This window comes from Anopheles moucheti, chromosome 3 (genome assembly GCF_943734755.1).
Source record: "Anopheles moucheti chromosome 3, idAnoMoucSN_F20_07, whole genome shotgun sequence".
NCBI classification, from domain to species: domain Eukaryota; kingdom Metazoa; phylum Arthropoda; class Insecta; order Diptera; family Culicidae; genus Anopheles; species Anopheles moucheti.
The window spans coordinates 3,648,995-3,793,173 of NC_069141.1; the positions used below are offsets into that span (position 1 = coordinate 3,648,995).

Here is a 144,179-nt window from a genome sequence, read left to right on the forward strand (position 1 = left end):
AAATTTACAAAAACCACGTATCTCCGAATCGGTGTATTTCTGGTACTACCTGTATAACAAAATCATGAAAGCTTAATTAAAATGTAGCAACCACATGAACAGCCTGACACCAAGAATTTCCTGGTAATTTTCTTGTACATTCTTGCTATTAATGAACAATGTTATCAATATTTACACTGACTTAATCGTTTACGGTTAAACTCGGTTAAGCATTTCTTCTAAGAAATCTTTCAACAACGGAACCGTCTCTGTCCATGGTTGAAAACATCCACCAACTTATCCCAACCTTTTACTTCTGGCTGGTGTGTTCTTTAACTAATCCCATTCCTCTACTTCATGGCTGGTGCAGAGAGCGAGAGCTTTAGGCATAAATTAATTTGTCTCACTGGCTCATAAGATGCTTACCTTCGCTCGTATGAAACACTGTGCACTGTGTCCCCTGGACGGCTTTGGCAAAGCGTCGGAATGCTCAAACAGTTCATCAACATCGAAGCTTCCCCGTCCCACCGGAGGATAATCTTCCCAGCCAGCTTCAAATCACCTGTCTGCTTGCGTGAGCAAACTTTTCCTTCCAAGCCGACGGTAAGGATCCACGGTCACGGTTTGGCGGAGCCTTACAGCAAGTACAATCACGTACACACGCGTAAGCACCTATCTATCGCACAACCCACCTACACACACTCACTGGGCACAGTCACCCCTCGCATGCGATGCGCTGTGGCCGGAGCACCTTTGAAATAGGGAAAGCGAATCTTCTAGGAGTAATCGAAATAGACATATACGTTTATATTACACAACGCCATACGTGCCCCGGGAAGCAAACTTCTGCGGAACTGCTTCACTTGGCCTTGGCCAACGGTTCCCAACGCCTGCTTCGGACGCAACAGACAGACACTATCGTAACCACATGCACTATCACTTAACTGAGCCGAAATGGGTGCAAAATTGATGATGCAGCACGGAAATTTTAAAGCAACTTTTCCTTCACTTGGCGGAAAACTTTGTGCGTTTATTGGAATGGAAGCAATTGAGGGTAGGAAAGGTGGGAAAGGGAGGTACATACACACCAGAACGGAAGCACACACTATATCACGAGGTCAGCAGAAGCTTTAGGCTGGTAAGAATAGAGATTCTCCTAAAAAAATAGGACGCCCCCACACGTTTCTTCTTGCGAGCGAAATCTGGGTGTGGGTCATCGGGCAAGCTGATGAAGCAGCCAACATCGACTGAATAGAAAAATAAATAAATGTGAAAACTCACTAGAAACACCACACTGACACACGCTGGGTGGTGTGCTGTGCGAGCAACGACGGATGTTGCCGGAACGATGCAGACGAGCACCGGAGGTCCGCCTTTCCGACGCCCGGAACGACCAAAACTCGACTGAAGCGAAGGCCAACTGGTTGGTTGTCGTGCACCGAAGAAGCGTTTTCCTATCAGCAGGACGACGCGTAGGAGATAACGTGCGAGAGCAATTTACGCAATCGAGCGAGTGAGAGCCCGAGAGCGCCCATCACCACACAAGGACATCCGGTTTCGGGATGAAGCTTTCGGCGAGACAGAAATCGTAACACTTTGCCCCGGCAAAACATGTTGCAACTCCCGGCGTGCACGCAGGAGAGTGTAGCACCTCGAAGCGTACGTAAAGTTTCCCGAGGCGCAATTCCCCAAACATGCGGCTTTGGAAGGATACGCAACCATCCCTACCAGTGTTCCCATGGGAGAGAAAGAGGACACCAGAATGCGTGGGCTTTGCCACCGACCCGACCCTATGGCTCGTTGTGTGTGTGTGGGTGTGTGCTTTCTAGAACACGAGAGACACGTGAGAGTTCCGTTGGTTCGGGTCGGAACAATGAACGAACTGCTCCGAAGACTGTCCCCCATCCCACCGCACACATGGGAGATCTGTCCAGCGCTTTTGATGAGTCTCAACTCAACTCGATCAACAAGTTAATAACCTGATGCTAGGGAACGCGTGTGTGTTGGATCCTGCGCACGGCATACCATCTCCTGTGCGATGAAGCACGATGTTGAAAACTTTCGTTGCGTTTCCCGGTACAGTTTGCTTCCCATCAGATGACGCTAGTGTGCACATGCGGTATGAGGCGTTTTGTAAAAGGATTCAAACACCGCAAAACTATCATGTTTTTAAGAATGACGACTTTTAATTAAAAAAAAAACGGGAAAGAAAACTTTCGGATATGAGGTCCATTATTACTATCCACTTTGTGCGCCATCTTCAGAAAAATAGTACACTTTATTATAAGCCATTTCTGCTAGATAATGGTTGCTTGCTTACAATCGCAATCGCATGGTTCAATCGTTTTGTGTTTGTGTTATTGTGTGCGTATGATAGTATAATTTTGTATGTTTAAACAAGATAGATTCATCTGCGAGGCAGAATTGTAAACAACTTTGAACCAGTCAATGAGCTTATAGCAAGGACAAAATTATAATTAAAAGGAAGGTGTTTCCTTGCCTGCTTTCTAAACGATTTGGAAAACAATTTTAAACACACACACGCACAAATATACACAACACCGACATCGAATCATTTTGGATGGGGAAGGGAGGGAGGGAGGGGAGAGTGGAGGCCACACATTGATGACACATTGAAGAAATGTTATACGATCAACATCACGTTTAGGGACGATTCACACATGTTTCCCATGTTACTTACTACTACTATCGGGATTGTAAAGGGGCATCGGTATTGTTAACAATAAATTACTACCATTGCTACGAAACAGTTGGTTGATTGGTTGTGCATCTTGAAATGTTAAAAAAAACACCCCGCACGTTGTCCTCACGTCATTACTATGAAGGATTCTGCCGTACAGTCATACAGAGACACTAAACTTACATCCAATCGTCATCACGCTTTCAAAACGACACAGTTGTGAGATGGGAGCAAAGAAAGAAAGTGAACGTTACGCAGGTTGACTCGAATACGCAGAACAACTACAACACGTGTTTGTTCTCATACAAGTACATAATTATAATGGTCCATAGAACAAGTAATACTCCTTCCGGATTGTTTCCTTACTAATATTAGAACATCGGTGCACAATGGTTTCTTGCTTGTTGCCTTTTTGTTTCAAGATCATTGACTTTCGGTTTTTGGCTTTCTCTTTCATTACGTGCCGTAGGCTGTGTTGTGTGCCGTTCAAACACGTACACACAGCGATTCTTGTTTGTTAAGGGAGTACACCTTCTATACACCGAGCTCTCCAAATGTTAACATTAAATAATTATTCTGCTGACTAGTGCTGAAGTTATGGTTTCTCGCTTATTTTTTGTTTCGTTCCCGTCTAAATGTACGGTTTAAAAATAGAACTCTACTGTAAGAAATTGGTTGTTGGCTGGCTGTAATCGTAACAATTAATCTGAATATTACAAGTAGTTGTGCATTAGCATCACCCAGAGGGTCGGGAAACTAGTTATCAGGGGATTGGGTGCCGGTTTTGCTAGTCCTGATCGTACAAGTGTAACAATTAACAAACAATTACCTAGAATATTTACACTCAACATACCTTTACGAATAGTACAATATAATGTGTGCGTACGATTTTAAATCAAAGCTTCACGCGTGTTACACATTCGCAAACGTATGCTTGAAATGGTTATACAAATAGAATTCGTTTGCAGATTAGCTTTCCCATTGGTTGAGACATTGCGGTCGGGTATAGAATAAAAACAAAACAAAACATACCACTAACATACAATTGCAGAGGTCATAGAGTGGGAAACGATCTAAAATTAATGAGAAAACAAGGCTACCTGGGATATGCTGGACAGGATTAGGCTAATTTACAGAGTTTTGTTTTTCTCGCGGTCCAAGAGGAATAACCAAAAGGACGAATCACATTTATCAATCGTTTTGGTCTTAGTGGAGCAGGGTTAGGACATTAGACAGTCACGGAGGGCGTTTTTCCACCCATCTAGTCCAGCAGAGTGTCCACCTCGTCCACCATTGGATGCCGTTGAAGCTGTTCGTCCAGCAGTAGTTCACTCGTTTTGCCATCGGATGATGACAGACGTATGAGTCGCACCTTGTCACCGTTCACCCATCCGTTGCCCTTCTGACCGACCACCAGAAACGATGTCGGTTTGTCTGCGTACGGTGGCGATGAGGCGAGATCAACCCCTAACCGGCCGACGATCTTCTCCTTTATGTTACAACTATTAGTGGTGGACTCTTGGCTACCTATACTGTGGTGGTGACCACTATCAGTACAATCAGGTTCAAGGGAAAGCTTACGCGTGGTTCCATTACTTGCTGGTGATCCGGGCGGGCTGCGAGCGCTTTCGCTCTCGCTGTGGTCCTCTGTGTGGTCCGCACAACGGCTCTTATTGTTGTTATTGTTTTCGCTCGTATTGTTATTGTTTGCGTACGCATCCTTTGCACTTTGAGCCGCCTCGATCCAGTGCTTCTTGTTCTCCAGTACACCGTCGATCAATGGGGTCAGTTTGTCGGATAAAGTTGCAAAAGCCTGCAGTGAAAGGGTAAAGATAAGCTTGAATTAGTGCGCTAAAATTTTGCGTAAATATCGCTGACCATACCTCGTATATAGGTATACAGATGGAGTCTATAAAGCCAACTTGCATCATTGGCAATTGATCTTCCTTCTCTCGATTCATTATATCCTGCGAAATGGAGTTATAAAACAACGTCACAATAATAAAATGCCATCGTCTACATGTCATCGCTGGCCAATGCTTACAATAGGTGTGATGTTTAACTCTTGTCGCTCCATATCGCCCTGCTCGAAGAACTCCGAGCTGACCAGATCGGCGACACGCTTCTCTATCTCCCACGGTTTCGTGATGGCGGACAGATCGCAAACGGTCATGCTCATCGCGCGCAGCAATGATCGTGGTTCTTCCGCTTGCCAGGAACTCATTTCAATGGTCGGTTCGACTAAATTCAAAAATGCTCCACGTTTCCTGTTGGATCGATAAAAATGGTCATGAGGGGTTGTGGTTTTTCTGACATTTCCAGACGTTTCCAGCAGAGCTCAATAATTACCTGAAATAAACTGCTAGATCAGTGGAGAGGATGGCATCTTCCAGTACGCGTATCACACGACTGTAGTCTTCCGATGACATATTGGACAGTATTTGGTTGCCGGGACTGTTAATGATCATCAGACACTGGTCGAAGTGGTGGTGTTCCATCGTGGACGTCGAGTAGAGCTGAGCCAGCGGTGACGAGGCTCTATCGGTAAGCAATGGAGAACGATCCATTTAACTTGTGCGGCCCTTCTCACCCTAAACCTACACCGCGTAAGCATACGTACTTGATCTGGAACGAATTGTTGGTCCCACGGTGATCCAGATCGTGGCACAGGCAGGCTATGATCAGCGCAAGGCACTCAATCTCGCCAAAGATCTTCCACCATTGCGTCGACGTGAGGATTGCAAACATCATCTGCGTCACGTTAAATGCGTGCCGCCAGTTGTGGTACGTCACATTACGGTAGTTCTTCTTTACGCTCAGCAACCATCGACACAGCACCTCGTACTCGATGTGAAACCGCTCGACCAGATCCAGGTCCAGGAACATTCGGATGCACGCCTTGAGCGTGTGGTCGTCGTCCAGTGTCAGATCGTCGAATTTGAAGTCGTGCAGCTTAAAGAACGCCGACGATGGCACTTTCAGTTGCTGGGGAGAGGGATATGCGTTACTATGCGAACCCTGCCAGGAAGATGATTGTAGCTTACCCGTAACCGGTACGCGTCATCGATGGTAGCTGAGGCATGGTAGCTCAACACTTCCAGTGTGACGCTCTGCTTCGCCATTGCAATGATTGCCTTCTCGTACATGTGCGTATTGTGAATGCCCATACCGCAGAAGATGGCAAACGCCTCGACAAAGTTCTCATCATTTTTGGTAAAAGTCTGCAAGGAGTGCTGATCGTTAGACTAGTCGCTCTGAAAGATCTTACCGCACTACAAACTTACAAGATCATCGAACTTGTTGATCAACTGTATTACACCTATAATTTGACTTAATGAATTCTTGATCGCCATGCAGAGAATTGTTTTGTGGCGGAAGTTGAGCCCTTCGTCGACACTTGGATCGAACCTGTCGTTTTCGTACGCATTGCAGATATTTACAGTCTGGCGGAGGAAAAAAACCCGGATATTTTGGAATTAGATTACTCGTTAGATTACATGGTCGAATCCATGAGCAAACGGAAGAATTACCTCGCCAGTTGTTGCCACATAGCCAGTAATTCCGACGTTGATCGGAAAGCGGGACTCGAACGGGCTCGTGCGAGCATCACCGTCATCTCCGCTGAGATCGTTGGCTTCGAAGTCGAACACTCGCGAAAAGCTACCCTTTGACGCTTCGTGCACCAGCAGGATCTGGAAGGGATTTCAAGCGTTGCCGTATTACTGCAATGTGTCACCGTCACCCGGGATGCTACTCACCTGCACTCTTTGGCATTGTATTAAGCTCTGCATGTGGGTCAGAATGCGAAAGACCATATGCTCGATGGTGCTTTGCTCCTCGAAGATCATTCTGGCGAGATCGAGCAGCACCTGGTTGCGCTTCACCTCGAGCTGTGACTTTTCGTACAGTTGCGCATTCCGAAGCCCGATACCACAGAACTGCAGGTAGGACGAGAATATCTGGAAACATAATGCAGCAGTAAATCCATAAATGGATCACAAAAATGGCCCAAAAACTTGGAATTAAAATGACACCCGTTGCGGCCGGTTATAAAAGCCGATGAAAGGATAATAAAGTGAACGTTGCCCGCGTCGTTGCGCCCGGGGAAAAACATGATTTTAACACCCAATTCAAACAATTTGCACATGATATTCGCTTTGAGTGCAGTGAAGTATTCGGTAAAAGGGGTTTGCCGCTTACCATGAAGCAGCAGCAGGGGGGGAACACACAAACACGACAAATAAATTGCACTCACCACGTGACCAAATTGTACTTCACCCAACCTTTACTTCTCAGTACCGAACGGATGGGAGCATCCTTCGGAAAGCTCTTTGCTGAACCCATCATTAATCTCATCTCGGTTTCGGTTCGCATACCGTTCCGCTCGAATGCCGTACCGTGGTGAAAATTTCTGCCAATTCATGTCCTTTTATATTTGTTGTTCCTCGCCCGTCGTCGTGCTGAGGACGGTGTCACCCCATCCACAACATTTGTGCGTCCCCTCAAAGGGACATTCGGTGACAACAGTGAGCACATGTCCGAAACGCGCGTGAAATGCCACTTCGTTTCGCGTGGATATGATTTTAATATTTCATGATTTTTCACACGCCCTACTGGTACGGCGTCAAACAGTGGTGCAGTGGTGGTGGTGCGCTTTTCAATTTTTGCACACAGAAATCATGAACCCGTAATGTATCCCCAACGCCGGCAACGGGTCCACCCTTGGGAGAAATCATAATCGAATTGCACACATTTGAACATGGTATGAGGTTTTTTTTGTATTCATAGTTGTTTTGCGAGATTGAGGAACGACAGCGGGTACAAAACAAGTAAAATGCGGAACCATTTTCTTCACAGCGTAAAATGTGATGCTCCCGTTCGATGCATTTGCCGGTTGCGTTTAACCGGCAAGGGTATCGTAAAATTATTTATATCCCAATATTCGATCCAATGTCGCGTGGATCTATTTTTTCGTTTTTGTAAACCTTTTTCTCGCTTGCAAATTGTAAATCGTAAAGTTTACGGTAATATCGCCCTGTTTCGCTGTACTACCTCAACGGATGGGTTCTGAAGGGGTCTTTAGGTTGTCCGAATGGTAATATCGACCGGATCTTTGGTGAAGGCAAATTTTATTGGCCACGCTGGACAACAATATACGCGTCCGCGACAAAGTATGGACTATGAAAATGAAATCGGTATTGATTATTATCAAGATAATGTGAGTAAGTTGAGTTAACTCATGTGTTACCCATGTATGAATTGACTAAGGATTTAAATCAGGAGTTGAAGGTCGTCGTAAGGAGTTAAATTCTGAGTTAACTCACACATGGATTAAAGCATTAAGTTTCTCATTCGAAAAAACATAGAATTCCCACGTGCCAAAAGAGGAAAACCTAGAGTTAACCTTTTTGCGCTGATCCCTCCGAAAGAACAACAACAGATCGAAAGCCAACACCAATACCGGTTTGAAAGTTAGCATGTGTAGTTATAACTGACAACAACATCAGAACAGAAAATAAACGTGGCACAAACGTAATGATGCATACTTGGCGCTGCAAAGTTGTATTCGAACCTATTGATCACGGAGTATTTCATACCGAAACAATAATGAAAAGCACGTTTGCTATGCACTCATGCACTCTCAAGCGCAATGCACTTCTGCGGTTCTGCTTCATTTCATTATTTGGCACATATACTCGTTATTTAATTTTAATTGATTATCAAAGTTCAGGCACGTCACCGTGCGGTTCGATCGTTGGATGGATAGCGCACATAATTAAAAGCTTCCGAAAGGAATTTTTGGAAATCCCGACCCACTGCACTGGGTACCGGATTCCAAAGACCGTCCCACTATTAATCAACTACGTTGTGGATGTGACCGCGGGAACGAGGACGCTACTGTGCGGGGCCCTTCACCTAATGCTTACCTTCTCATCGGCGGTGCTAAAGCACTGATCACCCTGTTTGTTTATCACTTGCGCGACTCCAACCACGTCTCCGGACGCATCCTTGATTGGCATGCAGAGTAGCGCCTTTGTACGGTAGCCAGTTTGTACATCGATTTCCCGGTTGAAACGTTCATCCTACAAAAAAAAAACGGCAGAGAGACAGCGTGAAAATGGTGAGTCAATAGCAATGAATGATGGATGCTGGCCGAGTGGTGTCCGTAGGTATTTGAAACAACTTTCTCGTTAATTTTGACAACAAGTGAGCGCGTGGAGGACGATAGAGAGGAAATAGAGCTGCTGGTAATGGTAATGGGAAACATATGGTATGGGCAATAAATAAGACAAACATGTACCGGGTAAACAGGTGAGTGGATATGGAAGGGACACGGAATCATTGATAACATGGTGGAAGAATTGTGTTCTAAAAATAGTTTTTAAATAGACCTAGTATGTGTGCCTAATGTGTATGAACTGCTGCCGGGTGGTGTATTTCCGTAAACTTCATCGCACATAATGATCATCATCATTCGCAAGCATAAACGAAATTTTAGAGGGAATTGGGTAGACAAATCTGATATATTAGTTAAACAGTACCAAAGAAAATATAAATTTTAACTTACATAACAATTCGTTGGAAAAATAAAACAACCATAATAACGCAATGTCCAAAATTCTGATTAAAATTATCTACCGTTTGCATTATAAATGGAAATTCGAATAAAAGATTATATTTCATTTCGGCTGAAATTTCCCCAATCACACCAGATGCATTAATTTGCATATTTATTCTGACCGATGCCGCGAAAAATAAAGCGAAAAATATCTATCCACCAACACTGCAAAATCCTTGTGGCGGTTCATGTGAATGTGTTAGTTTAGATGGAAATATTCCACCATGAAACACTTTCATTCTGCAGCGTAACAGTTGCATTAACAATTGGAAGGAAAACAGGTGCCCCATTTACGATTCCACGCAAATACACAAATGCGCAAATAAAATTAAACCCCGGAACCAGATATTTGCATACCATTATGGGTTCTAGTTCGGGTCACCTTACCAGCTTAAATTAACATAAACACACAAACGGGAACATAATACCATTCAACAAGCACCTGAGTATCGCTAATAAATGATTAATTACATCAAAAGTGATGAATTTAACGAAACGAAACACCACTCGGATGGTATTACATTGTGCGTTTCGCTTTGTGCCGCAAATGAACCGGGGTTTTCAATAAAATATGCATCCAGTTCGGCGCACTGCAAGTGGCTCGTTACCGGGTTCTGCTATCTTTGTGCGGCCCGTAGACAGCAGCAGACGGTAGACGGTTGCAGCAAGAAGCACCTTGACTTTAAGCAGAGAGCTTCATGGATTATGTGGAAGTGGAGATTACAAAACTGAACAACCGATGGTAAAGTACGAACGTGCACCATTAGCTTGAGCATTCCGGGGATTTTTTTCCGAAGGTATGAGCAGGATGAAGCGTTCACGGGTACGAAACCGACTAATGGGAAAGTTGTCTGGTTTGCAACAGCGCTTCGGTGTTAGTACGCTCCCCCACAAGGAGACGAATGTAGGTTAGCGAAAAGTTTACTTATAGAGATTAAGTTGTAATAAAATTAAAAGCACTATTACGCCGAATATTAATAAAAAGGTAGCGTTATTGTACTACTAACTTCGAGACTTTTTGTACTACGAAATGGTTTACAGCAGGGTTGAGTGGTTTTGTGCGGTAGCGAATAAGCTAAGCAATTGTTTTTATATGGTTGAAGTTTCATTATCACTCTTGGTCGACCTACACCCGCACTCACACACACGCACACCAAAGCCCCTCCACAACACTCTATTACTCTATGGATGTGTGTAGCAGAAGATAAAGGGCTCAATGGCAGGGTTTGTATTTATTTGAATTCCAACCATGAATCATGGCCGCACAACGGAAAAGGTTGAAGTAAACACAGACTTTTGATGCTTTATTTGTTTGTTTTTTGACCCTTTGGGAAGGGGGCTTGCTGCTGTGCAGATGCTGTGTTTAAACTAGTGCCTTCTAGTAAGGAAGTTATGGGCCCATATATAACCGAGCGGGAAACGAATCATCCAGACGCCTAGCGGCCAGCATTGTCGGGGTTCGGTCGATGTTGTGGGTATTTGGGTTCCGGATGCAATGTTTCGGTAGAATTGTCACACACTCTAACCCGGTGTGTCCCAATACCCAATACCATGCTGCGAACGTGATGATATCGATTTTCCAACGCACTGTCCACAGGTCCGTTGTACGACATCACCTGTGGTGTGGTCGTGTGGCCATTCCCCAGCAAACGGCACGGTAGGTAATGCAACCCTGATAAGGTTGGGGTAATGGGAACCGAACAGCAATTCCCACCAATTACTGTGGAACATACGCGCTGGTGGTAATTGTGACCACCACCATCACAAAACATGGGCGGCAATGGTGTCAGACCGCTGGGGTATCTTTGTTTGCCGACTGATAAGATAAGCACTAGTCGCCCTTTTCTGTTCACGACGGTCTCGTTGGGACTGTGACACCATTTGCGCTTCAGTTCAGTCACAGAAAACTAGCAAGTTGCTGTCAAATTGCAAACGATCACTAGAAGTACAAGTTCTGAGGGCGTTTAAACATCGGAGCAAGACTATTTCGTGCGGGGAAGGTCACCGGTGCAAATCGGATTGTTACAAACGCTTTGCGTTTACTGCTTGGAGACAAAACAGTTTGCACCCAACTGCCATCCAACATGGCGTCGGAACGATACGAGCTTAATATGAATATGAAGTGTGTCAAGTACATGATCTTCGTCATCAGCATTACGTTTGCGGTGAGTAGACTACGATTGCATGACTTTAAACACCATCGGTATTAATCATCTGACCGGATGTGAGAGGATTTCTGTCCTTTTAACACATTGGGAGGATGCACGCACTGGAGGTATCGTTATCTTTGCGACATTATCCGGGTGTTTTCGTGCAGGGGTGGAAAAAAAGATGTGACGCAGATGAGATGAGTCAGGAACACTTGCCGTCGTGTTAATGTGACAGTCAACTAAAGCTTTACTTTTCCTCCAACACAGGTAGTGGCCGCAATGCTCCTGTCGCTGGCGGTGGCCATCGGCAATCTGTTTGATGATTTCCAGAACTTTATCGATTCACACTTCTTCGTACCACCGAATCTGCTCATTGCCATCGGTGTCATCCTGCTGGTGATTGCAGTGTTTGGGTGTGTCGGTGCACTCAAGGAAAGCACAGCCATGATCAACATTGTATGTAGAGTGGACGCTCTTCTGGTTAGGTTAGCAAAACTAAACTCGTTCTTCTTCCGCTGCAGTACGGTGTGTTGCTGTTGAGCGTGTTTGTCCTACAGCTGGCAGCAGCCATTACGGCGTTTGTAATGCGCGGTCAGGTGGAGATGATGGTGCGCCAAAAGATTTTCGACTCGATGGCCGATTACAAGCAGCAGGAAGGTTACCGCAATCCGATCGATATGCTGCAGAACACGGTAAGACTCGCCACTTTTCGGCAACACCATAAGAGCACACTGTTTATTGCTATTGCATTTTCCGAAACAGCTCGAATGTTGCGGTGTTGATGGATATACTGATTGGGCCCAGTTCTTGCCGTCGGATGGTATCGTGATGGAGTACCCGGAAACTTGCTGTGCGGCCCCACCGATCGATGGGGAATGCATCCCGCGCGACTACGGTTGCTACTCGCGCCTTTCCTGGTTGATCTCGCAGGGATCGGTGTTGATCGCGACCGGTACGATTGCCGTCGCGTTCGTACAGGTATTGGGAGCGGTCTGTGCGTTCATGCTTGCCAGTGCAATTCGTCGTGCGAAAACGCTGCGTGCTACGCGCCGTTGGCATCTGCAGCAGAGCCTTGGCATCATGACTAAGACAATTGAACCGCAGTACACGGGAATGGAGAAATCGGAGGCTAACGTTGATCCGGACAAGTATCTTCCAACTAGCTCGAGCGTCATCTAAGTCGAGTTGATTAACAACGTGGTTGATGCCAACCGTGTCATTGCTTTACAGGAGTGTATCTTCTAGTTTTGTCGCTAAACTGTACGCAAGCATGTAATATTTTTGTGTTGAATAAATGTGATGATAAGAGTGAATGCATGTTTAATTGTGTATTGTACATTCAAAACACTATTATGGATGGTTTTGGTTTAAGCTTCACATCAAATTAATAGTTTAAAGATTCCGTTTAAAGACTTACGAAACTTCATAGACATGCAAGTATTCTGTCAGTTACACGACATATCAAACTATTTATTAACGAAAGAATCACGAAAGTCGTCGCGTGAAGTTGACACATTCGTTACTTCAAAAGCTGTCAAGAACATGCAGAAATGGTTAACAACCCAAACTTGAACTTATGCCATATTCATCAGCAATTAACTTCTCGTATATCCGGTACTAATTAGACTTGTAAAAAAACGTAAATCACAAACTGATTCTGGTCCCTGGTTTCATTGTCATACAGCACAGTACAATAAACACATAAATCTTTCATCACGTGCAACACTACACACAATCCGAAACGAAAGCCTTGGTAAATGTTGGATTTTGTTCGTGACGCTTGTACTTGTTCTGCATCATTCGGTAGAATGGTGGTTTCTATTCGGGAAGATGAATTCTTATTCAGTTTAGCGGCGCTAATAAATATTCCATGCCCGTGTAACTGTTAACCGCAACCCGATCCCATACCCAGACCATGCGCGGAAAGGTGAATTTGCTTGAACTTGCAAACAAAGACCTTCGCTGCTCAGGGAGCATATAGCATCAACAGGTGGTTCTCGTCAGTTCGGTAGTGGATTGGTTCCGTTGGAACCGAGCGAAACAGACGATGGTTTACAGCCACTAGCCTAGCCTTCCAACCGTACACCCATCAATTATGCAGCAAAGGACATAATAAACAGCGCTGCTAAAACCCTCGGTCTCATCCTAATGGCCATTTCTCGGGGCCACGGTACTCACCTGGTAAGCATCCGGTATATTTACAGGTTCACCACTTTCGGCAACGTGTCCAGCGATGCCCGTACCCCAGGCCACCTTTACCTCGTCCTGCTGCTCCATCTCCTCAAGCGTGCTGTTGGAGCATACATCAAACAGTTTCGATACTAAGCATCTGCAAGAAAATGAAAATAAATCAGCGATGGTTTAACGCGCGGTAGTAGCACCGCCACTAGCAGCAACATCGGAATCGGATTACAGATCACCCTAGCATCACAATCCAAATGGGGCGGGTTTTGTTTGAGCGTACTGCATCGTTGCGCCTTACCTCACTCCCGTCGATTTCAACGTAAATTTCCAAACACGACACACAGACCCGGATTGAGGATTAATAAATTATCGGCGAATCCTATCACCGCCTATTAGCCGCAAACCGGAAATTGAAAGCCGGTGTAGATCCGGTGTCTGGTAAATCGCCCAGTTGCCATGGGGACACAGGTAAGCATCGGAGCTTTTGCATACAGTGCGCAGATTTATTATGCCAACCCAATGAACTTTGCTGGCTTTGGGGGCTTTCGTGGCGTATGCATAAAATATCTCCACACCACGGGTCCGCTTGAGCAGCCGTAATTATGCCCTGAGAGGGGTGGTTGGGAGGATAATTTCAAATTTCGAGCACACCGATGGGACAGCGACAACATTAAATCACTATCTTTCAATCTTCAACCATCTGAGATTCGACCCAAAGCGCACCCCGAATCGTTGCCGCATAACGTCCTCCGTGTCATGCTATCATTGTCTTGTGGTACGGGTACGGTGGCGCGGTTCTGCTTGCCAAATGAAAATTGATTACTTATGCTGCAAACATCACATTAATTATAATGAAACAAAACCAACACAGCACAAAGTCGTCCCAGCGGTTCGGAGTTTTCAGCGCTGTGTCACAGTGCGAAGGACGTAGGTTGCGCTACATGTCACGGTTGTCCTGCGGTACCGTCTATCCCTTGGACGATGCTGTTGCTACCAACAAAAGCACTTAATGGCAAACATACGGCATGCGTTTGAGTAGGAGCGCGGTATGGAAGGGAAAGTAAAAATCCATCACAATATCAAGGACAATGCAGGGTAGCGGGCGCGGATGAAATCGGGACCCACGAAACCAACAGACACAGCCCGTTGTCCTCCGGTCGTATGTGAAACAGTGGCGCCACTGCCATACCGTGGCGGCGGTAATGGGAAAAAATTGTCTTGAATATATTTTCATTAGAGAGCAGTACTTGACGGTTCACGAAAGGTTCATCACATATCTCGTGATGGATTGTTTGTGTGCTTTTGCCGAAGCAAGCTGAAGCCATCGGTTTGGAAGAACACACTCCTACCAACCGTCATGGATAAACGCCTTCCGGCGTGTGTAGGTGAACGTTGCTCCTTCACTTTACATTTCATCATGCAAGCAGCAAGAATGTGTAGCGTGCGCTGACAGGCTATTCTCGGCAGAGCGAACAGTAATGAATTGAATTCCGTTCGAGTGTAGTATAATAAGGAGGAAAACCATCCGTGCACCAGCTGCTCTATCATTGCGATGGCGAAGCGCACACGGTTAGAAATCAAATACAAATTGTCTCAAGTGGTACGCACAGTGTGATGGCGGACATGTTGGCTACGGTTTGCTAGCGGCACCAAAAATATCCTGGGAATATTTTGACATGAATTCCTATCCAAATTAATTTACTGGGGAGGTCATGGAAGCATCTGAAAAATTGCTCTATGCTGTGGTAGATAAAAAGGATTTATTTTTAGGAGAAAGGTTATAAATTCAGTGAACTGATTTTCGAATAAATTGCAATAACATTTCTTACTGACAATTGTTTTCCAAAAATAACAAAATAGTTACGCCAGAAAAAGGACGATTCTTCCGAAATGTCTGTGTTTTTAACAAAGTTTTCGCCAGAATGACAGTTGAAAAATTTTTATGACGTTTGTACATGTTTTCTCCGTGCACGGTTTTACAAAAGTTATTTTATTCCGAGACGGTGTCATGTTCCAAGCCCTTTAATGTTGGTTGTTGTGACTACTCGGTGAAGTTGACACTTGCTCACTAATTAATGCACGAGACACATACCAAGCAAATGAATTTCGTCTCGTTGACATGTGTGATGCTTTCTTTGGATCCAAGCATCCAAGTGTTCACAAAGCTTCTTCGGTGGTTTCACAAAAGGAAGAACAGAAGTACCTGTGTAAATTGATAAGCCAGCATTATGTGCTACGTTTGCTAGGTGTAAGAACTTTCCGGAAAACGTACAACATTTCTCTAATGATGAATCTTTCTCGACAACCGCTTGGAGGGTTTCGCGCCCAGCTTAAGGTAGTAAACAAGTATCTAAAACCGTATACGCTTGACGGTTGCATGATTACAAGTAATGAAACATAATCCAACCGCTAATTGATAAATGCATCGCAGGGTATAAGGCATTGGGAAAAGCTTTTCAACGGGCGAAAATAGAAATACCGGGAACGTACACAGCCGCGTTATTGGATCGCATACTCGTGCCGCTAAACGAGAAAGACACACCACCAACAAGCAATAAGTCAGCCATTCTCGATTGTACACGGGGTTCAACGGCGGAAATAGACGGGATCGAAATGTAACGGATAGACTTTCCAATTTATGCCATCGGCAGAAGTCCTTGTGATCGATCTCGCTGTCAACTAAAATGATACCATCACAAAAACCGAATCAAAAGAACAATTTCTTCGGAAACAGTTTTTTCGTGTGGTTCATGCTTATTTCCAGCGGCAGTTGAGTGTTGTTTTTTTTTTTTTGGTTCGTTCGCTAATGATCCATCCGACCCATCGAATTTCTGCGAATGTTCTACCTTACAGATAATAATACATACTTTTTGGTATTGTCGCCACCGCAGGTGCTCTTGCCCTGCACCAGGAACAGGGAGCCACGATCGGCATTCAGCAGAATTGACACATTTTGCAGGATTTTGTGACAGAGCGAGCGTACGTCGAGATCGTTGCAAATATCCTTCACCTGAAAGGTAAGATAGCGATTAGAAATATGGAATAGCCCATGTACCCACTCGATGCGGGATTAGCTGCTGGAAAAACAACCTACCAGCTCGAATATGAGTTCCCGTTCGTCGAGTTGTTTCAGCTCGTTACGGGATAGCCGAAGTGGTCGGAGATTGGCCCCACAGTACGCGACACCATTCGGACAACACTGGATACTACCGGAAGCGGAGGACTCATTTTGTGGGCTTATGCTCAGGAAGGTTGGCGTACCATCAATGGTGTTTACGATCGGTTTTAGCAGTCCACCCCGTTCAAACTCGTGAGCGGATATTTTCCTACAGCGATAAAGAAACGAAATTGAAAAACTCTGTTATTGAAATGAAAGGATGTATAATAAAATAATCAGATTTCTTCATCATATTTTATGAAGAATAATGGGTAGTAGGTTCCACGAATTTTCAAACATGAATTGGTTTAGTGAAGCCTTCTATGCATGGTATTGTTTCACAAAGCGAACTGCATATAGCGCGTGATTGAATTTGATATCATTTTTACATTTTTATCTCTACTCATATTGTTCAAAGCTGTTTTAAAATAATTGAATAATCTGATCCCGTACATACTAATCAAATTTCTGTCCATTAATAGGTACCTCGCAGGTGGAAATGGTAACTGATACAAAAAATAAATTCGACCATGTATCATTCTTTGTCCTTTCCGTGCTGTACATTAACATCAAAGGTAATGGAGAATTTATTGGTTTTGTTTCGCGCACAGGGATGAACCTATCGATCGTACAATAGCAGAGTAGTGATTTTATTTTGCCCTTTTCCAGAACGTTGTATTCAATTTTTCCAGCTACCATTCGAAATGGGGCATGTTTTTGAACCGGATCCAACTCCACAAAAGGGTTTCGGCTATTTTGAAGCACGAGAGAAATGTGAGCAAGAAAAACCGGTGCTTATCTTTCTCTGTAGGCGTTATTGGTCTGTTGGAACATAGCCAATGTGAAAATTCGAGCCGTAACAGTACAAAAAAGGCCAAAATAGTTCGATTTGTTCTTTGCACATTTCCACAGAACGAGAGCGAGAGGGAGAGCGAAAAAGAATCCACGATTTCAATTAACCTTTATTGAAGGTGAAAGCATCAATTGTGGTCGAATTCTGTTGAAGGTGGCCGGTTCGGTTCGTGGTTTCGTTGGTCGAAATCAAATGTTGCATGTACACGAAATAGCAACGCGGTTGGTGACAACCGGGTTCGGTCATAGGTTGCGCAGGTGGCAAGCCAAACATCATTTCGCTCCTAAGTATGTACGCTTCAACGTTCAGTAACGAGGGTGCAGGAGAATCCGTACACGGCATCGTTAAGCCGGAAATAAAACGATCCATGGTGTAATTGGAGTATTTTCACTCCGGCTTTCATGAGTTGGAGCATTGAACCGTATCGGGTGGGGTGATCAAAAAAAAAAAAAGAAACCTAAACCAACGGCATCCATCGATGGTTTATTATTAGTGAGGCTAGTGCTAGCAAATGATGTATTGACGAGTTTCAATTAATTAGCATCTTTTGGGTCATTACGGTCAACCCTATTAACACGTAAGGCCAACAGGTTGAGTGCAATGAATTTTCCCTCATAATTGGCATCGGAGGTGTTTGTTCCGTACAAAATAAATGTGCTTTTGGCATAACATTTCTAATTAAATGGATGATTTGTGCTAAAATAATTTTTATCATGCGATAACCCAAGTCCTTGCAACATTGCAGGCAGACAATTTTACATTTTCCGCATATAATTTCAGAAAGCATTTAGCATTTTGGTATTTGTACATGAAATATATCAGTTTTCGTCTGGGGATTGGGACCTGGGGGTGTAGCTTCGTTATGTGTCTGAGCATTAATTTTTTCAGACATTCCTGAGCCTTCAAGTCGTGAGAACGTAATATGTTCAACCATAATAAATTCTTTTTTGTGAAGCAGATCCTCAACGAAGTAATGACGAATTTTAGATAACGATGACTACGTTCTACTGCACACAAAGTTTCCGACGGACGGTTCCGTGGTCGATTCCTAGAAGCTGTCTGAATCTACCTAAAGCAAAATGGTACGTATTTGTTAAAAGATCAGCATAATTCGCTTGCTTTTCCAACCATCATTCTCCGTTCTCTCGACGAATTCGCGAGCAAGGTATACCATTTAGTGTCTATTCTTCGGCATCAATGAGCTGTTACACGCAGACCATGCGGTCCCTTTATGGACACACTTGGGTGTACATAACACGCCGGAAGCGACAAGCATGGCGAGTGCTTCGTGCTGTTTTTTTCTTCCCTTCATACTTTCACCATGACGTACGTAGGCTCCCTATCGCGAGGATTGTAACTGATGAATATTCATGGGAACTAGCCGGCTAGGGACCGCGAAGTCGGGACCCGGTTTCATTGCACACCTGCGCCTGCAACTGCCGGTCACCGACAGAGATAGCTGTGTGCGGTTCTATTTGCCGGCCCACAACAGGCAAGGGCGCCTGTACTGAGGTGTCGCGAATGCGAAGGTCAGGGCCAGGGTGCGTAACGAGTTTGATAAACATGCTGCCATGGGTGGCCCTTTGGCAGTAGTGTGGAAGATAACTAATTTGTGGGTCGCGCACGGGAAGGTCATGGAATGTGTATGTGGCTGCATGTGCGTACCTGACGGGTGTTGTCGCGCCAGAACCGCCGCGTGACGAGTTCGGTTGATTGGAGCCATGTGTCGGTGAGTCCACACTGTTGGCCGCCGTGGTCACCGGTGTTGCGTGCGAGACGAGCCATCCGTCCACCATGTTACGGGTCGCCTTGCGAATGAAGTAATCCTGCACGAACTCTGGGTTCTCGTCCAGCCACGACTCCATGCGGGCAAACTCGGCATCATACCCAACAACGGCCCCGCCGGCCTGCTGCGGAGCTCCTTGCGCTCCTGCCGCACCACTGCCCTGCGTCCCCGTCTGTTGCTGCTGATGGTGATGATGATGATGGTGGTGATGGTGATGGTTGGAGGCGCTGTGGGCATGGTGACTACTACTACTGCTGCTGCTATTAGCATGATGGTGACCGTGGTGGAGATTGTGGTGCGGGTGATGATGGTGGAGGTTGCTGTGTGGTGGTAGCTGTAGCGGCAGGGGGACACCAGCACGAGAGCCCAACGTAGCATCGAGCCCCACTGTGCCCCCCTGCTCGGTGGGCATTCTGCTCTGGGGCTCCTCTATGCTGCGCAAGTGCAATCCTGTGGAATGGCGAGAGATAGAGAGAGAGAAAGAAAGAGACAATAAGTAAAAAAAATCATGTAACTAAGCGCAACAACAGTGGACGAATTATTTAACTTGATTAAGCGATTTTCGGGAAGAGCAAACGTAGGATGTATGGGTGGCGCCCTTTTTTTCACAAACACGATAACCGACCGGGCGGCAGCCGGCATTGGATGCGTCCGTTCGAGTGTAATATGTATGATAAATGTGTTTTGTGCGAGCGCTCGACTCGGAACAGTAACGTGTAAGAAATCGCTGTACCTAATAGTGAAATTATCGGATAATATAAAAAACAGATGAAGCCAGATGAAGCAAGGTTTGAAGAAAAATGTTCAAATGTAACGTTTCGTAACATGTCCAATATTCACCGTACAATAACTAATATTTCAATGCCTAAATGATCTCTTAAAGCAACAGGAAAGCTCAGCTCATTTCAACTCAACAATCAAGCAATATTTAAGAAGTGTTTCTGGATTTGTTTATAAATAGTTTTAGTTTTAAAAATAATGCAGTGGAACAAAAAGTAAACGAGAAAGGTAATTGTTTTGCTATCTAAATTATTTAAACGACTTGAATAAAATCATTTGTGCAAAAGTTCCTAACAACGCCATCATCTCAGTTTGCAAGGATAACTGTCTGTCAAACGCAACCAACCTCGAAGATGAGACCTTGGGAAAAGAAGAAATGCCTTATCATCTGAGTCAACAAAGTTTCACCTTTGTTGCCACAGTATGGGAAACGCCGCTGTGAAAAACATGAGTCTTACTCCTTCCCAGAAACTTTATCCCAACTGGAATAACGGAAATGTTTCCAACACAATGTTTTGTTTCATCGGGTTGAACATTTACATACCTACAGCCAAGCATGCGAACCGGTTCGGCAAGCGTACGCATTTGGGAGAACAACGATGGAAATTCATGGTGGGAAAACATTTCGGCAAAGATCAATGGAATGCAAACGTGTGTCTAAAGAAGCATATCCACTTTCAAAGTTCGAGTTCCTGTAGACAGGAGGGTTCGAGGGGAGAGAAAACGGAGGAACAGGAACAGGAAGGGATGGTGGTGTAAGCTCGTTCAGTTCAGGTGGTTTACGAGTAGCCCCTAAACTAAATCGGCAATGTGGGCGAAATCATGTTTTACCACCCACCGACCCACATTACTTGCGATTGCAGCTTGTTTTTGCTAACAACCGTGGCCAAAATGATTGTCGAAGGATCAAATTTAGGATCAACCCTCCCCCGAGATAAAGTATCGTAGCGAACCTGTTTGCCGCATCAATGGAAGTGTTTGTTTCCATTTCTTCTTTCGCTCAAATCGGGATATATGTCCGTATTGGCTTTTTGAACGCGGAAAATTGAACCGGCAAAGCGGAACACTCTGGAGGAATGTAATTTATTATCATTTTCTAAACCAGCCAAGTCATGACTGGTATTATGGTGCGAAGGTTTGCGCTACTTGCATGCCGTTGCATCCGGCCGAAGATGTGTCAGTACCATGACCACGCAAGCGGACGCTTTTTCACGCAGAAGAATTCCACCCCGAACGGCACAAAGTTTTTGTGCGAGGACACCCGGCAACCAGAGCAAGGACGAATGCGGGAAACTTCTCCCGGACGGAAGCGCAAATGGTTCAACCGGAGCAGTAACAAACGGGCTGTAAAGATTAGCGGAAATTACCTTGCTTGTTTCGCTTGTAACGACAACCATTGAAACGACACATGCTAGTGCTCTGGCCCATCAGGGCCCCCTGTTACGTTGCTGGCAGGAAGCTGGTTCCGTTTCCGGCACTATTTTCCAATAAACGCACTCGCTGGACGCCGTGCCCGGTCGATGCCGTTGCCACTGGACCGTACCGGACCGACAACGCCGCCGTCGACGCACGACACGGTGGGGTAAGCGTAGTTTCTTCTGCCCGGCACCGGTCTCGTCCACGCCACCACTGGAACTACTGCTACTTCCGCGCTGTTTGCTAGGAGTGTTCGGGGCGGTGCGGAAGCAGTGGCACTTCATTTTACCCACACATGCGACGCGCGATCATGGAACACGGGACGGGGATGGGAGCACTCAAGATCACCACCTGAATCACCTGGTTTATTTTTTATTTGCACCTTTCCGCTTTAAGTCTTCGTTCTTTTCACACTATTATCCGACCAGATGGGAGATCGAGGGTTAGTTTGTGGCTTTACGACTTTTAGTTAATAGTTATAGGATATTGTCGAGTGTGCGAATGTCCGTAAAGTTGAAGTAAAGAACTCAACAACGTAATAACACTTCTGTAACAACGGAAATAACTATTTGCACTTAGAAATCGTGTTCGAAGGTGTTGACTCTAAATAAACCATAAATTTTGAAAACGCCTAATGGAGCGTTCCAATCCGTTGGATATAAATTAACCTGGCATGTTTTCCGTTCGTGCTTGATAAACGTTATTTCTGATAAAGCGAGAAATAAACATGATTCAATTAAAACATTAAATATCTCTTTGAGTGACTTTTTTTTTACCAACAGCAAGCAAATAATTCCACCCGCTTGCTAAGACTTCCGAGGTCAACATCTTGCTCAGTCATTTCTGGTAATGCACGACCATCGTTCTCCATTTTGCCCGGTAACCCAATCGGGTGAAGGTGAATACGAATACCGTTGACATGCAGTTTTTCACTGTCCGACACGACAGCCAGCACTTTCCGATGCGATGCGAATTGATAGTCCGCCGGCACGCGATGCATTTCCTCCCTTTAATGGAGCTTAATGGAGACGCCTGGTGGCGGACAACAGTACCGATATGGGAAGGTGCAAGTACACGCCGTGCCCTGCCTGTGTTGTTACCAATCGCACCCGGGCTAACCCTTAAAAGTAGTTGTAATTGTCAAACAGCCACAATTCGTTAACAGTCGTAATGGGCAAACAAACTGTCGATTGGGTTCGCGTGATCGGTACTTAAATTTTCCATCTATGGATGGTGGGCCCCCTAAAATTCGATCGAAGACGGATTATGCGCGGCACGGACGGCACGGTGGGTGGGCAAACTGCCAAAGCAAATAGTAGATTGCTTCTCTGAAATGTAAATGGAGGAATATAACGAAAAACGACCCGAACGCCATTAACGCTGATGGGGGCGCCCCAATGACCGGTCCAACCCTCCCGGAACGGCGGGAAGGGGAACCAGTACTGTGTGGACGTATGTATGTATTTTTTACAGCACTCTGCAACTATTGCAATACCGCGATGATCTCGCACTTTGTTTCATTAGTATGCGGTCCGTTTCCGCGAATGAAGACAGGCCCCGCCCGCTTGTCCCTGTTTTGTCTTCGCCCGCAAAACAGGACGAACCCCCTGGAGCGTGGCACTCGATGGTCCGAATGCGAATGATGGCGAATGAGTTTTGAAAGTGAAATTCCACAAAGTGATGTTACGACGGTGGACGCATCGATCCGTCGTGCGGGTGGTCGTACCATGTTGACGCTGCCTGGGCTGTTTCTTGGTTTTTTTTTGTTGCTAGTGTTGCGTTTCTTCGCATCATTTTGTTCTTGCTCTGTGTGTATTACCCGCTAAGCAACGAACCACTGCGTGGATTGGTTTGAAGGAAGAAAAAAAAAAACAAGATGAAGCGAACGGAATATGTAATTCATGGAAAAGCTCGCAGCCAGCAACCGACCACGCATCCGGGGTGAAGCCTTTCGTTTAATCAACGTGGTGATGCGGCAATGCGGGGAATCAATTTCATCCAATAGCATTGATGACACAGCTAAGATCTTCATCTGCTGATGATTAAATTGTTTGAACAGCCCGAGCATTGGTGAAACAGTTCCTGGAATCAAAGAGCTCCTTCGGAACAGTGGTGAACATAGGAATGCGCAAATTATGTTCATATGTGTGATAAATGTACGGCTTAGGCAAAGAAATCAAATCAGAAAATAAGAAGTTAGAGAACTTGATTCTTTCCGTTCTATGCATTACATGGATCAGTGGCATGTGTTTTTCTAGATCCTTCTAGATTTTTGGATGGAAATAAAAAAAAACTAGGGAGAATCTTGCAACTTAAGGAAACAAACACAGAGCGATGATAAACTATTCACGCATGATGTATTAATTTCATATGCAGCTTAAACAATGTCAGATGGGGGAGACTTAATACTTGAGTGATACATAAAATATGTTAAAAATGAAGCGGCTGTCAAAACTATTTATCTGAAATAAAATTTTCATTTTAGGAGCGAAACAGCTAAAAGAGTCTTCGCTGTATTTCAAGGCATTTATTTTTAACAAAGGAATTCGTTATTCATTGAATTTAAAATATCCTTTGGCTCTAGATCTTTTTTCATCCAATATTCCAGATAAAGTACCTATTTGGAAAAAAAATCAAAAATATTTTGAAACCAACGTGAATTATATTCAAATTGTAGTATATCTTCACATAATCCATCAGCTTACGCCTTTCAAGAGGTTTGATGCTTGTCAACGCAATTGACGATAATATGTTGAAGCCTGTCTGCAGAAAGGCACATGACACTATCTGCAAGGGTAGATGACACGGGTTCTTCTTGTGCTATTAAGCAACATTTTATCATGCAAACTCTCTGCCCACGGTCCGTGACCGGCGACGATGATGAATTGGCACATTTCCTTAACCCTATCAAGTGTACGCACGTGCGGACATCGAATAGAAACAAAGGAAGAGTATCCGATATTAATTTGTTTCCCACATAGTGGTATCGTTGCTCCACACACATATATATTTATTGATCCATGCAAGGACACGTGCCCGCTTTTTTGGTGATAAAAGTTTTGCAACAGAAAAAAAAAACACTTTGAAAAGCACATGGCAGCTTGAACTCGTTGTCGACTACCGCAAGAAACCATTGTGCTGTATACTGCAACGAAATGATGTCGCTCACCATGGTGACCGATTGACCACGAAATCATTCGTCACGACCTTCGCTTCGTGGAGTTCGCGCAATGCACAGTGGGACACGTCTTGCTGGAATTGGCGAACCAGCTGGAGTAGAATGGATAACAGATAACCCGTGAACAACGGGCAAGAATTCTATAGCCGTTATGTGAGCAGCATTCAGTGCTGTAGAGAGCAAACGCCAAGGACCACCTAGGCGAACATGGAACAACTTGCGGTTGTGTTTCTGAGCTTCGCTTCTATTATTGGTACAGAAACCAGATGCAGGAATTCAGTGCGAACCATTCCCGTGTTGGGGTGGTATCGTCATCGGAACAAAGCACAATGAAGACGTTCATCTAACCGCGGGTACGGGGATAGAGGCCACGTCAAAAAAAGGCAACAACAACAGCGAACTAAAGTGAGACGATATTTCCATTTTCATGCCCAACCAGGACCAGTGACCTTACGAGCAGAGTGTCGCTTATGATGATGTCCTGTTTTTATACGCCTTTTTGCTGCAGCATCGATACCACATCCGATTGATGAACTTGTTTGTCTGTGTGCTAGTAGCTTTTTCTCGAAACAAATCATATTCAGCGCGTCTCCAAGGAGCGTGCCAACACAAACAAAAACACTCATTTCATCAATCTCGATAACTTTGCAGAAGTTGAACTTAATCGTTGCCACTGGAGATGATGTGCAGCGCAGAGATATATTGGATAATTTTGCAATAAATATCGGTAATCGTGGGCTGTTGGGGCAAGTTACTTTTGGTTACCGTGCTTACTTTTTCGGGAAGTAACTTTGCAGGGTGTAAATCCCACCCCGGCTAAAGTGTGTACAAATAAGAATTTTCTTTTTCTTCTGGGAGGGGTGGTGTGCTCACACATGTTGAAGTGGCTGAAAACATGCATTAGGAAAATTGCTTGTGAACCATAGCTGCTAACAACTTTTGTTTTACTGACGCTCAATAGACGTGAAACACACAATGCTTGAATGGTAACATAAGCTGAATACGTGGAAAGTACAGAAGATGTACCATTACGGAATTTCAGAGTAGGACTTGATGATTGGCGTGTAAAGCTGATGATTATGGCATTAACATTTTTAATTTAGAATTGAAAAAAAAACGTGTTGAGGAAATACTTGCAGGATTTGTATACACGACTTCTCAGTTACAGTCAAAAGTGTAATCATTTTTTGAAGGTGTTGTAAGACCTATTCCTGCGATGATCCGCTCAATGATATAATAATAAAGCTATTAACAGTTGACTTATTACCTTATTTCTAAGAAGAATTTTATATTCATTAGTCTATTTAACTACGAATTCATTCTAGTTCTGCAATGAGTCAAACAATTGAACTGCTACGTAGACATTGCATTAGAGGGAGCTTTACACAACTTCACAAACGATACGTACCAGATACAAAGTGCTTTAACAAAACCGACAGGCAATAACGACTGTAAAGTCATTCTAAAACTGGATCAATTTCAAAAACCAACCCCATGAGCCTTTCCCTTAAAAAGCAACCAAGGAACTGCTCCGGCGTTCCTTGAGTGGATAGGGATTATTTATAACCAACAATAAATCAATCATTCGATCGTGCGCTCCATTGGTCGAACCAGGAAACCGTGGTTCTGTTCCCGCCGGTGTGGCTTTGTGGAAAACGATAGAGTTATCGGCTGAGCGTTTGTTCACTCGGCGAAAGGTGAAGAAATCATCCCTCGCACAAAAAGGGAAAGTAAAACTCGTTCTCCTTAGCGCGGTTGCTCACTAGAGAGCAAGGCGTCGCTTGACAAAGAAAATGTAGCCACACAAACGCATCCACATGGATTCACAAAGGCGATCACTGGCGTTAGGCGACGATGGGAAATTTTGCTCATAAAAGTAGCAGGAGACAAAAGTTAATTTTTCCCACACCGTTCCTTTCCCGAGCGCGGGTGGCACGAGTGTTCTTAGAAACAATTTCTCTCCTCGGAACGTAAGTAGAAAGATGTTTACCTCTCCTTCTTGCGGTGTGTGCATTCGCTGGATAATTAATCTTCAAATGATGATGTCTCCTGCAGTCCAGAGGGAAAGCAGTATCGAAGACAACACGATCTTTGGGCGAAACAGGGATGGGAGTCACGGCCGTTCGTGCCGGGCCGGCCGGTTCCATCAACAAACACATCGTGTGCGGCTGCGGCACTGACAAGACGAGTGATAAATTGTTGTCGAGCAAAAGTTTATCTTCCCGCACCCGTTTTTTTTTTGCTGTTAGGGCGCTGTTGTTCACGAGAACCGGTGCCTGTGTTTTGTGGCTATGCTTTTCTTTGGCTAAATGAGGGAAGAAAATCGTCAATCACAATGACTGACGAACAATCCATTTGTGAACGAGGCTTTTCTTCAAAGTTAAGGCTAAACAGTCAAACAAAAACCATTGCCAACACACGTGGCTGCCAAAGATGGAAGGTTAAACCTACGAAAGACGAAAAGTGTAGAAGATTTCGCGACCTACACTTTGGTATGAGGAGAACACGAAACACAAATAAAACGAGAAACAATAGGAAAAATTTAAGTTTCCATTAGGGAATTGCAACTAATAGAATTGATAGTAAGATGTAAACGTTTCTAGAGCAAAACAATATGGACTTACACAGTAAATATTTTTATAATCTTGTTCCAACTGTAATTATTTCTTAATTACCCTCGAGAATTGTATTGTCTAGATGAGTTCTATGCTTTTTTGTCATTGTAACTTAATATTTTGACTTTTTTATTATTGATTTATTTGCAGTAAGCATTTAAAATTACAGTACTATAACTACAACAAGATTCCACAAAACACATTCAAAATCTCTATTTAAATTTGACTAGACATTATGTTTAATTTGAACAATCTGGTAAAATAAATTCGATAGAAATAAAACGATTCTAGATATAGTCCTTCCATGGAATAAATTGGACTTACGACCAACTGGACAGCTCGGAACGGCATTTTACCCTAGCTTGATTTACAACGAAGACAAATTGAATAACGGCAAAATATGCTTTACTAAACTACATCACGATGAGTATCATCATTCTCATAAACATCATCATCATCATCATCATCATCACCATCATCATGAACAGATACCATCTTCGACAGCGTTGTTATTGTGTAGCATCGGTTTGTTGTCATCATCCCGGTGCTACACTCGGGCAGAGATTTCTGGGAATGCAAGACGTTCATCTTTGTCGGCATCGCGCGACAGTTCGGCAGTGTGGAGAAAGGTTAATTTTCCAGATCTGCTGAACAATCTGCTGAACGCGTGTACTTCACCGAATCATCGCCAATGGTCATTGCAGCAATGCGAGATAGGTGGATGGACACGCTTTAAATGTTACATTTTTCCACCCGTTGAACCGTACTCTCGGTGAGATCTGTTCGTTCTTTGTTCCATTTTTTTGCCAACAAAAAAGGAAAATGAAAATTTGGGAAATTCAATAAAATTCCCGCTTCGGCTGTACGCTGTTCAGGTGATATTTCTGAACACCCCCATCGGGCAGAACAAATTTCCCGAAAGGAAATGCATCCGATTTCGGTTCACAATGAAGCGAATACCCTCCTGGAAGTTGAAGTTATGGCAAACAGTCATTTTGGATGAACTTGAAAACTTTTCCAATTTGAGTGGGGGAAGATTTTACAAATTCCGGAAACTATTTCCAAATGTGCGCACACAGAAGAGGAAAGAACAATAATTGCTGGGATTTTTTATAATGTCTTACAACCCCATTAAATCGATCGACATCAGTATTATTATAAAAAAGAAGGAAATAAATTCTACAATTCTACAGCCGAAAAATACCCGGAAAACGCTGTTAGAATATTTCATCCCTCAAGTAATTGCTATAATCTAAAGGTTGGGAACTTTTCAAAATGTAATATTTAGTCAATTTGTTGTAACTTGTTCATACTCTTTTTAATTTTTTAAGCAACTTAATGAGGACGAAAATTCAAATAATAACGGATCGTATCAATGCGCCATCAGTCGTCACTAAACTGGGCACAACTGATCAGATCACCCCGTCCTTCCATCAACCGACCGAAGTCCCAGAATCATTTGCTTGTTGGAAATCGGTGGTTCACAAGAAAATCCCAACGAAGGAATCCCTAATCAGGATTGAAAAATCGCCGAGACACAACTGTGCGGTACATTGGAGCTTCACTGCACTGGGAGGCAACATGGTACAAGAGTTACATTTTTGTTTCACTTTCCTCCCCTGCTCGATCTTAAGCCACCAAAACGCAGCCTTGGGAATGTCCCATACCGAAGGATGTCATCGTCTTTCGGGTCCATTTTGTCCACGGCATTACCGAGCTTACCGATGGAGACCACTTGAGTAATTGGGACACATTTGTGTGCGACATTTCGGCTAATGTTGCTGAAAAAGTGAGTCACATTTACAACTTTAGGCGCGGGATTAAGGAAACGGCGAACCGAAACGGATCAATCTTGGACAAGGTTGAGGGCGATGATCTCTAAGCGGTCTTTGCAGTGAAAAATGACCAGCGGTGTGGACAGATGGGTAGAAAAGTTTCGGAGAACACAGGGTGTTTTTTTTGTTTGCTGTTTTTGGTAATTTTGTGTGTAGTCACAAATTTTGGTAGAACCCTAAACTAAATATGTCAAAGTTTAACCGCAAGCCCTCAAGCTGTGATGGGTGTACGGTTATGTTGCTGTAATGATTAGTCTTGGGTCTGTTGTTGGACATATCATTAATAAAGGTTTCCGATGGAATGTAATTGAAAATAGGAACATGAACAAGTGCACTAACAAATATGGAAATACTTCCATAACATTACCAAGTAAAATTTAGTAGCAAAAAATTTTACTTAGTAGCAAAACATTTTTTTTATTCGAAAAAAAACGTAAAGGTCTTATTACTAAACTTTATTCGAGTCTTCTGAAATAAAATTCACATGGATGAATCTCGAAGACCTTCTCCGAACAGTACAAAGATACCAAACAAATAAACCTATGTCATAAACATCTCTTTAAGCATTATTTTAAAGATTGAATTTGTTCCTTCATGCTATGCAAAACATCCAAACCTCTCAATAAAGCTTTATCGAAGGATACGCAATTAAAATTAAAGACACTCCTTCAGGCGACCGCACACTGTCAGTTGCATGCAGCGGTAGTACAAGAAACAAATTAATATACCACGCGAAAATAACGCTCGTATCGGTCATAGGTAAAGGCACATACCACGTTCAGCAGTGCAAGCATATAGGGAACACACACAACCACCACACAGCTTCCGCTGGTAGACACCGAACGTTGCAATCGTGTCCATGCGATCGAGGCTCAAGCTTTCCTCCGCTAACCGTCAAGCCACAAACGCGTCGAAAGCTTTTAATTATATCCGCCCTTTAAACTGCGTAAACTTTGTCTATGTGTATGAAACGCATTTCGGGCTAAAAGGGATGCTGCCGACAGCACGGTGCGCCATATTACTATCTTTAGCAGAAAGGGTTATAAAATTGAATTTGGCGACCAAATCGCCGAAGGAAATCACTCTGGGCTTACGGTGTAAATCGAACGATAGTGCTGAAGCTGAAGATGTCTGCTCTTTTGCCCTATTACTCGACGGAAAAGAAAACGGGCTAAATTGGACTAAAATTGGATTTTCATGCAGTGTGAAAAGGTGGGAACAGTATTAAAAATCTACTGTATGCAATCTAATCTATTGGAAAATTCTCGCAAAGGGGTAGACATTGGTGCTAAACGCATTATATGGAAAGCTTTTATATACTACACCCTCCCTTGATACAATTTGTATTTCCCACGATATTGGTGAACTCCTATACAATTCAACGTTAATTTAATTTTACAACGTGTATTAAAGGGAATACAAAAATAATTAAACCAAAAACATATGATAAATAGAACCCTTTCTTTGTTATCTTTTATTAAGTACCGATTAATTCATGGTCAGTTCAAATTAAAAAGATACACAAAACAAGTTTTTTCAAACTATTGATAGGCAATGCAGTAATGGACGAGAACGAAGCAAACATTTTGTCATATTTTCGGTGTACAGTAACATAACGAAATATAGCATCGGATAAAAACGGATCACTTCGAACGTCATACAGGCATAACAAATTGAATATTAAAAAAAAAACACATACACAAAAAAAATACTAAGCCCAGCTTATATTGCATCTTCTGGGTTTCCACTGACGTCGAGGTTGACGTAATGCCATCATACACATCCTGATGCATCGAGCGAGCGGAACGAGAGGTGCACAAAAGGAAAACTATACTATCGCTATTAATCGACCTCGAACGTCGCATCGTAGGCTAAAATTAGAACCAGATATGTCGCGCAAAGTTCGCTCAACTTTCGATCGGACGCGATTCCATTCACGCGTTTTTCAAAGCCATGCTCTTCCTGCTGCCTGCCGTTTAGGGCAGCACATTTGTTTTCGATTTTCCCAGCGTTATACTACTCAGCTCTTCGTAGTTCTGCAATATATTATCTCACCCGCACTGTTAGCTACCGTGCCGAGCGCGTTGGAACCTTCATTGGTGGAGCGGACGTAAACTACCGAAAATTTTGTTTTTAATCGCATTTCCACCGGAAAGGGTGCACTTGGTAGTAAGTTTTTAACGAAACTAATTTAACTCAGTCTTCTATCATGTATGTAGACTAAACTAAGAGCGCAAAAACAAAAACGAAAGCAGCAAACCACTAACTAAATAAATGTCCAAAGCGATCCTTTTTTTCTTAGTGTTGAACTTTTTTGACAGAATAGCAGGACCATGGGAACAGACACCGTTATATGCAGTACAACAATTACTTCCAGAGCTTGCAATAAAAAAACGGATCTACCGCTTGTATCGTAAACTCGTTAAATACACCAACCCGACCCGGTTTCTATTGCCATTCGTACAATCCTTTCGCATCTCCATTTTGCTGACCGTGAACCAGAAGCAGAATAAATAAAACAATAATTTATACCGACACAACGAACGGACGAACCGGTTATGCTGCTGGCGAAGAGTTTTACCGCTTGGTTCAACTCGGTTGCGCACCTGAGAGAAGCCATAATTTAGGCTGACAGACTGTTCCAGGACATCGTGAAGGACATCAACGTTGAGGCAATTAGGCGAGTGCGAGTAAGTTTAACTGATGGTTTCTCAACAGTCCGTTACGATACCATTGCAAAGGCCATCCTACTGCGGTAGACTTAAAGTTGGGCTTTACTTTCCATTCTTCCTTCCGCTTTTTTGCGGTCCGTATGCCCATCATTGGGTTGGCCCATTAGACACCGGGAAGGAGTACCGAGACCTCTTCTGCTCGAGATGATTAAATTAAATGTGACATACAACCGAGAAGATTCCTATTGAGAAGATGTATTTTATGTACTGGGAACCACCATCCACGACGGCCAGTGCAAGAACAACGGACAGGTGGTGGGGTATCGTTTACTTCGGACGGGATTATGATACAAGTGGAAAGCTCTACCACACACCGGAGCGACCAGAAGATTCCAGAAAGTTGTTGCTAATTAAATTTTCTCATACCCGGCGGCTGGTAATTGTTCACATTGTAATTGAATTGCAGCACAAGCTTAAAACTTCTACAATCTTTATTACAAGGACTACAGGACGGATCTCGGTGGGGTTATTATATCGAAAAGTGTCATCTGTCATTTGTAACAATATTTACGTTGCGGATGCGTATTAGGTATTCTTTCGAAGTCTTGAAGTAGATGAACAGTAATTTCTTTGAAATAATTGTGAACTCTCGATGAGGTTCTGAATCGATTCCTTGCAAGTGATGGAATGTCCAAACTCTCTTATCTACCAGTTGCTAAAATTCTTTATCTCAAAAACCGCCAAACACTCAATATCAGCAATTAAAATTTTACCAACATTGATTAAAGCAGATTAGCACAAGAGCCGTTTCATGGGTTTACGTAGGATTTCTTTAAATGTTGTGTAACTCCCCACAGTTTTCACCACCTCGCAACAACGTGCCATTATCGATAATATAGCGCCAACGAATACCCAATGACCACAACACGGAGTACCAATTTTGCGAAAACAAATGGAAAACTTTTGGGCGAAGTCTTACGGTTTAGCCACAACAGTATCCCGAATGGCTACAGGGCTGGGATAAAATGAATCACTCGATAGCCATATCCTGCGTCCGCTGCTTTTCTATTCTAGCTCCAAAACCGCTAATTAATGGTTAATTATTTTTCATCAAACGTATTTCATACCAAACCTAACTAACAAAAAAGTGACTAAAGCCCTTCCAACGTTTCTTCTCGAGCGATTGCGCGATTTTTCGAAAGCGCGCCTGTATACATTATCCCAGTTCGGCTGGACCACGCCAGAAATGGAAGATGGGTGAAGAACAGCATACTTTAAGCTGTGCTACTCAAACTTTGAATACCCTCGTCAAACGGTATTGTTGCGTTGGTCGGTCTGTTGTCGGAACCGATAATTTATCAACGGACGGATCTTATCATTCGACAAAAGACACTCCAAAGCAACCCCCTCCTGTCGAAGGATCGCCGGGAGCTATCTGATAGAAAGCAAAATGGAATTTCACCCTTTTGTCGCACAATATTTCTTCACCTGAGCTGGTATTGGGGCAGCGGAAAATATATGGAAAATGATAAAGTTCACAAACGATTTTTCAAAAATATTGCACCATGTGCTGAATGAATGCATTGTGCATGCTGCTGCTGAGCGAATTCGGCTATGCAGTTTGGTACACGGTGGCGGCCACGAGAAACCCCTCTTTCTCAACCCATTTCCGATGAATCAGCTTCCGGGCCGCTACATACTTCCTGTGCCCCGATAATGCAAACTATCGTTGCCTGCAGGCACACGGCCGATAGGCAGCCAGCCGGTCGTCGAAATTCTGACACACGGAAATAGAATTCATACCACTATCTGGCAGGCTCTCAACAAGCTCTTTGCAAGCCTTTTCCTTAGACCGGATGCCGTCGAAAGAGCACACACACACACAAACATACAGCCAGCAGTGTGGCCGCAGTCAAAAGTGCCAGTGGAACATATTCATGTGCATGTTTCTCTTTCGCTGTCGCAGGTGCCCGAACGTTTCGACGCACGGATGAGACGAAAAAAAGGCAAAATAAAGCAAATTCCATTTGACGGAACACGCCATTCGAATAATGTGTCACCGCGCACGTGTATCCGTTGTCGAAATTTCATCCGAAACAAAGGATCCATTTCCGTGGCAGGATTCCGTGTGAAAGTCAAAGTTAGTTTCAGATCCCCGGATGACATGCCTTATGCATATACGTGTTCGTCCGCTGTGTTGTTTTGAGCTTTTTATACTTTTACGAGAATCATTGTTCAGTTTTGTTAATAAAATTTACATTAGTGAACTGATCCTGGCATGGGAATGTTTAATAAGCGGGTATTTGAACATTTGTTATGCCCATGCAGGAAATTTCAATTTGCTATTACTTATACAGATATTAAACAAAATGATGGATTCAACATTTTTATACAAAAATATTTAAATTATTGTATTAAAAGCTCAAGTATGTTGAAATTAAGACACCTAATTATGTTCAAATTTCGAAAAGGAAAACCAATTACCACACAAGAATCATTCAAACGAAACCGTTTCGCAAAGTTGAAAGAATAAAGCATACCACGGGGAATTGATACCTTTGTGCGTTATTTATGATTAGCTTTTCATCGAGTTTGGAACAAGTTTCTGCTAGGTGTATCCAACCTTTTGGTGAATCAACCGTGTACAATACAATGTACACAAAGTGCCGAGCTTATATTTTACTTTTATGCGTTTGAGTAACCTTTTAGCAGAACGGGTACGAGTATTCAAACCCATGCAGTCAGAAAATCGGTTCGGTTTCAGCTTTCAGCTCATACTGGACAAAAATTCAAATAAAACACCGCAGGGTTTCCAAGCTTGCTTACTGTATTTTGAGCTCATAAAAGAGAAAAAAAAGAACTGCATTCAATAGCGAGAATGAACGGAAGAAAAAAAAACCCGCCCCGAACGGCAACATTGCACGTTCTCGCTGCTGTTTGGCACAGTTTCGGCCACTTTCGGTGTGTGTGCCGTATTTTACTGGACCCTTCCTTGGCAGGAGGAATTTGACGATCTAGACACAGTTATGTGCAACATAACGACGAGCGGAAGGGATACACATCGAATAGGAAGAACAAGAAGCGGATCTGGAAGTAGGAGATAACATCCAGCCAACTGGCTTTACCTAGTTTTCGTGCAAGCGTCCAATTGGTACCGAGCAAACGGACAGCGTCATTCGGTCTCCAAAGTTTGTGGATATCTGAAAGTAAAGATATCGGGGATCAAATGCAAATACCTACAGTGTCGGTTGCACATACACTTATATGACAGATAAGTACACCCAGCTGCTTCACAGAGCACATGGAAATACATTGTTTTATCAGTTGTGTTTTAAAGTACAATTAAACAACAGACCAGCAAAGAAATGATCGACAGATATGTTTTAACACAAACGTACAGTGTGGAAATAATTTATGCGTTTATGAAATGTTTGTGTAGTATTAAAATAGAACTAGAGAATAAAGAATAAATGACAATGGGTGATGTTTGTACTGTTTTAATTCTAGAACATATTCATGCATTCTTTATCTAACATTGATTAAACAGCCAGTCCGTTTGATATTTAGTTGTTAATTTGAATTGTTTTTGAACGAAAAAAAAAAACAAGTATTTAAACTACCCTTAAGAATTAAACACGATTTAAAGTTCTCTTTCTTCACGAAATAAAATCCTAAAACTATAAACCTTGTTCAAAATATGACAAAAAAGGATAAAAAATAGCATACTTTTATCATCAGCGACGAGAGAGAATGTCTGCCAAAAGTTCGAGGATCGAAATGATTCCTGGACCATCGTTTAATTTCTTGGAGGAAAATGATCATCAAATTTACACAATGGGAAGTAGATTAAATCGAGCTTAAACAGAACAAGTCCACGAGCGAGCCAAACTTTGGTACACTGCTGAGAACTTTGTTCACCATGCACACCATGATTGTGTGTGCTTTAGTTCATGGCTAACATAATTTATGACTTGGCAATTGGTATACTGCGACAAAATGGGTAAATATTTTATTAAAACAATTATGAATAATGATTTTAAGCATGGATTAACATTTCCGAGAATAAAAGCTTTCTTTATCTGTCAACAGAATTGCTACAGTGCCTCACACATTTCAACGTCTAGCACATGTGACTAAAGCCAATCGAGTGTTCGAATACACTGATAATGTGTACGCTGTGGTACCTCCGCCCAAGTCTTTGCCATGTTGTCATTCTAATCCCTTTCAAGTAAAGCTGTCGTGTAGCAAAATAGTGCAATTATAAATTCAAAATGATAACTCATCGGAGACCGACAGAGGCAAAGAGGCATACAAAATGACAACAGTACCGATGTTTCAACATACAGCGAGAAGATACCGAACAGAACGAACAACATGTCAATTGATTGCGTACAATATAATCCCCACCCTGTGAGTATATAAGTTGACGCAAGTGAACCAAGACTCATGATCCTGAACGAATCATCGCACCGATACACTCACGCGACCGGCAGCGGCCACGTTGGCGAAAGGGAAGAAAGGAGGCAGGCAAAAACAAACACTAATGGATGCACTGAAGGGTGCATCACCCTAATGAGAGGGTACTAAACGACCACACACACACTCACCCACACCGATGGACGGTTATTCGCACGTGTAAGGTTTTCCTTTATCGGGCAGATTATTTATTGAGTGACAGATTGGTCGGCACATTGGCAGAGGTGTCTTAGACGCAGAACCCAGCAGCAGTCAATTAATGAATGATAGTACAACAAATGCAGCCGAACGTGGCGTCAAAGCCAAGAGCAATTTTAAAACAGAGCAACATATTTCAGTATTGGATCACATCCAGCTTCCTGTTTCGGCCGAACGAATACGATGTCTGATGTCTCGCGTCTCCGGTGAAATGGCGTCCACGGTCACATGGCGCTCGTTCAGCGGAATACTAATCAATATCAACGCTTCCGTTCAACTTCGTGCCCTTTTTGTCGCAGAAGCACATTGCTCGCTCTTTTCCTCGCAAACGGTCTGTCTGTTGACCATCGTCGAGTGGTGTTGCGGTACGCGAGTTTAGTTTAATTAGAGCTTATTTGTTGCGTTCGGTGTTCGTGACCAGCTGGTGCTGTTGCGATACTAACAGAAGGTGTGCAAACAGGCCAATGCCACCATGGTAACGGAACAGCGCTGATGCACCGTGGTGACGACGCTTCAGTATTCCTGTTCTAAAGACTTTCGAGATTGAGCTGCAACGATTCCTGCACAATGGTCGAAGATTGTGGTACTAATCTAACCTTGAACTGAAAGATTATGGTCAAAGTCGTTGTGGAAGACATGAGCAGCTAACTTAAGCAATAGAAAAACGATATTCGTATAGTATGAGAGCCTGACCAATAATAGCCAAATATCTTCTTCTCCTTTAGTGTACTACGGTCTATACTGGATTATAACCTCAAGAGGTCTATATACCTTTATTTTTACTTTGATTTATAAATTTTGAATATGTTGAGATATAATAGGTAACATAATCATATTTTAGACGTAATACAAAGTGCAAAACCCTCTTTAGCATATGATTTTTTTATTATTCCATCAATTTTCTTACCCCTTCTTCTTTGCGTTACAAGTTTCTATCAAAAATTGAACACCAGATGAATAAAAGTGTTGGAGGGCTCTTAAATGCAACAAAAGAATTTCAACAGGAAACCCATGTCTAGCGTGAATTTCGTTGTGTTTATTTTCGTACCAATCATCCCCTATTCTGTGGCAAAATAGGAAAATAAAGTAAAGAAAAAAACGAATATCTCCCACTCGTTCGTTCGCTTTCTTCTCGGCGAAAATGCAACATTTCTGGTAGCGCCAGAGCAAGAGTCGATACTCCCCGGTAAATTAGCTTCCCGCCGTTTATGGGTACGGTACACATGCAACAACATTCACCCCACGCTCATCGTGCCCCCGTGTGAGTCTCGTACATAAAATCGATGATCGCACGTCAGTTGCAACCGGCCGGCAATTTCTCCCGGCATCCCTTTCCGCGCTAAACGATGCGCATCGAAGTCTTCCAACCGAACGTTCTATCGATCATTTTTAACTTTATCGCTCAACTGCAGCGATACCCAGGCTCAATCAACATGGATCGGTTTCTTGCTGAACGATGCGGATGTACGTAAAGGGGGGGGCACTGATACGGCTGTTTTCGAGGGCCAACAGGGGTGCACACCATTTGTTTCACAATTCGGTAAGGCACTCCACTTGAGAGTACTTTGTTAAGCCACACCATTAAGTCAACTCGACAAAACTTCACCGTGAGGAAACTCTAATTGATTCTAGAGCTCGTGCAGCTACCCTGTTGAGAGTAGTCGGTCTATTGATGAGTGCGAAAAAAGAGCTACCAATGCAGGGGTTTCCAACTTGATCGATTAAAAAAAGCAATCGAATACTTCATTTTAATTTGAGCACTTGCCTAACTGTTATACCAACTGATCTTGATAAGATGAAATAGCGATCGTAATGAGGATATTTGCAAGCTCTTGGAAGTAAAGCTTGAAGGTTGCCCGTACTATTTTTGTTTGAATAATGTTTGAACCCCGTTTAATATTTTCATCGCATCGCCAATCGCTGATCAAAAACGGGTTTTTGTTTCATTTATGAGCGCGTTACGGTTGCGAAAGAAACTGTTTCTTTAAGCACCGTGTACAAGAGGAAGTACGATAATAATAGGAATTTAAAATTTCAAACGAATAAAACAAAACGGCACGTCTAGGCGCATCGACACCGCACCGTGTGTGGGTTGCCGTGCACATAAATACAAATAAAGAACGAAAGAGAAAGAGAGAACGAGAAGAAGAAAAAACAATCGCATAAAATTGAGCAAAATTATAAATAAACATCACGGTGCTGCAATAAGACAACAAAGCGAACGGCCGTACGGGAGCACCTCCGGCAGGACATCGGCCACCATCGCTTCAGCCACGTTTGCACCCCCGTCCCACAACGTGCCGTGCGGCGAACAAATTGGAGGATGATGATGTTGATATCGCCGCATATTTCAATACGTAAGACAGCGGACCAAAGCATAAGACACGGCGTTGCCGAGGGCGGACCTGGCGGCACGGTTTGTAACTGGGCGAGCGCGCGGTTGCTTAAGGATGTATCGATGGGCGGCATATGTACACTCCGCGCCAAACCGTGGCTCACCCACAACCACCCAAAAACAGCACCACAAACCAATGCGACACCAACGTGAGCGTGCTGCGATATGCTTTTCGGAAGACGTCAAAAGTAAACAAAACAACAGAGAACGCCGGCTCGGCCAACCCCGGGTGAGACAGTTTGTCCGCCTTTTTCCGTGCGCCTGCACGGATGGGTTTCCTTTCACCGACACCCATTTCCTCACAAAACCCAACCAGAAGTGGCCACTTTGGTGCCTCGCTTTTTTCCGTTTTGTTCAATGTACAACTTAGCTGCGCGTGTATGTATATCTTTCATTTTGGTTTTGTTACTTTCTCTGCTCATTTAAAAACACTCTCGCTCACTTGATGCACTTAAAGTGCATTGCATGACGGAAGGAATTTCCCCCTCTCCCCGCATGGAGGGGGTTTGAAGATACTGCAGCACTTGTATCGCTTTCAGCGCCCCTGCACCAACACATGCACTGCTCGCGCGCTAGCTTACTCACTGGGCCAATCCCGGTACCGCATGCATAACTTAATAAACTATTCATTTTGTGCTGCTTTTCTTCGGCCTTCGCACAAATATTATTTATCACTTTCGCGCAATGCAACGCTGTGGTGCAGCGGGTAGGTTGCATACTATACTATCGACACTTTGAAGCCAAACCGCCACTGTTGTTGGGCAGCTGAAACTCAAACACAATAAACCACAGCAACAACAACATTTGCTCACATTCAAAAAGTCACCGGATGACCGGATGGCAACGCACAAATTCACATGAAATGTGAATCAAAAATAGAACCACACGTTTTATCCATCGGAATTACGAACACGCGAAATGCTATCGCTAAGGGAGCGCACGGTTGCCCGACGAGCTCGTCACGATCCGATGCCACTTTCGCGAATCAGTGTACGTTCGACGCGTCCGGCCGTTCGAACTCGACGCCGTGAGGAATTCTGTCGGAACCTGTCGGAACACCGTGCGCAAGTAGCAGCGATCAACCGTGAGGCCCATAGTGCAACCCTCCGATAGGGGAGCGAGAGATAGAGAGCGAGAAAAGAGAACTCAAGCATCATTCGCCACCCCATTCTGTCCGGTATCCTCCCCTTAATCGTTCACAAACATTGTCCCGAGCACATGCCACTTTTGTCTCTCGTGTTTCATTCGTGTCTGTTTGAATTTTACTCTCGCAGAGCGGAGCAATGGTTCGCTACCGAGAAGTAAACCACATGATGGAGCATTTCAATTCGATCTTGTGCCGAATTACGCGAAAAAAAAGGTTTTACTGTACTAAATATAGTTAACAGCAAATTGCGTACCTTAACAAATTATTGCAATGTGTAAAGGTACAATTTTCTTACAAATTAATAATTGGTTTCTACTGCGATCATTAAGCATTCGAAGCCAAATTTAGAAAGAAATGCAATATTTATATACCAAGCAAATATATTGATTGATTGATAGTATTATTTATCATAAAGTAGTGTAAAAATAACTCATACTACTAACTTCGAAGATCTTTACCCCACTGGCCGTACCAGGCGACTCCATTAACATTTCATACAAGTTTGAGTAGGTTTTACATAAGTCATACTATGCATACTAGGACTGCACGTATTTTGGTTCACTTATGCAGTTATATGTATGTTTCTATCTATGTAACAAGCATTTGATTTGAAAGTTGCAAATAACAATTAAAAAATAATCATAATACGCACCTCCTACTAACATTAATCGGAAAAGTATTTAACATATGTAACTTAACCTATTTCATATAAATAGTGGTGAATAGTGGTTTGAAAAAGTTGTACAATCTTTCACAAACATTTTAGTCGATATTAATACAATTTATGATGATTTAGCACATGACAGTTAAGCAAAACCATAATAATACAGCTTGGTTAATCATAATGCGATGCAGACCGAAAAAGGCGGTTTATTTTCATGCATGTGCAGATTACTCACAGCCACGGCGTTTATTACAGCTATGTACTACTTTCATTGAACTCACCTGTAAATATAAGAAATAGAAGATACAGATTAGAACAATCGTTACAGAATGGTGCATGTTAGTTGAAATAAAGCAATACACGACATTGCCCCCAGTACGTACGGCTGTAGTTCAGTCAACCGAACCCCATCCAGTAAACCCACCGAATCAGCATAAAGTCTAACATAAGGAAGCGACCACCACGCTCAGCGTAACGGTGAAATGAAACCATTCGAGTGTTATGGTTACAAATCTTACACATAAATCGCATACTGCGCATTGCAAACTTATGACGATTTGTGCATTTCTCAGGGACCCCATTGGAAACCGACACCAATGCCAAGGCCCGAAAATGTCTTCAGCCGTAGGTCTGCGTTACAGTTACAGCGGTTTGCTAACATCGTGTGATACGGAAAGCCGCTGAAGTTGCATCATCCAGAAAGCAAAAGGAAAAGGTCAGTTATTGCTTATGCTAGCGACTTTTACTGTACAGTGTCAAACTGGTAATTGCGTATTATTGGTAGAGCTGTAGGGGAGAACCGGAGAACATTTGGTGAGCTCGTTCTTGTATGAACTATTTGAACCACATTTGTATTTCTTACGGGTACTGGCCACGCACATGATATCAAAATATGTAGAATTATATATATTATTTTGATAATATTTATCGCATCTCCTAATGTTCTACCGATCTACGATCCTACGATCTACAGTGTACTATAAAGAGATAATAGTTAATTCTTGATGCAAAACGTTTGATGGAAATTTTATCCAATCTATAACTAACGTAGTGCTCACTCACTCATGTACTTACAATATTATGTATTGTGTTACGTTTAAGTAGAATGCAATTTGTGCAAAGAAACACACTGACACAATTCCACACAACTGACACAAAAACTAATTGCAAATAATGATGCTACGAACATATACAAGTTACCACTATATATCATACATTGTAGATTCAACAGGAGCTCTGATATAAGAATCTTGTTTAAATATTTTCATCTGCTAACTCACCCTGGTAGTTAGCACTTGTTGACTTTACTATTAAAACTAAGTGTGGGGTATATTGCACGCTAAACAACCATCTTATCACTTTCGCGTGGTAATCTTCAGGTAGTTCTTGGAATTTTAAAAAATGTCTAAAGTTTATCAGTAAATAAAGTACTGAATTGCGCATGGCAAGAGCGCTCTGTAGTTTTTCATATATAAGGCGACAATTGAAAGACTGATACTGTAGTACATTTGGATTCGACATACTTTACAGTTCATAATCATCATGAAATCGTTGAAAGTTGTAGTGATTCTAGTGTTGGTAGGAAGTTATGTAAAAGCTGATACATTTTTTGCAAACTCTTTTGATGGTAAGTAAAACGGCCGAATCTTCGCCTATATAAAAGAAATAACTGAAATGTTTCTGTTGTGCCTCCGTGTTAGCGGTAAGAGGATGTAAACAGTTCGAAGATATGGTGGGTTACAATGAATCCCACGCGTACTTCCCAACAGCAGGTCTGCAGAACGTTGGTGTTACAAAAACCTCTCAGTACTTTCGACTGGCGTTCGTTGGCGCAAGCGGTGCTCACACACGGTTTGGTGAATCGTTGTACCCCTACGAGAAGAACGTGGTGGAGATCGGTAAGTTCTGGCTACTTAGATAGGGGAGAAAGGTTTTCATTTGCCAATTCTTCTGCCCAGTGATCGGTGGTTTGGGAAACACGTGGAGCGCCGGAAGAAGCCAGTTTCGTGCGGCATCGAATCAACATAGAAACACTTTGCTCGGCCAAGCACAAACACCAAATATTCTTTCCCGATACCATCCAACCGTAGTGGTGCTAGAAGTGTTCAAAAATGGAATGGTGCAAGTCACCATGGACGGGCAGATGCAACCGTTCCTATCGTTCACCGACAGTAACCAGACACCGGTAAACTATATGACCTTTACCCGTTGGGGTAGTGATGTGATCGCGTTCTACGATTGTCCGCTGCTGGATGTGAACAGATTTTATAAATCGCTTCCCTTGAATCAAACTGTCGTGTAATGATAAACCACTAAAGGCGCATACATCACAGTGAAATAAATCCACGTGTTATGAGCATTAAACAAGTTCTTTCAAGGGGTTTTTTTTACCATACCATTCAATTGATCAATTGATAAACAAATTCTTGACCTTTGGTATAGTGCTCGTCGTCGAAGATTTCAGATGAATGTACTATGGATTAAAATTATCATTCCCTTTCATAATGTATACAATTTCAAACAAAAGTTATTTCGACCGTGTTCTGAAGAAATTCGCCCTAACCGAACTCTAACTACAATTATTTAAAAAGGTGTCAATTAACACTTAATTTTTACTGTTACTTACCGGCTTTTCGTCGCGAACGCCACAAGACGGGCGGTACCGTATCACCCGGGGTGGCCAGTGTGACTATCTTGTCGAAGATTCCTGCGGAAAACAAAAAAGGAAAAGGTGGATTAAAAAACACATCCAAACAGAAGGTGTTAAACTAAGACATAGGGAATAAGAGCATTTGTTTCTCCCCTCCTGGATGTTGAACAAGTGAAGATATTCCTCTTCACGAGATGATTAATAGACGACTAATATGGAATTTACCGTCCACCGCAGTATGATATGTCCAATTGGAAACCAGCAGAATTTGTCACGATGAACGAGCGCATGTAGCGATTCGTCCAGTCATTCATCACTCACGCGTACATGATCGCACTCAGGCGAGCGCAAAACCTGTTCTATACGGGGTGACAATCCGGTGGTTCACATTCCCCACAAGCGTGATTGATCGCGCGAGGCGCCGGACGTCACATTGGAAGTCGATTAATCGCATAGCGCCACCGTCGTAGCTAATTGACAAGTTAGCTATCCTCCGGTTTGCCGTAGAGAGTTCCAGTCCATTTTCTCCTTCAATCGCTTACCGGTTTTCTTTCCCGCGCAAAGATTTCTGCCGCTGTTGTGACAAGAGAGAGACAGAGCCCACACAGATTGAGGGAGGACTTCCCGTGGTGTCACTGGAAATTACTGGTTAGCTTGTCAACAGCCTCATCCACATTTGTGCACGGTGTCACCCATTGTCACCCCATTTACATATGGTAATTTTTTTTATTATTTTTGTCTTGCAATGAAGGTTAGCAAAAATTGCCCCACTGGGATACACAAATGGAAGATATGACGGTTACAGCCAATTCCTACGTCCTATTACAAAGTAAATCAGTATTCAAATTTAGACAGCGACACGATCGAACACGGGATCGTGGCGTGATTGCGGTTGATGTTTAATTGAGCGACGAGTGCACAAATTCTTTTATTTATGAGCTCGAAGTTACGAATATTCACGATTCTTAAGAGGAAAACCTAACATGGGCACTAAATATCAAATGTTATCTACTAAATTCACTTAATAACACTAAAGTGATTTCTTACTTCAACAAAACGTTGTTAAAGTTTTCAATGAATACAAAAGATCTTTACATGATAAAGAAGATCATCAATCGAAACGTGTTTCTAACTAATATCTAACAAATGTAAAACAGAATACACTGCCTGCACGAACTGGCGGAAAACTACTGATCATCGTATGCACCTACCTGGGGAATAAACCGTAGCCTCAAGGGAATTTCTGTTCACAAGAATAGTTGAAACTCAGATATCGCGTTTATCAAACAAAAAAATGTTTACAATTCGTTGAAAAGGAATTGGTTCATTAGTGAAACATTCAAAACCCATGTATCATAGTGATGGCAATGAATAAAAAACAACCATACTCGAAGCCGAAGGTACATTTGTTCTTCAGAAAGACATAATCAAGGAATGAAACTGAATCAAGTAGGTCAAGGGATGGCATCCACAGTTAGGGAACAGCTAAGCACCTTTTCGAAGGCGCACGCTTTCGCCGATCGAATTGAGCGCTATCGGCAATGCCGTTTCCATTGTTCAACAACGACCTTCAACATTTTTATGATCGATTTCTGCAAGCCTTTGGCGAATTATTGATAATGCTATTAAAAAGTCAAAATGACATTTTACGTCGTGTTCTACATGTTTCACAATAGTGATTTTGTCTACCTAAGGTACCTATATCAAGAGACAGACATTAGCAACTCGTGCTCTGATGAACCTTCTAAAATTGTATTATACCCCTTTTATAGACTAGTCTTAAAATAGTATTATTTATTGCTTTGGTTATAAATCTATACATGTTTTCCTTCATTCAAGCATTGTTTCGCCGAACACGTCTGATCAGGTGATGAAATATCGGATCCAAGAAGATGATGGAATTTTATTCAACAATCCACCAGTTATACAACTCACTCTTTGGCAACATAGTATAAACATAATAATTCATAACGCGATATGAATATTAAGAGGAACGTTTAACATTGTGAAAGCTTTGCGGATCAAATATGTCAATGGGTTCTATCAATTTTTATGCGTCCGTGATTGTTTCAACCGGTCTGCGAAACGACCCGGGAAATCCCAACCGTTTGGACATGCTATCGGCACGAGCACGGGCTTTTTGGAAAAGGTTTTCGTTAAACGGACTTCGTGACGCTTACCAATTGTGTTGCTTATAAAGAAGTTTTGATTAAGGTTGTTTAATGATATGTGCATAATGTTGACCAGTTGTCATAAATGATTTGAATACGGAAAAGTTTTATAATCAAATGAATTATTGAATCACGACATAATTTTAGGAACCTGTTTATAGCGAAGGACGCAAGGATTAACTCATCAACTTGTTTTATTAAATCTGAAAAATCATCAATAATCAACTGTAAATTTGATATTCATTAACATGTGATTTAAATAATTTATACACTTAGTATTATGATCCCATATCTTTGAGATCTTTAGAATTTTACATACGAGTTCTTAGTCATATTGATGATGACATGTTCCCTCTGTACCCCAATATAGGCTTGAGAGGGACGGAATTTTAAAATAACAAATCTTTTTGTCGGAAAGTGGTAAAATCTATGTGTACATCTTAAAAAAAAAAACTTTCACATGATTATCAACGCCATAGATCACGATCTGACCAATTTTCTTGAGTCTCAATAGCTTAGTTCAGTGTACTGATTTCAGGGGTAAAACAGGAATTTCAGGGGGTTTTCAAGGATAAAACATATGATTTATACGTTTCTGTTTGTACTGTTCGACCGGCGTACAATGAGAACCCGGTACCCGGCACCCGGTGGTCCGGTAGTGTGTTTGGTAGCGGCGCCGGTTCCGCACAACAGGATCCGTACAAAATCCCATCCGAACTGTCCTTCGTAGCAAGGATTCATCGTCTAAAAGGTCGCTACGTAATAACTAAATAAACGTAACACGTATAAATACGAAATATGTATTCAGTTTGCAAGAGACCCTAATAAGCTTCAACACCAAATTGCTTCTTATTTTGAATTTTAATATGAGTGATGTCTCTTCACATGAATTGACAAAACTAATGAATAATAGTTACAAAGGATAAAATTAACGAATTAAAATACAAATGCAGTACGAAAACGTCCTTGTGCGACCACCTAAGTCGTTCGGCTTTGGCCGGATGGTGATTGGCAAGCAGGGAGGTCTCGCCACAAACAAAACCCCGACAGTGATCAAGATACGATTTGAAATTCCTTTCATGAACAATGATAATCAACAGTATACCATTCCGATCGTCGATGATCGAATGGCGTTCCTTGGTCGAAATGACGACCGTCCAGCTGAAATCGATGAACTCAGTTCCCGTGCGGAGTGGAATCTTCGCAACGGGAGTTCGAGATACGATCGCACACAGATATGCATGCACGCGTAGCGTTCGCGAATGTTTTGTGTGCCAAAAGAAAATAAAGCAAAACACAACGCTACCACGCAACGGAAAGGCACAATAACCCATCGGGTCCAAACTGATCGGCAATAAAGCGGATCGATTGAAAAGCAGAGTGACCTGAATAACAAAACGGTTCGCGTTAACCGCGACACCCGAAGGCGACAACGGCAATGACGACGAAATGGCTGCAATATAAAACCGATCAGGTTCCAACCGAGTCCAAAGATTCTATTACGATTTGTTTGTTTTTTTTTCATTCCTCCCGCTGGGAACGGTCTCTTTTGGTCAAATTAATGCCAATCGATCGACAGCTTCAAATGCCTTCCCGATGCTATTGCGACTACAAACCTCCGTGATGCCAATACACGATCGAAGAACGCAATTGGTGGTGTGGTTTAATATGTGTGCCCAGATAAAACAATTGATTCTCGCCAATTGGATCGATCGTCTTACTGTGTCTACGCTTAAAACTGAAGCTTTGCAACTTGTACGATCGGAGAAGACTGTAGTTTCGAGTGGAATTATATAACCAACCAAAGCATCGTCTTAGTGCAACGACTGAGATGAAGAAGAAGCATTGCAAAGAAGCTAAAATAAATAATTTAACATTAGAAAACAAGGTACAACAAACGAAACCCACTAACTTACATGTCGGAGGCCGCTGCTGATGTTTTGGTGGAAAAATTAGATAACCGGAAGCCCAAACAGAAACCGATCAACGCAACGTGATGATCACAACAAATAAGTTTAAAAAGATACACAAAATGCACAACGTCACACACACATTCACTTTGCGTTGCTGTTCGTAAGATCGTCACAAATAAAAAAGGGATGAGCTAAGAAAACATAAAACGATACTGTCGTGTGCAAGACTGTCTTGAGAAAGACTGCTTTGCGTTCTTCTTGAGTTGTATTTTCCGATCCTAAAATGACATTTCCACTTTCTTCATTCGGTGCAACATGATGAGAAGGGGAGGAATTTAATCGAACATTTACTATGGCGATCGTTATCTGCCTGATCTTCGACGCACTTCACGGGTAGACGAGTGTCGAATGGAAAGGATTGGTTTATTGCTCTTTTGGTGTAATGGAGATTTCAACATGACACTATTTCCGATCCGGTACCTAGTGGAAATTCTTTTCCTGCACCAAGAAAACACGATCGACACGGTTTATGTACCAGACATGCACGCACGCATCCGTGAACACACTTCTCATACCCTACTTTGCTACGGCAAGAGGGAAATTATTTGTTTATAGTTCGACATCTCACTTGCGAAAGAAATGATCTTCGTTCTACACACGATGTATATTCTTAGCTGATTCCACACATTTCACGCATCACACGCACTCCTTCTTTTGGGTTTTTTTCACGATCGGTGAACCAACAACACAGCCTCTTCCGGACTGTCGATTTTGCCCTGCTGTTGTGCAGTGTTGTGTAAAGTTTATCTTACTGCTGCGATCAACACGAATCAAAACATAATACCACACGCACGCACACACTAGGTACTACACAACTTCAAGAGAACAATTACACACCGCCGACCGTGCGTTGTTCGTGAAGAAAAGATCATCGAATAGCGTGCAAACTGGCAGTGAGCCGCCCCACAAAAGGAAAGGCAAAAACAATATGTACACCAAAATAGTTACCACCACTAGCGCAACCGATCAACAACACGACGGGCACCACAGGCGAACTGTCAAAGTCGATCCAACGCGGCCTGCCGAGAACACGCACACACTGCCAGTGGGCGAGCTGTCAAACAACGATTGTGTTGCCGCTTGTTGTTTTAGTTTTTCGTTCCGCATAGCAATTGGAAGCAGAGTGCAAATAAAAAGTATGAAATAGACAGTGTTTGTTGGTGAATTGTGCATTGTTTGTTAGTGAGTGGTGCGGTGTTTGTTAGTGAGTGGCGCGATGTTTCAGGTAGGTAAGCATTTACCGCGCTGACGGTCAATTTTTGTTCTGGATCGATTAAACAGATAAACGATTCGCGCAAGCGCCACACATTTGCCCCCTTTGCGCCAGGGTTGTCAAACACACGTGCTTCAAGATCAGATTTAAGTATGATCAATTTACAAGCAAAATGGCAAAATAGCAAAGTTGTTGTTGTTGTTGTCAATTATTAGAGAGGTTTTGGACCTTCTGGGTCTCTTTAAAATAGCGTGAAAATGTTCATGTGGCTCTAATTTTGCATACAATAGTGTCATGCACAGTTTGAAGCTATTGACAAACGTTTTGCTCTGTACGTTTACGTTTTTATCATTCTGAAAAGTGACATTCTTATGCCATTACATATAATATTTATGAACTTCTTGTGTTAACTGTTTTAGTTTCTGAAACACTAAATTCACCAAATTCACAACACATTTCACTCTGACGTTCCTGTTTTCAGTGGAACAGCGAAAGCGCACCGCAACGATAAAGCTGTATGGGTATACACGATATACTGCCGGATCTCAACCTGGAGTGGAATATTTCGCGGATTAAAATTTACGGCTCTGCAGCTTCATTTGGATAAACATACACTGCACACTGCATTAATGCTGGAAGCTGGTAAATGTCAGAAATATTCCAACCGCAACCCAAAGCAGCAAGCGATCCCAAACCATCCACAAAGCACATCCGTGATACTACACGCGCAATTGTACACGGTCGACTCACTAGTGCGCCATCATCGTTCGCAAATTAGATACAATTTACACACCGGTGTGTCTATCCCTGCCGCGTCGATTCGCGTTTCGGAAGGGTGCTTATGTCCGCTTATCTACGCCTTTTTCCCGCGGATGGCCACACACACATATACAGCGCATCGTGTATGGTGGAGTGTCTCCAGCATACAGCGCCGGTTCGTGCGCACAGCACGATAAGAAATCGATTTCGATCACAAATGGGTTCCACTTGTCTGCTTTGCGACAAGGCGGTCAGGTTATCGGTTCGATAAGACATGGAAGGTGGAGTACGGAACGTTGTGTGTCGTCCAAATTCGCATGCGCAGCTTCGGATTTTCATTAACGCTTTTCTGTCCGTCGGATAGTTTTGGACGGAACCAAAACAGTGCTACAAATATTGGGTAATGATAAGGTCATCAGATGATAAGTGACTTCTTTTACTAGACCTTTGGTAGTCTAGATCTTGAAGTTGTTCAAACGCCTCAAGACGTCCAAAACTTAACCGTTTCCTCAAAGTTAATGAAACTCTAACATGAAATCAATCCCCAACGAAATGCATGTTAGTTTTAGAGCTCCAGAAGCGGTTCCAAACATGCCAAAATGCAGTTATCAATAGTTTTGGTCTTTCAAACTATCGAATGAGCTTCACTCTTGGTGGCGAAGTGGCTTCAATTGGAAGAGTAGATTGTATGAGTAGTGATTTGACAAGCTGATTAGCGTTCACCCTGATAAAAGGCCAATAATATTATCAACCACATTAAAAACAATGATTATTGGTTATGTAACGTATTATACTATTGTCTAGTAGTAGATTTGATCGAATGAATGTGTTCATTCAGTAGATACAGAAGTCACCTAGTGAACGGACCTTATCAGACGTTCTATAGGGCATGTAATATCAAAATCTTCTCAAGATCCTATCGGCCAAGTGAACTCATAAAAGTGGTAATGAAAATATACTGGAGTGTTTACATATTGTAAATAGGTATGTTATTTCCCAGTGACTCCCGGTGTATTTTGTTGGTTTTTTACATCATTAAGCTCCTGTTAAGATCATGTAAAACGTATATCATTAACTTCATCATTATCGAATATCATCTACAAAAATTAATAAAACAAATTATTAAATGTTTTTCCAATTTTATACAAAATTCCAAGTTTTTTTTGTACAACTCTGTCCATTTCACTCGAAGCATAACAGTAAGGAACTTTGCGTTCCGCTAGAATCGCAGTTGCGCAATGCAACTGGCGCCTATTTCGCAAGTTTGCATCAAGATGTCACCACCTGTCAGCAGGCCAGAAACGTCGCCAAATGGCAGTGTGCTTTTCGCTATAAAAGCGTCAGCCAACCCGTGACTCCCACGACACGTTGTACCGTGTGTCACGGGTAAGCTTTTGTGAAACTTTTTTCCTTATTCCGGCCGGGTTACACTAAATTGTACGGTTTTTCAAATATCCTTCACTGAAGACGAAAGAAGCGGACATTAAAGTGTCGCTAGTGGAAGGATTTGTTCATCCGTTCACAACACTCCTACGAATGGGGCTCACGGAATATCGGGAAATGGAAAACAGGCAAAGGCGAAGGCAAAACTAAAAGCAATTAAAAGGACATTAGGAAAGATTGCTAGCCGACAGGATGGTGCAGGAAATGAAATGAACCGATACTGTCGCCTTTCAGCCGTCCTTGGTATTAAAGGGCGAACGTTTTTTTTTTAATTTTGTCCGCGAATTGTGGGTGAGTGGGTGAACGTTTGGCCCGTGTCGCTACAGGTGTAAAGGCCGGAATGTGCATGGTGAGTGACAGAATGTGGGTTATATTGGTACAGTTCGGAGAAAAAAGAATCGTAACCGTTCCGGGTTTCATCTACGGAAGTTCCTTTCGTTCCTGTTGCTTTTGTGTGCCGGCATTATTATAAAACGGTTGGGGCGAGGGTTGCAAGTCGTTCCATTTCGATTGTGGCTTGTGACAAATCCCTGTATGCATGCAAATGCAGTACCAACCACGATCTTTTCCACGAATGTCCTGCTGAAAAGGGATTGGAATCAAACGTTGTTGCGAGCAGCATGCACTTTGTTTAATAACGTCTGCAAGTGCTTTTATAATCAAGAGACTCGAACCTCCTGCTTTGCGCTGTTTCTTGTGCTCGATCACATTCATTTGAATACTGATAGCATGCACCGTGTAACATTCTTGCAGTAGAAATTGCATAGATACGTTGAGGGATTTGGATAAGGTCGCACGTACTGTGCAGGACCAAACGATTACATGTGCTCATCGGTGGGACAACGAGACAGGACGGCGTCGGAGCGTGGTCAGCCGGATGAAGACACAAAAAGTAACACCAAATAGGAACGAGCGACGTGAGTGTCCTGTGGAGGATACCGCTTCCGGTTAGATTACAACCTCTGACTGGACAGAGAGGTTTGGTTTTTTTATTCTCTTTCTTCTAGTATGTGTGTGCTGAATGCTTCCATTAGCTCACACCCTACATCAGGTCTCGGATTGCTCACATTGTACACGGTGGTGAAATTGAAACACGAACCCTAATCCTTGATCCCCGTTGGTCCTAGCATTCGCCGTTTGCTATCTATTTCTTCCTCGTACCAATGCGTTCTACTCTAGCAGATACCGTGTAGAGGAGAGGGCTTCGATTTTAACCGGGCTCAAGGCTGTTGCCATAGTGCACCGGATGCCGGAAAACTTCATTGTTGGTTTGCTCGGAAGGCGCCACTTGCAGTGAATGTGCAGAGTGAGTTTTACGCAAAAATCAAACATGAATAGAAGAAGACATACCGACACAACCGGCGTGCGCCATCATTGTGTGTAAGGTGCAATGAAAGGAGAGCTGTGGTGTGCAGTACTGCATGGTAGGGCTGAAAATAGTTGCCCCTTAGCAGTACAATGGGAAAAGTTGAAATGAGACTTTTCCTCATTGGATTAAGCTCTATGTTTTGCGAAATATTGGGAAAAATATTAACACCCGCTCTGTTGGCCTTGTATTTTCAGCTATAAGTTTAGAAGCGTATACTTATATTGAAAGCTTCATGACTTAAACAATGAAGTTGTGAGGAGCCCTTGTAGTTTAATGTAATTTAAAAAAATCTTCCCTATAAAGTGAAAAATAATGTAAGAAAACTTGGAAGTAAAGTCATTATCGTTTTGGCTATTCATAGGGGTTTCTGTTTTGAGTGAACCTAAGCCCCACAGTACGCAAATCTATTCACTTCAAACGTCCCGGCTAGATAGCATAATGTAGCGAGTTACCAGTTCGTTTAAATTTAAATGCTATTTGAAGCACATCAAATGAAGCAATTTAGATACAGGTACAGGTACAGCTCTTTACACAGATACGCGTCCGCTAACGCCATTCGCGAGATAGTGGTGTGCCTTTGTACCATCTGCATCCACCCACCGACCCATTGGACCCGATATTCAACCTAGCAGTTGAGACACCCTTTTTTCCGATTGATTGCATTGTTGCGTCTGGTCCCGGCGTCCGGTGAGCAAAACCTCAAGGAAGGGAAACATGAGACCATCTAACTGCCAGCCTCGGCGAAGGCAGCCATACAAAGACGAACGCAAATAAAAATAAAAGGTGAACCGTGATAAGAACGAATGACTTTTCATATCATTTGGCAAACCTGACCTCCACCGACCGCACGCATCACCGACGTTAGGTGCGCGCACATTCATGTTTAATTCAGCCGAAGAGTCACACCAAACCGAATCGTCAAGGTTGGACCGGGGTGTGTGTGCCAAGGAAGAGCTTGGCTGGACGTGAGTGGCGTTTAAAAAATGGTTCATTCGACGCCAAACCCTTCTTAAAGCTGCCAAACCCCAGACAATGGCACCCCGGGCACCGACTGGACAATGGGTGTATAGAAAACCGCGTGAAGGTAACACGGTGACGGAACGATGCGGTTAAACGTCTTCAGGAATCGCAGCGTCCATCGCCTCGGATGGACGTGATTTTCATGCTTTTGATTTAAAACTTCACAGTAGGATTAGTGGGTTTTGGTTGGAGGGGCATTTAATGTCTCCAGAAACCTATTGCGGCCGAACTGTGAACACGGCTAGGAAAAATGGAGTGCATGCTAACGGAGGGATTAGCGTGTGTTTTGGTTGTTTGTATAGTGATAGAGTGCACAGTATCGAATTTAGATTCAACTCAATTCAAGGCCATGGCACAAAGACCTTTTGAGTGCCTTTATATCCCTGACGTGTGTGCAATAATACGCAATAGGAATGTATTTGAAGGTGAATATTTTTTACCTTTTCAGCAAAAATTGTTCTCTTCTTATTTGGCGTAACAAACTTTGACGATCTTGACCTACCTTGTGCACCAGCTGACTGATCTGTGGCTTGAATTTCTCATATTGTGAATAAGTATTCCGGCATCGTCTATCCGGCATTTGAACGACTATTACGAGACCTATTACTTTTCTGATCTTCAAGCAGTTTTTTGCTCGTTACGGATCGCCCTAAACGAAGTAAAGGCTCTCCTACGCAGAGATGACGTACAGATAGGAAAGCGAAGTCAAAGGTCACTACCGACAACAACATTGATATTGAAATACGCGCTTGGGTGCTGGCTGTCAACCAGTCTCTCTACAGTTTGAGGAACCTTCTCCACTCAAAACACCTGTTGCGATGTACGAAACTGGAATTTTATAGAACTTTTATAGTTCCAGTACTTACATACGCATTTGCGACTTGGACTATGCTCAAATTGACCGACGATTAGAAAAGCGGATTAGATTCGCCAGGCTCTGGTGGGCTGATCACGTCATGAGAATGACATCGGACGTTCCCGATCTTTAAGTCATTGATCTCGAAATTCTGGTACAAGAGTGATAGCAATACAGCTTTATGATATATAAAATGAAGCCAAACGCTAGTCAGAAGTCACACGGATATCGTATTAGAAAAGAGTAACGAGGCCAACAACAAACTGTAAAGCATTTAAAAGATTGTTGATCCATGAAAGTAGTTAGCTTTATGTTTTTTGAATTCATGACGAAGAAAACGTGTTTGGAGATGTCGGCAAAACTGGAAACGAAGTTATATGTGTACTACAAAACCGTTAAGTTTCATATTTTATGTATATAAAGACATTCATGTCAATCGTTTTAAAGAAAGCTGTCATCCTTTGGACAGGACAGAGGATAGGACAGAGTGTCAAGCTGATCGAAACTGAAGTACGTTGCATTGTTTCGACACTTTCTCAACGTCTTGGAATATCCATCTGTTTAGCAAACTCCAATTATACCCCGTCAGATAAGCACCCTTGCCCCAAGCACCATCAGTGTGTAGACCACTCAATAAATGCATCAAACCTCTTACACACTTTGTTCTGCATAACCACTGCATGTTTATAGACATGACAACGATGTGCGAAAATGCCCGCCATGGCAAAAACAAACATAAATCCCTATTTCGGTTTTTTTTTTCGTTCATCCGCAAACCGACCGACACATCCTTCAGACGCTTGCAGCCATACGCAGGAAGCGAATGGAATTATCCTGCCTTGCGGAGCGCATCGAAGTATCAATCAAACGTCGCCGTGATTGTGTATGCGTAGGTCGTGAAGAAGGATGATGTTGGCCCGGCGGGCTAAAAATAAAGTCCCCACTTTCTCACTCCCACGAGCAAGCTAAGCACATCGTTTGAACGTGAAGAAAAGCCCATAAACTGGTCTGGAAGTGTGTCGGAAGGATTGGCAGCGTCTTTCCGTACGGTCCAGTTTCTTGATCTGGCACAAAAGGATGATGCGACCGTGGTGTCGGTGCTCGTCATCATGGATACTCGCCAAGGACGATGGCCACATCGGTTGACGGCGACATCAAGGAAACGGCCAGGCCAGGGTGGAGGCATTTTCTTTCGTCGCATTGTCGATAGCAATAAGCAATCGTCGTCTAACGGACCGGATCCACCCGGTTCGGTTTCGCAAAGCGAAACGAATGTCAGTCAAGGAAAGAAGTGGATTAATATTGTGCCGCACTGTCGCAGCACACCCCCCGGATGGAGTTAATGAATTTTATGTGCATCATTATTTGCTCGACATTGACCGATTTGATGCGCATGGATTTGGTGTTATGAAAGACTTCCATGGTCACTTCAATTTCATCGAAACGATCGATAACCGTTGATGCCGGGAACTGTTTTTAAATGCCCCTAAAACTCCATCGATGCATGGGTGGGAAACAAAACTGGGGAAAAAGTACCACAGAGCAGACGCAAAAATAAAACCCATAATGATCCACTTTCACTAGGAAACGCAATACTAGATATAGCAATCAACTAATGAGGTGAGTGAATGATGCACGTTTCTATAAATATTGGCTCTAGCCGAAAACCTCTTCCCGGCGCTGAAAAGATCACGCATTCAGCGCGAAGAAATTGGAGAACTTGATGAGCAATGTATGTCCATCGTTATAGCCCCTATTATCTCCGAACCATTAGGGTTTTATTCCTGGCTGAGTGCGGAACACGTTTCGGTTTTGATGTCATCCGCCTTTTCGGGTATTTCGGTTCCATTGTGGTGTGGTTGTTCTCGATTACAACCGCCTGCGAAGCAACCAAATTCAACGAGTAATTGAATCATCTTCAGAGCAACGGTACGATGTAAATATAAACACTGCTCAGCTGTGGGTGCTTTCCGCAATGTGTATCGGAAAATAATTGGTATTGACCTATCATTTCATCAGCAAGCGTAACTGGAGAAACGCGTGAATCTGTACTGTGTACTGCGCGATTTAACTGCTCCAAGCGCTCTGCAGCCAAACGGAAGAAACGAGCGAGTGACGTCAATCCAGCGTCTTCCGTTTACCGCTCTCCGCGTCCGGAAGGAAAACGAAAAACTAGTTCGCGACTATTACGACTCATCAAAAGCGTATCGTTGGCGATGCGCATTTCGTGGCCGCTGAATAAAATGGGAAACTGGACGATTCGACATCGCGCACCAACGGGAAATTGTGCGCGTTGTCAACAAAACGTTGCAATAAAATCTAATGCCATTCCCACTTTTTTGTAGGGCAACATCAATTACTTTCCAGTGAATGGAGCGACATAGAACGGTAAAAGACTCACTCAAAACCGGCCAGTCGGGATAGTTTCGGTAGAATGGAACTCAACGGGAGGAGTATGTTGTTGTTTCGCAACATTATGTCTGCTGCATGGAACAAACGATAAAACACAAAAAGGGACTGACCCGGGCTAAGAGTCGGGAACTCCTCTTGACACGAAACACGAGCATTGCATATGACGATGATGGAATGAGGCACGTGTAAATAAAATGCTTTTTAGTGTTATGTGATCGAAGGAAACAACCAGACAACACGAAGACAAGAATAGTTTTGTTGTTATGAAGATTACTCTCATTGAGCTGAAGTTGCAGCGACTTAAAACAATCGTTTGAACAAGAATCGGAAAGATCAATTAGCACTTGTGCTATCATTGCCTTCGTACATGCGACGCACATCTGGTTGACCGTTGGTGCAGCATGTGTCGTTTTTTAACACTCTGTTCAATTAAATTAATGAAGCGATGTGATGTAGTTGCCACAAACGCACCCATCCCATGCTGGTCGTCCGTCCATGTACAGACGAGGGTGCAGTTGCACAACTGGACAAAGAAGGAAAAATAGAAATGTGACCCGAACCGCAGACGAGCTTCGTGGCTGCGTCAGTAAACAATCATTATTACCTCGCAAATAAATCAATCAACCGCACGAACGCACTCCTCAGCGCGATAAAGGAACCCGTGGACGAGCAGCCGCAGTGAGTGGCCGGTGGTTTTGAACGGATGGAAGATGAGCCCTTCGGTTTAGATTATGCTGTGAAGTCTAGTCCGGAAACTGATGTGACTTGTACGCGTCCTGTAAATAAAAAAAACGCAAAGTGTCAATTGTATTGCAAGTGTTTAATGTATTGAAGTATAGTTTCATGTTACCTATGTTCAAATTGATTTCTTCATGAGCCTCAATAGTTTCGAATTACTTCGCATATACAGTACTAAAGACTACTTCAACCATTGTTTAAAGTTGAAATGCCTCAAAAGGCAAGCTTAAGCAATATTCGATCCTAAACTAGACCATATTACGGGGATCGGTGGTGTATGGACGACGCTACGTTGGTCTTCACACGTCAGGGTCGGTCCCAAATCCCATCCGGACCAATCCCCAGAAAGCAGAACTGATTTACCCAGCTACGGATAAATAAAGTCACTTAGACTTTGATGTAGAAGAAGACTCCATCACTATGGAGTTTCAAAAAGGATTTGATAGAATGTTATATTAAATTTCTTTTCGTTGCATTTGTGAAATTTATACCTTGACGGAATCCTTAACTGATAAGGAATATCTTTTGTGAGGTCCTTTATAAGCAGGAATAATTTAAATGCTTGCCTTATATCCACACACATTGACGATCATTCTAATGCCTAAAGAATCATTTTCATGCATTTTAATACATTTTGCCAGTAGGTATTTATACCAATTTTGAACAGCAAATCATTGAATCGTTTGTAAACCGACAGCGTTAATAATCATAACAATAACAACACGGCCAATGGTGCTTCCAGTTTCTATCATTTGGACTAATGAAGGAGAAGATTAAAAACATGTTGTAGCCAATTTGCATCAAAAGATGCTTAGGTGCTTTTGATCGTTTCGGTACCCATGGGCGTTGCACCTTAGGAAAAGTCTTCTCGGGAGGGCTTCGCTTTGCCGGCTTTTGATGGAAAAAGGTCGCAAAACGTTGGATCAAAGCGTAACCTCACCTAACCTAAACCACGTGGGATAACTTGGAACGAATTCAAAGTTTCTTTATTTAAATTGTGTTTAATGTATGAGGTCTGCCAAATTGAATCGTTTATGGATGTTAAAAGGAAGATGGTGATGTAAAATTTAAATAACCTGATGAATATGATAACTGTTTTTTGTTGTACTGTTAAATAACATTACACCTCATTGTAGCAGATGCTACGCAATAGATCGCATCATCACATTGCCGGGACTATAGCCAATGGGCCGCATTAGAATTCCTCCCCATTCCTGTCTCAATTGACAATTAAAATGTCAGTGTTCCGTCAGAAGCATGTTCATTCGCGCTAATGGAAGCAGTAATTACAGCCGCATCGTGCGAAACGAACAGCAATGTCGAAACGGACCCGTATGTAACGAATCGGGCGCGATTAACTACAGCAAATGAATAGATTTTGTTGTTCATTTTATATGAAATATCAGATGGGGTAATCTTAACACACCGACAGGAACTTTGGATGCAAATGAACAATTGTAAAGCAATCCATTTAGTGGTGGGCAAGCTCAGAACCGGCTAAGAACGAAACTGGCTCGCTGGTACCATTTCCTTTCCTGGCATTTTACGTTGCGGTAAGAAATCGTCATATCGCGAACGGAACAACAGCCTGTGATTGGCACAATTAGCAAGTGTACGCTAAACCTGTCTAATAAAGTTACATAAAGAACGATCCACACTCACAGCCAACAGCTGATGGCGTGGTGGCGTGGCGAGTAGTTGGCGAGGTGTGACCGGTGATGCTGAGCGAAATGGACGGAGACGTTAGGAGCCAGATGGCCTGTATCGGAACAATCGGTCAAAGTCGAACCAAAGTGCCCGAGGGTTCGGTATGGTTAAAGGAAATAGTATGAGTTTGTTTTGTGGTTAACCCACAGTGCGATCGTTATCGTGTACCGTTCCTGGCTTGATGACGCTCTAACTGGTCGATTACCTGGCGGTGATGTAATATTATTTTCGAGTTTTACAATGTCTTTAACACGAACGTACAAACCATTCGGTGTTGTTTGGCCTCAGTGTTAGTAGTTTATTGTGTCTTAAAAAGTAGGACTGAAAGGTCTCCAAACAATATTAAATAAGCAAAGCTAGGTAATGAAAACGTTAGAATAGCTGGATGAGTTGATCAAACGAGCTGTGAGGTCGTGTATTTCTTCTAAATGGTTGTCTAGGCGAATTAAATTGGTTCACCAAATAGGTGTTAAAATAAAGGAATCAGTACAAATTTGATTTTATTAACGAATTTATGCATGTTATATAGATCTTAAATTGACAAGATGATCAGAGTTTAACTCACAAGAAAAAAATAATCTAAGACTTGCAATAGTCGATGACGTACTTTGGTAGAATTTAAAAGTATAATTTTACCACACAAATATTCACAGTTGATCGAAGGTGTTTTACCCAATTACGAGAGAACATGATCACATGTGTCATAACATTAGCAGATTATATTAATCTTCATAAACACAATCTGCCATGGATATTGCCGAGTAAGTCTAATTTATTGTCTCATCATCATCTGCTTGAAGAATTTTGCTCGTTTTGAATTTGATTGCTCATAATCATGCAACGTTCCTTTCACCTGTGCTAGACAAACAGCATAAGGGATGTAAAGATCAAATGCCAGGGGACTTGTTTAAAAACTACAAATATATTTATAATCCGTAATCGGCTTTCGACCCGAACCGCCTGAATTCCTTCGCCAGCATGTGGGCTAGATGTTTCATAAATCTCGCTCTTCCTACCACTACCGCGCGGCTGACCTTTATCACAATCGCGCAGGAAAACTGGAAAGGTAGATGATAAAAGCCGAAAACAGAAGCGATTTGCAAAACGCTGCCAATGCGTGGCCGGCTCCAGCTCCAGGGCGATGTTCACGCGCGCACACCGTTTTACAAGATTTGCATAAAAACACAATAGCATTCATAACCGATCATCGCGCACGGAACAAGAAGACGCCGCATGTGACATACGCGAAGCTGAAGCCCGTGTGTGCCTGTTCCGCCGACTAGCACGTCCTCCTCCTTGCCGTGGTTTGGCGGCGAAAGAACTAATATGCTTAACACCAAAATCCACTCCAATGCCATCGGTGCGGCGTTTCGGCTTGGGAGAGGCCCGCCACGATCACGCCCGTGAGAGTCCTCGACGGTGCGGGCCATATTTATGCCTTCATCCTTGAAACTCGGGCAGCTTGTGGCAAGGATACAGGGATTGGGAAGAGAGCCGGGGCCGGTAGGGGAAAAATAAAAATTGTCTGAAACTTTGAACAATCACCCAAAAATGGACGGCGCACGGACGAAAAACCTGTTTCGTTTGGTACGCCCTGCTCGAAACTGGATTTTTGTGCCCGATGTGCGACTACTTCCAGCGGAGTATCGCCGGCACACAGGAACTGTGTGGCATTTTAGGGCACCAAAGGGGGGCAAGGAACGGCAAGCAGCCGGTTCCCTTTGTGGTGGCGATAAGGGCTTAAATGAGATTAAAGGGAGGTGGGTATGGCGAATGGCGATCACTTCGTAAGGTCATTGCCGTGCTGTTAGGGCCAGCACGGATGGGCAGGTGTTCCGGTTAGACGTATACCATGGCGGAAAGAGAATGTACTGTGCGCGTGTAGTCTAATTTGTGGACCATTTTCAGTGTATATGGACCAGCTCCACGATTCATTACATTGAAGGTCAAGATCTTGCTCTGTTTTTGTGGGATTTTGGGTGAAAGTTGGTCTGGTATCTTTTTTCCCTCCCCCATCCCCAGATAGTTCCAGTGCCATAAACTATTAAACTGTCACGGTACAAACACGGCCTTTTTAACCACCAAAAAACTGCTAAATGGTGTACCGATCATGAGATTTCGGCCGGTGGCGTCGTAGCGCAAGGCTGCACCACGCACTAAATGGCCGCCAAAAGCCATCGAAAAGACTGGCGGCAACCGAAGCGAGGAGCACAAAAAAAACCGAACGGCGGTTTGCATCTCCGACGCAATAGCACTAGCAACAAATGATATCGGCTTATTACACACAGACACGCGCTTTTGGAGCTTCGTTGGATCGCCGAGAAGACATTACAACGCGCTGGTTGTTGAGGTTGTACTTCAGTGACCTGTTTTGGTATGGATGTGTCAAAAATTGCGCAGTACCACGAGAAGTTCGGTTAACCCCGCGTTACGTACCGATTCCGCGTGGATGGATCGGGATTTACATAATCGGGAACCGTTTGGAAGAAACTACTGACCCGTTTCGCTAACGGTGCTGACCTCGAAAGGTTATATTTAGCAACAGACGATTGGGTCCCGGGGGGGTGTGTCTAAGGTGGAGTGGAGAGTTGCGGAGATCATGAGAACGCACACTGCATCTTGAAAATCGGGATAAAGTGGAAACCCTCAGCAACTAAGAGAGACAGAGAGCGAAAGGGAGAGTCCGTGATGTCCGTGAGTTCGTGATGATGTCCGTCAGAGTATAAGCAGAGTCCCCTTGGTTGGTGGTCTACGGCGCGTAGATGGATTAGCTGATTGTATACCGACACAAACGCAGCGGTTTTATCAAAACAATAAATTTAATCACTTATCAATGTCATAAAACAATCTAGATGAAGCATCTGAACATCGGTGTCACTGAGCACTGAAAGCGCAATCAACATCCGCACAGCACATCCAATGTGAAGATCTTTACGGATCCGTCATTTCAATGTGAGTGTACTCCAGTTCAAGATCACCGAACAAAACCTCCAGGTCCGTTTATTTGTCAAGTACCGCAAAATGCATAGCGGCCACCATTTGTTGTTGTTGTGGTGTGTGGCCATTGTGACAACAAATTATTAAGCTTTAACAAATTTGCACTGCCCCACCATCACAATGACGACGGTGACGTGGTGGCGCGAGTGACGCATTGGTAATGCCAGCTGCTACTTGCATTCAAATTGTTACGGTCAACAGGCAGCATCGTGAGGCAAGGGCAATGGGTTTGGGTGCCAAAAAAAAGAAAGACGGAGTACACTAAGTAAAACAACATTTGGCACAACACACTAATGCGAGGTGCGGCATCCTTCCGGACGGTTGCGGTTTCGCTCGAGAGCCCCCAAATTGTGTGTCACGTTCAGCGGTTTTCATACAATGCTTCCATTAATGTACACTCACCTTTCCGGTCTCGGCGAATTGGGCCTTCGATGGCGGTTTGGTTCTACTGCTTCTCACACACTTCTTAATCCGGCACCTTCCGTTGCGCGATTGCAGTGGAAGCGGCAAGTTATCATTTATGGGTGCGCAATAATGGTGGCAACAATCGAGCTTGGAAACGGTAGTGTGGTGCCAACTGAAATCTTTATGTCACACGTGAAAGCACACTGTTAAGCCGATGGTACCGTTGTGCGCTTTCTGCTAGAATTGTTCGTTAGGAGCTAGACATTTGACGGAGAGTTAGGAGTGCGAGTTGTATTTGATAGATTTCGTCAGCTGATGTTGGTTTCTGTATTGGAAAAGTTTACATAGCACCATTCTGCGAATGTTACTGCGCGGAAAGTGTGAAGAAGTCACATCGACCTGATGACGAAGGCGATAATAGCGAAGGGCAACTTCAACCCTGAGTCATAGTTTTCGTGAACGTCGATAATGATTCCGGCAAAGAGAGTGCTGCGATGATTAATGCGGGACAAGATGAAAGACACACCACAGGAACCATGCTGACGTAGCGTCGCTTCTACGATACGAAAGCGCGGCTCTGTGCCGCACCGTTCCTTGGCAACGGAATGTTTCAAACTTTTGTTCAAACATAAACGTTGGCACTGTTTACACTTCGTTCTGCGCTGTACACTTGCTTCGGTAGGACCCGGTGTCCACCAATACCTACGCACCGTACACAACAACGCCTGCTGAGTTAACAACGTTCCTGCGTCTAGAATGCACGCCGTACGGGAATATCGTGAAATAAGCGGTCGGTTGGACACTCTTCCCGACGCCACAAACGCTTGTCGGGGGCTGTCAAAAACGTCGCACCGGGGGTTGGCTTCCGTTTGTGATACTTTGTGCACAGCCTCCGCGTACAGATTTCAATATAGATAAAGGCTTTGTACAGCGCGGCAAATGCCACTGCCACGCACACGATGAACAAAACCGACCCTTAGGGGAACGGTGGTGGACACACTACCGTTTCGCTGTTTCGGACAGGTTGCCCTTCTTTTAGATTTTAATTTCTCTTCAACCTCATCATTCGCTGGTTACGACTGCAGGGAAGGGTTTTTTGTTGTGATTATTTGGAATTGAGATAAAGGAGAGGACAGAGCAAAAGAGAGAAATACACAAGGCAAGACAGACAAAGACAAGGTTGCACGCGCTCTTCCCTTTCCCCTACTAAACCCAACGCTTCCCATTTGTTTTCCGCAGAAACAATCGCCTCACCCAATCGCTCACCTTTGACACAATTTCGCTTCCCGTGCGATAGGTTCCATTCCCGGGGAAAGCGTTTGGTGGAAAATCTCAGTGCACTCTCTGTGCACCCCGAAAAAATAACATTCCACCCTACCACATGCAAAAGCACTCCCTTTTCCCGATCAAAAAAAAAAACGGTCCGGTAGAAAATGATGGTGAGATCTTTGTGTCAGGGCTTTTTAATTTATTTTCATTTGTTGAATGCAATGCACTTGTGCAATGTAATATGCACCACACGACGCGATCGCACGTGCACACCCCACGCGCGTCACCCTCTTGCTGTCTCTCTCACACTCTCCCTATTGTGCTTTTATTCCGTTTGATCGGCAAACGCAATCAAAATAATAACAATATCCCTCTTATTGCTCCTGTCCCGGGTCGCGCAATCTCCTCCACGCCGCGATACCACAATTCCCTATCAGACGTGATTTTTAAAAAGCAGAAACGTGCAAACACAAACACACACGAGCGGGAACACACACAAACACACTCGCAATCACACACAGATAACACCGGGATGCAACAACCCTCCCGGCGGGCACTGGGCACAAACGCCACCCCCGATGGTTGAGGAGGGGGATGCCGAATGGGCAGCAACGCGTGATGATTGGGGGTGGTTTTTTACCGTTTTCGTTTTGAATGGTCGTTCGCGTCCGCGGTACCGATTTTTTATTTTCGGTTTTCGTCACCCGTAAAGTGTGAACCGGTGCCGTTCGCGCGCTTTATACCCACGTCCGTTCGGGCTCACTGTCGTGAGATTTCTGGCGGTTCCGGTGGCAATCCGAACGCGGTCGAACGCACACCGAACGTTACGGCAACACAACGGATGCGACGAGCTGTGGGGTCCAGTGGTGCGCAACTTTCTGCGCTAAGCTGTTGCAACGTATTGTCGCAATTCTTAAAAATATTGTAGGTCAATTCAATGGAAAAGTTATATTAATGTTATTATTAAGCGTATTAGTATTATTTAGGGAAATTATTATATGAAGGTGAATTGTTTCGCATAACAAATTTTTTTTCGATAAAAATATCAACATGAAATGTTCAATCAAACCCATCGGAAAAGCAACTCTAGTTTCAAAGAAAATGTTTTACGATTTGCACTAATACTGTTGTATTTTAAAGACAGAGCTGAATGCCTTCAACCCTTTAAAACTCAACTTGATTTATTACATGATTTGTGATCTTTTTAACTGGCCGTAAAGATTGAATGCATGAATAAGGAATCCTAAGAAAATGAACTCCTCCGATGTTTTGAGTCATATTTTTAAACTCCTCGACGTTGTAATAGTTTTGGTTTTGTTTAATTTAATAATATAGAATATACAATAAACCAATTCGCTATCTCAATTAGTATTAAAATAGTTATCGAAACGGAATGAAATAAAAGAGGTTGTTCACCCCTGCCATGCACGACGCATGTTGCTGCTGAAACGTTGCATTCATATGTGCTTTCTTTACCCTTGATGTTGTTTTTTATTTTTATGCTAAAGCTGTTGTGTCAATACAATTCAAACGCATCTTCTATGTAAAAGCTAATGTACCCGAGCCTCGTGTTGGTTATTATATTACAAACAGGAGAATCTTCAAAGCAGCTCTCAAAATCTCACACGTATAGTTGCCAACACTTTGCGTAGGTACAGCGTAAGCTTCCATTGGTTGGATTGAGTTAAATTGTTGGTACTTCAAACATCAGAAGAGGGTGTTCTTAAAAGCGAATGCTACGAGACGCCACTGTTCGAGTGGTTCTTAAGCACCCTCTCTCGCATACATTGCAACGAAAGTGCATTCTTTAGAATTTCTTCAAGATGCATGGCCACAAGAACGAATGAGAAGCACACAGTTGACGTACAATGTAAAATACGGTTAACGGAAGTAAGCCAACAAATATTTCATTTGCAAAATATTACTTTTCTTGTTAAAAAGAAAAAAAATCCTTGTCAAGGCATACGGTGTGGTCACCAATTAGGTATAGTTAGATCTTAGTTGGAAACAAAATTAGTTTAAAATATTTTAGTGATGTTCCAAACTGAATGTTAATAGAAAATAACTCAACCGGAATAAGCGAAGATTGCCTCTGTTGCAATCTCGCTGTTGCGTACAGAAACAACCTGTTGCATTGCAGAAGAGAGTTCAGAGCTTTATGGCTCGCCTGAAAAGCTTACGCACAAAAGCGTCTGAAACATAAAGCTTCCACAATCGTTACAAACATTTGAAATGATCCGGCAGAGATACAGGTGGTGGATCTCCATTACTTTAAATTTATTGGATAATTGTGGATTTTAAATGATAAATGAGCTAGCTTTCTTAAAATTAATAAATTCCTATATAATCAAAAGGTTATAGCATTTTTTTAACTGAATATTTCATATTTTTCTTCAACTTGTTTAACATAAATCTTCGAATTACCAAAAAAATAATGTTTCATACTAAGTGTAAAATAATCTTCTGTAATACAGGAGAGTTTACGAACTGGCTTAGCACATTATATAAAATTTAATATATTTTCTTTTGATTTTATATCAAATATTTCTAAATTCAGCAACTATTGCTTCTTATTCTTGGCCCTACAAACTTATTATGTCTAGGCCTGCCATCTGAAGCATTTTTGTTACTTTATTTACCCGTAGCGGGATGCTCAGTTCTTGCTACGGGAGATTGGTCCGGATCGGATTTTGTTCCCGTCCTGTACTGTGAAGACTACCGTAAATGTACTACCGTCATGATTTAGTTTAGCCTTAGATTGTTTAGCTAATTTATAATCTGGCCAATTTGACATATGAAGCTCATTTTTCATCCTCTAATTTGGTCCAAAATATGCTGCACTGTAAAAAAACATTTGACATATCAACTGAAATTGCTACCAAAACTCCCCACAAGTTTCGTGAATGATCACGAGCTATCATGATATCTTCAAAAAGTTGAACTTTACACGAATTATAAATGTTATGACTCTTCTCATTGCAGGACGAACCATCCATCTGCACCAAAGGCAGCATCTACCACAAGCGGTCCCAGTAGCCGATAAGCGGCGGTGAAAACTTTTCGCCAAATACCATCTCTGAACACCCGGTTTGTCTAGGGGTTTTCAGGTGGTGGTATGGCTGTGGTTCGGAATAAGGTAAGGATCCCGAAACATTAATTCATTTCCTGCTAGCGGGCCGTGTGCAAACAATGACTAGCGGCATTATTTGCTCTAGCTCGCATTGTGGTGCACGAACGCATCACTATTCAAATTCCGCTGGGACTCGTAAAAGGGCACGGAAATAAATTATTGATCAACGCAATCGCCAGCTTGATCGTCGGAGGCCCGCACGTATGGTTTTTATTTTTGAACAAATAAAAATAAACTACAAGTATGTACGATGGAGGCGCCCAGCTTTTGAGCAGAGACTGTGAGTTACTGGCAGAAGTAACTCACGGAACTAATGGAGGCGCCCAGCCGTTGTCGACTTGTATGAGTGTCCAATAAAACGGTACTCACTTCCTACAATGGAAATTATGAAAGTACGCAGCATTAGACATTCTTCCCCGAGTGACTGCGAGATTGGTTGAGACTGGAAAGGATCGGTATCGTAAAATGGGTGACACGAGCGATTTGAAGGTTCGGACAAATCATTAGCGCTATCAGTAGCGTGCTGATCTTCGAACCGAAGAGGGTCTCTCGTATGCGTAGAGTTCGCGTTATCGCCACCTGTAGTGGCGAAAAAGGTGTGCATTGCGAACTAGTGAGAAAGATATCGATTTTTTTACTCGCAGAGGACAGAAACGCTGCGAGTAGTACTACTGCTGCTTCCAAATCCCGCAGGTCAGGGGGCTCCCCGTTTTTTTGGGGCAGTGGGCAAAACGATAACAAATGGTTCTGACATTGTCGATGGCAAGGGTATGTGTTGGGTGGGATTAATTCCGGAAATGGTAATGCATTGCTGTTTTATTTTTCTATGAAGTGAAACAAAGTGTGCAGGTGCGAGAAGTGACTAAGTGTGTGAGTGTTTTTTTTATTGTTCTTCTCCTGTGTATATTTTGTTGCGGTGCTACGGCGAGATTATAAGAAACACCCGAATAAAGCAACTGGAAGTGATTGGTGCTAGTGTTGCAGATATAGTGTTAATACCGTTGAAATCATTCAAGCGCCGGTGAGCATGTGAGTGATGTGTGAATCATACGACAGCATTAGTGTCAGACCATATTACCATCACCGGACGTACGCCGTCAAGGTAAGAACCGCATCCTACCCGTCTGCCACCCAGTCCAAACACACATACACAATCATTTGCCCGGGGCACAGGGCCCACTTGTTGAAGGGGCAAAAAACAAACGATGACAAAGCTGGGATGAGCCACTTCAGGCTACGAGCGAACGGGCGGGAATATTCATCGGCACGCGTCACTGGCACTGGACGAGCTGAGTTTTCTCACCACCGCTCCGGGGGAAGTTGTTGAACGGGTCCAATTAGAGTGTGTGAAGGTTGTTAGTCCTAATGAAAGATTTGCTACGATTGTTGCTACGAGACACTCTGCATATCTGGGCATCTATTGTGATTTGTGATATCGAAATGAAGCTCGTCTAATGAGAAAAGTTACTTCTCTGGAGGGACCACGAGAAAGTAATTTCTTTGGCAATGAGTCTTTCCAATGAAGTAAGAAGGAGTTGCAAAATTTGGGTAGAATATCCTATCATTTTATTCAGAAACTTACACCGTATGTGCAGGCTCTAATTTTTAATACCTATTTTAGCTTAACCAACTAAAATGGTTTATGATTGGAGTCGTTCACCTTAGTCATCTTCGTCTTTAATTTAAAAGTCTTGAAACTCCTTTTTTGTACCGTTCATACACTGAGGTCCTGGTCTTTGGAAAAAGTCAGAAACATCACGAGTAACGACTTAATCGTCGGAATCTTAACCAGAGGCAACAAACTTCAATCCAACGAACCATACAGCTTGCCGTTACGATATTACATTATTCCTTTACATCGATAATCCCCTACAAGCAATCGTGGAACGCATGCACGCTTGAAGAAACTGAGCAACATAATATTGACCCGTTTGACTCCATTTGTTTTTCTCGCACAATTGCTGCAATATTTTCAAACACACTCTGCGGGTACGCTTCGGCAATAGCTTACAATAGCCAATGTTATCGGCAATGGCAGCACGTAGCACAAAGCGGAAAATATTTGCATTTCATTTGCATCCCTTTTTGCTGGCATGGTTTCGGCCCGCACAATATGGGCGACCATGGGCGACTATTGTGAACATGTTTGGTGAAAAACTGAATAAAAATGTTTTGTTGCTACGCTTTCTCCTCCATTTTTCGTATTCATTTTTTGTTGCGTATAAAAAACCGCAGTGTGGAGTGTATAGGACGGTCGTGTGTAAGTGTGGATGGAAAGCACACGTAAGGATGATAAGCAAATTGGTGGGCGCCTATGATGAAGCGAGTTATTCGCATGGAAAGCTCATGATAAGAAACGATGGGTGTAAAGGATTGAGTAATGTTTGAGTTATAAATCAAAATCTCTCATTAGACACAGATGTTTAACTTTTGAACAACACTGTAGAATAACTCTTGCTATCATATAACAAATCATCTATAAATACAACAAATTATTCTTACGACCATCAACAAATTAATCCTGCCAACTTCTTTGTTAGTGGTACTACATACTAAGAAGCTCCTGGCATTTCTTTCTTTGACTTCATTTACCCCGTCCTATCAAAAAGGTTCCAAATAATCGTTGATACCACCGATACTTTGAGGTCAAATACGGATGGCAAAGAAACTGATGGCGCTATTAATGACATTCAATTTTAACGGATATACTTCGCTCAGCGAAAGAAACGAAAAATTATGAACATTGTTAGATTACTTGAAAGCGACGTGTAGCGACCAGAACAATACTGCTAAATGACACACTGACCTTTTTGAGGATAGGAGAAGACAAAAAAAGATGACAGATGGACTAATATAGGACTAATATGAAGAATTATACTATGTAAAACTTCTTCGGTTTAGCGTGTCATTTGGCGTGTCAACAAAATCTGTAATTCAAGTTTCTAAGATGAAAGGATTGCTGTTAATCACAAAACATTCTCATTAGAACATTTTCTAAATTTAATATAGGCAAATTATGCAAAACGATGCTTGATAAAGGATAAATTTTCACTTGCAATTAGTATTATGTTGACCCAAACGCTTAACATAATACGTGTCCGTTCTATGAAAGGTACCACTTTGTCTTGCAATGTCTAAAAAAGTGCAACTTTTGCAGTGCTGAGCTCATTATTTAAATATATATCTTGCCACAATTATCGTATCGTAGCCAACCCATCTATTACTTCTCTGCGTGTTTGGGATCTCATCATTAAAACATTTGCTAATACTGCGAGCTTCATCGTTACGAACCGCTAACCTTTCAGAAGGCTTTAGTTGAACCGAATGGTTCGCTTCTTCAAACAAATCCCTTCCATTTATATAAAAAAAAGCCTTTTGTCCGTCTGCGGCAAAGCAGTTAGCGCTCACCGGAATCCTTTTATTTCCCAACCAACCAACCCGAAGCATCCGGTGAAATGTCCCTGTTGGGCCATTTTTGGTTTTTTATGCGAACCGACTCCTCCTTGGCTCGGTTCGGTTGCCCCGGTATTACTTTTCGCTCGGTGAAATGGCATTAAGATTCATGGCATGAAACGTCCTCCTTTGCCTTTTCCTGGGGGAAGTGAAAGCAGTTGATCAGATTTTTTCGTCGTCGAGGAAGCACAGCAATCGAAACAAAAAAAAAACACATCAGATACGAGATAAGATTGCCCGAATAGAGAGAAGTATTTCGGAACATTGGAGTGAGGAAACAATATATACTTGCTCCAATTTCATTCGAGGGACTTGTTTATGTACTCGGCGGCAGATGAAAAGTTTTTCCTCAGTAGCTTAGCAAGATGCTGCAGCACATCCTTAAAATGGCTTGGCAGCAAACGACCCGAACTTTTTCGATAGTTATTATACCGTTTATGCTTGCTATCAAAAAGCTTTAAACATATTGTACTGTATTAGCTTTGAAATTATTGCCGGGATCTAATGTTGTTGTACCGTCTTTAGATTATACCGTCTCAAAGATGTTAGTTACTTTTACCGATGAATTAATTTTAATCAACAAGCTTAGTTCATTTGTAATTGAAACTGATTTATTCGGACGGGCAAAAAATAATGAGCACCTCGCTTATTATTATTTCATAGCCTGCTTCCGGCTGGATATCTAATGGCTGCGGGATATCGTCCACGTGGACTGGAAATGCCAAAAATTATATTGATATTGATCGTAGCAGCGTACCTTTTGCGTGACCAGTAGTCGCGCTTTTCCCGGCAGGTAAAATTTAATTTATTTCCCAACCACGAAGGCAGATACGGCTGCTGCCCTTTTAGAGCGACTCCAAGCCCGACGTGTCCCTTTGTCAACACTAAGATGTTTCTCAATGATTTATCTGCGTAATGGCAGCGTCGAAAGACATTATGGCTTCTTGAGCCCACCGATCCTTGATGGGGCCCCGTTTTGTGGTTCGTTTTGGTCGGTTAAAGTTTTCCCGCTCACGGGTGAAACCCCACCATGAATTCACGTGTAAAACGAGCCAAAGTTTGCCTTGTTAAGGGGTTGTGCGCTTCATTTGTCGCTTTATTTTTATCTGCTTTTACCCACGGGATGAAGCAAACTAACGGTGCTGGTCGTTTGATGAATTGCTCGACATTAGTAATCCGCGAAAAGCGCCCAACAGTTGGCTCGCGGCGTTGCGTGTTGTCGTTTGTGGTGGCAGACGCGCATTAAAATTCACGGCCAGCCCGGTTCAAACTAACTTTGCCAATTAGCGAGCGAGCTTATGTTAATTGAGATACCCATTGGATTGTGGAGGCATCGCGTATCGTTATGTTCTGGCGAAGGATCCGTCGAGATAAAATTTGAAATGAACTAAATTAAAGTGAAACGTACCGTTTAAACGCAAACTTATCCGTTTAAGCCTGGTGAAGAAGGATTAAGTGTTTAGGAGGCCAATGGACTATGTGTCAATTATGCGTACCAGGCGTTCGGAAAAAGATACGAACGATCTGCATTATAAATTAGGGTATTTAATTTAGTTTGATAAAAACCTACACAATGTATCACATGTGCATGAGATTCACATTAAACAGGAATCATACTATTTCTATCAAAATTTATCGATAATATTGAACCCGGATTTTTCATAAATGGAAAAACCCAATTCCAGTTCGTCGCAAATGGCGAATCTTTGGGAAATTCAAATCTCTCCAAATGTCCATAAGGTTCTCCAACCATATTGCCCACTGGTTTAGTAAAAAGAACAAATTACGATGTCAGTGATACGAGAACAACGGCCTTGGCTCCGCCTGGCGTAAAAGAAGCAGGAGAAACGAAATCTCTAAACGCAATGTGTATTGTCCGTTAATATGGTCTGCAACAAAATGGCCGACCACGAAGAAGAGTATCTGAGCATGAAGTTTATTAAATGTCCTGTGTGAGTTTTGTGGGAGTTGGTGTAAAGCGTGGTGTTTTCGATTTTTTCTGGCAAGTGAGTTAGCGTTGTTGAATATTTGCTAAACGTATTATTTTGAATACGATGGCACTATTACATTGACATGATCAGATTGGCTGTATGAGCACAAACTAAAAATAAATAATGGAAAATGTTTATATTTGTATATAAAATATTTTACATTTACTGCTTACGATAATATGTACATGTACGAAGTGAAAAACCTGTTAACAATAATATTTTTGTTTTACGAAATTTAATATTTATCTGTAAAAATAGGGGTTTCAATATTCCTATGTTACACTAAGACGACTGTTGAATTGATTTCGGCTAAAAATTGCAAATTAATGTTTTTTTAGTGCACAAAAGCCATATTTGGGTAACGTGATACGGAAAGTGGTAATATGATTTTAATCAAAACGTGCAGTCGAAGCATTTGTTTTCCGCCATTTAGTAATTCATTTTGGGTCATAATAATGGAACCTTAACTAGACAAGAAGATTACTTCGAAATTACTTTCTCCATAATCAAACTCTTTACATTTACCACCTAACGATGCATGCGCAGATATTAACAAAACAAAAAACCTTCCTCAACCATTTCCCATCGCCCAGAATGCCAAGAGCGGATCCGAAGTTTCTGGCCACAATATTGTACACACCACGAAGCATGTAAAAGGTTAGCACAAACTATCCGCCCGCTTCCGTGCGTCGTTACACATAATATCGCTTTTCATAAAACTAGGACCATCGCCCATTCGAGCCCGTTCGTTACAAAGTTTCGAAAGCACAGTTTGCTGTTCGATGCAGTACAATTGGTACCAACGGCGAACGAACGTGAAAAAGCATGCTTCGTCTGCAGCACACACATTCGATACCCGGGAGAAAGGCGCTAAGAGCATCGTTCAACAACGGTGCCAAAGTGCAATCGTGGTGCTTTCTCTGGCATCCGCGTTGTTTTGTTGCCTGTGCAGCAGCCGCACGTTGCCTCCCATGCTGTGTGTCGCTTTTAATATTAACCAGCTATGTGCTGAGACACCAAACTGGTTCCGACGGACTATGGAAGTGCACACGGATTAAAAGTTTTGCTGGGTGAGGATTTTTTTTTCGTGCTTCATCAGCCGAAGCTGATGTCTTTGGCAGGAAGCTTTGCTCGGTAAGGGATGGTTTAATCTTGTGCGATTCGTGTTGCTGCGGTGGCGTTGGGTTAGCTTGGGTAAAGGTCAACCTTGTTTGCCTTTATGTGGTTGAGCTATAGGAAATTGTTTACCAATATCGAAGTGTCGTAGTTTGGCGACAATAGTGCATTGACGCGATTGGATGGAGAAAAGCTCTTGATAACGCCTTCGCGCCGCTGTGTTGTACAATGTAAGAAAGTATTTTAAACTGGCTGGAAACATTTTTGCACTGAATTGTTATTTTGATTTTAAAATATTGTATAAAATATTGAATCGTTTTCAATATAATAATCTTATGGTCTTATCTTACATAATTGAAATATTGTTTAAATTATTGATGGTGCCTCATTTACACAAATTTTAGATATATTTTTTTGAACCCTGAATCTTCTTAACAACAAATTCTATCCACCACATCGTCGAAATACACGACACTGTGCGTTGGCGTCTTGTGAACGGATTCTTTAGTTATTGCGGGTGAAATGGTACACCATCAGTTGTAGTGATGGTGCATACTGAATGGTTGCAACGAAATCGCACCCTCAAGCAACACCAATAACATGCACGCGTTCAGCTATTGCACGCCACTCTGCTGGAAGCTGGTGCTAGTGTCCTTGTGTTGGCTGGTCAGTGCGGAGGAAAATGGCGGATGTCCGGCATGTGGTTCGTATACTAACCGGCTTCTTCGTCTAAGGTGCACTTTGGATACGAGGAGTGCATTTAATCCCCCTCTCGTTTGCGCAGTTTGCGGTAAGCCGTCCAACTCACCGTTGCCGAACACGGTGCGTGTGATCGGTGGCCAAACGTCTGACATTGACCGATTTCCTTGGATGGCGGCACTCTACTATCGGGAACGGTTCACCTGCGGTGGAAGTTTGATTAACGATCGATATGTCCTGACGGCGGCTCACTGTGTGGCACGGCTGGATGCGGCTGAGTTCGAGGTGTACCTAAGGCGTCCGAACATTGTCATCCTGAACGCGGACGCCATCCATCGCCGGGTGACTCGCATCGTATTGAATTGGTACCAACAAGTCAGAAATAACAACGATGTGGCACTGTTACTGTTGAAAGATCCGATTCGGGCTGAGGATGGACTGGTTCCGATCTGTCTCCCCGTCGATGCCTCGACCTTTGAAGGAAGGGACGCAATCGTTACGGGTTGGGGCACGACCGAAAGTGGCGAGTTGTCGGAGCACTTGCAGCAACTGACCGTGCCCATCCTGACCAACCAGCAGTGCCGAAAGTCGGGTTACTTTCGCTTCCAAATCACGGCGAAAATGTTGTGTGCCGGGTATCTGGAGGGTGGACGCGATTCCTGCCAGGGCGATAGTGGTGGCCCACTGCAGCTGACGAAGAGTGAAAGCGGTCAGCAGCAGATTGTGGGCGTTGTGTCCTGGGGCAACGAGTGCGCCCAACGGAACTATCCCGGGGTGTACGCGAGAGTTACCCGGTTTGTGAGCTGGATTCGGAGGCAAAGCCGTGGTGCTTGCTGGTGCACTGGGTGAATTGTGGAACCGAGACTGGCCCGAGGTTGTGCAGGTGACAGGGAGCAATTACTTTCGAGAAGACTCCATGATTGAGGCAAAAGCTTGGGGATGCAACGATGCGAAGGTGAAGGGCGGCTAAGGGAAAATGGATTAGGATGTGAATTTTTAAAGGGTGAAATTGGCTATGTGTGAGTATCAGGTGAGTGCCGGAGACAGATTATCTAGCAGGAGTTTGTGTTCTGTGGGATGCCTTAAAGAAACTTTAACGAAGCGTGTCCGTTCGCCGAACAAATCACTTCATTGTCGAGAAAAGGAAATTCTTGATTCGTTGGCAGAAGACTCCCTTTCTAGACTTTATTTCATTAGAGTTCTAAGAAGTAAAAAACGGTGCAGTTGATTGGACACCATTGGACAAACAGCCGTCAATCATTGGTTTTAGGTGAATAAATATTTTAAAGTGAAACTTTGCTCGATTGTTTTTAATCTGATTGACTGATGTTTCCAACACAGTACCGGTTTGCTGGAACCGAGCCAACTTTGCAGCAGGTCGGATCGAAAACAACCCTATGGCTGTTGACTGGACTTATGATTGAAGATGAAGAGAATCAGACAACCGACAACTACGAGTTTAGCTATCAGCTCACTTGCCGGTGTTTGAAGTTCATTGCTGAAGAAGCAAGATTATCGCCATCAATCAACATAAATCATAAATCTTAGATTAATTATTCAGGCGATTGTAAATGAATCATAATGTTTGTCTCGGTCGTATAGCACACTACGAAGTTTGATAAAGCTTCAGCAGTTGCTAACCGATAGAAGTTAAAGCAGAAAAACATTAACATTGAAATCGTGCTGGAGGTTTGAAGTATTCTTTTGAAGTTCTCGAATATTCTGGCGATTGTGTTATTGAATAATGATATTTCACTCAAATGCTTTTATTAAAAATAACATTCATTGTGAATTTCATTCGGAGATTCCTCTTCTTTAGCGGCACAATAACATAAAGAGGTCTAGGTTTGCCATTTCTGACATTCTTTAACCGCTATCAATACACCTCCAGGCTCCTATTTAGTGACTAATGTTCATCATAAATTTCTCTGGTCGATACGGCAAAGAGCCGTCATACTTTAATATAAATAAAGTATATAATTAAGTAGACTTCTCTGTATTTGAGTGTAACCAGAACAGATTGAGAAATGAGCATTAAAAAAACCACTAATCATGTCTCCAAAAAGCCATCTTTACGAAGATTATCAAACTCTTCTGCTGCTGCTGCTGCTGCCTCCAAGAAAGGTTTCATCTTCATCAAAGGCGAACCTTACTTGAAACGGCACGATTTAAGCCATTATCCGTCCGCCAGTAAACGGGATGTAGTGGCACGGCGAGTGCCATTTATTAAATAAAAGCTTAACTGCGAATTACAAGTGGCTGAGCGCACGCATTTAATAGAAAGACGTTGCCAAAACCCCGGCCTAGCAGCATCGTTTCTTTTGGCGCACGGTACACAATTGGGGACCAATTGATGGCGCGGTCTTGGTCCTGTGTACGCCTGGGGAATAACGTAAATTCCTAATTTTTCGGCAACTCCTCCCGTTCCATCTGGGCGAGAGATGAGCCCTTGTGGAGGGTGGTGGAAGAACTTTAATCTTTTCTTTCATACCCGCAGAATCAACGGTTTGGGCGAACGCTGCGAATGCCTGATGGAGCAGTGTTGTTGTTTGGGTAGTCGCGTTTTGCTGAAGAAAGTCGAAAGGCGCAACCATTCGGAACGGAAACACGTTGTTCGGTTGTTGCAAAAGTTGGCCGTTAAGCTGATGCGCATGCTCCCGCTGGAAGTGACCGTGAGTGCCGTGAGATATAGAGATCTGAAGAGGGGAACCGACGGTTCGTCCGTTTGTCTGTCACAGAACACGCTTCACTTCGGTGTGTTGGGCTGTACGATTCATTCCGGTTTCAGTAGAGTAGTAGTCCGGTGCGTGGATGCCCGACGGTGGTATCTTACCCATATCCGGAAGCTTTGTCTGCAGGCGCTTGCAATTTAATGGTGAAACAGGTGCCCTCGCTAGACTCTTAATTTAGTTTCCTCCTCAACGATGGGCACAGCTTTCAGAGTTCGATAGTGCAGCTTGATTAGCTTGTGACCTAGAAGTGGTAAATCGATTTCCATCCTCAAAGTGTCTGAAAAAGTACTAAAACTCTCCATGCATGCGGGTGCAGCATGTCGCTAGGAGCAACATGCCATGGCAGCGTATGAACACCGTGCACTAGTGCTGTACTATCGTAAAAATGTATTAAAGATCCGAAGCACAAATTGGGCGACATTTCAAACATATTGTTTGCTAGCATCGAACTCATACCAACGGAGTGACCACCACAACGGAAGGCGCCAGTCGAGGATATAAAGTGCATTTATAACGTGTGATACCGGATGAGGTAAAGCAAGGCATGACAAACTCGTGGCAAATGTACGTTCCGCCACCCGGTGACGATCCGGCGAGCGTTTTAACGGCTTCGCTTTATCGTCCAGTTTCATCGAAGTAATTGATCATTTGGGTGTGTGCATCAATCGGTAACGGTGGCTGGTAAGGTAAGGTAAGTGACATTGGTCCCACGTGAAACCGTACATCTCGCCACCGGTGAACGGGTGATGCGGTGATGAGAAAATGGATTAAATATTTATTACCGTTGCGATTCTCCGTTGCTCCGACGAGGCAACGTGTGTGAAAGACCGGGGTGTCCGCGGCGGCCAGGATAATTGCTGGCATGTGTGTCGCAGTGTTTGGAATGTGATTACACACAGTAACAATTTGAATAATGGTTTACAGTTACATACATATGGGGAAAATTTTCTCTGTGATTTGATCTAATCTGTACATATCACAGCATGTCAATGTTCCTTACTGGGAAGCTCAAAGTTCACTAAACCTCACAAGTAGATTTGAATTACTGAGCCTGTACAATCACCATAAATGGGTCAAAGCTCTCGACATGATTTATTTGCATATACGTAATTCACTATTATGCGACTGTTTCGCTGGGACATTTGTCAAAAGCTATCCATCAGGACGACATGTCATAAATTTCAGAAAAATGATACACATCGTTCCAGTGGCCTTGTGCATTGCAAACCGGCACCATACAGTGTAATCCGTTTGGGAATAATATTTGCATCCAAAACGTATACAACATAAAATCCATACAACATAAAACTACAATAAATAACATTTTTAAGATAATGTTGGAGTAAATTGTTGTTTTTTGTTGAGTGAATTAAACTTATTAAGGATATAATTAGTTAAAGTATAATTAGATTAGTTGAGTATCTTGAAACAGAGCTCAATCAGATTAGACATATATTTCTACAAAACAAAAGTTAATTGGGTTTATCTCTGTTAATATATCAGTAATTCAACACAAAAAGTATAATAGTTCGTCTGCTTTTTGCATGACAGTTTTGTATTTTTTCTATAAAAGAACTTTCATTTATTTTTTAGTGTTGGTTTTTGCTTATTTATATTTGTTTTATATCTATGTTTGTAACAAGTTACCCTCATTTCAGTGATATCCTTTTCTTGTGTGATTATTGTCATTTTGAATTTTCATTTATTTGACAACTTCTTTTGCTTAACAACTTGAAAACTCCTAGATCGACTGTTTAATTTCACTATAATTAATTTAATTTCATTGTATATTCTAACATTACAATATTTAAAATATCCGTTGACTATGACTATGTTTTGTTTCGAATTTGTAAGTTGCAACGTAACAGCAATTACACAAAAAGCTATCTGTTACGTGCTGAAAACCATGCACCATCGGATTTGTTGATAAGAAATGGTTACAGGTTTGTCTTGGCATTTGAGAAATATCCTGCTGTTGTTTTAGTTGTAACCATTACACCCTCACACACACACTCACAACCGTACAGGGACAAATCTTCTGCATCGTTGCACTGCTCGAGCTGTCCTTTAGCGCGTACCACCGCTTCAAACGCTCGTAGCCAAGCCAGTGCTGTTTGCTACTGTTGTGAAGGATGTTTTCATACCGCAAGGCGACATATACCATTCGCAACACATGCCAACACACTTGAAACCATTCTTTACCGACGATTTCACCGACAGCAGGTTGGGAAGTTGGGATGTGCTGGCGGGTGCGGCATTATGCGATGTCACAAGTCTCGAGTAACCTTGCTCAAGCGCACCCCCGGCTGGCACATCACGTACCGTTCCTTTTGGGGTCCTGCACGAAGACATTCCATCCCTTTTTGCACTGGGAAGCATTTCCCATACATTAGCTACACACGGCCACCAGCCGGGATCACCACAGGATCGGGAGGATGTGGTCAAGATATTTTATCGAACGGAAAGGAAAGATTTACATCATGAAATATAATATAATATTTTCTTGTTGCAAGCGCTTCCTTCTTTTATATTTTTTTGCTTGCTATTACTTCCCATGATATCCTTCCTGCTGGGAGATACTTAGTTGCCCACGCGAGTAACGTTGTTATTTCTTAGTAAGAGTGAAAGGCAGAATAAATCAAGCCATAAATCATCCCGAAACCGGGTGATAATTTAGGAGATGGTAAACTTTTTTTTAGCCGATGTATAGGCATACATAAAAAAGGGGAAAAAATGCGAAGGTCACCAAGAGATGTTCGAAGGGTGATAATAGATATAACAGACGAGCCATTCTAGGATGTGGAAAACATATGACAGCTTTATCGTTTTATGTAAATATTGGGAGGTATTAAAAGTAAGCAACTAGTGTGTTGAATATAAATATGATAAAGGGTTTTTAAATATAGATATATAAATATAGAAAAGGATATTTCATTTCTATCCACTTTTTTCTACTTTTTTTCCTTAGAACGGCCAGGCAAATATCGAACCACTTTATCACCATATAGTACCTTTAGCCGAATAGTCAGTCCTCAGTCAGTCAGGTGCCTCAGTTCGGTCGTGTGTAAACCGGCACCGCTACCAATACACCATCGGACCACGCCACCTTTTTGTGTGGTATATTTGAACAACTTTCTATCAGCTTGTTATTAAAGCACTAACGAAGCAATTGGAGTAATCGTCAATGCCGATACTAATAAAAGTTAAATAGCGTATCATTATATCCTCCTAAACATACGTCCTATGCGTCCAGAAGCCGGAATGAAATTGTTGGCCGGTCATACTTTTTAATCGAACTTGTTGAGTAAATTTTCTACACCACTCACTGCACATGGCACGCGAAGCGAAGCTAAAGCTTCTGCCAGCGTTTCTGTATGGGTGCTTAACGTTAAGTGGCATTTCATAGTACATGGGAAAGGTAAATTAAAAAAAGAAACACCGATGCCGTCATGTCGACCCGGTAGAAAATGGTAATTACGTTTAAGGGGAAGGAATTTTAACGCACTTACGCTACGCTCGTAAAAGATGAAGTTTCGTCCTACTCGCCCGGTGCGGCAAAGGCGTATCGTGGAAATACAGAGAGTAGTGCTGTTGTTTGTATTGTTAAACAATTTTGCACTCGATTTACAATTAGTTGTTGGCCTACCAAATTAAATTTAGCTTTATTGCTGTAGGGTTTTTGGATTAAATTTACATTGGGTTTGAAACGTAAGCGTCTCATTGTTAACGTGCTGCTATTTTGTTGTTGTGCGCAATATAAAAAAGAGGCCTAACGAACGAAAAATTGAGATGAATGTGTACCCTCACCGCTCATTTGTCCGACAGCCCGACAAAGTGGGATCCACTAATTGGGAGTCGACTCTTGTAGCCGTCCGCTGCACGGTCGTCATATCGCATGGCTGCCGTCGCATGGCCGTTGTCGTGCCGTATTAAAGATCAACGTGCACGCAATGCAGAAAAAGGGGGCGAAAAACAGAATAAAAAAGCTACCCCTGGCAAGGATATTGAGTGTAGCAGGAAGTGAGTAAGACACAAGCAACAGCGGAAGAGAAACGCGTAAATTCCACAACTCTAACCCAACCACTACTCCCCCGGGGGATGGTCAGGAACGCAAAAAAACAGTGTGTGATAATGATCGGGGGAGCATTCACTTAGCGAACGTCCTGCCACAGGACGCGTGGACGGTGGTTTGGATGGTTTGACACGCTGTGAAAGATCACATTAAAGCATTCCGAGGCGTACCGCACGAGACCGAGGGGAACGCAGAAGCATCATTACCGATGCCGATCACGTCAGAAATATGCTTTTTGATTCAATTACGCCTCTCGGGGGGATGAAATATTGAACGATGACGTCAGGATTAGTTAGCGAACATGAAAAGATGGACGACGCGCACGTGCCTTCGAGCGAGATGGTTCGAACAATAAAGGACGGTGTAAATGCGGTTAAGAAATGATGAGCCTTAAAAACAGAAAAGATGGAACCCATCGTGTGGATGAGGTTTAATTAAAATTTTTGGTTCCTTTTTCTAGCAAGGAAAACAGCAGCTTTAAAATACTAAACAATGCTTCTTTATGGTTGCTGAGTTTATGGTGTTTTGTTTGCAATTTCAACGGCAAATAAAAGCAATGCAGATGGATGCTATGATAAACTGTTGAAGAAACCTTATGGTGTAGACAGTATCGGGGCAGATCTTCACACGATAGGACTGGTGCGAAATCCCATTCGAATCGCACACCTATACGCAGTGACGTCTAAAGCTCCTTTCGAAGGTTATGAGATGAGAGATAATTGGAATACACGTCACTAGTTGGAATAGGAATAGGAATAAAGTCTAAGGAAGGTAGAATTTCCACATCGCTAGAACCCAAGAGGTTGTAGTGTCACAATAGATACAAGATGAGAACAAGATAAAACAAAAACCAGTTACAGATTTACGAGTTGATACTGTAGTACTATTGCCTCTAATTATATTAATGTGTTTATTAACACTTTTTTCTTCTCAGTAGAGTCTATGTCCTGTAAGTAGACGATAACGATGGCAGATGAAGGCATAACGATGTACGATGAGCACTAACACAGGACGGGTCTCAGGTTTAATGTAATCAGGTTCTTCCCGTATTTCATTAAAAGTTTTTGAATTTAAGCAGAATCACTTGAATTGAAAGATCCTCGGCAGTGTTACTGTTTTAAGTTATTAAGCTCACGCAAAGAGCTTTTGCCACGCTAACCCATCGCAGCGACGGCTCCACTTAAGTTAGATTGGGAGCAAGAGTAGTAGAACTCCCTTCCTTCAATTTACCTGCCATATCCGGTGGTGTGCTTCCACTGTTGATTGTGAACTTTGCACTCAAATTGAATGGGAAGATTAAAATCATGCTCTGCTCGCAACTGCACGAGTAGCAAAATGAGAAATTTCATTTCACTTTTCTCGTCATCTAAAGGGTAAGGTAATACCATTAACTTTACGCTTCATCTCCAAGATTGGAACCCTGGGTACATCGGACTGTGGGAAAAGTTTATCAAATTTCTATCCTCTTTTATGTACTTTCATCGTCAGTGCTAATGAAGACTGCGGTATGTGAGCGTTCGTTTGGTACGAAGCTTTAAAAAACCTGAACGGAAAGATAATAAACCTGAACCGTTCGCGCTCGTTGCTCAGTTGCGCCCCATACAATTAATTAATTTTCTACCATTTCGTATTCATTCTGTTCCAATTCACCGTTGGCGGTAGATCAATAGATAAAAGGGACCTCTCGTAACGCGTCCGTCACAATGAAGACCCCAATCGTTAGTTGGTTCAGCCAGTCGGTGGATGGCGTAAATCCCACACAGATAGCCATCTACGGTTCGGTATCGTTCCTTGTCGTCTCGCTGCTTGGTCTGCTGATTTACATTACCTGTTCGAAGCGTTATCGGCTCAACTGGTACGAAAAGAACCTGCTGGAATCGGCCAAGGAGCGTGAAGCGGCTCAACGGAGCAGGTAAGCGGCAATCCATCATTACACGTGCCAAACGAGCCACCTGTTTGATGGGGGAGCTTTTTTTATCGATCTTGTCATCTTTTCGGGGGGTGGTAGCCACCAGGGACACATAACCTGCCCAATTGCGTACAACGTCGATGCTGTTGCTGGGACGTCGCGCTACCTAAATCGAGCCAACGGTGGGAGCGGTGGCAGCCCCCAGACGCGAGCCGACCATCCACCGTTCTGGGCGTCGCAGGGACTTTACCGGAAAAGTGACAGCCGGGGGCAGTTGATTGACACGTCGGATGGTGAGCGTTCTTGCTTAGCCGTTGGCGGCAGAGACAACTTTTCCACGCAAAAACCCCGTTGACATGAAGGCGTAACCATTTCCCACAACATCTTTTGTTGTTTTGCAGAGGAAACGACCGGCGAGGACAGTGGTGATTCTGCCTGCAGCAGTAGTAGGTCAGTTATTGCGGCACCCAGCGGTGCGGTGGCCATCGCAAGCACGGGTAAACATGTAGTGCTTGTTACGTCAAGCCCGGCCAAACCGACCACCTCGATGGTGTCTACGGCGGCGGCAACCGCTGGAGGAGGCACGGCCGGTGCGACCAAGGTTGACCAAGCGAAGATCGATATGCTGGACTCCGTCAGCACGTGCAGTACGGTTAGCCGGGACGAGCTAGGCGGTGAGGACGCCCGCGGTGCAATACATCTAACACTGAGCTACGATCCTGCCGCTGGCATCCTGAACGTGAAGCTGGTCGAGGTAATGGTTGAACGGGGGATTGTCCTTTCGTAATAATGCGTCAAACAAGTCGAACCGTTTTCGCTTCCTTCGCACCCAGGCCCAGGACCTGCAGCCACAGGACTTTAGCGGGACGGCCGACCCGTACGCCAAGATAAGGTTGCTGCCGGATCGGAACAATATGTGGCAGACGAGGATTCACAAGAAAACGCTCAATCCCGGTAAGTGGTGGAGTTCGTTACGTGGTAGTAACCATCGGTTGACATAATGGACGACCCTTGTTCTGAGCATGAAAGCGAACGAATTATGGGATTTTGTGGATGGCATTATGCATTACAATTCGAATGAAATCCATTGTACGTTTGACAGATGGGACATTTGCTGCAATAACCCGTTCAAAGAAAGGAACCACTTCCACACCATCCGTGAAACATTGTGTCGTATGAAGCATGCTACATTGTACATATTTGTACAAGTAATCCTTCATGAGTAGCTCGAAGTTAATACCTCGAAAATGTTGCAACTCAATGTTTACTTTTGGTATCTTCCAAACTGGCGTAATGATCAGATACCAAATTATGAGAAAATAGGACATTGACCGTAGTGTTATTCCTTTTTTTGGCATACAACTTGGTCTTTCGAAGTCTTTAGCGTGAACAAGAGAGAAAAACTTGATGTTCCGAGCAAAAAATGAAGACATTAAATTAATACCGCTTAACGATTCCAAGGCTCGCTAATACCACTACTAGATTAGAGTTTGGTCATAAGAAATAAACCTGTACAGTTAGAAAAGTTATTAAAGTGAACGAACGAACTTTGTTCGTCAAACTTTGTTACTGCAGTTTCGAAATATCCCCAGATTGTACTGTCTACATAGAAAGGTCAGGAGAATTATGCGCTAAATGTAAAATAAATCAAAACGAGCTGTACAGTAGGTTAAATGACTCATGTTGAACTACCCGTAACGCAAGTTGAGAGATATATAACGCAAGTTGAACGGAAAGTAACGTCGAATGTAAGATCATTTGATGAGGGACCCTGAACGACAGGAAGAGCGACCTACCCGTCTAATGTGTGAACAGTTGGAAAGAGTCCTGGACCGGCAGGTTGAGCGAACTATATGACCGAGACACCTATAATAGACACCTTTTTTAAGAGAGACAAAAGAACATAAGATCTGTATCGATCGTTCAGTTCTTCACAAAGAACGAACCGGTTCGTTTTAGTTTATACAAAACTAATGATATACCCAACCCTAAACTAGACAACTTGCCAGCAGCAGACCACAGAACACTATTTACAAAACTAGACTATTTACAAAACAGAATCATTTTGAGTAAAACTTTTTCATCTGCTTTGCAGTGTTTGATGAGGATTTTGTGTTTGAGGTGCGTTCGGCTACGATCGGCAGGCGAACACTCGAGATTCTCCTATTCGACTTTGACGCGTACTCGCGCCACGTGTGCATCGGTGGCGTACAGTTCCCGCTGGCACAGGTTTGCCTTGCCGAACGGATAGACATCTGGCGTCCACTACTACCCTACACCGAACAGGACAACAAGCAGGATCTGGGCGATTTAATGGTGTCGCTGTCATATCTGCCCGCAGCCGAAAAGCTCACGGTCGTCATCATCAAGGCACGCAATCTGCGCGTCATCGACGGTACACGAAATTCCTCCGATCCGTACGTGAAGGTGTGCCTGTACAATGCGGATGGGCGGCGAATCAAGAAGCGCAAGACGACGGTGGCACGCAATACGACCGCACCCGTCTACAACGAGGCCCTGACCTTCGATATTAGTCGCGAAATGTTGCGAGACTGTTCGATCGAGTTCCAAGTGCTGCACGACAGTTTGTTGGGCAGGAATGAAACGCTCGGCCGTGCGACGGTCGGCAGCGGGCCGGAGTTTCGGCAGGAAAACCGGAAGTTTTTCGACGAGTTGTTCCGTACGCGGGCTGCTACCGCCCAGTGGATATCACTGTGCGAGCTGAAGATGAAGTCGGACGCAGGGTCGAAGAAAAAGTGAAAGAGCTCAAGGGTATTAGGGAAATATGACAAGGATTTTAGCTAAGCTAAACTCTGCATAAACATATTGTAGCATATGCGATGTACTATATTGCTGGTAACTCTTCTGTTCTGTCAAGTCATCCAGTTACGGTTTAATGATAACACGATCGAGGACATGAAATTTTCTTTTTCTGCAAGAAAGTCATTATATTTATACCAGTGGTTTGGCATGAAAACCAAATGCTAATTAAACAAATTTGTTTTTTAAATAGTAAGGAGGATGACTGTCTTGCGTTATTCCACTGTCCGATGTTGGTTTTTCTGTAACGAAAAGTCTGCATTTTACAAGAAGCTATAAAGCTAGGGTTCTAATTTAAGGTACAAGAGAGCACTTCGTTCATTGGCATGATTTATTCACACGCCTTCCCGCACCGTTTCACGCCTTCCTGGAAGCACTTATTCCGGAGCGCCATAAATCACGTTTGTTCCTATGACGCTCCCTATGCACCTCTCCATTTCACAACGGCAAAAGAACACAAACGCACACGTTGAATATTTACAAATATACATGTATACATACAAATATCAGACAGAACTGGATGGGAACAAAGGAAAAAGGGAAAAAGAGAAATAAGGGCTGAACAGCAAAAAAAACAAACAAATAAAACATGCATAAGTAGGTACAGTAAACGTTTCAAAGTACCACCACCAATGTTAATGATAACAGGACTATCAAAAAGTGCGAATCAAAACGGGATACCTAGTAGCATCGGACGATGTATGGCAGGAACCATATATTGCAAACAATGAAACATATTTATACAACCTCAGAGAGAAATGTATTTAGTAGATGTGAAATAATATTCAGAAATAAATATTGTGTATCTAATCCAGTGGATGTAAACTTGGAAGATGTTTTTTTTTTGGCACATCGAAAGCAATTCATTGTTAACGACCATCTTTTAAATTTCGTTTTTATGTCTTGTGTTGTTAGATAATTCCAAAATCTCTTCACCTTTGCCTTCAATTTGCTTTATTCATATAGAAATAGATTCAATGAAATGTAGAAAACTATAATAATTAAAAACAAAACGGCAAAACTAAGGCAACTTTAACAAAAGCATTTACCTTGCAAGATTAAGATTAGCAAGATTTCTTCCTCATTAGAAAACAGTACAGCATATGAAGCCGTTGTGATCAATAGGTATAGAATATAGTGAGCAAAGTTCCATCAAGAACTTGGTTTAATTTATTTAAATAAACAGAACCTCCGTATGCAAAGTAACTTAGAAAATTGAGAAAACAATTTCTTCTGTAAAACTTTTATAGCTTATTTTATTTGAAACAAAAATACATGGGCGAGTACATTAACAAAAGGATTACCAAATATAAGTACCAAGTAAATTAAATGCATACAACAGCAAAAATTGCGAAAACTTAAATATCACTGGTCAGCGAGAAGAATCATGATAAAATAGTTAAATTACCTGAGAGATAGATACGAGTATTGTTGGTAGTAGTGAACTACAGTAATGTGAGCTTAGCCTGTTTGTTTTACTTCTTTTTCAAAAACTTTTCAATAGTAGTCTCAAGCTTTCGCTTCTTGGGAGCAGCATTCGCTTTTGTCGTTGTTGGACGCTTTTTGCCTGTCGAACTGGCAGCGGGTGCACTGTCACCGTCCAGATCGTGTTCTTTTTGTGCCTTGTTGCGCTTATAAGCGGCAGACATGCGTTGTACATTTACCTTCGATATTTCCTCATGAACAACTATCCGGTGTGGATAATCCTTTCCGATAATGCAACCCAGCTTCTTTTGCGTTTCGAGATTTGCCTTCCACGGTTCGTAGATGATCCCGGCGGGAAAGCGTGCCAGCTCCGGTACGTACTTGCGGATAAACTTTCCCTCCGGATCGGTCTTTTTGCCAAATGCCACCGGGCTGTAAACGCGGAAGAATTGATGAAAGAAGGCAGAGGCCGACAACCACATCCAGTTTCCAGCATTCAATGCCCAGTCGGCATCCAGCAGCAATTCTTCAAAAACTCGTTGTCCTTCTTCCCACGATATCCAAAGATCGCCACGCGTCAGGAAGCAAGCTACGGCATGACGGGCAAGATGATGTATCCAACCTTCCCGACGCAACTGGCGCATGATGGCGTCGATAAACGGATAACCCGTTCGCCCGTGGGTCCACGCTTCCAGGTGGTCTTGGTTAGTGTCCCAATCGACCTGCAAACATACACTGTTTCCGACCATCTTATCAAAGCTAGGAGTTACAGCAGCCACGCAGTAATAAAACTCGCGCCACATTATCTGCCCGATCAGCGATACTGGAGGTTGCGAGTGTTTCTGGCCTTTGATAATCTCCGATACACGACCGTAGAACAGACGCACACTCAGGCATCCAAACTTCAGGTACGGGCTCAGAACTGTGGTCGATGGTTCGAGAGAATTTGGCGAGGTGTTTGGCTTCTCGAAGTTGCATACCCACGTCTTTCGACTGAGGGAGTCGTCCATCCTGCGCAAAGCTTCCGTTTCTCCACCAGGAAACTTGCATTCGTCTAACGTGCTTTTTTTCACGCCCAGTTCCTGCATTGTTGGAGGATCATAACAGTTAGAATTGGTTCGCTCCTCCTTATCCGGGTCAGGGGCGGTACAATTGGAGGGAAGTTTTTTAGGTGCTGGCAATGCCTGAGGGATTTTACAAGTCGCCGCAAGGGTTGCATACTTTTGGAAGGTCAGTGGCGGCTTGCCAGCATTTTTCTTCACGATCGTATCGGGATCAAAGATTGTATGTGATTTTTCCATATGAATCTTCACATTGTGCTTTTTTGCCTGATCCTGGACGGTGTTGTCACGTGTTACGGCGTACGGTTCAATATCATACTCGAATGTTAACAATGACACGTTCCATTCGACGAAGAGTCTAGGAAATACTTCCACCGGGTTACCACGCACTACGTAAAGCCTGGAGGAAGATATTCATAAATACAATATAATAATACTCAACACATATAGAACATCCAAATAACAATAGCACCGAGCATGCCCGGGATAAGGCAAATCGCAAGGAGGAAATGCCTTGTGCCACTTGTTATTTTCTCTCAACACAAGCGGTGTTGAAAATACGGCATTGCCGTCATAATAGAAATTAAATATATAGAACATAGTATAGTTTAAGGGTTAAACAAATAAAGTTTACCTCGAGTTTATGGAACGCAAATTTTCATCCAAATTTGCCAGCGTTTGTTGCAAAAACCGCCACCGATTTGGTCCCACGCGCAACCATTGGCGAATGCCGGGATCAAGCACGAATACCGGCCTTAGGGCATATTTGGTAGGATTTTCTCGCACTTTATCCACAGCTACCGAAAGTGCTGGATTGTCGTGAATACGCAATCCTTTCCGGAACCAGTGCACGATAGTTTCACGTTTGGCCATGGTGAAATGTAGCCGAAGCGCTGCGAATGTGACGGAATTTAAAACGGTTATAAAATATGACGAAATACACAACCGCACATGCTAGAACCAAAACAAAACAATGATTCAGAGCACGTTCGCCGAGCACGAGGCCTATTTCGATTGTCAAAGTGCGCATTTCGTCCTCGGAACGCGCTCCACCTCTTGAAGTTTTGACAGTCACGGCGACCTTGATGGTACAAACAAAAACAACTCACTTTTACCAAACACAGCATAAAAGCTCTTCTGTGCAGCAATACTTGTGATTAAACCAACGCGGAATGGCTGAAAGTGGTAAGAATGTTGGTATATCTTCGTTTGAGAAGCATTGCTGTAACCGAAAGCTGTGTATGTTGCAGGTGCTGATGGTGAACCGAGGCGAGAGTTTGTGGTGCCGGAAAAGCTGGTCAAATCTCCCACCGATATGGAGCTGTGGAGAATGTCCGAATGCTATTATGATTTACTGGGATTTATCAGCAGCATGTCGGTCGCATTGCAAGGAACGCGCAACAGTCAGGAAGTGCCGTTACCTCCTACTGTTGAAAAGCTCATGAAGGTTTTAGATCGACTGGAACAGCTGGCAATCGAAACGCCTCCTGTTGATCAACCGGCTCGGTTCGGTAACGTTGCGTTCAAGAGCTGGTTTCAGAAGATGCAGTCGGAAAGCAAGCAGCTCATTAGCGACGTACTGCCGGATTCGCTGAAGGACGCTACTAAGGAGCTGTGTGTCTATTTTGTCGATTGTTTCGGGAATCCAACACGCATTGATTATGGTACCGGACACGAGTTGGCTTTCATTATGTTTCTGATGTGCTTATTCAAGATTGGCGCTTTCGAGCGTAAAGATGAAGTTGCGGTTGGTTTAAAGGTAAAGCAATGGAGGTGTATAGACAAAAATAGAATTTAAACATCTTTTCAAATATTTTTTTACAGTTGTTCCAGCAATACATTATATTAGCTAGAAAGCTACAAGTGACGTACCGTATGGAACCGGCCGGTAGCCATGGTGTGTGGAGTTTGGACGATTTTCAGTTCGTTCCCTTTATATGGGGCAGTGCGCAACTGGCCGTGAACAGTCCGATCGAACCGGCCCAGTTTGTGGAAGAGAAATCGATCGCAAAATACAAAAAGGAGCTCATGTTTGTCAGCTGCATCGACTATATACAGCAGGTTAAGACGGGCCATTTTGCCGAACACTCGAATCAGTTATGGAGCATCAGCGCTGTCCCGCAGTGGTCGAAGATCTCTACCGGGCTCATTAAAATGTATCAAAAGGAAGTGTTATCGAAGTTTCCCGTCATTCAGCACGTATACTTCGGATCGATCCTTACGCTTAAAACGGTCAAACCGGGTACGATGTTGCCCAATCCAAGGCTAGGTATGATTCCCCGGCAGCATGCTCCGGCACCGCCGGCAGTACCAGCACCTCCAAAGTTCCCCGGTGGTGATGGAATGTGATAAAATTGTGTATTACACATGCTACTAGTTTTTGATTGTTCGAAGAATAAAATATTGAAAATAATCCTTTGGATTCGAAGATAAATTGGTTGAAGAATAGCTAAAAATTAATGATTTTTCCAAAAACAGCGACAGTTTGCTCGGGCAGGCAGTAGAATACACCCTAACGATTTGTTTGACGTTTCGCAAAAGCAACGTCATTTTGACAGTTCTCCATCAAAATATCGTTCTCGGGAAGTAGCTCGGAAAGAAATTTTGTGACCCTTTCGGCGGCGATTTTTTGTGTTTCTTCGCCACAGCATGTCCCGTTACGTAGGCTTGAATAAGCTTGGCAAGCTGTTCAACTATATCCGCGACAATGGAGGTATCCGGGCTAGTTTGTATAAGCTGTACAGGTGTGTAAATGGCCGAATATCAACTTATGTAATAGAGCCTGCTAACGATGTACCATCGACGATGCCACTGCTGTCTATCAAAACAAACCATCTTTTGCTCGTTTCAGAATGGATGAGATGAAATCGGGTCGTTTGGTCGGTGAAGATAAGTACGGCAACAAGTACTACGAGGACCCGTCACAATTTTATGGCCGTAACCGTTGGGTAGAGTACGCACCGCACTGGAACCTTGAGTACGACGGTTCTCAAATACCGTCGGATTGGTTTGGTTGGATGCACTACAAGGTAAGAATTGCGTTTTAAATAATCGCAACGTTGTATCGCGGAAAACTTCTGATCTTTGTTTCAGACTGATCTGCCACCGAATCGGGACGGAAACCGTCCGCACTATTCGTGGATGATGGATCATAGTGAAAATGTGTCCGGAACTAAAGGTAATGCATTGGAACGATTCGTTAAGCGTTGGGTAAAAGCATAACTACTTTCTTTTGTTTCAGATGCGTACATGCCATACTCAACAACTCGTCCCAAGGTAGAAGCATGGGATCCGAAAAAGTCGCTACAGAAATGAAGTGTTGGTTTGCTGTGTTAAATCCCATATAAAATCTTGTAGAAGGTTGTACATAAGAGGCTTCCGAAGTCGTTACATCGTTAGCAATCGTTACAATATCAGTCCGAAATTAGTTCTGCTTTGAGAAAGTTGAATGGTAAACCATTTCTTTATAGTTTGCTTCGATTGCTGTATATGCTGCGTCTATGGGAGAATTAAAATCAAAGTTTTTCATAGTGGAAAGCACAGTGCATCTTCCAAATAGAGCTTAGTATGATAGGAAGTTGGTTTGGTTTTGGAGTATGGTTTGTTCCGGACTGTAAGTTTAAATCGTCTTTGGAGGATCGATTAATCGTGGAGCGCATCCCTAACAACACCAACGGGTGTGCTTCTGTCCATCTTCAGGAAAATACGCTTGTTGCCCTGTGATATACTACCGAAATCTTGAATGTGTGGTATCGCGTATCTGTGCGGTTCTGTTGCTGCATTCAGGTTTCTATAATCGATCGACGTTTCAGATAAAGTATTGTTGCACCACGGATTAAGAAACTCTTGTAATTTATTTTTACCGTTAATATGTATAACAGGTGATAAACGAGAAGAGGAAAATAATGTCATAAAATTCAAACATTAGTCCAGTTTCTGGAGCCTAGCTTCCGCTTCCTTGCCTTATTTATTTCCTACTGAACTCTCCTACGCTCTCCCGTTGACCGTTCCCAAAATACCCAACTAAGCAAAAACATATGTTACGCCTAACGCGCCTAAGCCAGTTCGAATTTCAGTTGGCCGTAACAAGTACTATCACTGAATTGTTTTAGTATTTGTGTGTACCTGTCATACGCACTGCATGTGGCTCTGGATGGAGATGCTGTGTTGTTCACGTTCTTTATCACTCAGTCGCGTATAGTCAGTGGCGTCAGTTGATATCTACGAGCAGGTCGAAGTGTTTTAGAAAGTCTGCTCCTATTACGTGCGAATCTACATCGGCTATAGTGAAAGGCCAGGTAAATTGTTAGCTCAATCCAATATCGAGAGTGATATATTTAGTGCCATAAGTAGCGATCTGGCTACCGTTTGCACCAAAAAGTGTTGCGTGACGGCGTCGGGTTCATCCTTTGTCTGTATTACCAAAATGGTGGTATTACCAAAATCTCCGCACCCGTGTTGATTAGAAATCTAGTGTGCGTCCTGTGATCGTTGACAAAAATGCGATCAATTTTTCGTTCGGTTCAAGGGTCATACGGTTCAGCTTGATGCTGGTATTGTTCTCATGGTGAGTAGTGCTTGAGTTTAAAGGTGAGCTGGTGTGGCGGTGCATTATGCGTGGCGTCCGATAATAGCTAGTGCATACGTTATCGAATGAATTATCGTTGATGAGAGATTCGGGATAGTTTGTGTTGCGGAGAGAGAAATGAACTACTTTTTTCGGGAGTAAACCGGCAGCCGCTCTTTGTAAAAAGATTCATTTGCTGGAAGTATCGTTAGGATGCTCTTTCTCGCACTTATCGGGCTTGTTGCCATGGCGATAGTGATACCAACAGAGCCATCGGCGCGGTGCTCTCGATGGTGTGCGTGATCGCGATGCACTTAAGGTTTGTTGTCCCCATGATCGCCTTTGGGATGGTGTGTGTGTGTCTCTTTCCGAAAACGAGCAGCATCGATCAGCTGTTCGAACTTTATCTAATTGGCGTGATAGAGCTTCGATGCCAGCCTCTAACGTGCACTTGCACTAGCACTCGTTTCACTTGGGCTAGATGTTACACTACTTGGAGCTTCGAGGATTTTGTCTGCTACCTTTGCTTGATCATCTAATGACACAGACGGCATAGCGGCGATGATGGAACGTGCAGTGATCGGCAAAGCCCGGTGCCATATATTAGCAAGGACATTATCGAAACATCTTTCTCCACCCAGACGGCGCATCTCTGAAAGGACTAGGCTTCCGATCGCCGGAAAGTAGGCTTGTTAATCGTTGGTTTTCCGTCGGCCATAAATATTCCAAGAAAGCATTCTTCATCGTATCGTATCTGTCGGACGTTTCCGATCTATTACATGTTGCGATTGCGGAATGGAAGAATTTCGCGCGAGTGCCAAGCGCAACGATTACAGCATTGAATTTATGTCGATCAAGCATAGCGATCGTCGATAGCGTTAAGCTATTGACATAAAATGCTGCTTCTAAACAGACGAACCACGTCTCAACGACTTCGGTATCAAAATCCGGAAAGTTAATTTTTGAAAGTGTGTAACGGGGGTACTGAGTTTCTTCCTCTTTCGGCTTTCTGTCGATCGTTGGCTGGCATTTTAGCAAAAACTATCGTAAACGTAAACTACGCGTACACGGAGTGATAGTTTTCGCGGCACACTTAACAACGTGACGGTTCTATGAAACAAAAGGAATCTTTCGCGGTTTCGGTCGCTCCCTACGCGGTTTCCTCGTGCAGGAGTTCACTTCTTCGGATTAGATATGTTTCCGATACTCCACACATTAGAATGTTAAGTGTTAGATATGATTTACAATTCAAATGAGAATTAATACGCTCAGAAGAAGGTATCAAACTACAGAAGATGTTTAGTAATTTAGATAAAAAACATTTTATTTCGTTTTGTTCATTACAACACGATCGAATAATTGCCTTCCATTAAGGATATCGGAAATTGAAAACACATTCTGATGCTCTTGTTTAGGTCGTAGTTCCGATTTGCTTGAATGCAATATTAGCTGTAATAGCATAGCGTGCAAAAATGATATTAAAATCTTTTACAAGATTGCTACCCAAATCATACTTACACGCATCAGCTAAATCGAACACCTTAATTGTACCGGGTAGCTGACGAGTTCTGACATTCTGCCGAAATCCGGTCACATTGAAGCATTTCTGCTGTACACCAATCTCTTCGAATGTAATCGACAGTTGTGTTTCGTCGTTTCTCAGTACGGTAGCCTGCGAACGACAAAAATGTAAAATGTATTTTGTATCTGGAGTTTTCACAACTGCACCACTTACCACTACATCGGGTAGTTGATTTAACTCATCCACGCTGTCGTCCAGTGCAATGTACCCGGTCGGGAATGAGATCTCACAAGTAACCATTTGCGTTTTGTCGTAGAATCCTTTCGGCAGAAAGCGAATGCAAATGCGCCAATCGGTGTAATCCTGGTTGGAGGTGTCGTACCTTAACAAGTCGATGTCGAACTTTTGCATTTGCTTGGCCACACTCTCCATGTAACTATAGTTGATTTCAACGGCTCCCGAAATGGAACCAATGATCGAGAAGCTTACCGATCGGGTGGTCGATGGAAGCTTCAGCACGTGATTGCTGCTATAGTGCTGCAGTTCATATTGCTCTATCTCACCGGTTTTATCCCTTGCGGTGATCAATGCAGTGTATTGCTTTTCGAGAAAGGTAGTATGTTTTGCATAATCGATCAGTGCACGGAGCGCAATGTGAGAGTTGGGTGTAACGGCCGGTGTCGCACGACGGTATGGTTGCCCTTTGATCCAGTTCACTATTGGAGCTGCGTCAAATAGGTTCTTTCTAGAGATCATCAGGAGCAACACATATGCCGTTGTTTCTAGATCTGACGCATAAGCTGTAGAATTCCACCACATCTTCAAGCTGGATGAACTTTGCATTTTCCGATCTAACAGCTCACTCAGAATGTGGGACAAACTTTCGTTGATCAAGGCAATATCTTCATCTCCTGTGATAGGTTTTAAAAAGAACGACAACACGTGTCCAACCAGTGCTAGGTGGTACGGGTCTCGTAGTGTGGAAATCTTGGAAAGTAGGTAGGTTTTTGCTTTGTCGATAACCGAAACGTAACGCCAGGTGGAGCTCCTCATGCCGAGATACGCCAACAGCACGTGAGCAGTCTTTTGAATACGTTCTAGCTCGGTTTGCTCACCGTCGTCAGTGCAGAAATAACCATTGGTTGCCTGTCTGTTCTTTAACCAATTTAGCGCATCTTCAATAGAGGTCACGATAGCTGCACTCCTGAGATGTTCATTAGCATGGGTTAGTGCTTGTACTGCGATAACCGTATCCCAACATTTGGATGCGGGCACATGCTGTTCGGGAATGGCATACGACCCACCCGTTTGGGCATAAGTTAGGATATCAATAACCGTTTCGTTGGCCATTGTTTTTGCTAAGGTCTGTCGTTCGCTCCAATCTAATCGTCCTAATGCCAGCACGTCCAATGTTAGGGAAGCCTTCATGGCCATTGTGAAAGGATCTGCTTGGACGAGCTTGTCCAACAGTATGGTCGCCGGGAGTGTAGCAATTTGAATTTGTGCACGGTGTAGTGATACAGTTACCTTCTCCGACCCATCATCGATCGTGTTCGGAATGGGTATTTTAATATCGTCCAAACGATAGGTGGAATTTTCCACGTTAAACAATCGAACAACACTGCCCATTTGTTGTACACTCTCTGGAATAGTTCGAAGTATAGTTTCTGCACTCGCAACTACGTCACCTTTGGTGTAGGCATTTGCCTTCAGCAAGATCGAGCCCAGCTTCTTCGGACGTATCAGGTACTCTGCACGCTGTACCTCGTACGGCTGCAGTCTACCGTACACGGTTTTCTGAATAGCTGGTGGAAGTTGATACAAAGTGAAGATATAGCAAACAGTGGTTAATGTTAAAGGTAATGGTGTACGTTTTGCCACTTACCATCTGTACGTCCAGAGTTGTTGAGGAAGTTGAATTCATTCGCTTTGTTCAAAAGCTCCACCAGTACAAAGTCCACTGATTGGGCACGATTATTTATTACGTAAATATCGACGGTGACTGGTTCCAGCTTTTTTGCGGAGTACGGGATATGCAGGTAGATCTCTATATCCTGCTGACGTTGCCATTGGATTGGTTGCGCAATGCCGAGTCCACCGGTGAGACTAAACGCAAATGCACTTACGGTTACCTGATTGATGTGTGGAAAAAGATGGAATCGGAACGAGGCCTTGTGGTTTCTGGGCAGGAAAGTAAATTCATTAGCCAAGAATAGTTGTAATTAACCAACAAGTTTGACCATATACCTCGTGACCCTTTCATCCCAGCGAAGTAGACGATTTATAGGTGATGATGTACCGATGTTCGAATTTCCATCTTGTTGGTTGTCTATGTCTGATTGTGGGAGCGATGGCATCACTTTCAACTCGTTGATGGACAATGGGGAAAAATCTTCAGTCTACATAGAAGTGTACGATTTACTAGAATATGTCAACAATAGTGGCGTCCCCTGATTGTACCTTACCTCTGGATACACTGATCCATTAAACATGGCACGAGCATAGATGCATTTTAACTGGGTCTCATCCAACAAACCTTCATAAACTGCTATACCAACGCGACATTTGTCTTCATCAGTGAATACACTTATGTTCGTACCATCCATTGATAGACGTACCTAGTCGTAAAAGGTGAGAGAAACCATTTACATCATGTTTTGCTGCATAGTTCTATCTGCATTAGATTACCTGCTGATCTAGCTCAGGTTCCTGGTAGGAAGTGGAAGTTTGCACCAAAGTTGTCTCAAATCTAGCAAATACGTACACCCGCTTCACATCACGCGGACGAATCAACGGGACATAATGTTCGTGATAGTTTTGAAGATTGCAGTTGATGAAGAGCGGAATGTTTTCGCCAGAGTGTTTCCTAATCACCACCAGTACACCGTCCATCGGGTGTGAAGATACGAATGCTAGCTCCAAACCGTCTCTCGTTTTGCGATGTATAGATTTCACATCATACACGTAGAGCTGTGGACTGTAGGCTGGTTCTAGGGTTAGTGTAGTGGCCACATCCTGATATACAACGCGAACCGTTAACAGCTCCGTGAAACTATCGGTTGGAATTGATAACATTGCCGTATCGTCATTATCCAACAGTGTTACGAACTGTTTAGTATTGATAGAACCGTCGTTATCAAACTTGGCACTAACATAAACCTTTTTGTGTACAAGTTTTAGCACTTCCAGAGGTTTTCCATTTGCTTTCATCGCTCTAATGAAAAGTGTTGCATTTTGGCCTGGTGTGAAGTCAACCGTTCTCAGGACCTCCAATTTATACGGCGACGGATAAATTTTGATGGTTTTAGTGTGTTGGTAGCTACGTTGCGTTAATCCATTCGTAGTGACCACCGTTGCGTTAATGTGAACCATTCTTGGTTCAGACGCAATCATCTTCCGGAATAACTGATCAAGCGGGATTTCCATCTCCTTGCTTCCAGCAATGGTATATCTTCGCTCCACGATGAGATCAGCATCGCCGGAAATTGTCAATATTAATAATCCACTGATTGGCTTTCCAAATGTGTACATTGCTTCAACGCTCATCTTAATATCCGTCTGCCAAAACGTGTTCACTTCTCCCGTGTTGATCGTTATTTTGTGAATTGGAGCCGTGTACAGCATCACTCGAAAGCGTTTCATTGTGATCTCTTCTCCGATCTGCACGGTTATGTTCCAATCTCCAATGTCGCGATCATCGGCAAATAGATGCTGACCACTGTAGATGTCACTTGGGTAGAGCTGAGTAGCCCAGGACGCTACGGTGTGTTGTGCCATGTGCCGCAGACCTATCGTCAAGTTGAACGGTTGATCGGATCTTGCCATCGGTTTGTTCAGTTCGTCCGTTAGTAGAATACGAAACATCAAATAGTCTCCTGGTGTATGAACCACATCGCTTAATTGAATTAACACCTTCGGTTGCTGAGCCAGTTTGATTTGTCCCGTTAGCCGTGCTTCTTCAGCCGTTTTGGATGAGGTGACGATGTCTAATTGAATCGCTTCTTCACCAGTTGCGTGACTCCATTCGCGCGGAATTACGTAGAGTTGTACGTGCTTCGAACGGACTGTGGTGGAAACTATCACATCACCTTCTTCCAATCCGATGTTTTCTATCTCGAACGTACTGGCAGCAGTGTCCATGTTGGCTAATATGATGCTAACATTATCACTACCTGCAGACGATCCGGTAGTGAATATGGAGATGTAGTCGCTGGAAAAAGGAAATGTAACCTATGAAATTAACACAACACTTAGTTCTGTTTGGCAATGCTGCTATATACCCTTCTTCGGCAAACGCGGTTCCAGCGCAAGTACACGCAACTAAATAGTAGATCACTATTCGCGAGAGCATTTTGCAAACGCTCGCTTGTGAACGACAAATGAAGACTGACTTTCTTAAAACTGGAACTGATAGGCATTGGTAAGATTACCGTTGACCGGGAAACCCCCGGTGTCACGGAAAAGGTTATCAATTCTACCAATAGCTCTTACCTTGCCCTGGGCCGATGGATTTGTTTGGTTGTAGTTCAATTTTGATGTTGGTGTTGAAGTAATGAGACTAGTAGCGATGTAAGATGATGTAGAATTTTTCACTGTAAGCGAGAAATCATGTGACGAATTCATTCCAGTAGATTGATTCTAGTGTATTTTGATTGAGATTGGAGATTTCGTAATTATAAAGGATCTTCAAAGTCCCTAATTGATTAGACTTTGGAAACGATTAATGTTTTATGACCAATACAAACTTATAAATGATAAATATTTTTTTCGCGTTAATTTGATATATGGTTTTGCATTATAAAATTATTTATTTTGCATTTAAGTAACAGATGTAAGGTATAATTCAATTTGCATTGCCAGATATTTTATCACAATTACGTCACAAGAAATACTAGTCTACACATGTGAAACACTCGATGATGAGGAAAATTCTTTCATCGAAATGCTTCGACCAATATACACTTGGCGTGAGTTCTAAGACCAATCTGACTCATCAAGAATCGAGCGGAAAGTTTATGTGAAAGACAGCGAACATGTCTAATTTATTGACAGCTCCCATTAGCCTCCCAAACAATAAATCACGCACGGGCACCCTTGTCAGTTTTGGGACGTCTTGTTGGCCGTATCTTATCGGAAGAGCAAACACAATCATTAAGCTGTCTTATAGTGGATCAATGACCCTGGTAAAGGAATCGGCTATTGGAGACTGGCCTCTCGATGGAAAGTTCGCGTGTGTGCTCAAATAAGCGTTTGAATGCCGGGACTCGGGAATGGTACACATTTTCTCCTCATTGTCTTTTGTGCGTTTGGTCAGATGGTGCACTTATGTTGTAAAATAAACAACAAATATTTGCCCGCCTTGAGATGGTTGCATTGAAAGGGCAATAGTCTGTAAGCCGATTCGCCTTTTGGTCTTAGGTAATGTTCTTCATTCATGTTGGATGTTATTTTGGTGTATTTTGTCCGTTTTTTTAAAAAAAGAACAACATGTTGTTTGTGTGCTTCATTTATGTCACTTCAAGAAATGGACAAACAAAAATCAGTTAGTATTTTCTATATACCTCCTGATACATGTGCCAAATTTCCAGCAACATCTGCCACATCAAACAAATGCGTCGTCGGAAGGAACCAAACAAACAGACAGGATTGGAAACTGCACAGCAAAAGTTAAACACTACACCATCGCGGTTTATGAGCGTTGTGTGGCTCGCTGAAAATGGTTCGCTTAAAACGAATTGTGGCGTTTGCATCTGTGCGCCCGTTTCGAACGGTGGACTTACAGTCGATTTCTAATGCAATGCCAATGTCATGCTTCAAACTGGAACCGCGTTCGTGGCTTGTGAAGTGGTGCAGACTTTTGAAGCACGCTGCTGGTGAAAATGTTTTACGCCTCGAAGAGACGCGCCACGTGTGAAAAAACAATGCGAACGTCGAAGCCTTCGTGCCGGATGCAGTTGCAGTCGCCTGTTTATTGCGCTTGGTGCAAGTGCACCGCACGGACATACGGCTAGCCATACAAGCCTTCGTTCGTGCCTGTTCACGAGTGTCGAGCAGGGCGAAAATATTTGAACAACACCCCAACAACCGGAACCGGAATCATCCTTCCGTTTGGTAGGATTCTGTTGGATACGGACCTTTATGTTCGTATTATTAGGTGAAAATATACGATACAGGATAAACTGTGGCTAGATGTGTTGAACTGCCCGCGGACATGTTTTTCGTGAGTGATTTTGATGTGGGAATTGTGGGAAAAATTAAAATTTTTGCAAGGACTCAATAGTCTCAGGACATAAGTTCGTAATCTCTATACAATTTAAGCGAACACACATCATTAATAGAAAAAAGAGACCGCAGTCATTTAAAAGTCACAGTACCATTTTTAAGTGATCTGTCATCGGTATATGCTAAAGTATGGTAAATAATGCTATGAACATGCTGTTCCTTAAAGCACTTAAAGTAGATCTTTACTGTAAACGAATGCTCTGTACAGAATGATGCACTGCTTGAATTTCTTAGCAATGGCGCTTATGGAATCAAAATTTACATCACTATCTTTTGTGAGCCTGACAAAGTTCGTTACGAATGAGTGCATGAACGAACGCTGGTGATGCACGCTTACAGCCATTGTGTAAGCGGATGTTTATTATGTGGAAGAACCATGAAAGCCATTGTTAGCCGAGCCGAAGAGAAGTATCATAGCTTATTACGGAGGATCGATGTATGATGAAACGCCTGAACTGATTTGAAGGATTTGTTTTGTACTGTCTTGTGTGTATTTAAAATTGAAATCATTTACATCAGTTTGGTTGTACCTTGAAGCAGAGCAGAGGAAGTATTTGCAGATTTGTCTCAAAATTTAGTTAAAGATTGAAGTCTCTCAGCCTCTGATTTGGTTTCGTAAACTATTGATGATGAGTATAAGTACAGTATATTGGAGGAACGAATTTATCTAGAGGATATTTAAAATATTTGAAATACGTATCAGGAATTTAAAGAATTGAGTATCAAGGTTGGGGATCTTGGTATTCCGAATCAATCAAAATACCAATTTTCCTCGAATGATACAATAGGTAACACACAAACACGGTTATGGATATTAAAATTCACAGATATCGAGCCTTCTGGTAAGGCAAACCAAGTCGGATGTTCGAGATGTGTTTTTTTGTAGACTCAAATAGGAACGGAAAGTAGAACGATGGATATATTGAAACCAATTCAATATCCATATTTATTCGGGTTGTATGATATAATTACTGAATTTTTAATTTCAAATCAAATGCCTCCATAAGATGTTCACTGTTCGAGTAAGGCCCTTTGACAAAATCTTACTGCATCTGCCAGTTTCCAATATGCATTTTAAAACTGAATCTATTTTTGCATTTTATTCGAATGGTTCCGTTTTGCTATCGGACAATTTTTGTTGTATCGACTGGTCACCAAAGAAAATGACAAATTACAATATTGGAAAACACAAGAAAGCAACTGCAGTGCATAAATTACGAGACCGAGTAGAAGAATGTTAATTTAAGCAATTATGATTATTTTGCAAAATCAGAAAAAACACATGGAACTTGTTTCGTTTCCTTCTTCAACGGTAAGTTAAATTAAGAATGAAACCCCTCCTAATGGTAAGAGAAATCGTATCACTCGTACTGAAATGATTGGTACGAAGAGAGTTGGACAAAAAAGAAATTTTATCCATTTTCCAAAATAGATAAAACAAAGCAGATGTCATTATCAATCTGAAGAAAGAATGCATTACTGACACCATCCACAGTATTGGAGGATTTTCATTCTGTTTTTAGATTTTTAAGCCACCGCTTACCTTGAATTTTTGCGTCAAGTGCTTGGAAGTTCTTCGTACAGTGTTCAATTAAATATAAGATAAAGGAACACACATGTAAGATGTTTAATGCACCGAGAGTGTTTTAATTACATCCAGCTGTAAGTGCATTCAGGCAACAGAGACGAACGCTCATGGATGGTGCAATATTAAAATGGAGATGATAATGGGCGGCAGCATCAAGAACGATTGTAATTACGTCATACTTTCATTCGATACTTTCATCGTGTGATTATGTACTGCCTTCATATTCACACGTAATGGATTCGTAATGTATGCTTGTGTAGCGTTCTAGAATTTTGAGTGATTTACTTGATACGCAATGATGCGACGGTTCTAAGTTATATAATTTCTACAAAATCATGTCATTAAGACAAAGGAGCTACAAGACAAGCTACTTTGACAAAGAGCAAATAAGGGTTTTATAGATTCCTGGGATTATAGTTAAAGTAAGGTTTTTATAGTTCCTTGGTTTTAGTTGGTTTTTTATAATCATTGTTTTTTTTTGTGTGCCTAAATTAAATGGATTTTAAGATGACTGAGTGGTTTGAAAGACTTTAACAGCTGATCAAAACGGTTTAAAACTATTAAAAAAGAATTACAGTTTTATAAAAGGTTCTGTACTACTTACCGCTTACCGCTCATGATAGAAAATAAGAACCCAACAAGAACGGTTTGTAGTTTACATTTTCTTATGAATATTTGTTTTATTTCATCGGTAGGCTATGTATATATATTTATATATATATAGATCGTTTAAGTACTTTCATTTAACTATCTCTTGCGCTTTGCACAGTGGCGCCAACCCACACATTCACACCATCCCGTTGGCTCCATTCGACAACCGGCTGTTTTATTTCGTAATGGTAATGCTAGCATTAAATTATTTATTGTCTTGTTATTTTATTACTCAATGGAGATGGTAGATAGATTTACTATGTATGAATGTGTCGTTCCCGTATCGTTCCGTACCGTTGAACTTATTATATTCCCTTAGCGTTTGGTTTGATTTGTGTTGCTGTAAGTTCTTCATTTGCTTAGGATAGTGTTTGCTCATATGCCCTTCGTTCGCTCGTTTACTCCCACCGATCGTGCTGCGAGTCATTTGTGCTAGAGGATCGTAAATTTCTGTTGAGATAAGTTTTTAACATATGGCTTGATTTATGTTTGATATCGTGTTTTTTGTTGCAGTCATGATTTTTATTTAGCCCGTTGCAAGCAGCTTAGCGAACGTAGTGTAAACCATTTAGCCACGCATTTTTTCCCACTCGGTCAGACACACATTTCATTTAGCAAACGTTGTGTTTATCGATTAGTTGCTAGCGTATGTGTGATCCCAAACAAGTAATAATCAAGGGACGACCGGTGGTGTATTGTTAGCGGCGTCGGTCTTCACACGACAGGACCGGTTCAAAATCCCATCCGGACCAATCCCCGTAAAATGAAGTCTAGTAAGCCAGCAATGGCAGGCATTACCTTAGAAGGAAGTTGTGCCAGAGAGAAAGGGAATTATAAACGTTATAATTATAAACGCTGAATCTATTCAAATGCATTGCTTTATGTACAGTTCAACTTTGGTAAGTCACAATGCTTAATTTGCTGGTAATGTTTACAATATCCTGTCGCTTGAAATATCCATCATGCTTGGCTCGCGGAGCATTGCTCCAGTACTGAATTGTATTCAAGTAGTGTAATAACTTGTAATGGATTTGTTTCATGGTTTTTTTTTGTTGCGCTTGCTCTTCTGCTCACAAAACGGAACAATGTTTCGTCTAGCAGATATATGTTTTCAAACATCCTGAAAATCCACTTATATCACGTGCGTTCTTCGGGTTAAACGGGCTTTAACAAATTTAGCTACGTCGGTTTACGGCGGTTTGTGTGGTTTTATGTACTATTTTGCTTATATGTTTGTGGTTTGATCGTTTTGCTGTTTATTTCTTTTTTTTTTTCACGGAAGACATCAACATTTTTGTATGATCTTCTGTGTATTATGTTATGCTCTGCTTTATTACTGCTCTGTTATCTTTTCACTGCGAATTCTGACCACGCCCGACGGAATAATCAGTAAACGTTTAGCTTGATGTTGAATAAGTGTTGGTGATAGTAATAATTGTTTCAATTGTTCTTTTTCCTGTTTCATTTGCTTATATAGACTGGATAAGGTGTCACGAACAGCTTTAATATGGTGGAAAGAGTTAGGTGAGTACCAATCAAGGAGGAATAATTATAATTATTGAAAAAAAATCAATTGTGAAAATGTGAATGCTAATATCAGAAATTAGCTTCTGATACAAGAAAGTAAATACCAAAAAATTATCTGAAAGTATACGGGTAGCTCGAATCGAAAATATGTTACAGGTACGAGATATTTATGATGCGTGAAATAAATTTACTTGCCACCGTTGCGCTATTGCTTCCGTCAAACCCTTCCCGACAAGCACAACTTAATGTGCTTTTGAGGGGGAAACGGGCAACACATGTGTTTGTGTGCTACTGTAAAGCGGGTTTTCTTGGCAAGAAGTGAACCGGAAAGGGATTCTTGGGCCAGAGTTTTACGACTACAGCGCATTGCGTTGGGATTCAGGGTAAAGATGACGGGAGAGGGTGAATCGTACTGCTCAGGGAACCCTGTCAGGGAATTAATTGAGTTTTAATAAGTTTTAAAATAACTTCCCAAATTATTTGACAACATGACGCGTGCTGGTAATGATGAAGGCATTTTATAGAAGAAGGTGAACAAAATTAACCCTTCGTAATACCGGTAGAACGTGTGTCTAAATGGAACCGTTTAATGTGATGTTTCGACAGAAGAATAACTGTTGAAAGAATCTCAAAGAGAAGCATATTATTCCTCGAAGGTTTTGTCTTATTTTAAACTCAATATTATCTGACAATATATAGTAAATTGTTTGCTTCCAACTGCACATGGTTGTAAACATCTCAATTATCGGCCGGCTTGGTGTCACTTTCACCACGACAAAGGCTTCCAATACGGCTCGTGGCGGTTCACATGCTGTACTTGTTTACTCGGACAGCCTTGAAAGCTGATGCATAAACATTAATTAAAATTATAACGTAAACCACGACGCGACAGGCGGGTAAAATTAAGATCTCAACCATTGGTTCAGTGTTGTGTGGCTAACCATTTTGGAGTGGTGTGTCCTTGGATTACGCGGCTCCTATCCAGGTTGCGAAACATCCTTTCCCGGTGCGTGTATACGTGTACACGTCAAAAAGGGTTCATCTTCATTATCGATGCCGGTGGTTTTGGGTTTTTCGTTACATGCTTTTCCAACTTTTCCCGCACTCGTGTTACCATTGGCTGACGTTTCACAGCGAAGATAGAATATATCGACTTGCGAATATAAATCATGCGAAATAGGGATACTGCAACATTAATGATCGCTTTTGTTTGATATATAGCAGAAAAGGCTCAGTTCGTTATTCGATGCATTAATTAAAATTATTTCGATTCGCAAAACAATTTCAAAAGAATAAGGAAATCGAAATCATTGTGCGTGTTGGCAAGTTATACAGACATTTTCAAAAGATATTTGGAATTTTAGTAATACCTTTGATGCCTGTTCTGAAATTTCTTCATGCTATGGTGGAATGCATATAAAAATTAAAAAAAAACATATTCAATCAATTTAAAAACAATAAAATAAATTTGAACAAAAAATCATAATAATATAAAAAAACTATTTTATAAACATACCTGAATGGTATTCAACAACCCTCTTCCTTATAACGTTATGTACACAGTAACTAACACGGTGTGGTTTAAAGTTTGGCCACCCCCCACGCCCTTAATCTCCCGGGTTTTGTTTTGTACAAGCTCATTCATGCGTGATTAAACTATTCTGACTTTGACACTGTATAAATTTCTATTACACCATCGATTAAACGACATTTGCTACTCTCTCAATCGCTGTCCCTTGTAGTAACTTAGGCTCGTTTAGCTTTTTATAACTGTCCCTTTTTCTTCTCCTTGTTTTTTTGCTGTTAGTTATGTTTTATTACAAAGTGCACTTATATTTGTAACAAACTTTTCTCTCTAACTGAATACACATTCAACCCTCCACCGAGCCCTTGGAGGCTTTTAGTTATCGCCTATTTTCCCTGTCTCTCCACACACTCACTCACACACTCGGATACACTCAAACACACGTACATACCTGTGGGGCAGCGACCATGCGATCTGCGGCTCTTGTACGTGCCTCGGCCTGTTTTTGTGTAAATGATTGTAAGTAGTTTATTTAACAGCTGTTTTAATTAGCGCTAATCGCACACCCCCGCATACACACACACACAATCGCACAAAACCGTGATGGGGAACGATCGAATTGCATCAAATCGTTCATCACCGCCATCTTCGGGTGTCGCTGTGTCGTCACACGGTGCCCCGGTACTTTCTCCTCGCGTATGAACTATGGCGTGTGCATTATTGTGATCCCGGCGTTGGTACGCTTTCTCCGCACACACCCGACACGAAGCATGATGGGGGTAGGGATACTCGAGCGTGTTGTGCGCGCTGCGACTAATTTTGTCCATACTTATTGGCAACGTACACCACCGGCCATTTGTAGCACCCGAAATGGCGGCGAGGTGGTTCGCTTCCATAACACAGCTTCATGTAAACGTCAGCAGCATCAACAGACTATAAATCATTAGCAAACAACAACTAACGAACGCGACCGTGCGCCTGTGGCTGAAGATGTCCATCGCGCGGGATTTGTTGTTCAGTATCCAGTGCGGTTGGCGCGATGGGATCGGTGCCGGCATTTGCGTGTTGCGTGGCTTCTCCAACCCACCGTTGGTACCGCCCGGACCGCCCAATCCGTTTCCGGTGCCCATTGTGGCACCGTTCATACCTACTAGCCCATGACCGCCGTTACCTGCGTGATGAGAAGGAGAGAACGAGAGAGAGATCATTTGTTGTGAAATGTTTTTACGAATGTGTGCATATAATTGCAATGTGCACTTGGGCAAAATGTCACACGGTGGTTTCTAACATTTAATTTTTAATATTGAAATCATGCAAACTTTTTCAAAATATCGTTGTATACTGTTGGTTATGTTGAAATATTGCATTATATTGCTGCCATGTTTAAGAAGCATATTGGAATGAAGCTGTTTTAAATATTCGAATCTAGGTGCTATAATATTTTTCTTTATTTATTACAAATAAAAACACTTCTTTGGACGTAAAGGGTGTCTCCGTGACACAATATTAAAGTGGACCGCGTATGTTTGGCGTATGTCGAAACCGGGTGCAATATCATTCAGACTTCTAAGTTATTAAGTGAACTTTCTACTTTGGCCGTTATACATTCAGAAATTCAGGCGACTTTAAATCATTTTGCTTAACTTCAAACAAATTAAAACAAATTTGTTCGTATCAAATAACCGACAAGTAGGAAATGTTTTATGAATTTTGTAAAACTTTTCAACCCATGTGTTGCTGACAATAAGGTGTCGTGCCATCATTCTCCATAAATAAATAAAAAGTGTATTATTCACCAAATATTTAGAATGAAAGAATTTCGAGAGTGAAAATTGAACACCGGGAGTCTTATTAATATTATTTTTTAAACTACGCGCTTTGTAGAATACCATGCGCCTCCATCGAGCTTGGTATTGCTTCACCAGCTCGTTTTCGGAAAAAGGGTATAATTCACTTAATATTTAGAATAAAGCAATAAAAAATAAAAAAGAAAGAGTGAAAAATGCACACCAACTGTCGTATTTATAAATCAAATTAAAAAAAATGCGCTTTTTAGTACACCATGCGCCTCCATCGAACCAGATACCGCTTCACCAAGCACGGCTTGGAACACAACATAACGAAACGTGCCGTGCAGTGTCACGACCCCGCTGTTGTATTATTTAATTTTTGCCACCGAATGAAGGCTTAAGCAACATTATCACCGCGTTTGGGAGAGATTGAAAGCTGCACTCAAATAATTAATAACGAATATCCACTATCCCCACCGGGTTGTGGCAACGGAGGGCTACAAACAGAAGCCGTTTGGGATTGTTTTTTTAAATTGTTTTCCCAGATATTGGACGAACATACCGTTCTGGGGTGGGTTTTTTTTGTTGCACTTTTACCTCTTAACCTTATCATCCGTGTTCGTGTCATTAAAAATAAATAAATGCATGCGTTGATCGAGCTGAAGGACTTGATTTGTTCCTGAACTGTTTTGCATCCTTGCACGCACCAAAACCATTCCCGACAGCGATTGATAATCGTATCCTTTTTTTTCGCTCTGTCCGTATTGTTGCTTTGTTTAAAAATAAAAAGATCGCCCCTTGCCGCTGCACTGGTTTTTAATGAGGAATATCGGGTGAAAGCGGGTGCAATAGAGGAGGAATGGATAGAAAAGCGCAACACGCAAACACTGATCCGATGCACCGAAGCAGCATAAAATTGCACCAAGAGCTGATAATCACATCAATTAATTTATTGTTATGGGGTGTTTCATTGTGATGCAATAAAAATTAATTGAGCCTCCGCATCATAACCAGTGCGGCGGGTTTTTCAATTACGGCCAATCGATGCAAATGCATAAAGGAGTAAAAGGCCTAACGAAAAAAAATAAAACGCCGAGAGAGAAAACAACAGAAAAAGTAGAAAATGGAAAGGAAAAACAGCAGAGATTAAACAGCGAAAAGATTAAAGCGAGAGAAACAATTCGCCGAGCGTTGTGCCGTTGTTAAGCTCGTAAAAACATGAGCAAAATAGGTTAGGTGATTATTGTACGCATTTTGTTCCTCGGGTTTGTTGTACTAATGTGTGTTGTGTTTTTTTTATTGTTTTTAATCCATGCTTTCGCATCCGATCAGTTAATTAGCGTTCGCGTTCGCTAATCGTACACTGCATTGGGGGTGCAAATATCCGTTTAATGCAAGCGCAGTTATCGATGGCTAGCCTCTTTTTCAACGCGGACACAGATCCGGTAAGGACTTGTAGAGGAAATAATTGTTTTTCAGTGTTTGTATAATCTGTTTTTTTCAACGTGAATCTAGAATATCTGTGCAGTTATGACTGTGCCATTTGATAAGCCGCCAAAGCCGATACCAATCTGACATAATTAGTCAGACAAACGATTTATTTCTGTTGAGCAACAATTATTTTGTTTTAGTTAAATTATTAGACTAGCAAATGTATAAAGCAGGGATCGGCAAAATATGGCTGCATTTTACATTATTGCCCGTTAATGAAAATGTTCAAATAAATGCAAAACAGTTTTGGAATTTTCTTTAAAAACAATGAAAACTTCGATTGTTGCCTGGTGAAGTTTGTGCCAAGCTGCACTGCGTCCCAAAATGATAGCCAGCTTGTTAATTCTGGGTTATCTATAATAATCATTTATTAATTAAAAAAAAATCTAGAAGTTTGACAACCACTGCCGTAGACAAATTAAAGTCATTACGTCAAATTGTCAGACGTTTTAGTACATTAAATAGCAAATTAAACTTTGTGCTTCACTCACTCCAAAAAATAGTTTAAAGATTTCATAACATTCTTCATATTTAAGGCGAATTCATTAATCTTCCAGCAATGAAACGTCCCCTAGCGCAAAGATCTTACCTTCGTGCACTATCAAGCTGCCGAGATAATCATTCTCCTGTATGTGGTTGATGATGTAGGTATCCCGGTTGAAGGTGTTGGCGCCCTTGCCCGCATCATGGCCCTTACCGTGCGTCGAGTAGTGCTGCTTACGTCGCGGCTGCTTCACTGTTGACGGTACGTAAGGCGTTGGTGTTGTGGTAGGTTTCGGAGGTAGGTGTAGTTCTGCAAGCAAATGCACGAACGGAGAAAGGAGCAACTTGGTGAGCAAAGCGATACCGCACAGAGAAATCGTTCTGTCGCCGTAAATAAGCGTGCACGAACATTCGGCAACAAAGCTCTGATGGTGTTTGATGCAACGTGTGTGTCTACCTACCCTGCAAACGTATCCTAGCGTCCGATTTTCCCAACGCATTGATGCTTGAGCAAATGTACGGTCCAAAGTCGCCCTTGTGTAGATTTTTCACGGTCAAGTTTAGCTGCCAGGTGTAGGCGTTGAGCTTTTCCTCGCTGATTGTGTATTTTTCACCTTCGTATAGCTTCATGCCTGCAATTGTTTGCAGCCCATTGTGGTGGAATCGAATGTTAATGGATTGGTGGTAGGTTGAGAATGTACTGCTAGAAGCTGGATGAAAAACTTACCATCGTGCTTGTGCCAACCATTCAGCGGGGTAGGAAATGCCTCCACGATGCATTGCAACAGGACATGGCTTTCCACCGGTGCTGCTACTAGTTGATTTCCAGCCTTCACATTTGGTGGAACTGGTAGAGGAATGAGAATAATGTGATCATTATCGGAGGAGCATGTTGAAGATAAATTTCATCATGCTATGAAAGATAGTTGCGTAGAACAGCAAGATTATTACATCTGAATGCATAAGAATGACTATAACAAAATTCTATGCAAGTTATCCTAATACACTGTGCTAAATCGCTAACTGACATAAGGATTTTTTATAGTCTGAGGAATCGCTACTCAAAACACTCATTACACTCACATTCACCTCTGAGACAGGTACATTATCTAGAACTGATGAAATCCTGTGTCCTTAGCTCAAAAAAACTTGGCCCAGTATGTAGCCCTAACTTGTATGAGCTATTCATAGTGAGTGAGCTCTATGCTTAGTGAGCTCATCGAACTCACTATCGATCCACCAAGCTCCAGTGGACTGGTCATGTCAAGAGAATGGCAGCGTCTCAGCCCTAAAAGCCTTTTTATTTTATCCACCTGCAAAGAGGTGGCGTGCCCAACTTAAAAGTGAAAAATTTGAAGCTTCTGCCAAAAAGTTAGGGGAACATAATAGATTGCAAGACGACGGCACTCGACTATGAGACGCTCGGTTAAAGGACTCCTGCAGTAGGTCTAGTTCGCAAGCTAAAGCAGGGATTTTCCTTTATCATAGTAGCAATTAATTCATCCTGTATGCATTACACTTAATTCACTTAACTTATTAGCTATGTCCTTTACAGATAATAAGTTATGTCGGTTATGAAAGCTAGTGAATTTTAAAGATCCTGTTCTGATAAGATATCTTACTCATCTTATAGGTTTTGAGATCCTTTATGTGAATTAAAAAATCGTTGATAAGGTCATAAAGCAATTAAATAAATCCTAACGAATGAAATTAAATTTAAGTAAATAAAACCACGTGCGATCTGCTTGAAGCGAACATTCCCTGAAAATGATTCAAAATTTAACCGAATAGGAAAATAAAACACTTCAACCAAATCAACCCTTGCCCGAAAAAATCCACTTCATCTACAAGCTGCAAGCTCGGTGTGAAAAGTAACAAAATGAATTAAACTATTTGCCCTTCTAGCTGCACGGAAGATAATGAGAAGGGCAAACAAGTAAAATACTTACAGTTTACTTGCACATCGAACCGTTTGCTGACGGAGGGCGGTACACCGTTCGACGCTATGCACAGATATCCGCCCATGTCGGTCCGTTGCACCTGATTCAGGACGAGTCGTTCGCCCTCGACAAACTTTACGACTGTCGGGAGAAAAGAAAACAGAAGAGGGAAGTCACAAAGAGCAGTTACAAAAAAGGTTTAAAATCGATTTAAACTTAAAGAAGTGGAAGAAAGGAGGCGAAGAATGTGGAACGTTCAACGTAACACAATTCTACTCTTGGCGATTTGTGTGTTTCTTTGCCAGCAGGAAAACTTTAAAGTAAAGAGTAGATCGAAAAAAACAGGCCAATGTACGGGAATCTTTCCGCATTGTTCGGTAATTAACTGGCGTTGGATCTAACCTTTGGAGGTCAGCTGAGAAGTAGTTAGTAAATCAAACGCCATGTCAGAAACTCTATGGTTCCATGGCGGGAAAACGCAGGGAAAACGCGTGGAAAATCCAGATGAAAGTTTTGCTGCGTGTGTTTGTGTGTGTGTGTGTTTTGTCCCGAGAGTTACCTTGTTTTTCTCGGCCCTCCGTTCGCACGACGATATCCTTGCCATTCTCGCGTCTCCACTGTACGGCCGGTTCTGGTACGCCGGTCGCTTGGCACACCAGCTGCACGTTACCGCCCTCGTTGGCCACACCACCCTCGAGCGTGTTGGGTTCGTTTTCGTTCAGTATGTCCGGCGGCACGACGACGTCCAGGTTGCCCGACTGTAATTATGGTTTTTCTTGGTTAGTTTACAATGCAACGGTTCCGGGAATGGCAGGGAGCAAACCGCACCAACCATGTAAGTACATGGTGTGTCGGTCCATTTGCTCGATGCGAATGAAAACAAAAAAAAGGGCAGCATGATTCATTTCGCTATTCTTAGTAACACCCCCACCGGGATCATCAACGCTCTACCCCGTGCCATTTGCTAACTCGGTGAGCGATGGCCTTTTTTGTTGTTCGGTGGGGGTTTTTTTGTTGCTGTTTGTACCGACAATTTAACGCGGTTCTTAGCTTTAAAATCACAAGCTGTCACAGTGACGGGTTACGCTGTTTGCACATCTTGTTTCTTTCTGCCACACAGTTCATTCTCACGCTTACCTGATGCCGCATCGGGTCTGTGTTCACCTGACACATGTAGCTGCCGGAGTCGTTCAGCTGCACGTGCGATATGTGCAGCTTCCACGTGTTGTGGCCGTTGTGGGTGACGGATAGGCGCGGGTTTAGCGCAACCATGTGCGTGTGGATCGCTAGTATTGCCTTTGAATCGGATTTAATCCACGCAACCTAAATCGGCATACGAGTGGGACATTGTTAGTTTCTTGGTTTGAAATAATAGGAATTTTTCGCCATGTTAAAGTGGTATTAGATAAATAAAGGGACTTGAGCAAAGTTTTAAACTTTAAGTTCAAATCTGACATTTGATGTACTTGATGCGCTTGAACCTGAATTGCTATTTATGTACAACAACATTATATATTAAAATAAAACCCTTTTGTTGATGAGGTTTGAACTATTGAATAACGCAATAAATAATCATTTTCAGGAGAATAGGAGTCCTCATATTGTTGCGTTATGATATTGCATTCGTATATTAAACTCATATTGTGGCGATTTTTATCACAGAGTTAGACGAGGTAACGACGAAAGAATGTAAACTGAATGAAAACATTGGTATACGTCTGCTTATTCTACCCTGCTCCTAGATATCCTTTCTTTTTAATTCGCCTACTGCATTTAATTGAAAATTCATGCCGAACAAGCATGTTTCATAATGTAGCAGAAAATGTCAAAAAGAAAAATTGATTTTTATTTCCTTTTTCAAACTTTTATGCACGCTTTTCATTAGGCAGTGATTGGCCACTTTCTAGCGATGGGTGGGTCGACGGTAAATTCAGCCTGTCCGCTTTGTGCGATGGCGCGCTGCGTGTCAATAAAAGTTGGTCTTTGTTTTCAATAAATTTCCCAAATGAGATCATCAATAACTCCTGGCTGCGAAGCGGTATTAAATAGGCTTGGTTGGTGCTTTTGCTGAGCAGCGCATACCGTGCTACTGCATAGCTTAGAGTGCTTCGGTAGTCGTAAAGTAAAACAATATTTTGAACTCATCCTCGGGTGTGCCCTTGCTGTACGGAAACGACAGCTTCTACACGCAGAGCAATTTATAATTTAACTTAAGCATGTTCTACGTTTAGCTTCTATTTTAAGGATGGTTATTATTCCTGTCATTAGAGTTGGATCTAAACCAAGTGCCTTTTAAACATGCATAGATCTTGTGGAATTTCGCAATGGGTGCAATATCATTACCTTACGCAATTGCTATCAAATCTTTTTATAGAAAACCTTACTACCATATTTGTATTTATTGAAGTAAAAAATTAACTTTGAAATATCTTTTTATTTGATACTCAATGTTAAAATGCATTTTTTGCTAACAGAAAGAGATGATTTAACTGACCCATAATTACCTACCCTATATTGTCCAAGATTATTAACGACGCAAGTGAACGAAACGTCACGGCCCTGCGTCACCGTAAGATTGTCCAGCGGTGCCAAAAACTCCGGCTGTGCTTCCGTCTGAGTGCCATGTCCTATCGCAGCAAACACGAGCAGAACAAACAAAACGAGAGTGAAATAAGAACGACACCGATCCGTAGCGAAAACGAATGGTGAAAAACGGTAACCGATTTTCATCCATTCGCTTCCGAAGTTACGTTTGTTTTAATGGAACCAAAAAAAAAACACAAACACACAGAACTGAAGCGAAAAAAAAACGAAATAGGAACGCAACTGCGAACCGCTTTTCCGTTTATGTCATCCATTATGATTATTTACCGTCGCGCATAAATCATACTAATTCGAGAAATTAAATTTCGAATACAAAACTTACCGTTTACCAGCAGCACGACTAATGATATATTTAACAAAAGCTTTAGTTCGAGCAGATTTATGTATCCCATCGCTGCGGCCCTCACTGGTTGCCGTGGTGCATTCGGTTTCAATTTTTGCTCGCGCTTGGCTCTCACTCACTTGGTTTTGTTTGGTTTTGGTGGTGTGTTCTGTTGGCTGCCAGCAGTATTAGTACCACTATCACTACCTGCTACACTTCTTGAGCACAATTCGCCCGCTAATGCGCCACGGTAAAATCGGTCCTTAATCCCTGCTTTTATTCTCCTTCTTCGTTCTTCGCTTTATTTCGCGCCCAGAAAACTTCACACTCGTAGTCGCGCGTACCGGGAGATGAGTCACTACCACTTCGGTTGGCTTAAGCCGTGCTTCAGTTTCACACCATCGCACGCTGCTTCACTTGCTGCACTTATTGCAAATGCACCGGCGCCCATTGTTGCGGGAGAAAAATACTTCACCAGCGCGTCCTTACGAAACCATTCGCTGCTGCATTGTATCGCAGGCGGTTAAGGTACGAGAGACCTCAGAAGACCGGCTTCTCGAGCCTCAGCTGCAGCGGCATCGCCGCCCGACGTTTACCATCGCACCAAGGTTCTCACCCATTCACCATGCAACGGCAACGTACGGAACTCCACAAACCAGCACCCAACGACCCCGGCCGGCCGTTAGATCGCGCCCTCTTCAGTCGGCTCGCTGATGCGTGAACTGTGGGCGAGCGCGCGCGCTTTTATTCATCCGCGTAATGCACCGAAACAAATGTAACGCCCCCTCATCTCACTCACATTGGTTTTTTGGAGTGGACATTAAAATGTTGATTGCACGGGAAATACACTTTTGCACTGTTTCGTTCGCCTCCTTCCCTTCTCACATTTCACTACCCACGTACCCAAACACGCCGCGATTGGTCCGCTTTGCGGTGTGAATATTTAAAGATGTAAGCTGTGAAATGTTGGGAAATTTTAATATAGATTTGTTTTTTGTTTGTTTGTAATATTTCACTGAAAAATGGGCGACAAATGGGCGAAAAAATGCACACACTCACACATACTCATGCACAATGAGCGATGAAATATGGTGCGGTGTAAGTGAAAGGTTGTTAATTTGAAAATATGTGCAGCTGCACATATGCTTTTAGTGATTGCCTTTGCATGGGGAACTGAGCGGTCTTTGCTGTAGTTGGGGTAGTGCTCTACGTACGTATAATAGAAACATCGTAACGAGTACTTCAGAGCCTTTCTCGGTAATCCATATCAAATCCTGGGCAAGTGATAAAGACAATAAGACAATAAGTTTCATATGGAATGTGTAAAGCGATTTAATTCCTTTTGTACTTTATTTTTGGGTAGAAAAGGTGTTAACTTATTCATGATTTGATGAACATGTGGCGAACAAAATTGTTCCAAATCCTCGAAACATAGTTGTAACGTACCGAATGGTATGTGAAATATCGGCTAATGTTAATTAATAACAAGGAGTTTTGCTATTTCATTATAAACAGCAAATTTCATTATAATTCCATGAAGTTTGAGACTGCCAAAGTTACAAAAACAAACATCTAGAAGCTTAAAATAAAAATCTCTTAAGGCTTCGATAGGTTTGATCTGAATCCAATTTTTACTTAATCTTGCACTAGAATTGCTTACTGATCTTGATCTAAAAGCAGAGATCTTTGAAAAAGGATCAAGATCGTAAAGTTACAGTAAAGTTACGAAAACCAGAAATGTCAGGTCTTGCCTTTTTTAAAGTTGTAATGTCACTAAAGAAACAGAAGAAGTTCGTCCGATATCCATCTAATGCACATTAAAAAAAGAATTACCTTCTGTCGTAATTACTATCCTGGAGTATTTTTAGATTGATCCAAAAGACATGATGTAGTGTTTTGTCAGAAGTTCAGCTTTGAGCCGTGATATATTCAAACTGATTTGTTTTTTATCAAATCGATGGGAAAGAGAACTTAACAACCCGAATAACATTGAAGACTACCTCTAGGTTCCTATTTCGACATTTCATGTTGATAAGGTTAAGGCATCTAAGGGTCTAATCTATTTTTGTGCATCTGCTTCATAAATTCTGTAAAACGTTTTAAACTTCTGCTATTACAAACGAATTCATTAGAATTCATCTGTAAAAGCCAACAAACCATCAGGCGTAGTAACGAGGCTATGTAATCATTGCACCAGCTTCTGAGACCGCAAAGTGTCACGATGGTGATGGCCAAATAGTGTTTGAATAATTCAACTAGTCCTCACGTACGGTCGGGTGTCTGGTGGCCGGCTCCACTAGCGGTTTCTTCGCCGAAGCATCTCCCATTTCGCTTATTCGTGACCCGTGCCACGAATATGAATATGAAATCTATTTCCGAGCCGTGGGACGCGGTTTCCGATGGGCGTGAAATGGCACCCGGTGCGGTTTTAATAGCCGGCAGTGGATGTACCGAATGTTGAGTGCCTTATTATGAAGGCACCGTCACAGCTGTCAACTTGATTTTAATTAGACCATTCAATTGATTACCATTTGATCGTGCCCAAACCGTGTGTCGCGTTTGGCGATGGTTATGTCGAGTGGAAATTTCCTTATGCGTTTTTGGGTGAAGAATATGTCACCATCGGTGGCTTTAAGCGCGCAGCATAACTAGTCGGAACAGAGCATTGAATTTTTTCAGGTAATAGTAATTTTTATTAAATTTTTCCTGTACTACGAATTTTGCATGACTCCAGAAACCCAAACTGATTATCGATCAATTATCAAAAACAACGCTTCGGGTGACAGGAATTCCACCGTATAAAATCCGGTTGAAATTCGTTGTCAATAATCAAAATAAAAAAAACGGATTATCACGAGTGTTAAATAAAATCCATCCACATAATTCATCGCAATCGATCGGAAGCGTATGCGGCTGGGGCAGATGAATTAAATCGCAACTGTTAGCGGGATTATTTCGAACTGCACGGTGGGCTCTGTCGAACAAGCAGATAATGCGTGCAGCATGCCACTCGGGTTGGAAATATTTGATTCCGTGTTGGTTGTGTGCAAAGTGTGACAGTTTCTTTCTCGGTCCCTACACTTCCACACGCACAGTGCAGGTGACATTCTTTCTCGGAAGAATGTTAATAATCACAATTCGCTGAATATTTTATTGTTTATAGTGCTGGTGATTCCATTCTCTTTCGGGTGAAAACATTTTGATCATTTATAATATTTGCTATCAATAATAGCATTGGAACGAACTCTTAAGTTTATGCGCAAGGGCACAATTTTCAAGTCAAAACGATGATTTTTTATTGTGAAATGTATATTCATTTAAGTGCATACAACATCCTCAAATGTTTACTCGGGTATCTACAGGAACCAACAGCAGGAAAATTATGGCGTTTCATTTAAAGGCCGTTGTTTCGTCCCCCAATCATGAAATCGGCGATGCTCTCCACTGGTTTTGTTTACTCAATATGCGTCCTGTGGACTGGTTTATTAAGCTACCTACAGATGTGTGTTGAAAATATTGAAATGTCGATATTTTTTATCATAATTTGCTTCCACTGATCACACTGTTTGATGCTATATCTCTACCGGTAATAATTGCAGTTTGAACCGTTTCCATGCCACTATGTGGAATCTACAAATCTCCAATTTGATACGTAACTATCAATCGCATGAATGAAATTCTTGTGAATCTGCCGCAGTGTAATGAAGTTAATTAATACAACTACACGAAACACTTTACCTAAATATATTAACGATGACTTCAAATTTGTTGGCACGTTGGAACATAATTTAATTTAAATGTTTATAGAAAAAAGCGATAAAATATTTATGTTTTTGCTTCGAAATTTTCCGATATCGGTATGCTATCGCTAATGTTTCCTACATGTTAAACGTGCTCTACATTCATAAAAGCATCCAGCGTCTTGTCACGTCGCGTATGAAATAGATTCAAACTAACCGAGTCTATTATACGATTGCCTTTTTTCGGCGGCACGTTGTAAAATTTTATCACCGATCATCATCACCGGACAGCCACGGCCACCTCTCACTCGCTCTCTCGATCGTAGCGGGGAAAAAAGGAAGGATCGAAGGAGGAAAAATAAAGCGAACGTTGCGAGGAGTTTATTACATTTCCTCCGTATATCGTCATTATGCTTGGCTGAATGGCTTGGTGGATTTAGATTCGATTATGGTAAAAGTAGCCATGGCGAGGGCAACAACATAAACATCTTCGCTACGCTTGACAAGCCATCGGGAACGGAAAAATTTGTCCCGGAAAGTGCAACCTTTTTCATCCTTTCCAGTTTTCCTCCGGTTCACACATATCGACCCTCGCGAATCGCGTTTCCCTGCCGTGTGGCTCCTGTTTTGTTGTCTGATCGAGTGTAAAAGTACATTTTGGTCATTTTTTCTTCCGCTTTATGGTTGCCCCTAACCCGGTTGTCGATATTGGTAGGTTTTTTGCTTCCGATTCGCTCTCCAAACGATAATGGGGGGTTGTTATGGTGAGGACATTATTCAACGTGTTCCACCGGAGAAATTGCTACCGTTATGACGAATTGATGGCGTCGGTGTAAAAGAGAGCAGCGGGCGGTATTGGTGAAATTCGAGGTGTGAAAAAAGGGCGAGAGTTACGGTCCATCTGCATTAAGAAGATTAGCATCGAAGCGAGGACGGCGAACAAGCAATAACTGTGAATTATAACTATTCCAGTCGCAGAATTGTTCTTTCTCTTTCGAGGGGCATGGTGGCGATTATCGTTAAAATATTGGCTTCATGATGAATATTATCGAGAATGTAATTTTCCGCATCGGACTTCAGGCAGTTTGTACAAGCCAATGTGTCATTGTTAATATATATTTTTGTCACATACACCTAATGGAAAGTTGTTATAGAAAACTTTGTTAGAATCATCTTTGAAGCATCTTTTAAGAGACAAGCTACATAGCAGACATGCTATCAGATGTAGCTAAAGATAATACATCAGGCAGATATATTTACTCAGCGCAAGATGCTGACTTTCCTTGCAGTTAAGAATCCCTTCAATCGTTACTAGGTGAGTTATGTAAGTACTATATTGTTTTAATTTTCCTTTACTTTCAAAATCAAATTACGCTAGGTTCGATCACATTATTAAAGTATCAATTTATATTCTTATGTCGATTTTTGTACTCTGATACTTGTATACTTGAGTTTCTCTTTCTTTTGATAGGTTATTTCAGTTAAGATATTTTATGCATAAAATAATTTTTACATAATTATTGATTATTCCTGGAACGGCACGCATGGCTTAAAAGATCGTAATGCCAAAAAGAGAAGAAAAAATAATAGAAATAACCAGAGACGCTTCTATTCCTTTATATTAGCGATTGAGATAAATAAAGCTGTGATAAAGCATTTGGAGAACTTAATCAAATGAGAAGCCCTTTTATATAAACTCTTTTCAGTTATTATGGAAGTTCAATGTGAAAACTAATGCAATGCTGTTTTTGTTAAGTCAATATCCTCTCTGACGAATAATAAAATAAAGCAGATAAAAGCCAATTAATATTTATTTCCCCCTGTCGGAGGAAATGTTTTGTTGAAGCTACTAAAAATCAATAAATCATTATTTCCTGCTCACTGATAATGATCAGGGGGACTCTACAAAAAAACCTCAGTTCCATAGAAGCATCAGAGGCCAAGTTTCACAGACCAAAGCGTTAGACATCCGGCCCTAACTGACTGCATTCAATCACCTCACCCGAACATGAGCAGCATGATTGGTCATGATCATTGATTATCGTGATCAATGCAAGCTTTATAAAGAGCACCGTTCCATTTATTTGATGCGGAATGCGAGGTCATGACATCACAGTGTTTAAATAGACAATCGGCAGCATAAAAAGCTGGCTTTTTGAACGACACCTTTCGTATACGCTGTGGTGCACGGAGGCACGCAAAGTATATTACACAGTGGACGATTAATTATCGAACTGTGCGGCTGATGATACTAATAATAGATAATGGGTGGTCTTTGAATAGCAAAATCATGATTATAACCACACCATTTCAACGTCCTTTCAAGTCCATGTTTCACGCCGCTGTATTGTAGCCCGGCAATAAAACAAACATTTGTCCCTTTTTGGGTTGTATTTTGTTTGGTTAATTATCATTTGTCTGGTAATTGTGGTACACTATTGAGCATAGACATTTACACCCACGATGCACTCCGATGAATGGCTGATGTTTCCGATCCCCTTCTGCCACCGGATGGATGGTGTCTTCCGCTATAATCAAGTGCCACAGAGTGTGAGTAAAGAATCCAAAATTTCGGGATCGTTTTGCTGGCAGGTTCACTTACAATGCAATGTATCTTGGGCCTTCAGCCATCTTGGATTCATTTCAAACACAGCCTGTCACGCCAACAATCACCGTTGCACATGGCATTCTTGTTCTTCGGCAAACTTTGCACGGCACCAAATCGAGGTCACTTGCTGCTTGGTTTCTTTCATATCCTAGGCTCACCTCATTGCTGATTATTTGTACCGATTTCATGCTTTCATTATTGCACCGGTGCGCTTCTACGTCCCCGGTGCTCCGGTCGCTCTCGTTGTCACGTTCTGTTCCCACGAGCACAACAATAAACGAGGCACCCGACCCGGAGCGTTATGTTGTGCTAATTTTGTGCCTGATGCCGAGAGCTTCAATCACGCTTCACAGGCCGGTACAGATTGTACGAGATGAGCACCAGTGCATACCCTGGCACGTGCCACCTCTTTCAATAACATGTTGCTTGGTACAATCTTCCTTCACGCATCGTACCCACTATCAGCATGATCCTCCGCAGCACCGATACAGCGAGACGTAGCAAACAAAAAAAGACTCAAAGCCACTGCTAATATTGATGGGACGTACACTCACTTGCACTCACAGAAGGTTAACGGGAATAGAGGAAAAAACACAATGTGACGCTTCCTGTCGTTACGCACTCCGATAAGAAGGCGCCCATGATTGACCTTTCGATTCCAACCATTCTTTTTATCATGTTCTTCCCCCGTTCCATTGCACACCACACCACACAACGACACCACTCATCCCAGCGCCCTATCCATACTAAAACCGTACGACCGAGATGATAGTTGATCCTGGCACATAAATTTTGCACCGTGACACCGGAAAGTATTCGAAACTCACTGCTTCCTTACTGGGTCGTAAAAGCCGGAATCACTTCGAAGCCAAGCGCTCGAGGATTCGCACTGCCACAGGATACGGGATACGGGATCGAGCACGTGATTCTGTCGCCGTCCGTGGGAACGGAACGATGGATTTGAAGAAAAAAACCGTACAGGACAGCGTCCGTTAAAGCATCCGCGCGCTATGCTACGTCAGGATACACTGGTGCGAAATCGGTACGCTAGCCGGTATGGTTCGTAACGAAGCGAACTTCGGGATGTGGCACGAACCATGAATCAGGATATGAAGCCGATTGTAGGCTAGACGAGTAGGGCGACCGACACACTTCAACGAAGGAGAAGCTCGTACGTTCGAGAAGCTTTTCCGACGGATCCACCAATAGACTTTACATGCGTTCGTTGTGTGGCTTCACGAATTTTCCCCTTACGTTACGCGGGAAAAAGCGGCATGTTTCGGAGCTTCTGTATCATGCTGAAGATAAGGAAGAGCCCGAACGGAATCTTCATCTGTACGTTGGGGGACAGATACATTTATCTCACTTCTTCCTTTGAAAAGATCGAGTGAAAGTTTGATCTTGAACAAAAGATTGATTTAAGGCGTTTGTGAGTAGCCGGAATGCAGAGCTGCTTAAAATGAAATTATTTGAATAATTAATATGTTGATCGTAGACAACAGTTTATGTAAGTGGTACTTGGATTTACAAATTGAAAACTATGGAACTACTATCATTTTTATTTGATCTTCCTTGATTTAATTGCTCTTTTATGTTGCTATTCATAATAATAACGACTGTTTTGCAAGTCTCTAGAATGATGTGCTCTAAGAGTGTTTTTGAGTCTGATCGTGATTGAGACGTGTCTCAATTTTTTAGAAGAATTTATTGTATACCAATCTCACAGTATCGAAACGATTTTCTGAAAGCATATGTTTACATCCTTTCATCATCAAAACAGGCAAATGTTTCGTCTCAATTCAAACTGATCTTTCCGTGGACTTGATATTAAAAGTAAATTCCTGTAATCTAATTTATTTGTACATTGTTTTATTTAATTTACCAAAACGAATGTACGATGGAAAAACTGATTACAATTCCGATTGTGGCGTAACCGTTTTCAACAGCTCGGGAGAAACTATTTGTAACGCATACTTTCCGTACAATCCGTTGGAGTGAGTTCCACATCCGGCCGTCACCACGGAAAGTGCTGCATTCCCTCAGGCAGTTTTTAACGAGATATTTTAGTTTGTCATATTTTCGCTCCGTGGTATGCTTCCCATCCGCTGCCGACCCACACCACCGTGTCGCCGTCCCTCGCGCGCACCAAAGTCGCGTCATGCTTTTCGGCAAATTTTGCTCTGCATGCTCGAAGGATTTTGCCACGTGGTTTTCTGCAACTATGAGCGATGTCTCAGGCGCACAAGTATGCGACAAACAATGTCTTGCCATTGTCTTCGCGTCCCCGCGTCACTAAGAAGTGGAAGTCGCGAGTCGCGAGTGCTGTTGTGGTTGGTTCATGGATCAAGCATCATGTGCGTTTTCCATGTTTTAATATTTAACGGGAACGTTTGTTTGACGATTTTTTTTTTTGGGGTTACATAAATTCACTAAGAACAAACTCATTATTACATGTAAGAAGTCGTCCACCACTTAATTGTGTCGCTGCTTTTTTGGGTTGAGCTTAAAACCAAATTTACAACCCCTTTTAGGTGGATCGAACGCTTATTATGGCACTTTCAACACATTTGCCATCACGGCGGGCACACGCTGTACACATTTTCGAGCGTACAGTTATTTGAGCTTATTTTGTGCAATAGCCTGCAGCTGGAAAACCGGCCGCAGAATGCAGAATGCTGCGATGAAACAAGAGCCTCGGTTCGCACATCATATTCACCGTAAAGCGTGGTGTGGCATTCGTGAGGCTACGCGGAAAGGTATTTCGCTCGAAGAGAAATTGTTCTTCGAAGCGAAACCAGCTTCCACAGCGCATCCCGTTGTTGGTTTCGGGGCTTGGTATTGGGAATATGAGGATAAGCCTTTGAAATGGTTGATATTTGCCGCGAGAAGCCGGAGAAGTCGGTACGTGAAGCGAAATTTGGTCTTGTTTTTGAACGAACGAATTTATACCCCCAACGTTCCTGTGTGTGTTTTTGCTGATGCGCCTAGTTTGGGGTACCAAATATTAATAAACTCCCTCCCTTTGATGAGCGACAATGAAATAACATTAGAGAATATAGTGTAACACATGGTGTCGCAGCATCTTCAACTGCAAAGTGTTATTGAGTGGTGTAATTGTGGCTTGCGGGTCAATTTCTTCAACAAACTCTCCGTCCCACCCAGCATGGATAGATGTTTTATTAGCGATTCAATAACGCAATCGCTGCCATTGTGTAACATTCCTCTGGAACACTTGCCAATATTGCATTCCGGTGCCACTTAGCATCGACCACAGTCAGCGTTCGAAGTTCGAACTGGCAGGACCTTTCGGTTCGGTTGTGAGAATGTAGCACAGGCATTTTCATGCATTCACCTAAGCCCGCCTGTCATGGGTGGGGACGAGCATGGTGGAAATTCCACTAACATGAGCATATTTGTGGCCCGGACAAAGCGTATGTTGGCAACATTACAATGGTGACAGACATTGTGGCATAAACGTTCAAGAAAAATCGGCGTGCGGTGATGATGGAAGGTCACAAAACGCGTTCGGATGCTGAATATTGGGCAGCGATCGGAATGAAGGGATATTTGGGCACGTTTTCCGAGTAAGACAGCAAGCAGCTAGAGCAGAATTTGCATAGCGGGAATCGAACGATATTACAATCATATTTGTATCCACTCTCAGTATCATGTAGCGTGTGTTTAGTGCTGATATCTTTTCCACGGCATCTAATGCACTGCCCGCCTTAACTGATCCTCGTCCAGATTTGACAAGATCGAATCTCGCTTCCGCACTGAGCTGTACGTGTTAAGAAAGTGAATGGATGTCCGATGAATTCGAATCTGATTTCGATATTCCAAGACCTTCCGTTCTTGATCCTTTTTCGCGAACGAAATTATCAGTAAGATCCTTCCAGAGCAGGAAGAACTTACTGTAGGCATCGACCAGTCATCCAGTCAACATCCAACAAGCATTCGTCTAACAAACGCCGGCATGGCACAATAGAACTTTTGATTAAATTCTTCTATTCTCTCCCACTCACCAGTTAACAACTTCCGGGTGTCGGTCTGTCCGGAACTTGCACCCTCGAAGCGTTTCTGCAACAATGGTGATTCGTAATAAACTATCAATGGATGTCGTTTTGCTCGTGCCGCTTTTCGCTAACTTTGTCCGCAAAGTTCGGTTCCGGTTCGGGCAAAGTGGGGTCGAAACTAACCTCGAAAAAGATAGCCACAAAACAACTCGCTGTTCCCGAGAGTCAGCAGAGGGGGTAATCAGATTTGCCGACTGGACAGTGATGTGTAATCGGATCGGGTGAAGTTTGGATTTGGGTGTTTGGATTGCAAATATCATCGGCAGGTGATGGGATGAAAAACTCCATATATGAGGTTGTTGAACGAACGTGAGCTTTATGATAAGTTTATGATATGAGATATGATATGAGATAAGATCTTTTACAGGAATTCCTCTCATCGCTCTAATAATAATCACTCTTATCTCTTTTCAAATGTTGAATTTATCATTCGTCTTTTACTAAAGATATCAAAAATAGATTTTAGGGACAATATCGACAAAAGGGAATGACAAGTATAGATGGCTAATGCGAATAAACGCTGGTAGACTATATAAGTAAAAATAATACAATGCTAAATTAAGCAGTAAGTGCACAATGTTGAGACTTTAATCGGTTTGACGATTACAAAGGTTATCTGAACAGTATTGGCTTTCGCTAGAGCTGACGAAGTTTACAAAAAGATGGAAAATATATCCCTGTAAGTCCTTGATTGAAGAAAATACAAAGAAATAGATATGGAACTCGAGCAGAGCCTCAGCCATAGCAGCATTATAGGGATTGACAATCGAAGATGTCAAAGCGAAACCAACGAAATCCATTACACTGTGGCAGGCATTGGCCTTGTTCTGCTGCTGAAATCGACACCTACCAACAAACATTCACCATTGTGGATCGTTTGAGGTTGTCCATCGAAACGAGAGCGGTCCCATAATCTGTGGATGTTGCAGGCGTCCACCAACACGGCACACGAAGAAACCTCGCCCTGGAATCTTTTTGTCCGGGTGGCTAATGGATCTCGCAAATGATAGCAATTTTCTGAAGAACCATCCGTTGGCCGAACGGCCAGCCTTGAAGATGCAGAATCCTCCCGGTGCATTGCTTTTATCCCCAAATGGAGTGCCATATATCAGTGCACAGTGCCACGTTACCACGTTCTGGCTTCTCGCTTCGTTTGACCATCTGCCAGATGGTTCCGGACGCTGTTGTTCGGACAGTGTCGGAATGATTCTATTTGCTCGTGCCATTGTGCCGTTCTATTTGCCGCGTCCAAATCCGAGCGTTTCGCCACGCACGCAGCTATCCGAATGGTGTGCTAAACTGCATTAGAATAATTGAATTTTCAAACAAAATTTTCCATTTTCCAACATTTTGCGATGTGTAACACTGCGGGAAGGCAAGCAGTGGGTAGTAGTTTTCTGAAAAGAAAATCTGTGCGGGTGTTGAGCCGTATGAACTTCCTTCTAGGAAATAATATCAGTCGGTGAATTTGAAAGTGAACTGAGCTATCTTTTCATATTATGTGCTCATTTCATAACTTTCAAACGAACATTTCTACCAAATGCAGTGATGATTTAATTTAAAGTTTTGTTTGAGAGCATATCCTTTGTATAAATGGAAACTATTGCAGAAGAAAGCAATCTTTTCCGAAGGTCATATGTAAAAGGAAACGACGCGGATAACGTTGAAGTTGCAAAATTTTAGAATAACTTAATACATTATAATACACATACAAGTCAAAGGACTTTACCAACAGGAAACTTTAACAACTCTGTATCCTCGCAACTGAGCTGCAAATCCTGCGATCCTGAACGACTGATCGAGATATGTGATAATAAATCTGAAGTTTCTTGCAAAATGTTGAAGTTACTCAATTTATTCATTACTGAACAGTTTCAGCGTGTTTTTTATTGCTTTCAGTATATTAATATAATAAAAACACTAAGAAGTTTGCTTACTGTACAACTTATACTCGCTAGCAAAATGGTGAAATTCGTTCGTTCGTGAAATTTCGTTTTTGTGACAGGTTTTTCTGAACAAATTCGCTTAAATATTCTTAAAAATCCGTGGTCCTGTAATCGCATTATGCTCATGAGCTCAACCATTTCCATATCGCACATCATTTCAGCTTCGCGCGCTGCATTTCGGCCATGCCTTTTTGTTCGTAAACATACCCCGACACAACCCGGCATTGTGTGACCTTATTTACCTTGTATCTTCAATAGATGAAAATGGAACTATTGTGTAATTATGTATCGCCTTTCGAATGATACACGCTCAATGCGATACTTCTGCTAGAACAATGGCTTTATCGGTGCGTAGCACAGGAAACGGAGCTCCATCCTACCCCACGGAATTCCCCTGCTGACGGGATTATGCCTCGTGCTTCTGGTGTACAATGCCGCTCCGGAGAATACCCAGAACCGAAAGACCGGATCCAGACGCACTCGAAATCACTCGACATATTGTTTTCGACGGATGGGGATGGATTTTTGTCCATAAATGCAGTATCGTCCTTTGGTTTATGGTTTGTACACGGACATACACAGAGGCGTACAGAGGACGGAAGGAGTCACGGTGTTTGGCAGCCAAAAGGTGGGTTCATGCAAAGGGAGTCAGCAGGACTGTACGGACCAGCTGCCAAGAGAGCATTATCCGTGGTGAATTGTTTTCAATTGCCATTTCGCTTGACAGATTAAACATGGCCGTCGTCGTAGTCGTCTTCTAGCGAAGGCTACGCGTATTTGGCACGGAGTTGCTGGGGCTGGGTTGGGCCGGAGCAGGATGGAATTATCGCATCTCGACAGAACGCGTAACGCGTCGGTTGGTAGCGGTAATTGTGGTCTATTGTGTACACCAACACCACCACCACCACCTCAACCACCTTAATTCGTCCAGAGTACGGGCAACGGTCTCGAAAGCGAACCAAAGCGGATCGGAAAGAGGCTGTCGGTTTTGCTGTCAAACTCAACCCCGGTCTCGAAAGATCCTCGAAAACCACACCACACACCACCGCAGCTCTCGGCGAGGTACGGTTCTCCTCGTCTCAAGTCGTTGGACAAATAAACCCGTCACCTTAGGGTTTCCCAGGCTCACAAAACCTTCACCGCAGAACGGGCAGAAGCAACAAGCAACAAGCCGTGAGCCGTGGCTCTTTGAAGCGGGGTGAATGTTGAAAAATTATCCACTACACCACCGGCGGCATCATCGGTGTAGCGTCTGCCATGTCCTGGCGGCTTGTACATGGAAAGCCCCAAAAACACACCCCATATGTGTGTCGGGTGACATGCAGAAAGGCACTGGGAAAGGCGTAGGCAACGTGCAACACGGCACCGTTGCGAACGGGAAAGTGAAATTCCGATGGGCAGCCAAAAGATTAATGGTCGCTCTGACAACTGACGATACAAAATAGATAAATTATCCGGTTCGTTTCTTTCGATAATCAAACGCATCCGCCGGGGTGGGATGATCTAACCTACTGTACGGCTGTACAATGGCGACGGAAAGGTAGGACAGTCTTCTGCATCGACACCCTGTACGAATATACGGTGTACGGTCTCGGTGTGCTCGGCTGACAGCCGACAAGATCAACATGTGTGCCATGACTGTCGTGTCGTGTTCTTTTGCTAAAACCTTCGACATGAGTGCAAGGCACATTTGTGTTAGTAGGATGTATTGTGGGTGGTGCTGTTGTGTTTTTTTCTTCCTCCATCGGTATGAAAAATATTGTTTTAGTGGTGAATGTTAGCTGTCAGTAGCATATTGAAGGAAGAGAAATTATACCGAGCTAGCTGGGGACACTTCAACATATGATATTGAGTTTACAAGGATTGTAGTATGTGTATTGCGATGCTTTACATTGCCTGATTGCGTATTATTAAATAAATCTTATCTTTTATAAACAGTACAAGTTGAGTTGAAATTAAATATGTTTTTAAATCAATTTTCAAAACGCAATTGTCTCCCTAAGCTCAATGTGGTATTTATTAAACATAGGAAAAGTTTCCTTTTGAAACCATCTTGGATGGTATGCTGAAGGTAGATAAAGCTGACAGATGAATATTCGTAGAACTTCGATCTAAAATCCAATTCCTTTCACTTCAAAAGCATTCCAATCAAGCTGCACAATAGCATTCAGGCGGATGAAGAAATAAAGACATTTCCCAAGCAGCTTTTCTTGCCGTGAATGGGCTGGGTGGGATCATCTTATTTATTTGCAAATGGTTGCAATTCAAAGATACTTGTTGTGCTAGAAAAAAAAACATTTAATTGTAATGCACACTCAAAATCCGCCACAATCAAGCGGAATAATGAATTAGAAATCGATGGAGGAGGAAGATTATTTACACGCGATCACCACCAATGCCGAACGTGCACGATTTGCAGCGCAAATGAAACAAATTCCTGCTAAATGGAATACTGTTCGATGTCTTTTCCTTAAATTGAATCCCAATGCCCAAATTTCTGCGAGGCTTCCGCATCGGTGCCCTTTCCGCCGGAGCTTCCTAATTGAATGAAATCAAACATCGCCTGATTGGATCGGAGACGGAGATTTGAGCACAATGACGGGCGTCTTTTTCGTCCGGAGATCTTCGAGCCGGTATGATGGAGGGAGAAGTCACGTGGCTCAGCACCGAAGTGATCAGTGGTAGCATGTACTGTGCACGGAATTAATTCCCACGAGCTTTGACTGGAAGAAAAGTTGTGACTGTGTATTTTGTGGGATTGCTTCAACCAAAGTTGCCACTGATTGACGATAATTCATTGAAGTAAAGATAGAAATAATAAAAAAAATAAATTGAGTTTTGCTTTATGTTTTTGTAGTATGCAAGAATGTTATGTTTCGGTGATTCGAACAAGTATATTAACATATTGAAGATTTTGCTGAATTCCTAGCATATTTTGTATAGTATAATCGTTATGGAAATCAATTATAGAACTCAGTTTTAATGCACTGCTCAATCCTTCATCATCACTTTAGGGTCCCATATTTTCCCGTGAGCTATGTTTTCCCCCATTTCTTAGGTTTGCGTTTCTTATTCCCGTCGCTTTCAGTTACTTCAATGTTGAGATCATATTTTTATACTCTTTTTCGCATTTTTTTTTATTCTCGCTCTGTTAAAAAATATAAGAAACATGCTTATGCCTTATGCTTTACGCGGTCTATGGCAAAATGTTTTGCTATTCCCGTCACATACTTCGCACATGAGTGGTTCTGGAAAATCCGGATAATAGCGGGTTCAGAACAAAATAGTGAGTGGCACTAAAAGCAGTCACGTCACATTTCTTCTAGAAAAATAAAGCAACCAAAAATGTTGTGCAGAAGAAAAAGTAGGGTTCAAGAATATGCTTCGGAACATCAATATGAGAGTGAAACTTCTTCACAAATCGCTGTACACCGAAATGAGCGCAATCGATCGAAAATTTAGAAGAATTATTAAGTAGTTTGTTCGGTAACGGCTTAAAGTTCAGTCAAAACAACAAGAGTTGAATATCTCTAGTAATATTCCTATCATTACAGCCCAGCTGGAATTTTAAAAACAATTTATAGTTTATTTCCTAAAGCAATAAATTGGAGAGATATCTACATCTTCATATTAATCCAACTGATTCGCTTAAAAATCCACACCATAAGCATTAAGATCTCATTTCTGTTTCAATCAAGTCGATTGGCCTTTTATTGATATACCTATGCATGGGTGTGTATGTGCATCTTCTGGCGCCTTCTCCAAATCCACTCTCCATTTGTACTAACTCCGGCACTTCAACTTCACGGTGTAGTTTTTCATCCCCCATCGGGCAATTCCTTCTGCAAAAAAAACCTCCTATCGATGCCTGTTTCGCTCGAGTGCGATCGCTAATGAAGCCGTGGTGGTAGCAATATTCAAAGTCACCGGAAAAATAGCGAGTCATGGGATAAAAGGCAAAAACAATCATTAGGCCGTAAATTTCGCACCCTAACTTTTTTCAATTTTCTTGAGATCCGTTTCGCGCCCATTCCTGTCGTGTGCGAGGACCGGAGGGGTGCGCTAAATTAAGCGATGGTGTTCTATTGATGCGATTGAGAAAATCCTCTGTTCACAGCACGGGAGCAGAAAATGTAGAAGCATACGATACATTTTATGTTTTTGCTTCTTTTTTCGCCCATTGTTTTAAGGCGAACCGAGTAGTGTGACTCCCGGCTCTGCGCAGAAAAGCATGAGTATCGATAATTGAATTAAATAACAGTAAGTTTGGAAAAAAGCCTTCACGTTAAATCAGTGGAAAAGTAGGGAAGTTGTTTATTTCGCATTTTGGGTTGCTTATTTTACGATGTATAAAGATTTGTTAGTTTTTGCAATCAGATTTAGCTATTTAATTAAGTATAGTTTTTATGCTGGGGCGTAGCATAAACGAATGAAATCGTTTCGGACAAGGTGACACGTTTGAAAACAGCGGAAAGGTGCGTTCAAGTGTTCTGTAAGGCGAATAAGTACTTTTAAATTAAATGTTCGATAATATTTAATCATTTAGAATTGTTAAACCTTCTTTGTTAGGTTTTTTTCAATTCAATTTGATATGGTCCTTAGTTTTTCCTTTTTTACTTTATGTTACACATCATTCAACCACATTTATTATATCTTAGATTTTGAATCTACTAAAATTATCTCCTCAGGCTGAATTTTCGGTAACAAATTTAACTGTGAATTGGCATCCATTATTATTGCAACATGTTCATCCCCAAACTCATGCGTAGATTGCGTCCAGGTTGCGTTGCAGAATTAATTGGAACGTTTGGTGGGAAGATTTCCAATTCATCTAAACCAAATCATTTCCATTTTTCCACTAAATGTTGCGTTGAATGTCGGCAGATGAATTGCATCTTTTTCGTCCATGTGCTGTATTGCGTGGGAGAGCAAAACTGTGACGGGATGCTGCTCATGGATTGAAATAATTCTACCCCGTATGGTGCCATTCCAGCCGATCTGTTATCATTGAGCGTGCACCGGCTGCTGGACGGTTGTCCTCAAACAGCACCCTGACGCACTACTGTACAACTCGTCCACCCATCTCCGTCACGGACCGTGCTGCAGCTTCGCGTACGAGAACAGGCCGCGACGCACACAATTAATTAGTGCTAATGATTAGGAAATCCACATTTCAATCGGTGCATAATGGACCCGGGTCGACGCTGGTCCGATGCGCTGACCGCAAGTATTAACCGTGTTAGTGTCTCCGAAGTTCGCAAGGACACACACGGTGGAGGACGTGGGCAATTGGCATTCTGGCCCGGTGAGCTGTCTCCCGTGGGGAAGGACGCCCAGCTCGGTGGGGTTGGGCATTGGTGGTGGTTTTGCCACCAGCGCATTGCATGATTGAGTGGTAATTTGAATTGGCTAAACATTCGATGACAACGCAGCGTTTGGATGGTCGTAGCGTCCCCGGCAGGGCGGATATCGCCATTGCCCCCGGTGGGAAAAGTAAATTTGAATAAACCATGCATGGTGTCGGACCGGCGCGCATCATTGGTACCGGTGGTGGTCGTGCAGATTTTATCAAATCTCCATTAAACTAATTGATGTGGTTCCATCTGCACTTAAAATGAATTTCAAAGTGCCTGTGCCGCGACTGTTGAGTTGGGTTGCAGTGAGTAAAGCAAAGAGTAGCGTAAATGGTGGTGCTTTCGATGGACACATTGGTACGAGTAATATGATTTGAATATGCGTTGCCTGAGTAATGAAGCTTATTGACTTCTTCTTAAAAGTCACAATTCGTTCAGCAAATTAATTTTAAAACAAACCCCTAACCAGCAGTAATAATTTGAATTGTGTCAATGTGTTTTGAAGTGGCCTCTACATGATATCAACGCAGAAAACAAATCTCCCTCGATTGAGCAATAAATAACTCACTTTTTCTGCACGCTGCTACCAACGTACTCGAGCATCTGCTTACGATTGCTCTTTGCATCATAGTTTTATATGATTGGATTGTGCGCGTGATTCGAAAGGGGTGCAGTGCAGTCACCACATACCGTACCGAATGCATTTGCGAAGACGCGACACACAATATTGAGCATTAAACAAGAGTCGAAACTGTTTATGCGCACCATGCACCACGTGTCAATCGGTCGTGAAAAATGAAAATGCATTACAAGGCAAACGTGCAGACGTTTGGACCGAAAGGATCTGAAGCATTCAAACTCCGTTCCCACAGTATTCCAAAAAAAAGCAATGAATGGTGTCACACAGAGTCTGCTGCATTGGAAAAGCGCTTCGGTGTGTTGAGTTGTGTTGTGAGTATTTTTTTTTTTGTGAAGCTCACCCCTCCCGGAACTCAACTTTGGATAGCTAGTGCTGGAGTTTGTACTTCTTGCTGCTGCTGGGTAGGTTTTTATGCGCGAAAGCAAACGGTAACGGAACAGGCGAGGTGCTGAACGGCAGCTGTTCCCACGGTGGACTCGTAATTTTGATGGTGCAATATTTCGTCCCGTCTCCACGACAAGTGGATTTCCAGGAACCGCTCGCCAAAAGGCGAAATGATCGCTGCACCGTAACGCTAACGTTCGCTGCATAACAATAAACCAAGAAATGATTTGCATTCAGCAAGCCACGGGTTCGGATGCTAAGAAATGGTGCTGCTGCTGCTGCTGCTGAGTGTTGCGTATCACTGGCAGAGCAACCGACCACAACTGAAGCAGCAGGAGATGGTGCATACGAGATGCATCCAGATACCACTGCACGATTGAGAGGGTGGGAGGGTTGAAATGAGAGTCTGGGATGGGCGTGAGTTTTTTTGTCCTCTCGTGATGTTGCATAAAGCATTTTGTTTGATATTCTTATGGGTGTTTGTGTGAGCAGCCGCTTGCCGATGGAATGGCTTTTCATTAAGCTATATCTGGTGGGTTTGTTGTTTGATTGGTTCGCTGTCATATTTTAGAGGTGCGTTTTGTACTTCTGAAAGGTACTTTAAAATAATTTCTATCCATTACTCATTAATTGTCTTATCTTATCTTGTTGTAAATGAAAGCAGATGATAATTTAACAGTTCCTTTAGTGCCAGTTTCGAACACTTTGCTGGTAAATTTTGAACAATTATGTTTTGTTTTGTAATATGCGAAGTAAGGATAAAATAGAGTAAAAAGAAAGAACATCAAATATTGTTAAAAATAGCTCAACTGGAAGAAAATGAGTTAAACATATTTGTTTATTAAAAGCCATCAACGGATGTCGATTAAACCGAATTCTGGAACTTTTGTTATGTACCTGTAATTCGAACCGAAAGTTAAGTATCTCTTTAGTTAAGTCTTATAAATAATGCACACGACGCACATCAACTGCCAGTATACTTCCTGCCAGCCACGTTCCCTGAGCGCTGGCATGAATTGTGTTTAATTAAAAGCGCCTTGCTTTCCCTGCCCTAATGCGCTAAACGAACGCATTTCACGCCTCCCCATCGAGTGCCGCAGCGTGGAGTTTATGAGATTTAAAATTTTCACTAAACACACATATTATCATTCCCCGAGCAATCAGCGAAATCCAGCACCGCGCTAACTCGAGCGCCCTTTTGCGGTTGATTAACGCACTCGTCTCATTAGCAGAAGGAAATTAAAGGCCCGCACACAAAAAATGCCTGTGGTGAGGCCTCATTTCCCGTCCCGTGGCTCAGGCTGAACGTTAGTCAGGACGTCGGGGTTTCGGTTTGTTTTTTTTTTGTTGCGATTCCACTTTTGCGTTACGGAAGCGCTCTGCATGCCGTTAGGGGATAACGCTTTCTCCGGTCACATGCAGTGGGGTTTTTTGCTCTGTTGGTGGGAAAAACCTGTAGGAATTCTTTTTAACCGTCTGGGTCTGTCTGTGGTGCAGCAATTGTGCCAATCGTGGCTGGGCTTTCGTTCGCTGGGCTCGTCCTGTGAGTTCCGCTGGATGCTCTGGATGAGGAGTTGCAACAAAACAGAGGGGAACAAAAGGAAACTTCGCATATCTAAGGCACGTAGAAAAACGCGATTGTTTCTGCGCAAAGAAGCACCGTTCCGGCAAATGGTAAAGAAAAGCGAGAAATTGACGGATGTGAAATTGGATCAGGAAAATTAAGCAAACATTCTCCGGACCGTTCACCGTGCCTTTGCCACTTGGTTGGATGATGGTTTTGCAAAAAGGGATGGGAAGAAAGGACACGAAAGGAAAAAAAACGCACACCACCGGTTATGCTAGAGCTAGATTTGGCATGAGCAAAAAACGAAAAACCCCCACCCGGAAGTGAGCCACCACCCATGAAATAGTCTTTTGTTTCCATCCTTCCATTTGGCTTCGTATTTGGCAATGTGATGCGCAGTTTTAATTCAATTTCGACGTACTTCTGAAGCGATTTGAAATTTTCGTATGAAAACAAAAAAACTCAAGCGGAAAGTTCCTGCTCTGCCGCACTCATGATGACGTCTTTTAGCGAGTGTGTGTGGTTTTTGGTGGTTTTGGTACGTTCAAATAAGAGAATGTTGCAAAAACGTTCAAACATAGTGAGGAAATAAGGATGCCGTTGGAGGATACCGAAACAAAAAAAATCATACAGTTCCGCCTTTACGGTGAGTGGCAAGTTAGGTAACCGCGGCAGAGAACTGTTTTCTACACATCGTGTTGGGTGTTTGTTTCCCAGCAAACAAAACAAAAAAGCAAATAAAGCAAACGCACTGCAAAAACGGCTTGCAGCGGAAGTCAAATGGGGCGTTAATGATATGAATTGATGGAGCCGTGCCGCATCCAGACGTTTCGGTGGTGGCGAGCATTGAATGAATTTTTCATTATCTGTGCGCGTCGGTCCTTCCGGGTTAATTTGCGTACAATCGGAAAAGCGTTGCCGAGCGTGGATTACGTATTGTTTAGGTGTAAAGCTGGTGAGTGATGATCGCAAAATGTTTACTTAATAAATATGGTCATTATGGTTTTTTCCATGATATTATAAAATAATAGGTATAATATGGATCAATTCAATGAGTTCATTTACTCAGCATTGCGTGCTTTTAAACCCTATCCTTAAAAATGGGCGGGTTTCTGTGGAGGCCCTTTTGTGGATACTTATTGAGTTTGTTTTATGTTGATCTTGTCTTGACTTATGGGTATGATATACATATACAATATAAAGAATGCATTACTAGGACCCTACAAAATAAGCGCTATCTCACAACGCTATCAGTAATTAAACCGAATCCGCAAAAAAAACACTCTTTCTAGTTGAAATCAATTGAATCAAATTTCAATATAGTCCATTCGATTGTTTTAGATTAAAAATCACCTAAAAAAGAAACAATTTCACGGGTTCTACTGCCAAACCCCATTTGGAAAACTGTCCAATTGTATTTGGTACTATCACGTTTTTAAAGTGTCACCTTATCGGTGTCCACCGTGCGTAACCGTGATAAAAGAGATCGCATGATTGCAGTTTGCCCAGATATACCCAATGCAAATACGAAAACAATCAAACCCTGCCTTTTTGATGCACCACCCAAAATCAAAAAACAGCATCGGTAGTTTGATTTTTCGCCTTTTTTCTACGCATACATCCAGCATTACAACACACTTCGGAAGCAGACATGTAACCCAACGCACACGTGTGAAGTCGAACTTTCTATTGTATTAATCACTCGCCGTCCAGGACAATCCTTGTGCGCCTTTATTCTGTTCCAGCGAGAAGCGATGGTGGAGAGAAATTTGTTTGCATTGTTATGCAGGCTGAATGGCATTTACACCGTGCAGCCATTCACGCGTTTGACACTTCAATTCCGATAGGATCGCTAGGTTGATATTTGATTGGCTATGGTCATCGTGGGCCTTTTTTCGCCCAGGATCCATTTTGGCCTTCCCTTTCGATGCCTTTGGTTTCTTTTTTATTTTCTTTCCAATTCTACTGATGGTGGTGCGCGGTTCTCTCGTTTTTGGACGATTCCGGATTGTGCAATTGACACGTCACTTGCCAGCCAAAGGTGAAGTGGGTCCAATTTTGATTCATTACTCATGCACGGCGTTTGCGCAATACCTGTGGGATGGTTGGTTTTTGCCAAAATGTGGATACCATTTAACTGAAATTGTATAAATAAAGCACCAGAATTAGCCAAACAACTTCGCTAATTTAATTGGCTTGTATCATTACTTTAACAAAACTATAGTATATATTTACAGCACAGGAATTTTTCACATTCCCCGGTTTGTTCGCTGCATTTGCTCTATAAATAAATTAAACTTGCCAAAATCAACCATCCAGCGTATCGGTAGCGCGTACCGTGTCAGGAGTTTATTGTTCCCCGTTTTATGCTGTCATATCCACGTCCACATATCGTCTGCATCGACAGAGGACAGACACTGGCATCGTTGTCGGGGTTTGGGTCATAAAAACGATCAAAAATCATTTTCACCAAATGTGTCGCGTCTGTTCGGTTCATATACCATACCGGGTGGCTTTTGTTGGGAGCGATTACCGACAGCATTGCACTACGATGCGTTGTGTTTTGTATTTCCTTCTCTAGTTGCGGAATGCCCTGCAGAAGTGTGCGCGTGTGAATGGATGCATCAGTACGTCCGCAAGAGCAAATGGGAAAAGCAATTAAATTAAATCTGCCTGGAAATATGTTCATGGTAATTAAAGCTTCAAGCATTATTTGGTTGAAGGGTAATTTTTGGAGTGCTGTAAATCAACCACTCAAACGAAGAATTTGATTTGTTGGGCAGGTGATGGACGCTTTTAATTTTTTTAAATCAGTTTTGAAAATATTTGAACAAAGAGTACTGAGCAGTTGTGGAATCATTGGAGATCAGTTCTAATTATTCATTGGAACTAATGTGGTGAATTACTTGCCACATGCCAGGACGAAAGAAATTTCCAATTAATGAATGGTCCCTCGTAGCAGGTTCTACCCCCACTGATGGGCAAATGGTTTTCCTTTTCAATTATTTCACAAGGAAATAAAGTGGTGCGTTGTGATCTTCTACGATTTACACCAACGCTTCTATGAGCTATTGTTTGCATAGTTGCCACAGGGACCTCCACAATCTCGAAGAATGTATTCCATGCGAACATGGATAAAGTTTGAGCCATGATTTATTAATTGTAAGCCGTAAACCACTGTGATGCCAATGGCCATAACGTCATACAGCAAGATGCACCACAACCGATTCAAGGAGCAGCTTTGCCGGTAAACTTCTTAACCGGAACATGAGCACACGGTGGAGCAAGTGAGCACGGTTGGTCTATGTGGCCTACGCCGGGTGCAGAACGGTTCATTGTTTTCCTCCCGGGAATCGGGCAAGTTTCCGGTAACTAATTTTCATCCCTTTGCCGGATAACAATGCCATCCTTACACGTGTTCACACCCGCTTGTCCGATGCATTGGCTCTGCCAGTGCAGCCAGCGTTCGCTTCTCGGCTCGCGCCTGCATGACGTGCGGTGCAAGCTGTGCCGGAATGCATAACTGCACATAATAGTTGAAATTTGCTCGTTGAACAGTAACCGGTGTCACGTGAACGTTTGCAGGTAATAAACGCTTTAAAATTTAAATTTCAACCGCACTATTAAAACGATCCTGCTAAACGAGAGCAACGAAAGAGAAAGTTGTTGAACTTCGGGCGCAAGATTATGTGCAAGATGTTGTAAGTTAAGACGCGTTCGCATACATTTCATTCGAGGGAAACACATTAATTATTTGCTTGGTAAACTTTAGTGGCAAACCCATTAAAAAGAATTTTCCTTACACGATGCTGACCTTCGCGTTGGTTCACTCTTGTGTAGTTGTTTTGGTGGCTAACATGAATCACTGGTGGGTGGAATCAGTTCACACGTATTCAGAGGAGAAACTTTTGCGTGAGTGAAGCAAAAAGTCTTGGTGATTATAAGTGATTTGCATGTTGTCAGGAACAGCAAGTGGAAAAAAAACTTTCGTCCGAAAAACTTACGATATTTTAAAATTCGACTTAAGAGCTGCAAAATACTCGCTACTTAAACTTTTGGAACGAGAAAAAAATACAGCAAGCAAAGAAAAAAAAACACAGAACCTCGCCATCGACCGGAAACGGGACGCGACTTTTAATGGTCTCGCAAATATTTCAACGCAAGTGGGTTCCCTTTTTGCACCAGCAGGAACCACCGTAGATGGTGCAGAAAAGCTTATAAGCTGCAAATTTACATGAAGTATAAGTTTTGCTGCCAGTCTAATTAAGAAACATTTAGGTAATTTTGATTGCTGGCGCGATGCCGATGTCTTCGTCGCTCCGTGCCGGTGGGACACTGTGCTAAAAGCTGGTCAACGATTGCACCGCTTTTTGTTGAAGGAATGACTTAAGAATTGTTTTTTCATGCAAAATATGGAGAAACGAAGCAACATCTCATTTGCTAGCCATTTATCAACCACCGTAGTTGGGATGGGAAGCAGTGAAATGCATAAAACTATGCTAATGAAGTGTTGTTAGTCAAAAACGACAATGAATGTACTTGGGAATGTAGCCTCATGTTAAAATTTATGATGTTTCATACTACTTGGACAATATTTTTTATTGTTATCAGTAATTCGCATTGTTATAAATATGTTTCGAAAAATAGATATTTATTATTTACTGAGTTTTCACGAGTTTTCACTTTTAAAAAACAATAATTTTTCAATTTCTAATTTAATATTCAAAATTGAATATTCGATTGAATTAAATAACTTGGAGATTGTGTAGGATTTAATCATAGCCTCGCATCACTCTCCAGAAAAGGCAATGCTCCTGAAAGGAGTGAAAACTACAACCTGAAATCCACTGACCCTACTGTCCTCCCCCCAAAATCAATCCAACACTCCATCATAATTACGACACTCATCGCTGCAGGCACTAGGGACAACATAAATTCAACAGCCAATTTGGCACGATACGACATTGACCAATTTGCTCCTCTCAGCCGAACCCTCCGCCAAACCTCTGCCTGGGGCGGGAGGAAACGTCGTGAGTAGTTTCGAATGGTCTGATAAGTGTTCTCACCCACCCGGGGGTCCAGCTTTATCGGTAAACCGTATTTAGGAAATTGCGTATCGGTCGACAAATATTTGCACACCACGATGTTTGCTTTTGGCCGGCGACAAAACCACTCGACTGTAGTCAAGAGGAAGGATGACACACACCCATACACACTGTTTGTCCAATGACACTAGCTCTAGTGCACCGGAAGTGGACTAGATTTCGTGTGGGTTAAGTGAAGCACTGGCTAAGTGGTATTGGCATACGACGAGAAAGAACTACCCAGCCACTTGCACAAACACACAAACACACACAAATGCTTCGTTTCATGTTTCGCAATGTCAACAGGAGGATTGTCGATAGAAGATGGTGAAGCGGATAGCTAAATGCAACGACGTGTTACCAGGAGTAAATTGGTTGGATTGGGTATAGCAAACACGAAATTAGCACAATGTAATAGTGGAGCAATTTTTGGGATGGATATGTTTGCAGTGAATTTCTTTTCCGTTTCGCTTAAGGCTGATAAATCATTTGCTGTCTCTTTTTAAAAATATCTTAGCTTGCGAAGGCATGTCGTAACAGTTTGGGTCTAAAACCTTATAGAAAGATCATTTCTCCATACACTAAGGAGGAAGGAAAATACGCATTTTCATACATCATCTCGTTGACCTCCAGAATCAACAGCTCATGTCGAAAATATTAATGAAAAATTGTAATTCAAATGTATTTATTTGCATTCAAGCTGTTTTCAATGGGGAATTGGAATCTAATACATGATAACAGGCCCTTAGCAAATAACAGCAAGTTAGGATACATAAACAGAACAGAACGTTCGTTTGTCGTTTGAACAGAAGTTCCTATGAAAGAATTAAAATACTTTGCTGTGTGCACTCTGAAGATCGTTTGATTAAAATTAATTTTCCGTAACGAAACTCTATTTAGCCACTATATATTTATTACAGCCTCAAATTTAGTGTACAATGCAACCCCTGTCTCCTAACCAGACAAAAACAATACAATGAATTGATTAATCGAATCTCATTAAAGCATGTGACAAGAGCAATCTAGTGAGTTTCCATCATGTAGTCGTTAGATGCCCTCGGAGGGATAATCATCATAAAGCCGAGCCAAGCCCAGACTATTTCCCCAGAGCACAAACACACAGGCTCGCTGCAAACGAATCACAAAGTGTAAAATGACAGCTATCTCATTGAGACGATTTTGTTTCATCGAGTTTGTTGAGGCGCGTCAGCGCACTGGCAAATTGGAATTCTGGCCCTGGTCTGGTCAACAACAGTCAACGGACGGTCATATCCTTTGCCTTGGGATGGCAGTACAACCTCGACAACAGCGTTTCCCTGCCCAAGTTTACAGCTCAATTTTAATGGAAAAGGACAAGCGCACGGTTTTTGGGCTGGGTAAGAAGCAATTTTGGAGCCTTTGCTTTGGGTGTACTCTCGGCCTGTCATAATCGGGCAATTTAGCCTCGGATTTCATTTCCCATTTTCCAGCACGGATCCAAACCCATGCTGGTCTGTTACTTGCTGGTGGTACATTCTTCGGCTGTTTGCTGGAACGATGCAAGCACGACAAGAACCAAAATGATTTAGCACAAGCGTCTTGGACGGTTTCTGTTAACGGTCGGGCGTAAGTGAAACACAAACTTATTCCGCAGTTCTCGTGCCAGTGCGGGGTTGCGCTGACCGTTCTAGCTGATTATCGCCCGCGGTAACACGAAATGACATTTTTGTTTTCGACGCTTGGCCAAGTGGTATCGGGGCAAATGAAAAGATTTGATGTTATTTCTGTAATCTTCGGAGGTAATCAGATTGTGTGGTTCAGGCAATCACGTGCAAACGTTTGCCGCTAGCGAACGTTTCGGATGACTTTGTTGATCGCATTGTTCGCACGGTTAAATAAGACATCTTAAAGGAGAAAATTGCCCCATGGCTGGTCTTGGCCATGGACGGGATTATGGTAACGTATTTATTTTTATTCTCATCTATTCTACTACGCTTGTAGTTTTCGATGTGAGCTATAAATTAGCAAGCTATTATGTCGATACAAACCTACATTCTAACCTGCAGTTCTGCTGTATATACCTTATCCCGGGCGAGGAAGGTGTTTGGCGTGATGTGTTTTATGCAAAATTTATGCGCTTCAGAATATGTTGTGCGGCAATCGTTACAAATCGCTTCACACGCAGACATCTGGGTAAATAATTGATGGTGTCCTGCTTGCATGTTGCCGATTGCCATTGCGTCCCAGCAAAACCGGCCACATTATCGGCTAATCCTTACACGGTGCCTAAGCACGACCGATGGCGAAGAGGTGGAACCTCCTGGGCCTGTGTGTGCATGTGTCTATTTGAGGCTATGTTAACCTTGTTGCAAGCGTCGTTCATGTTCTCATTTATTTTTCAGCTCACAGACAGCCCACAGTGAGGTAGAGTGAGGTGGTTTGAGGAAGAAAAGAAGCTGCCGGAATGGAGGAATGGTCATCTGACACATATTCCTTAGGGGGGTCTGGTAGCATGTTAAACTACGAGTGCCACAGTGATGCTCACAGCAGCATCTGGGCATACGTATGTTTTGAAGGTTTTGTATCTTTGGTTACGTATCTGTATCTGGTCCGGACGAGACGGATTAGTGTAAATGATCGTTTTGCATAGATGAAATTTAATCCTTGTTCGTATTGTGTTCTGAACAACACAGGCGTCAGATTATTGCATTACTTTCACATAGCTTTTTCAGAAGAGTGTTGTAGAAAATAATAAAGCGAGAAGAATCACATTGGACGTTGTACAAAACATCGGCGAATTTCGATGAGATCCATAAGATCCGGGTAACAACCTTGTATGATTAAATGTTAATAGTAAATGGAATTTGTAGCTATAAAGTTTAATTTGGCTTGACTCATTGATTTATTAGATTATTCAAATAACTTTTCGCTAATGTCGAAATTTTCTTTAAGAACTGTGAGAACTTGAGATCTTTCTCTATGGCATATATTTGAAGAATGTTCTGTATTGCACTACCTCTCGAAATATTGTCCCACCAATTTTTTTTCTGTCAGGTACCTCGGATAGTTATCAATAATTCACCCGGTATTTTTGTACATTACACTTATTCCATCCCTGCAATGTAACCATCTAAAGCTTTAGCTGGTTCTTTCCAACCATTTGAAGCTTATTTTCTGTCGGGATAACGCTTTCGATTTCGGTCATATCTAGGCTGTTTGAAATTCATGGCATATGTTTTTTATAGCATTTGGCTCTCTGTTCTTAGAAGTTTGCCAACTGCTGGTTTAACCATATTGTGTGTTTATATATATGTAAAGTCATTTTTAAGGTAATACGATCAAGAAAAATTCTGTGCGGATGGAATTATGCCACTCAAAGTAGCATAATATTTTTATTAATATGTTTCAACCGCTTTTAAGGTTAACAAGCAATAGGAGTTTTTGATTTCAAACAGGTATAAAAAGTGTTTTAGTTAGTTTCTGGTTCTTTTAGGTTCTAGATATATAAACAATCTTTGCAATCAATTTTCAAACGACTCGACATATCGCTATCGCAGTGTGCTAAATATCAGTTACAAACTAAACTAACGCCCTTACAATGATCCTTATCCACGGTCGTAATATTTTCCCTGTGGCCAAAAACTCTAATAACTGTCCACTAGCAGTCATTCCGGAAACCCACAAGCATCATAAAGCGACTCCGACCGCATCCCTCTCCGCCAGGATCCCTCACATGGCCTCAACAAACCTTCTCGCACACGTTCCATGTCACGTAAGGACATTGAAGCGGTACATCATCAACGTCACATGGTGGTGTGCTGCAAAGTGCAACTGCATCGCTAACTGCAAAACTCGCGCGTCGGAAAAACCGTCCACATGCACGTGCAACGTCGGACGATCGGTGTAGAATAGGGGCATTTTTTCCACCATTTATTTGAATGTGGCATCGGTGGTTTGGGCGGTGGAATGGCCATTTATGCGGTGACAATGTGCGCGTGTGAATGTGAGTTGGCAAATGGGTACCGGTGGTGCTTGGGCGTGCGATTCGAGAAAATCGAGTACCAGCTCCGGGCCGTTTCGCAAAACGTTCGGTGAACGGGTTTTCACCCAGGCCACCGACGCCAACACGTGGTTTTATCAGCGATGTGAAAAATCTACTACCCTGAAAGGCTAGTACAAATAGAGCCTCGCATCGGTGTGAGGTTTTCCAACTCCTCTTCAACCTCCATGGCCCCCGGAGGGGAGGTCTCTGTGGGGAAAGGTACCAATAGCACACGCACTCTTCGCACTCCGGTGTGGCGTGGCGTTGCATGCCGG

General features: G+C 42.5%; 9 protein-coding genes and 1 pseudogene across 16 annotated transcripts; 6 read left to right on the forward strand and 4 right to left on the reverse strand.

The window, feature by feature from the left end:
- Positions 1 to 2,235: 2,235 nt before the first annotated feature.
- LOC128300267 (dual 3',5'-cyclic-AMP and -GMP phosphodiesterase 11) lies at positions 2,236 to 57,439 on the reverse strand. 5 transcript variants are annotated; one of them, XM_053036277.1, is made up of 16 exons: positions 57,276 to 57,439; positions 43,432 to 43,512; positions 19,309 to 19,879; positions 16,728 to 16,959; positions 16,501 to 16,643; positions 13,628 to 13,778; positions 8,608 to 8,763; positions 6,439 to 6,639; positions 6,211 to 6,372; positions 5,965 to 6,123; positions 5,725 to 5,901; positions 5,301 to 5,665; positions 5,030 to 5,218; positions 4,725 to 4,947; positions 4,564 to 4,647; positions 2,236 to 4,493 (listed from the first exon to the last, which is right to left on the reverse strand). In XM_053036277.1, the coding sequence occupies exons 3-16, from the start codon at positions 19,839 to 19,841 to the stop codon at positions 3,942 to 3,944; spliced, it is 3,327 nt and encodes a 1,108-aa protein (XP_052892237.1). In that variant the 5' UTR covers positions 19,842 to 19,879; positions 43,432 to 43,512; positions 57,276 to 57,439; the 3' UTR covers positions 2,236 to 3,941. The 5 variants fall into 5 exon arrangements, with proteins under 5 accessions (XP_052892237.1, XP_052892236.1, XP_052892235.1 ...); XM_053036276.1 differs by lacking the exon at positions 57,276 to 57,439 and adding an exon at positions 47,543 to 48,217; XM_053036275.1 differs by lacking the exons at positions 43,432 to 43,512; positions 57,276 to 57,439 and adding an exon at positions 21,577 to 21,637 and having other exon boundaries at positions 2,236 to 4,207; positions 4,277 to 4,493.
- Positions 11,206 to 12,762, forward strand: LOC128300272 (CD63 antigen). Its single transcript, XM_053036286.1, has 4 exons — positions 11,206 to 11,464; positions 11,717 to 11,905; positions 11,971 to 12,141; positions 12,212 to 12,762. The coding sequence occupies exons 1-4, from the start codon at positions 11,384 to 11,386 to the stop codon at positions 12,626 to 12,628; spliced, it is 858 nt and encodes a 285-aa protein (XP_052892246.1). The 5' UTR covers positions 11,206 to 11,383; the 3' UTR covers positions 12,629 to 12,762.
- On the forward strand, positions 42,307 to 43,156 carry LOC128300284 (uncharacterized). The gene is made up of 3 exons (XM_053036298.1): positions 42,307 to 42,432; positions 42,506 to 42,703; positions 42,764 to 43,156. The coding sequence occupies exons 1-3, from the start codon at positions 42,348 to 42,350 to the stop codon at positions 43,105 to 43,107; spliced, it is 627 nt and encodes a 208-aa protein (XP_052892258.1). The 5' UTR covers positions 42,307 to 42,347; the 3' UTR covers positions 43,108 to 43,156.
- LOC128300271 (synaptotagmin-1) lies at positions 48,706 to 86,522 on the forward strand. Of its 4 annotated transcripts, XM_053036283.1 has the most exons (8): positions 48,724 to 48,824; positions 49,294 to 49,454; positions 66,770 to 66,923; positions 82,643 to 82,892; positions 82,989 to 83,182; positions 83,291 to 83,643; positions 83,723 to 83,843; positions 84,985 to 86,522. In XM_053036283.1, exons 4-8 carry the CDS (start codon positions 82,684 to 82,686, stop codon positions 85,647 to 85,649), a joined length of 1,542 nt encoding a protein of 513 aa, XP_052892243.1. In that variant the 5' UTR covers positions 48,724 to 48,824; positions 49,294 to 49,454; positions 66,770 to 66,923; positions 82,643 to 82,683; the 3' UTR covers positions 85,650 to 86,522. The 4 variants fall into 4 exon arrangements, with proteins under 4 accessions (XP_052892242.1, XP_052892244.1, XP_052892243.1 ...); XM_053036282.1 differs by lacking the exon at positions 49,294 to 49,454 and having other exon boundaries at positions 48,706 to 48,824; XM_053036284.1 differs by lacking the exon at positions 49,294 to 49,454 and having other exon boundaries at positions 48,713 to 48,828.
- Positions 74,023 to 75,025, forward strand: LOC128305815 (transmembrane protease serine 9-like). The gene is given in 3 exon segments (XM_053043430.1): positions 74,023 to 74,067; positions 74,069 to 74,180; positions 74,262 to 75,025. Coding segments are annotated over 3 exon segments (921 nt in total).
- Positions 86,523 to 86,948: 426 nt separating the features above from the next.
- Positions 86,949 to 89,089, reverse strand: LOC128302203 (cryptochrome-2). Its single transcript, XM_053038964.1, has 2 exons — positions 88,830 to 89,089; positions 86,949 to 88,595 (listed from the first exon to the last, which is right to left on the reverse strand). The coding sequence occupies exons 1-2, from the start codon at positions 89,066 to 89,068 to the stop codon at positions 87,185 to 87,187; spliced, it is 1,650 nt and encodes a 549-aa protein (XP_052894924.1). The 5' UTR covers positions 89,069 to 89,089; the 3' UTR covers positions 86,949 to 87,184.
- A 200-nt stretch (positions 89,090 to 89,289) lies between these two features.
- Positions 89,290 to 90,602, forward strand: LOC128303851 (serine/threonine-protein phosphatase 2A activator). Its single transcript, XM_053040928.1, has 3 exons — positions 89,290 to 89,380; positions 89,446 to 89,954; positions 90,020 to 90,602. Exons 1-3 carry the CDS (start codon positions 89,368 to 89,370, stop codon positions 90,542 to 90,544), a joined length of 1,047 nt encoding a protein of 348 aa, XP_052896888.1. The 5' UTR covers positions 89,290 to 89,367; the 3' UTR covers positions 90,545 to 90,602.
- Positions 90,603 to 90,756: 154 nt separating this feature from the next.
- Positions 90,757 to 91,816, forward strand: LOC128303892 (probable NADH dehydrogenase [ubiquinone] 1 alpha subcomplex subunit 12). Its single transcript, XM_053040975.1, has 4 exons — positions 90,757 to 90,939; positions 91,047 to 91,224; positions 91,289 to 91,373; positions 91,437 to 91,816. The coding sequence occupies exons 1-4, from the start codon at positions 90,845 to 90,847 to the stop codon at positions 91,508 to 91,510; spliced, it is 432 nt and encodes a 143-aa protein (XP_052896935.1). The 5' UTR covers positions 90,757 to 90,844; the 3' UTR covers positions 91,511 to 91,816.
- Positions 91,817 to 94,110: 2,294 nt separating this feature from the next.
- On the reverse strand, positions 94,111 to 100,909 carry LOC128305819 (thioester-containing protein 1 allele R1-like; annotated as a pseudogene).
- A 5,777-nt stretch (positions 100,910 to 106,686) lies between these two features.
- LOC128300733 (protein amalgam) lies at positions 106,687 to 114,557 on the reverse strand. Its single transcript, XM_053036905.1, has 9 exons — positions 114,488 to 114,557; positions 114,070 to 114,188; positions 112,699 to 112,884; positions 112,121 to 112,319; positions 111,571 to 111,702; positions 110,349 to 110,468; positions 110,083 to 110,253; positions 109,728 to 109,931; positions 106,687 to 107,028 (listed from the first exon to the last, which is right to left on the reverse strand). Exons 1-9 carry the CDS (start codon positions 114,555 to 114,557, stop codon positions 106,763 to 106,765), a joined length of 1,467 nt encoding a protein of 488 aa, XP_052892865.1. The 3' UTR covers positions 106,687 to 106,762.
- Between the last annotated feature and the right edge of the window lie 29,622 nt (positions 114,558 to 144,179).

Excerpts from the sequence above, each read along its gene's own strand:
- LOC128303892 (XM_053040975.1), top strand. The coding sequence starts at position 90,845 with ATGTCCCGTTACGTAGGCTTGAATAAGCTTGGCAAGCTGTTCAACTAT. Across the intron at positions 90,940-91,046 it reads AGTTTGTATAAGCTGTACAG|AATGGATGAGATGAAATCGG; the intron begins GTGTGTAAATGG and ends TGCTCGTTTCAG. Across the intron at positions 91,225-91,288 it reads TTGGTTGGATGCACTACAAG|ACTGATCTGCCACCGAATCG; the intron begins GTAAGAATTGCG and ends TCTTTGTTTCAG.
- LOC128300267 (XM_053036274.1), bottom strand. The coding sequence starts at position 21,637 with ATGGGCCAGAGCACTAGCATGTGTCGTTTCAATGGTTGTCGTTACAAG. Across the intron at positions 6,373-6,438 it reads TACAATGCCAAAGAGTGCAG|ATCCTGCTGGTGCACGAAGC; the intron begins GTGAGTAGCATC and ends AATCCCTTCCAG. Across the intron at positions 4,948-5,029 it reads GATCTAGCAGTTTATTTCAG|GAAACGTGGAGCATTTTTGA; the intron begins GTAATTATTGAG and ends TCGATCCAACAG.
- LOC128300733 (XM_053036905.1), bottom strand. The coding sequence starts at position 114,557 with ATGGGATACATAAATCTGCTCGAACTAAAGCTTTTGTTAAATATATCA. Across the intron at positions 112,885-114,069 it reads ATAATCTTGGACAATATAGG|GTTGCGTGGATTAAATCCGA; the intron begins GTAGGTAATTAT and ends ATGCCGATTTAG. Across the intron at positions 109,932-110,082 it reads CGCTAGGATACGTTTGCAGG|AACTACACCTACCTCCGAAA; the intron begins GTAGGTAGACAC and ends ATTTGCTTGCAG.
- LOC128300284 (XM_053036298.1), top strand. The coding sequence starts at position 42,348 with ATGAAATCGTTGAAAGTTGTAGTGATTCTAGTGTTGGTAGGAAGTTAT. Across the intron at positions 42,433-42,505 it reads TTTTGCAAACTCTTTTGATG|CGGTAAGAGGATGTAAACAG; the intron begins GTAAGTAAAACG and ends CCTCCGTGTTAG. Across the intron at positions 42,704-42,763 it reads GAAGAACGTGGTGGAGATCG|TGATCGGTGGTTTGGGAAAC; the intron begins GTAAGTTCTGGC and ends TCTTCTGCCCAG.
- LOC128302203 (XM_053038964.1), bottom strand. The coding sequence starts at position 89,068 with ATGGCCAAACGTGAAACTATCGTGCACTGGTTCCGGAAAGGATTGCGT. Across the intron at positions 88,596-88,829 it reads TTGCGTTCCATAAACTCGAG|GCTTTACGTAGTGCGTGGTA; the intron begins GTAAACTTTATT and ends ATCTTCCTCCAG.
- LOC128300272 (XM_053036286.1), top strand. The coding sequence starts at position 11,384 with ATGGCGTCGGAACGATACGAGCTTAATATGAATATGAAGTGTGTCAAG. Across the intron at positions 11,465-11,716 it reads TCATCAGCATTACGTTTGCG|GTAGTGGCCGCAATGCTCCT; the intron begins GTGAGTAGACTA and ends CCTCCAACACAG. Across the intron at positions 12,142-12,211 it reads TCGATATGCTGCAGAACACG|CTCGAATGTTGCGGTGTTGA; the intron begins GTAAGACTCGCC and ends TTTCCGAAACAG.
- LOC128300271 (XM_053036282.1), top strand. The coding sequence starts at position 82,684 with ATGAAGACCCCAATCGTTAGTTGGTTCAGCCAGTCGGTGGATGGCGTA. Across the intron at positions 83,644-83,722 it reads TGAACGTGAAGCTGGTCGAG|GCCCAGGACCTGCAGCCACA; the intron begins GTAATGGTTGAA and ends CTTCGCACCCAG. Across the intron at positions 83,844-84,984 it reads CAAGAAAACGCTCAATCCCG|TGTTTGATGAGGATTTTGTG; the intron begins GTAAGTGGTGGA and ends TCTGCTTTGCAG.
- LOC128303851 (XM_053040928.1), top strand. Across the intron at positions 89,955-90,019 it reads AAGTTGCGGTTGGTTTAAAG|TTGTTCCAGCAATACATTAT; the intron begins GTAAAGCAATGG and ends ATTTTTTTACAG.